The sequence below is a fragment of the Athene noctua genome, chromosome 2, assembly GCF_965140245.1.
Source record: "Athene noctua chromosome 2, bAthNoc1.hap1.1, whole genome shotgun sequence".
Lineage (NCBI taxonomy): Eukaryota > Metazoa > Chordata > Aves > Strigiformes > Strigidae > Athene > Athene noctua.
This window is the reverse complement of record NC_134038.1, coordinates 28,559,830-28,704,008: the sequence shown is the minus strand read 5'-3', so window position 1 is coordinate 28,704,008 and position 144,179 is coordinate 28,559,830. Positions and strand designations below refer to the sequence as shown.

General features: G+C 38.4%; 4 protein-coding genes across 5 annotated transcripts; 2 read left to right on the top strand and 2 right to left on the bottom strand.

Annotated features, from left to right (window-relative positions):
* Positions 1 to 34,646: 34,646 nt before the first annotated feature.
* Positions 34,647 to 55,758, top strand: OSGIN2 (oxidative stress induced growth inhibitor family member 2). The gene is made up of 6 exons (XM_074898754.1): positions 34,647 to 34,809; positions 37,767 to 37,921; positions 42,665 to 42,801; positions 44,817 to 45,008; positions 45,628 to 45,719; positions 47,753 to 55,758. Exons 1-6 carry the CDS (start codon positions 34,766 to 34,768, stop codon positions 48,798 to 48,800), a joined length of 1,668 nt encoding a protein of 555 aa, XP_074754855.1. The 5' UTR covers positions 34,647 to 34,765; the 3' UTR covers positions 48,801 to 55,758.
* An 885-nt stretch (positions 55,759 to 56,643) lies between these two features.
* Positions 56,644 to 84,564, bottom strand: NBN (nibrin). The gene is made up of 16 exons (XM_074898753.1): positions 84,086 to 84,564; positions 82,314 to 82,447; positions 81,049 to 81,194; positions 79,522 to 79,681; positions 78,998 to 79,101; positions 74,940 to 75,057; positions 74,459 to 74,649; positions 73,299 to 73,399; positions 70,969 to 71,110; positions 70,254 to 70,517; positions 69,498 to 69,969; positions 66,751 to 66,822; positions 65,156 to 65,311; positions 64,143 to 64,256; positions 63,060 to 63,109; positions 56,644 to 59,776 (listed from the first exon to the last, which is right to left on the bottom strand). The coding sequence occupies exons 1-16, from the start codon at positions 84,114 to 84,116 to the stop codon at positions 59,746 to 59,748; spliced, it is 2,286 nt and encodes a 761-aa protein (XP_074754854.1). The 5' UTR covers positions 84,117 to 84,564; the 3' UTR covers positions 56,644 to 59,745.
* A 3,862-nt stretch (positions 84,565 to 88,426) lies between these two features.
* On the top strand, positions 88,427 to 102,619 carry DECR1 (2,4-dienoyl-CoA reductase 1). The gene is made up of 10 exons (XM_074898752.1): positions 88,427 to 88,549; positions 91,409 to 91,611; positions 92,560 to 92,617; positions 92,762 to 92,848; positions 95,629 to 95,776; positions 97,994 to 98,093; positions 99,639 to 99,711; positions 101,820 to 101,966; positions 102,271 to 102,333; positions 102,427 to 102,619. The coding sequence occupies exons 1-10, from the start codon at positions 88,472 to 88,474 to the stop codon at positions 102,484 to 102,486; spliced, it is 1,017 nt and encodes a 338-aa protein (XP_074754853.1). The 5' UTR covers positions 88,427 to 88,471; the 3' UTR covers positions 102,487 to 102,619.
* Positions 102,620 to 109,735: 7,116 nt separating this feature from the next.
* CALB1 (calbindin 1) lies at positions 109,736 to 127,633 on the bottom strand. Of its 2 annotated transcripts, XM_074898750.1 has the most exons (11): positions 127,427 to 127,633; positions 127,101 to 127,177; positions 122,475 to 122,549; positions 117,401 to 117,484; positions 117,256 to 117,312; positions 114,247 to 114,324; positions 111,723 to 111,778; positions 111,588 to 111,627; positions 111,448 to 111,501; positions 111,243 to 111,314; positions 109,741 to 110,842 (listed from the first exon to the last, which is right to left on the bottom strand). In XM_074898750.1, exons 1-11 carry the CDS (start codon positions 127,506 to 127,508, stop codon positions 110,729 to 110,731), a joined length of 789 nt encoding a protein of 262 aa, XP_074754851.1. In that variant the 5' UTR covers positions 127,509 to 127,633; the 3' UTR covers positions 109,741 to 110,728. The 2 variants fall into 2 exon arrangements, with proteins under 2 accessions (XP_074754852.1, XP_074754851.1); XM_074898751.1 differs by lacking the exon at positions 122,475 to 122,549 and having other exon boundaries at positions 109,736 to 110,842.
* Between the last annotated feature and the right edge of the window lie 16,546 nt (positions 127,634 to 144,179).

Here is a 144,179-nt window from a genome sequence, read left to right as displayed (position 1 = left end):
ATACAGGAGCAGACATGTTATATTTCTATTTTTATGAATGGATTTCCACTTAGAAATGCTTATTTGATTTTACATATTGTCTAGATATGCCACTGAAAGCTATGTCATACTTAACAGAAAAAAGAAATAGAATAACTCTCTTTTCAGGGCAGAATGAGGCATGAAGTAGAAAGGGAAAAGAAACAACAGAGGGGATGCTGGGATTTGCTGAACAGTTTTATGACCCTTTGCTTGCAGACTTCTCAATGTGCCCAGTAAGTTAAGCTTTCTGATGAGGGTTTCTCAGAGATATAGTCCACTATAGAGAAACTGTTTTGGGATTTCAGTTATTTTCTTGTTTTCCCTTCTCCTCAAGCCCCGTCTCTTTATGTTGTATATATTATACTTCCATTGCAAACAACATGCAAAAAGGATGAGGGCACAGCCTCAGGTACTGGCTTCAATTTAATTTTCACCATGGGGTTCACCTTTCTCAAATGAGGAAGTATGAGTCATTCACAGAGCTTTAAACTAGACCTGAAGGGGGAGGAGGTAATTATCATGCTTGCCTGTGACAAGACAACATGCAAAGGTTAGAGGGTCAAGGATGCTAGTGAGGGCCCTCAGCCTGCTGCTCTGAGATGCTGGTACACTGGAGTGCACTTGAAGACTTACAGAGATGAGTCAGGGGCTCCTGAGGTAATAGGAGCCCACAGAGAAACACTGGTTAAATACCTCAAAGTAATTAAGGTGTGTTCCTCTAAGAAGGTAACATGGCCAACAGTACAGCTGAAATGCCTCTACACCAATTCACACAGCATGGGCAACAAACAGGAGGAACTGGAAGCCACCATGCTGCTAGAAAGCTACAACCTAGTTGCCATTACTGAAACTTGGTGGGATGAATCCCATGACTGGAGTGTGGCTATTGATGGCTACAGGCTGTTCAGATGCAACAGGCAATGAAGGAGGGGCAGAGGGGTTGTCCTGTACATCAAGAAATGGGTAGAGTGTGAAGAGCTGTCTCTGAAGAATAAACACGAGCAAGTTGAAAGCTTATGGGTAAGAATTAGAATGGAGGCAACAAAGGGAACCTTGTGGCTGGTGTCTACTAAGGCTACCGATCAAGAGCAGCCTATTGATTAAGACTTCTTACTCCAGCTACAGGACACATTGTGTTCACAGGCTCTTGTCCTGCTGGGGGACTTCAACCACCCCAACATCTGCTGGAACAGTAGCATGGTGAGCTGTAGGCAATCCAGAAGACTCCTGGAGTACATTGAGGATAGCTTCTTAAGCCAGGTAATAGCCCTACCAGAGGCGATGCAATACTGGACCTGATGGTTACCAGTGCAAGTGAAATCATTGGTGACATCAAGATTGGAGGCAGTCTGGGCTGCAGTGATCAAGCACTGGTGGGGTTTACAGTCCTGAGAGATATATGGGACAGGCGAAGAGGCAACTCAGGACCCTGGATTTTAGAAAAGCAAACTTCCAACTGTTTAAGGAGTAGTCAGTAGGACCCCATGGGAAACTGCCCTCAGGGACAAGGGAGCAGAACAGACCTGGCAGATCTTTAAGGACACTTTTCATAGAGCATAAGAACTCTTGATCCCTATGTATAAGAAATCAGGAAAGGAAGGCAAGAGACCAGCATGGAGTCAAGACCTGCTGGTCAAACTAAAGGGCGAGAAGGAAACAGGCAGTGGAAGCAGGGACAGATAGATATCCTGGGAAGAGTATAGGGATGGTCCCTGGTTGTGTAGGAAGGCCAAGGTGCAGCTGGAGCTGAACTTGGCAAGGGCTGCAAAGAATAATAAGGACTTCTACAGGTATGTCAGCCAGAAAAGAAAGGTCAGAGAAAGTGTAGCCTCCTCCCGCCACCTCAATGAACAAGACTGGCAAACTGGTAAGCATGGTCGAGGAGAATGCTGAGGTACTCAACTATTTTTTTGCCTCAGACTTCACTGGCAACCTCTCTTCACATACCTCTAAGTGGATGGACTGCAAGATGGGGACTGGGGGAGCAAAGTCCCTCCCACTGTAAGAGAAGATCAGATTAGTGACCACCTGAGGAACCTGATGAGATGCATCCCAGACTCCTGAGGGAATCGGCTAATGTAGTTGCCAAGCCACTCTCCATGATGTTTGAAAAGGCATGGCAGTCATATGAAGTCCCCAGTGACTGGAAAAGGGGAAATATTACACCCACTTATTAGAAGGGTAGAAAGGAGGGCCCTGGGAACTACCAACCTGTCAGCCCCACCTCTGTGCCTAGGAAGATCATGGAACAGATCCTCCTAGAAGCTATGTTAAGGCATGTGAAGGACAGGGAGTTGATTTTGTTACAGCCAGCATGGCTTCACCAAGGGCAAGTCCTGCCCAACCACCTAGTGGCCTTCTATGATGGAGTGGTTACATCAGTGAACAAGGGAAGAGCTATGGATGACGTCTATTTGGACTTCTGTAAGGCCTTTGACACGGTCCCCCACAACATCCTTCTCTATAAATTGAAGAAGTATGGGTTCGATGGGTGGACTGTTCAGTAGATGAGGAATTGTTTGGATGGTCACATCCAGAGGGTAGTGGCCAATGTCTTAATGTCTGGGTGGGGATCAGTAACAAGTGGTGTCCCTCAAGGGTCTGTACTGGGACCAGTACAGTTTAATACCTTCATTGATGACACAGATAGTGGGATTGAGTGCATCCTCAGCACATTTGCAGATGATGCCAAGCTGAGTGGTGCAGCTGACATGCCTGAGGGATGGGATGCCGCCCAGAGGGACCTGGACAAGCTTGAGAAGTGGGCCCATGTGAACCTCTTGAGGTTCATCAAGGCCAAGTACAAGGTCCTGCACATGGGTTGGGGGAACCCCCAGCATCAACACAGGCTGGGGGATGAAGGGATTGAGAGCAGTATTGAAGAGAAGAACTTGGGGGTACTGGTGGATGAAAAGCTGGACATGAGCTGACAATGTGCAATTGCAGTCCAGAAAGCCAACTGCAACAAAAGAAGGGTGGCCAGCAGGTCGAGGGAAGTGACCTCGACCCTCACCCTCTCTAATCCACTCTTGTTAGACCCCACCAGGAGTACTGTGTTCAGCTCTGGAGCCCTCAGCACAAGGAAGATATGGACCTGTCGGAGTGGGTCCAGAGGAGGGACACAAAAACAACTGGAGGGATGGAACATCTTTCCTATGAAGAAAGGCTGAGAGAGTTGGGGTTGTTCAGCCTGGAGAAGAGAAGACACCAGGGAGACCTTTTTGCAGCCTTTCAATACTGAAAGGAGGCTTATAAGAAAGAAGGGGACAGACTTTTTAATGGGGCCCATAGCAATATGATAAGGGGTACTGGTTTTAAACTAAAAGAGGGTAGATTTAGACTAGATATAAGGAAGACATTTTTTATGATGAAGGTGGTGAAACACTGGAACAGATTTCCCAGAGAGGTCGCAGGTGCCCCATCCCTGGACACATTCAAGGTCAGGTTGGACGAGGCTCAGAACAACTTGATCTTGTTGAAGATGTCCCTGCTCACTGCAGGGGGCTTGGACTAGATCACCTTTAAAGGTCCCTTCCAATCCAAACTGTTCTATGATTCTGACAAACATACATTGCCTTTCTAGCCTAAACTCTTTCATGGGCTTAGCCAGCTGTGCCTGTAAGACCTGTGTTTGAGTTAAGGCTGAGTTCTCGTACAGTTCAAGCACACTCAAGCCACTGTAGGTGGTTTTGATGTTTGGGGATCTGAGATGTAACCTGTGCAATGACAAGTAATTCATCTATCTCTTTCTAAGCCTCAGCTATTTAAAATGATGGTAACAGGGGTTCTTCACAGCATGATTGTTTAAGCACGTTCCTTAAAGATAGGATGATGCTTAGATGCTTCAATAAGACTTTAGTATGTACTTTTTTAGAGCTGCACAGTCTATAATACATCAGCCAGACTTTTCTAAACCTTCATGTAATATTTAGGCTACAGCTTTGCATTAATTTTTCTGGTTGCTGTCAGCTGAATTATGGAAAGGCTGTGAATTCTTCTTTATTTCAAAAGGTTTTAGAATAGTAGAGATCTTATTTCACACTTCTGAGTGTTTCTAGAAGGAAGATGAGGTTTGGGATACCTAGAAATTCACGCTTTCAGTCCCCACGCTGCCTCTTCTGTCACTATGGAGAAGGATGTGGAAAGATATTTCTCAATACAGAGACTCACACAGCACTTAAAAAAACTAGTCCCAGACCCAAAGCCTTTCCCCTTTTGAGGACATTCCAGCAGCAATCACCTGGGAAACGAGGGGTGAGATGCAGGGAAAAGGCTGTTCCCCTGCAGGACGATACTGTTCTGCTGTGGCAGGTCCAGGATTACAAAGGGGAGCCCAGGTTAGCTGCCTCCCCCTGCACTGCCATCCACAGCACTTGGGCACATCCCTCACCCTGATTTCACTAGACAGTAAAGTTTCCCTTACTACATACCTCGCACATTTCTCAGACAGGGAAACTGATGGGAGCGGGGGGGGTGGGGGGTGTAAACATCATCAGCTTACACGAACTGCAGTCATTACAGTCCTACAGTTTCTCAGAGCTCTGCAAAAACACCAGCATTGCCATATGGTATCTCCCACACCAGAGGTTTTACATCCTGTTGACATCCATGGCACGTCTAAACCAATACTACTGTATAACTTAAATTCCAGGTTAGAGAGAGAATGGGGATTGACAGCAGGTCAGCCTCTCATGAAATTGGGACAATGTATCAGCACAGGCTAAGGTGGGATAACACATCCTCCTGAATACAGCTCAGCCTATCCATTTCTGCTAAAGGTTCAGAACAGGGCGTTATTGCAAGATCAGGTCCTTAGGGCAAAAATCTGTGACTGAGTCACCTTTGTGCCTCCAACACCCTGGGCTCAAGCAGCACTGGTTGGTTTTCAGTTGCCCTGTGGCGCTATCACACTTAGCAGGATGAAAAAGGCTGTTAACACAGACATGGTCACTAGGAAAAGAACATCTGGGGATAATTTCTCTGTGTGAAGTAGGGCCAGGTTAGACATTTTTGACCCCTAAGTGCACTATAGGGAACTATCAGAGAAATGCTGTGCTCTGGTTGATCACATGCACCAGAGCAGTCCTGTGGTACCACAAGCATCTGAGGATAAATGACAGATCAGAGCTCAAGACGATAGCTGGGTAGACCAGGCAGCAGACACGCTGAGGTTATGAAGCTATGTAGGAACATGGAGCCTTCTGCACAAACGGGACAGACACTCAGCATCCTACAGCCAGAACAGGAATATCCACACTCTGACATCTACCGGGATATAAATAATCCTAATTAAGTAACTCCTGCATTGATAGGCTTGGGGCTGACAGTCCTTAAGTAGTGTGAGCTGTGCTTGTGCTGTTCAGCTTTGAGAGTCAGCAGGGCTGGGCAGTGCCTGTGGGAGACAAGGGAGGACAGCAATACTTTCCTGCTGGTATTGTCTTAACTTACTGTTCAAAAGTAAAAAATCAGGCTCTCAAATTAATAAACCTAAAAAAACCCCATGAGATCTAAACCAGCAGTGTTGAATTCTTTTCTGTCAGGCCTTTTAGCTTCTCTGTACTTAAGTCACATTTCAAACCTTCCTTTGCAATAATGAGGCACGGAAAGGCTGTTTGTTCAGATAGGTTTGTTCTTTTATTAGTTACTTTTTGGTTTTAAAAGGAGAGAGTACTACAGAATCGAAAGATTCAAGTTAGAGTTTAACCAAAACCACTGAACAGTTTAAAGTGAGGAATACAATGAATAGATTTTAACAACTACCCTCCTTGTGAAAGTCTGAAAGGAAGGCAATCAGAGGTGCAGCTGTGGTCACTCTGCAGTTTCCAGGTATGGCTGATGGGCCGCTTCTGGCCATACATTCTCAGCACTGCGCTTCACCTCTGCATTGAAGTCCTTCCAAACATTGTCACAGGAGCACAGAGAGAGCCAACAGTAAATGAGCTGATGTGGAACCACGGAATAAATCAGCAATGGGTGTGCAAGCACAACAGCAATCTTTCTGCAACAGCCACACTAGCAGAAAACACAGATTTAAGAAGGCCTTATACCTGTTTTTTTTCCTTTCTCCACACACCAGCACTTTACTTCTCCTTTTCAATTTCTTTCTCTTGCTTTTTTTTCCCCTACTCTTTCCTTTTTTACCATTTCACTGCCAAAATTAGATTTTCTTGAGAGTTATTTTACTATATACAACAGTAATAAGGACAGCAATTTCTTTTCATTGCCTCCTTTTTTCCCGTCCCCCCCCTCAAAATTTGTTTTAATGACTTGTCCTAATTAAGTTTGAACAAATTCTTTTTTATGATCCCAGATTTTCTATGGTGTGATCACTTAACCTGCAAATTATAATTGTTTAATTGTATAATGTAGACTGATCATTATAATTAGTACCTGTTACCCCCCTTTTAGTCTTCATTATAGCTTTACACTCAAGGAAGCTAAGACATTTCCATCCCTTCCATTTTAGGAATAAACAGGATACACTGTCCTAAAAGAACATGTTTGTCTTCCAAATGCATATCGCTTTCATATAATTTCTTTAACTTTTAAAAAGAGAATTTCATGAGTGATATCTGGCTAAGTGTGGTAAGAGTTAGACCACAGTTTGAAATAAAAACAATACTTCTGTGTTTATTAGAAACAGAAATCAAACCAATGTTTATTAGAAACAAAAATCAAACCAATGTTTTTGGGGTCAAAATGACATATTCTAGCTGAAAATTTGGCCAAAGATATTTTCAAGAGGCAGCTCTGTCTCACCATTGCATTAGTAAATCTAGTCCTCTTCACTGAAAAGATGAATAATGGATGGTACAGCTCCCCTTGCAGTAACTTACCTTCCTTGTAGCATTCCGTATAATGAAGAGAGCCATTTGGTACCCAAGCTAATGATTTCATAGGAATGCCCTGCAATGCAGATAAAATTCAAAACCGATTGATCTGAGTTTGCTCTAGAAAGGAAAGGATAAGCAGAAAAGTGAAAGGCTCTAGAACAGTCAAAATAAGCTCCGAAGTCCTGTGGGTTGTGTTTCAGAATATGCATAAATCCTGGATATGTAAAGCTTCTTGTCCCTGCAAGGCTGGTTGACAAACATCATTAAAAACTGCCACTTCTTTTTCAGAAAAGTCATGCTTCTGTAAAAAGTTTAAGATATGAAAAATAAATCTAGTAATCTTCACAGAACCTGGTTAAAGTTTTAATTGGTGAGCATTTAAGATTTTTTTTTCTTTCATTCACTCTGAACTCAGGTAAAACGGTAGAAGAAAAGTTACTGAATTACAAAATTATTTTAAGCTGTCATATTTTTTAATTACCAGCACATCACTGATGCTGAATAAAAACAGAAACACATTTTCATCTGCTATAAATGGCAGAAGTTAATACAAATTGACACTGCTCTGGTGACACTTAATAGTCTGTATAACCAAGACGTGAGGAAGTAATTTACAACATTTTTTATTTTTGTGTTAGATTACTTGGAGTATCTCTTATGCATTTGACATTTCATTCCCAATAGCACCTGGAAAACAGCTTAAAGGTTTTAAAAGGTTATTGACTTAGTGTCTGTACCTACAGTCCTTTATTGACCTAAGACAATAGCCAGTAGGCGTTTTGCTCTGATTTAGCTCCAAAATTTTTCTTTATCAGACCTAGCCTGACAATTTTGCTCTGCATTTTCATTCATGAGAGTATGCCTGTATTTGATATTCCTGTCTGTATTCACTCTTACGAAGTGCAGATTTGCCAGTGGAACAGAGAGTTGCAAAGGCCTTCTACAGCCCTCACCAACATGTTTCCAGCATCAGGAGTCTCTTAGTTCTACATAGGTTTGATTCATATGGGTGTTTACCTGCATACTGCTATTGAGAAAGGCAGTTAATCCTACTGGTGAAATAGTTCTTGGTACCAGCACTAGCTCTGCCCTATGGCCAGTTTCTGTAGTGTACTGCCAGACTAGTTTAGCTTTCACAGCGCAGTCGTAACAGGGACATTCTGCAACTCATCCAGTAGAGTCCAGCAAAGCAGTACTATTTTCTCCCTTCCACATTTTCTTTTCTCTCCAGCTGTTCTCCTCCCTTCCTAGGGAGCTTGCAAGGAAACTTCTTTATTTGTTCTTCCTTCTATTCCCTTCCTGGTTTGCTAATTCCTCCTTACTGCTGCCCTGGAGATTGCCAAGTATCACACCATTCTCTCTCCTGCTGTATTTCAGACTTCCTCCTCCCTTTCACCCAGTCTTGTTTATAAAATCTGTGAAATATGGAAGTCTTCTGTTCAGAGTTTGCACAGTGTATTGCACTTGTGTTTGCTGGTGATTGTGAAAGGCTATTGTTTATAATTAATGCAGTCATCCCAAGCTATTTGCAAGTTCAGAAGTTCCCTATTTTATCATATATTTACAGACTTCGAGCTAGAAAGCATCCCTGACCATTTTAACCGTGACTTCACACCACAGAAATAACAAATCACCTCAATGGAGCAAACTGTTTACCCTGGTGTTTATGCTATTTTAAAAGGATAGAGACCCTGTTGCATCACAGAATATGTCTAGAATGTCTAAATTAATTTAAAGCTGTAATAGTATAGCCACTGCAAAACCTTTCACAATGTGTAATGTGCTAAAATAATAAAAATGAGCGAGGCATGAGGCCTTCTGAAAAGTTTATTTTAGTTGTCACCTAGGGGGCAGCAGGGCCCCAAGAACAGAAAACCTTCAGCGATGCTGGGGAGGGCACTTCCCCACAACCACTGGCACAGAGTGGAAAGTTCCCTTTGTAACGCAGGGAGGGCCACTGCTGGGACCAGATGGAAGCAAGTGATGGCAGCCTGGAGAGGGCCGGGTGGTGAAAGCCTGGCTGCCAGGGGAGAAGGAGACACTGGGCTAGGAGGTCCCCCCCAAAAGTGAGCCACACGGTTGTACCAGCCCTTGTTGGAAACGGGTGCCCGCACCAGTCCAGATGGGAATGTTCAGAATGGATCTACACCCTAAGAAGAGCCATGTTATTTAAAATGAACTAAAATACAAATTAATTAAACCACACTTGTGCCAAGAAATTGCAAAAAAATGGCTGAGAGAGGCCTGATATCCACATGTCTACAGTACAGTTTCCTTCAGAAAGAAGTAGGCCGGTAGGTCATTGAGCTTGGTTTACTGATTATATTGACACTGGCTCACTCAACTAATTAAAATCCTCATTAGTGATCTTAACTGAATATCTGCAGTTTTCAGGTCAGGCTTCTGCCTACATTCATTTCTCTGATCCTGGAGTTAAAGTGCAGGGAGTCAGCAGCAGAAAATAGCTCTTCCCAGCTACCTCACCCTCTTCTTGTACGTCCTTGACAAGAGACTTGATCTGTTTGACTTTCTTTGCCAGGTTGTAAATTGAATGAAAGAACTTCTCACTTGTCAGACACACAGAAACTAATTTCCTAGTAATTGAAAAATAAGGTGTCAGAGAAAAACAGATTAATTTTATTTATTCAATCATGGACATTAGTCTGAGGTGTTTGTGAGCCATATACAGGGCGACTGGGTAAGTACCCAGAAGACTTTGTGTTGCAATAGATTTTAAGCTGTATACACACAAGTGATAAAAGCACTCTAAAAACTCGTGACTGAGGTACCTAGCAGTAATAGTGTTGTGTGCAGGCAGTACAGACTTGCTTGATTAAAAAAGGAGAGTGCAGGACTTGCATGTGGAGGTGTAGATAACTGTATATAAACACTGTTAGAGCCAAGTACTGCGTCACCAGCTTCCCCTAAAGCAGTGATCAAATAAGTTTTCCTTGGCTTACTATGTCTTTAAAGGCCTGAACACCCTTGTGTTCTTCAGGTAATAGGTTCACAATATTGTGTTTCCACAGTGCACTTCAGGGTTTCTGACTTTAAAGGAGACTCTTCTGAGCCACATACGCTAAATACAACTGTTAAGATTCATGCTGATTGAAACAGATGAATCTCCATTAAATAAGCTGAATGTACCTACTGAAAACAGAAATGGTACATTAGAGGTCAAGCCATCTACCTCCTTCTCATTCTTTTATGAACAAAGTTTAAACTGGGTCTGAGAATATTTGATAAATTTGTTTCTGTAGTAAAAACCGTCCCCTGTCATCTTGTCACTAAGGATGCTTTGCAGTTTGTTTGACCCATATTTGAATATGTCTACTCCACAGCTGCAAACACAAAAAACAAAATAGTGAAGAAATCTTCCTTTCTTTTTTAATATTATATGGCTATAGTGTTTGACACCTCTTTAAACACTGCTAATACTCCATTTTCTATTAAGAATTATTATCAATTTCCCCTTTTAATAAAGTGCTAGTATAAATAGCACTTTTATAGTAAATAGTTTTTTAGCTGTTGCTTTACTGGAGAAGCATTGGATAGTAGTCTCAGCTAATAACAAAACTACATGTTTTCTATTGTGTTCTAAACATAGGAAAAAAAAAACCTCTTTTCTAGATTATAAATCTAAATACTTTATAACCCTATAGGTCATCTGGAATTTAAACTTTTATTTTCATATCTCAGGTAGGATATAATCACCCAGACATATTCTGAATCATTATTTCAGAGCCCAAAGAGAAATATCAGTCAGGGAGGGGATGGAAAAAACCCTTAAGCGAATAGAATATGTACTTTGTCACTAAGATAAATGATGAATTAGAACAATTATTTGCAAAATGACAAGATGAAGTGTTTCTTCAGTTAAATATTTGTATTTCTTTATGTAATATTTCAACAGTCCTGACAACATTAAATTTTAAAAACTGTATGATTGCATTAAAAATGCCTATATTCTATTTTCCTTACTGAGTATTTTTTACCCATAAACCCCAGATAAAAAATATCAGTACAGCTGCATCAATCAATCCAGGGTGGGTCATCAAGGAAGCTGAGTGCCTGGCTAATGCAACTGTAGCGGCCATTTCATTGTATCAGTGTGAGATAAAGCCTCACCGGTGCAGCGGTGCTCTGGGGCCAGCAGCTGCAGCAGCTTGTGAGGGAAGCCATTTCTCCTCTCTCTGACAAACCCTCAGCAGAAACAGTCCCACACTGCCCTTGGAAGGGCCATGTCAAAGCTTTTGGTCATGAGGGCTGGTGCAATCTGAGACGGCCAAACTACACGAGGCAGCCTCATGTCCCACACAGTGAAATCGCTGTGCCCACATCCTTCTGAGTGTGCTGGGTGGGTGTGTTCAGGACTGTGTCCTGCACAGGATGAAACTACATAATATGGCAAATTCCACGTGATGTGGGACATCTGTTGAGGCTAGGAACTGGCCAACCTCTGAGCAATCCCCCACTGCTTGAGCCCAGGCCCAGAGCTCCGGGTACTGCCCAAGGATAAGGAGAGAACCTCAAGGGGGTCATCCTGTACAGCCTCTGCAGATATAAGATTGGGGACTGATTGTTTTCAAAGACTGTCTTCCAAAGAGCACTAAGAATTAATTTTATATTATTTGCTGTATTAAAGATACATCATTAGCTTTACGAATGACTTTCCACAACATAAGTCTCCACTTGGAAAGAATGGAAAGACTCTGGTAGAGCCAGATGGAAAATATAGAATATACTGTGATGAAAGAAGATATAATTTTAAAACAAAACATTTCTGCTAAGTAGTTTGAAATCAGACTCTAGAGTCATGTCACAAGAGCTTTTATTCTTAAACGAGTATGCCCTAAATGCTGAAAACACCAGCGCACTACAATACCATTATCAAATACCTCAGGCTTTTCCATGTTTCTCGTATGAAAAAAAGGAAAGACATTCTGGAAGCATATTCTCCCAGCTGGAGATAAAAAAGTTCCATAGTATGAATTGATTTGTATGTGCCTGACTCCTGGTGAGAAGTAGAGAGGTACACAACTTCAAGGTCAGGAAGCACTAGAGATTAAGAACTGCTGCAACTCACATGCTACATTTTTATTATTATTATTATTTTATTGTCGCATGGAGAAGTTATATATTTATCTTTCTAAAATCAATGGTCTGCCCAGACTTCATCCCTCCTTACCACTCTAGGTTTTTAATCAACCAACCCTCAGAAAAAGTGCTGCCCAAACTTAGCCCCAAACTGGAAGTTCCTGGGATCAGTGACCAGAGGCTGCCAGGATCCTTCTCTCAGATGTGACACAGTGAGACCAGTTTCAGTGCCATTTGCAAAATAACTACTAGCTCTTTTCTCTTGTGTTCCACTAAGGAATACAACAGCTGTATGATAGTTCTGCAACACACTGTCATTCCCAATCCCCAAACAATTAAAAGTGCTCACAGCACCACTTCAGTAAATCTTCCAAGGTTTAATACTAAATAATAGTGTTAATGTTAATCAGTTTAATACTAATGTTACAAGCATCACAAAGGCAAACTACCCACCTGTACTATGTACTCGATGAAACTCTAAAGCCTTCTCTCTTGTGGAGAACTTGGTCATGTAAGGGTAGAATATACAAGCGAAGATTCAGGGAATAAGGATTTGAGAAAAACTTCTAGCTGAAAGAGACATGGAACAGCTTTATGAGAAAGCAAAGAGAACTGGATTATAAATCATTACCCAAACAGAGGAAGCATTTCTCGGAAAAGGACAAAGTACTATATACAGTTGTCTGATTATTTAGACACAGATTGGATTCCCTACAGTAAACAGGACAGTGTGGGCTGTTCACTTGAACGGTATAGACATTGTATTTCAGCATTGGCACTAGTCACCAAGAATGACCATCACTAGCAGAAGTGAAAAAGGTCAAGATGTAGATGAGGTTAACAAATGTTAACAATGATCATACACTGATCATCATGTTGGGCTCCAAACTAAACAAAAAGATTTAGGGAGTAGGTTAAGTGCAACACTATTAGCAAATCCTCCCACACAGCGTGATTCAAACGGTTGCATAAATGTCATTTTAACTATAGTGAAATCAACACATGGTGACGCACACCATACAAAAGCTAATGTTAGAATCATTTATCCTCTTTTCTTGCCATTAGGACCTGTTTTTTAGAAGGCAAGGGCATATTCTATTTGTTTGTATGTATTAATAATACACTTTACCAGACTGACTGCCAGAAATAGAAAAGGAAGGCAAATTGTGGGATACGCACAACGTTGAAATAGTGTAGCGATAGCAGAATATCAAGCTCTTACACATCCTTCCCACTGGCAATTTCATGTACTGGAACCTACACACATGCAATCGTTGAGAGATTTATTAGAAGACAATCCTGTTTTGAACTAGGGATCTCCAGAACCACCCTTCTAATTACGCAGGCCCTAACCTCACTGAACCTGTTACGAGAAGCAAGCTGTCTGTAGCCAAAACAAACTAAATACATCTAGGCCCTTCCCAAGTATAAAATGTAACCAACATCTCTCCACTACCAGGCCCAATAAACACCCCTTAACACATAACAATCAACTCCTATGACTGTACTTCTGCGGACATAATACATTTCATCAAGTGCGTCAAGTGCTCTCAGGGTAACCATGCAGGTGAAACTAAGCAACTCCTGTGCACCAGAAAGAATGAACATATACAAGCTGTAAAGGACAAAAGCACCCATTTATCAGGGAGGGAACATTTCTTACAAAATAATCACTGTATTTGAATGTCTTAGGCCTGAGTCTCAGGGAATCCTACCACATTTCCCAAAGAAAAACTTGGGTGCTTTCACAAATCTGCTTGACACTAAAAACCATGAACGCACAGACAGCGCTTTTCTGAGATTCATATCTCCCACCACCACTCTAATGTCTCTCTTCCTCAGACTCCTTTCTCTGTTCCTTCCTTCAACATCTTCTTTCCTTCAAAAACATCAGCTACTTTCTCTTTGAGATGGTCTGAGACACAATTAATGTAATAACTATATACATTGCTCTCAACTTGCACTTAGCTTTAAAGTGTGCTGTTTCTATTTCAGACCTGAAGAAGGACTCACATGCCCAAAAACTCATCTCATTTTCCCAGTGATACAAGCTGGTCTAATAAAAGATACTGCTTCCACCAACAAAATCTGTCTTGATTATGTCTTTGGGCTGTCATAACAACAGCACCACCACCATTACTCTTCATGTGACACAGTCAATCAGTAGATATTTTTTGTCTTTCTGTGAGTGATGCATACAGCTAAAATAAACCAGGCACTGTTTGTTTTATTTAAACTGGTGGCTCAGAGAGAGGAAAGAGCACTACAAATAGTACTCCAACCAGCAGAGCTGTAATTCAGACAGAAAGTGTGTGTGGGCAGTGAAGGGGCAGGGGTGGGGGAACTTGTAATTTCAAAAGACATACAAATACCTGAGTTAAAAAATTGAATTCAGAATCAGAGTAAGGTGAGAACAGAGAGATATGTTCAACCAATGACATCTAATTAAATCAGTATTATTTGTGGGAAACGGTATAATGTTGAATTAAACTGAATACTATTCTTAATTGAACATAGAGGGTGTAAGGTTGAATACTTTTGCTTTCAGGCTTCTTTTTACTTCTTTTAAAGGATGACATCTGTCAGAAGTGTCTTTTTGATGAGAAACAAGAGAAAATTCAGCTGTAACAAGAGGAGGAGATCATTTGCCAAACAAACACAGGGGAGAATACAAGCACAGAGTGAAAAAGGACATAGGCAAAATAAGTCTGCCAAGAGAGGCAGCCTGTCAGGAGTGTTTGAATAAGTACACACTGGGGGAAGGGAAAAGGGAGGAAATAAAATACATGCAAATATTTGACTAGATGTCCATAAAGACAAAAAACTGGTGACTCTTAGAAACATGATGTAGATCAAAAGGACCTGGTGAAGGAGATGCAAGGGAATGACATATAGTTTGACCAGTGAGAAAGATGATTCCTATGGCACCATTGTAACCACCATCCAAGACCATACAGAAATAAATCCCAGAAATAATAGCTTTACTAATTATGCATCAGAAATGGAAATTTAAGAAAGGTGATTTTTACCCACTGTTTTCACATAATTTCTGTTATGAAATGTTAAAATTTAATCTCAAGCTTCAGCGGGTGTTATAAACCTCAGTTGCTTCTGGACCTGATAACTGTTTCACATATTCAGATTAGTTTATTAAACACCTGATCTGCTAAAGGTAAAGCAAACACTATCACATCAAACTTCTTTCATTGATTACTGTATTGCTTTTAATGAGTAACAGAGACCTGTTTCCCAAGGATCTTTTTCCTTGAATGACATGGCTATTTAAAGAGATGCGTGGGGCGATCTTCATACATATTTTCAGATATCCAGCTTGGATCCATCAGAGTTTTAGTCACACATTCATTCTTCAGTCTCCTTTAAACGACAGTCATAACAACCACACATCTGAATTCCAGCATAAGCATGTATCTGTACTGACCACTGTCTTCTACTCAGGTGCAGTTGTACTTGATAGAGAGAAGCAGTGTCACAGCATTGTCAGTGTTATAAAAAGAGAATCAGTTGAAAGGATCAGGAATGTCTGTTTCAGTGCTCCACTCCATAAAGACATGGAACTCAAAACAAAAGTCTTGAGATGTGCATTGCTTATTGTATTTGAAAGACTATTTTGCACTCTTCCTCAGGGTATTTGAGACATCAGTCCTGAGCTCCCCAGCACCATCTCAGGAGCAGGGAGAGGGCATGTCTTGAAAAAGGCATTGAAGTGATCAGTGAGAACACAGTACGATCACATGATTTTCTGTATTAGTTTTCCTCCACAAAATAATTCTCCTCAACTGCCCTGTAGGGGTTTCTTTGTTTCAGGTACAGTAACCCTGTCTTTGATCTTGTTCCTTCTCACATATTGCTTTGAACTGCTAGGAGCTCGTTTTCATTTCTCATTTATATTTCAAAGTGTTTATATGCTCTACCACACCCATGCTTGCTAACTCTCTAGCTTCCCATTAACTTTTTTAAATTTTACAGTTCTTCTGTAAAAAAAAGACATTAAAACCATACAGAATACTTCAGCCTTGATGTCATGATTCTAATTCCTTTTGTTTCACCTCTGCAATTTTCACACCATCTACAAGCAACTGCAGTGCCTACCTCACTCTAAAATCATATACTGAGAGTTCACCAAAACCAAAACTTTGTGGATTTGAAATTTTTAATGTATTGTTGTTAATATAAAACAGTGAACTTTAACCAGTCTCACTTTATGAAGCCTCAGCAGCCTCTCTGACTACCGAGCCTGAGTTTTATTCCCCCAGGGTATGGATAATCATCAAGAGAGGGCCTGCTGAAACCTAACTGCATGTACAGTCATTCTTTCTGTGCTTATGAGTAAGTCTTGCCCATCTCCACAGAATACTGAGCTAACTACACTAGCAGGTTAATATAAACTCCTCAGCTTTTCTTCAAAAGGCTTCAACAATTGCTAAAGATACTCAAATGTTACAGAAAAATGTCTAATTACCTAAAATAATGCTGCTATTTCTTGCTTTATGATCTATTTCTCTACTGATATATCTTACATGAATTTCAGATCTAGGTAACTTGAAAATTGCCTCAGTAAGACTGGTTTTGAGTGGTGTATTATGTAAATATACATATCCTTAGGTCATTTACACATCACTCTTAAAACAACACAATACCACAACAAAGCACATACAAAACCATAGTCTACATGCGGTGTTCTTAGACATGTCTAAGCAAATAAAAGGCTCAGAGCAAAACATAAACCCTTTAAGTGTCTCTCAAAACTCCATCCTAAATCTCTTACCTTTGTAATATTGGACAACTTTCATGCTGTACATCTCTGAAACTCAAGAAATCTCATCTCTTGGAACATCTTATGCTTCCCCAACCTCTATAAAGCTAAAACATGGGAAAAAAAAAATCTATATTAGCATGGACATGCATCAGAAAAAAGCTTTGCTAAAGGCAGACTCCTGCTTTAAATCTCTTGTTTTAAAACTTGGTTTCAGTTTAGGTGTTCTTAGTTAGCCCTTACTGATTGTCCCCAAGTAGCCTGTGCTGGACAAGACTATCACAGGCCTCAGAAGGACCTCTGCTGGTCTAAGGAACCCGTCAAATCAGACAGGTAAAAATCGTTATTTTATTTCACCACCTTTAAGAATGCAGAATGGCCACAGCCATTTTCTGGAGATTTGGAAAAAAAAAAAAAAAAAAAAAAAAAAACCAAAAAAAACAAAACAAAACAAAAAAAAACACAAAACAAAACAAAACAAAAAAAAAAAACCAAACAAACCAAAACCAAAACACTAAAAACAACATTTAGCCAATGTGTAGGGCAGTCTGTGGGGAGCAGATAAGGCCTCTGGAGAACTCAAAAGGGTTTTTTTCATAAGAATTCCTGTGGGATTTTCTGCTTATGTTTTTTCATTCTCTGTTAATAATCATATTAATGAATTACTCAGCAGCTCTTCTCAAGAATGGTCAACTGAGTTATTTGTAATCTGAAATATGTCCACTTAGCAACCAAGCTTAAGAAATATTGTATTAAAATTCCAAAATCTTGTCTTCAAAATGACTTCTGGAATTCAGGAATCGTATCAGCTTATTACAGTAATAGAAAGTGTGATTGAAAATGTGTGATGTCAATTTAAAACAAAACTATTTTAGTAAATTTTGTATTCAAATTCAGACAATTTTTAACAAAGATTTCATTATATGTGCTCTCAGAAAAGAAAAAGAAGCAAACAAAATATCAATATTTTTTCTCTTCAGTATTTCAAAGTTATGTTCTTAATGCTGAACATCCACAAGTTGAAGTCTTATAATTTAATATTTATAGAAATAAAATTAAAATCTTAATAGTTCTGCCAATATAATAAACGTTTTACTGTGCAACTTTTATTTATGATCATTTATATCTTTAAACTGTGACATGCAATCCAATTAGTTCACGTCAGGCAACATGACAAAATCTAGCTTTCTTTTATTACCTAAAATCTGTTTATGTGTGAGCTCTTTCTTGATTGATATGCATTAAAGCAATTAATGTACAAGGGAATTTCTCCTTGCTCATTGACTTCACATCTGTAATAAGACTACTGTGCTGCTCTCTCTTAGGTAACTGAGGCACGATAATTAATTCCTTCTATTTTTACAAAAAAAACTGATGAGGGTTCTTGCTTTTTTGCAAGTAGTGCCTATTCAAACAATCATGTCTTAATGTGGCACATTAAACCAATTCTGAGATTTGCAGTGGAAACCTCCTGCAAATACAACGAAAGAATGGCCTGCAGTGGAATATGGCCTCAACCTCAAAATTCATCATTTTCTGTCACTAATAAATGAATTATTAGTGGCAATTTCAGAAGAGACTTCTAAATTACACCTTTTTCTACCTTCATTTTAATGAATCTGTTGGTATGAACAGGAGTCTTACATAAATAAGAATTGCAGACTAAACTCTGAACACACTTGTACCAACAGCAGATTTAGGTATTGCCATTTGTGCAGCTGCCATCTCATTCCTGTTTCTGACCATGAGCAGACTGTGCAACGATGCACCCACTAATTACATTCTATTTCTTATTTAAAATATAACTTATGATTAAGCTCTGTTGATGGGTACAGACAGTTCATTGTTATCTTGTTCCTAGTTGGCTGTGTGTAACTTTTTCATTAAAGGAGTGTTGTGCTTCTGCTAATAATGTCTTCTGGAGAGCAGTGCATTTCATTTATACAGCTGTCCTGCTTTCATACCAAAACAGAATTAAAATCTGGCCACCATGGACTATGAGCAGAGCAAACACCAGTTTCCACTTTCCTATCTGAATATACCCTTTTATTTTTCTATAGTGACAGGAGATGCCTTATGCCACATGCATTCTTTTTTTTCCTCCAGGTATTTGGCAAAGCATTAAAACTGAGACTCAGTAAAGTAATATTGTAGTAACTTTAATAAGGACATCTTTTGCAGATGTAATAAAAAGCAAGACTCAGAGTCCAATAAGGCAGATAAGAGTGAGAATACTTACAAAACTGTAATTTTTTCGACCACCAAATCTGGTATGGGCAGAGTTTTTATAAAATCCCTCAGTTTTACACAAATAAATGAAGTTTTGGCAATATTGTTCACTTGATCTGTCTAGCCATGGTGACTTTTGTCACCTTAAGCACCTACTTTGTATCATAATATACACTTGTCATCTGATTGAATCAAACAAAGCTATATCCTAGTGGTAGTTAGTTTTGTTATGAAGCTATAATTTACCACTAAGCTGCACTTGCACGTCATATTTTTCCCACTGCCCTCTGCTCCAATTTCACAGCTCTTCTCAACAGATGGTGTTTCTAGAAAACAGCCAGATTTCAACTATTTCTACCAAAAGAAGATCTGGATTCAAATTAAAAAAGCATTTACTAAACAACAGTTACTACCAACTGCAGATTTGGTAATTTAAACTGAACTCAGCTGACTTGTATGAAATAACAAACTGATTTACAGGCAAGAAAGACTTCTCACAACACCCCACTCCCCAGCTGGCCAGTTAGCAACTGAAATAGGGTCAGTGGTTTGGTTTGTTTCTTCAGAGGGAAGGAGAAAGAGAAGGAATGATAGTAGATTTTATCATAAGCCTCCAAAAAGAAAACAGAGACTTAACATAGAGAGGACTAGTAATTGGAGCAAAGTTTGTAAATTACTACAGAGAATCCATAACATGAATCTAGGTTTAATTACAATGGCTACACACTGAAAACAAATGTATGCCAACACCAGGGAACTGAAGGATTTATAGAGTACACAAGACACAGATGAGGATGTTTGTTCTGTAGTAGGACCTCCACTGTAAGTAAGATGTTTCAGTATGTCCTGAAAAACTTGAAAATTAAAAAAGTATCTTCTGGTTAAAAAGTATCTATTAATTTTGCAATAAGTATAATTTTTTTTTGCTAAGGAAACTAATGGAGCCTTTAATCAGCAAGTGTGGGAAGAGTTAAAATCCAATTATTGTGAGCACTCCTTTTATTTTCAATTTGAACAGTATGTGTTATTTTACTTTTTTCTATCTGGGCTAAACATCTCCTAAAAGGTGAGTAAGTGGTACTTGTGGACCAGTCAGTTGAAAAGCCCTGTGATCATAAGACTGTGAGATTTTCTAGTTGTTTGAGTCACGTTAATAACAGCTCAGCTAATTAACAATTTTAAAAGGATCAACCCACTAACAAATTAAAAGAAGTATCTGTATACAAAGAGAGATTGTTCGGTTTGGCTCCAGTCTTGATAGTAATAAATAAAAGCATCTATTGTGTGAAAGCAGGGAAATGTCTCATCTGTAGTGATAGGGATTCATTTTGGAATGACACAGTCGCAGTTTCTATTTTCTCAGTGTTTTGTGGGGTATGTTTTGGTTTCTGCTTATTGAGAGTGAAATTTAAGGTCAGAGGCTAAATGATGTCAAAACGCCTTCCAATCATTTGATGTGACAAGGCAGCTGAGCTGTTCAGGATGTGTCCCAAACACTACGAATAGGTGGCATTTAAGGGAATATTGTTGGTAGACTTACTGTTTGTCTACAGCTCATTTTTCAAAAATAAAGTGAACATCAATGATATCTCTGAAAATATTGCCATATCCCTCTAAAAGTGGAAATGCTGTTATTCTAACACAGAGAGATTGCTGTAGAAAAAGTGAATCTAGAGGTATTGGCTGGATGCCACATTGCCCCAAGCACTGTGATGTCTTTCATGGGTGCTATGATACATTTCAGTTTGCCTTGGATTAGGACACTGGCAGTACAGAGCATGTGATCCCAGCCTCAGTAAAGCATTCTTTCTCTTTGGGATACAGCTTTGGAGTGATTTTTCCTAGGAGATTAGATGAATCTAGCCTGGGCATCTGCAATACTTTTTTCTCTCACATAATGGAAAGCTTTTAATCAGTAATGCAACACCAGCTAGGAACAGGAGCCTTCTTGGTTTTCTCAAAGCAAAAACAAAGAAATCAAACCAAATAAAAAACTCCAAAGATCCTAAACTAGTTCCCTAAATATGCAGCAGAGAATTCGTGTAACTGGGAGAAAAAAGAGCCACATGTTCAAAAAAGAGATTGTTACTACACATTCAACAATTATTCTACAGGCAGCCATGCAAGCTACTTGCTGACATAATATTATAGCTACTTTTATCACAACTAAAAGCTTGTTAAAATAACTTCAGAACTGCTAGTCTGAAAATATCAGGAGTACTATGAGCACAGTGTTCTACCTTCCAGGGGGCTGGTATCATGCACTGTGGAAATAACAGACAGCCAAAGCCACAGGGCCTTAGTCTGTAAGCAATGCCAAGAAATTATGAAGTCAGTAGATTTTAAGTGAATGCCAGAACAAGATACATAGACTATAGCTCAGCAATTTCCAAGAGGAAGATTATGGAAATACATTGCTTTTCCTGTATTAAAAGCTATGGTGATCTTTCATTCAAAAAGCTCTGTCATTATCTGCCAATGCCTATGATGAGACCTTTCAGTTGTTGTTTCACGCTGAGCGTGATAACCCATTGCTGCCATCAGTGATGCCACAGTAGAAAAGGCAAAATTTTGGCTCGTGGATCTCCAAGAACTGATTTTAAACTACAAAGGAAGAGTCTAATAGAGTCCTGCAGGTTTTGATTGAAGTTGAAATGACGTGCACAGTTATATTCTGCTAATATAAGGAGAATTTCCTAATGTGATGAAGTTTTGTTGTTCTCAGTTGAAGTATCTCTAAACTGTATGTTAGATAAATCATGATGAATAAAAGCAAATAAAGGAAAGGTATTAGCACAAACAAGAGGGAAGAAGTCCTCGTAGGAAAAGTAAGAGTTCAGTAGAAGTGACCTGAACACAGATGTTCATATGTTGGTGGTCTGAGGGAAGAAAGACTGGAGAAAGGGATTGGAGAAATAAAAAAAGTTTTAAAGCAGAGAAGAGGAGGAGGGTATATCTGACATATAAAATTAAAACTATCATAAGTATCTTCAAGTATTTATATCAAAGTCATAAACAGATGAGTGGAAACTATTTTCATTATAAAAAACATAGCTTAAGAGTGAAAATAAATTAGACCTGATAAAGCAACTTTTGAAAAATAAAAATGCAAGTACCGCATAATCATATAATAATCACACAATCAAGCAACTAAATGGAACAAAAAAATCTTCTCATACTAACAATTATCAGAATGAATAATTTTTAACTAGTGATTCAAACTTAGAAAAAAAATCAGAAAGATTAAATTCAAAACAGGTAAAGCATTGCTTTTCTCCTTCTCCTGTCTCTGATCTATTTTACACCAACTTTTAAATGTAGAATTTACAAACATAAGCAGGTCATGGACCCAAAATGATTACAAGTGCAAATAAACAGATTCTACACTATCAACATCGCAATTTGCTAAAAATCCTTTGCTCAAATGTCTTTGCTACTGAGAAGAGCTGCATAAGGCAACATATAATAGGAAAGATGATGCTTTTCATTAAACCAGCTGATACAGCAGTGGCAAGCAAACCTGACTGGCTCCAGCTCCATTGATGCAGGCTGCACCTAACTGGGCTCTGCAAGCAGCAGCTGGAAATCATTCCTGATTGCAGTCCCAGGTTTGTTTCACAAGCTGCAGAGTCTTGTACCTTCCTTACTCTGCCAGGTCAGTGCACAATGAGCAAGGCTAAATTCTGTCTAAGAGTCCCTGGAATTTCAGAATATATGAAACAATCTCTTCAGTTTCATCAGAATGTGTGAAAGCAAAATTGAAATGTATATAACATGTAGTTTTTCAAAGATGAGATTACCAATATTGATTACAATAATATGTATTTCTGCCATTCTGCAGTGTGGGTGCATCAGGGGTGTGTATTCAGATCCTGCATTCCCAAGGAGTTCTGTTTTATGTGTACTGAAATGCTAAATGCTTGCAATTGTTTGCTGTAATATGCAAAGGCCATTTGGCTGGCATGTAGAACAGTTAAGCCTTTATTGTTACTAGATTTAACATTTTCAGGAAGGTTGAATAAAGCTATTATCAGTGAGACTTTCATCTGTTGTTTCAGTCATATAGCATAGGGCTTTTTAAGCAAATGCAGAGACCTATGCGTATTACTGAGGCTGAGCCCAAAACAAAGTTGTACCAGAAACACTAAGCCACTTAAGAACATGCAAAATTAAGAGCCGTGTCTGTTTCTGTGCCAATTGTTTGCAGTAACTCGTCCCAACAGATTTTCATGCAATCCTACTGATTGACTAGATGACTTTATTTCCATCGTGCATTCATCCAAAAATATTCTTTGAAGATACAATCAGTACATCTGGTCACCAGCAAACTATATTTGGCTACTGAGACAAATACAGTCAGGGGATATAACAGCATCTGCTTTTATCTGGTACCGGATGATACTTATTCATTTAAAATGTAAATATGTCTTTGTATTGTAGTATTCCCCATGTTTACAATCCAGACTAAGATACAATAGTACCAGATGCTGTAGAAACAGAGAAGATGACATGACTTCTCCCTCAAGGTCTGTAGAAACCCAGTACACGAGTGACAAACGAAGGACAGAGTGGTGATGATAATCCTGTAAGCACTAGAAAAAATACATAACATGTCATAAGCATTTTTAAGGCATTATTATTAAATATTCATTAGATTGTATTTCCCTACTTTTTCCATCCAATTAATTGCTATTGTTTTCCTTCAGACATAGCTGCTAAGGTGAAGCAAGTCTTACTGTTGAGCACAGTTTCATGTTTCATTTTGATGACTTTGATTTTCTTATCTAATTTCACCATCACTGTGTTACTCGTGCAGATTTAATGGAAAAATCAGATAGCCCATTCAGGGTGGGCATTCTCATTTCTCTTCCACTTCTTCCAAAGTTGTTTGCACTTCCACAGCTGAAGGCTACCTAAAGCCATAGAAACTACACCATTGCAATGACAGCTTTCAGTCCCAAACCGTGAGCAGCAGGTGTCCAAATGTTGAACTTCTCTACAGCCTGATGAAAAAAAAAAAAGATTTTCAGTGGTGAAACTGCTAGTGCTGACAGACTGGAATGCTCTTCGAGGAATTAATGTCCATATATAATACTGACTTTAAAGTTTCTAATGAGCAGCTTTTTGCAGGCTTTCTTTTTGGAATTTATCATAGCTATTGTAGGCAGTCCTCTGTTTCAAAAACATGTGAACTTATAATAGCAAATAATTCCTACTATTCTATTTTTCTTTTGTCTTATGGATTCTTTAGTTCTGTTGCTCCTCACCTTTGATATTAAATACCCTTTGGTAAAAGAACATATAATAGCAATACTGGGTCAGGTAATTTGCTTGGTTTCAACAGGTTCTATAACGCTGCTTTGAAATATGACGGCTTTAAGTAAATTTTTTTTAAAAAATCTCTACCAAAACACATCAGATGTACTCATGACTTAAAATCTGTAGGACTCCTCTTTTAGAAATTGTGATGGAAAATTTTGCTATATAAATCTAATGAGAGAACCTGACAATATTTGGATCCAAATTTTGCTATAAATTATAGCTCCCAAGGAGCAAAACTACATGAAATAAATTGTAGCCCTTAGTTTTTCACACTGAGAGGTCTGTGTTTGCTGACAAAATATATCTCTGAAGTTGTAATACATTCTGCTTTTTCTCTGATGTGAGGTAAAGAGGAACTACTACACTGGAATCCACTAAATACAGCACATTTTATGCAAACTGCTGTTGTGTTTACAGAAATGAGAGAGAAATAATCACACATTCACACAAATAATCCTTTAGCCTATGCACAAGTAAATCAAACAGAGAGAGAGAGACTTAAAAAAAAAAAAAAAAAAAAAAAAAAAAAAAGATAAACTGTACCTCGGTGGATTGTGGAATAATCCATTTAGTCTCAGATAAGAAAACATATAGTCAGTGCTTATTTATGTGCCTTTAGCTACATGCTTCCTCAAATTGGTCCTTAAAAATGTCCATCTATTGCACAACATACTTTTTTTTAGAAAAACAAGCTACAAATAAAGCTATTACTGGCAAATGCTTCCAAAAATTTTGCCAGGTCAATACCCAAGTCAAATCCCATTCTATCCTCAAACACATGTAAAACCAAGTGCAAGCTTCAGACCATTCTTGTGATCTGAAAAAGACAGGACACAAAACAAAAGATGAGTTACAAAAGAGTGAGGAAAGTTATGATTAGGCAGGCTTATGAGAGGCTTAATAATTTATTTGGTATAGAACAGAAAATCCTGCTGTTTCTAAAGCTTTCTGCAATACTTGTTAATTGGCAGGTTTGCTTTTTGGACTGGTTTTTGTCATTTTTTTAGGACACCTATGTGTAGTTAAAGCACACACACATGCACATAGACAATTTGAACTCCCTTTTGGTTCCTTCTCCTGTAACCTGCAGTCTCTGCTTTCCATCCACTTATTGCATTATAGAGCGGTCACACCTCTTATTTCACTGTTTAAATTCCAAGATCCTTCCAGTCTTATGGCTTTTACAGACAGTAACAAGCAGTTAACAGATGTGACAATTAAAATAGCATGACTTAAAGTAATAAGGTATGTTAATATACAACTGCAAAGTGTGATCTAAGTGTTGTTGCTATGGAGGTGCAGCTATGACCAAACTGTCAGTGGGTACTGTGTTCTTAACATTTAGAAATTCAGCATTTAAAGGGATAAAACCTTTTGTATGCCTCTTTCAGTTTCCTTGGTTGCCTAATGGAAGGAAAGGCCGAGGGTTTTAAGTAAGTACATGGTGGGCATTGGGTACTGGAAAAGTGACTTCCCTTAATTTTCAGCAATTGCATCTCCCATTCTGTGACAAAGCTGCAAGTCACAGGCAATAGAGAAAAAAAAAAAAAACAACAACTAACTATATTTGTTGCTTTTATTTCTTATTGGTCAGCTTTAGGAAATGAGAGTGACAGAATAAAAACAGACTATCACTCTGATCATCTTTCAACTGAATCAGAAAAGCACTTACGGTCTTAACTACTGTAAAAGTGAGACTGATTGCTATGTAAGTGGTTACAAAGATTAGTGAAATGCCAAATCAGCAGTAACTGTATTTTCCACCAAAATATTTTGATCTTCTAGTCTTTTTTTTTTTTTTTTTTTTTTCACTCTCTCTTACTGAATTTGGTTTACAGCACAAGTTGAAAGGGCTAATCAGAAACAAGGCTCCAGGACAGCATTGCCCACCCAAACACACAAGCACGCATTGCTCTCCTAAGAATGTAATCAAAAATCAAATGCTACAAATAGCTGCGGCAAATAATAGAAAAAACAGAAATGAGAAACCAGCAGTGATTCTAAGAGCAATTACATTGCCCAGTTCAACGACTGAAACTTTTTATTTTCTTTTTTAATTAAATACCTTTAAGAGCTCTTCCCAAATGCTCCATCTTTCACTACCCTATACCCTTGTTTTGATGTTTCTCTCCCACTCTCTCCTTCACTTCCCACTTGGGCAACACAACAGAAGTGCTATTCAAAGAAATGTGTGAAACAGCAAAAGCAGTAGGATGCTTTTGACAGCTGGATTTTGAATAGATTAAAGGAGGGTGGAATGCAGAAGCCACAGGGGGGGGGAAAAAAAAAAAAAAAAAAAAAAAGTAGGTTTGAGTACAATACGCGGCAACCTATTGCAACTGGAGGATTTCGGCTATTTCACCCCTGGGGTTTTGTCCCTGTTTTGAAAACTATTGTTATTGTTCTTTATATTATTCTTCAAATCCCTTGTGCCTTCTTATATGCCAGACTTGATCAGTTTGCTTTGCACACAATCCTCCCTTCACCCTCTTCAAACACCCATGTGAGTACACAAATCTTCCCCGTGGATTTGTCACTATTCCTAAGAGATGCAACCTGACTTTCATAACAGGCAGGTTTGGGTGTGACTGGGGCTAATCTGTGTTTCATAACAGAAGAACTGAGAAACATGAAATTCATCATGAATTCAATTGCAATTTTGACATCTTTAGAATTATATTACTCTTTTTCCAACATGTCCTATGACAAGCCTCAGTCCTCTACACAGTGTGCACCTCCAACTCTGAGAAGGCAGCATGAAGCATGCACTGGATACTGTCAGAACCAAGCTGTATATTCTTACATTTATATAAAAATGCTGTTTCCATCACTGTGTTATATCTAAAACAAATTAAAGCAACGCAATAGAGCTAGCCTCAAGTATTTAAGAAATTATGAATCAGACCTACAAAATATATGGAGTTGAAATTAACTTCTATAAGGAGTTACTTTTGACAAAGTTTTTACACAATCAGAAGTATGATTGAGACACATTTTCCAGTGTTCTGGAAGACAGAGAATTAGATGCAGCCTATATAATAATTAATTTCCAGGAGCTGGCCTTTGGTAAAATAACGAGCACAGAGAAAGATCTGGCAGTACGAGGGAGGGGAAAGATCTACTCCTTTAAAAAGTACTTATTTATAAATAGAAACACATGGCCTAAAGTCTTTATATAGGAAAAAGTCTGAGTTAATAGGAAGCCTTTCCTAATTAGAAACTGCAGAATTGCTTCCCCCAAAATGAATGTGTATTTGGGTAGCTATATATGATATAAAGTAGCATTATTAGTTGTTAATGTTACTATTACCAGTAAGTTTAGATGGGATTACTTATAGAATAAGACAATTTAAATAAACAAGATAAGAAGTACTAGCTGTATGTGAAGGATACCTTTACAGGAATTTTATCACAGGCTCAAAGTATGCTTTCCTTTTGCTCAGGTTGGGTATTGAGCTCCATCCATCCCATTGCCTCCACAAATTGGCATAAAGACACTACCCCAGCATGGCACTTCGGTTGGTTCAGTGAGGACAGTTTACAATACTGAGGGTTAAGTCTACTAAATATTTTGGTTTTTCATGGACGATCTAGTTTTTACAGAACAGCCATGTTGCTCTTGGAACAAAGCAAACACACTGTGCAAAAATACAAAGATGAAGAGTTATCTATCAAATGAGGAGCAAATATATATTTCCTCTATAACACCTGTTTGAAGAACACTACTGCAAATTTATCAGTGGGGTGATATCGTAAGAGGCCCACTTCACCATGCTTCAGTAGTCTAGAAGCATGGTGGCATGGTTGGCATAGCTATAAACTTGTTGTAAAGATTGGTTGATAGCAAATGGATTAAAAACAAGCCCCGAGTCCAAGTTTCAAATAGCAGGAATCCACAACCACTTCCACTCTGCTCTGTTGTTTTTGAATCTGCTCCTGCACTGCAGCATTTTGTATTTCAGATCAGATACAGAATGTTTTTTAATAATTCATGTCTCTGTGCAGAATGTTTTGTCATTGTTATTTTTTTTAACATAATACAAAAAAAACTAGAATTGGAAGGGCAGATGTTCATCTCTGTATGTAAGTGCTGGCATGCCTCTGATTTTTTTCTTGCAAACAGTAAGTATCTTGTGCTTATTACCAAAGGCATCTAAATTACCAAAGGCTACATCTAGGAAAGGTTTAGAGCTGTCTTGACTGCCTACCAGAAACAGTGTGTTTGTATTAGTAGAATAATCCATATATTAAATAATTTCTATTAATTTTTTTTTTAGCCATCTAGGCCTAGTTTATGATAGAACTCTTAAAAACATAAAGGAAATATATTTAGGCAAAATAATTTGCATAAAAAACTGGAGAGGACAAAAAAGGTGATATTTATAAGAACAAAGGTAGATTAATGTGAACTAATTACTATTTTATATAAGTATTAATTATATTTTAGGTTTAGAACATACAGTCAGTCCTGGTCAAATAAAAAGAATAGAGATGCAACATTATGCAACAAACTGACAGTGTCTTTTCATAGAGCAATTTAAAATAATTTTCATATATTTTCCAAGTATATTTTCCATAAATGCTTGTTGTTTTTATATAGGCAGATAGTGCTAACAGCTCCTTCAAAGGTTACACTAGAGAAATGTAGAACTGCAAAAGGAGACAGAACTTCCAGATTAATTATATTTCCAAAAATACCATTTCCATATTTTATCTACAGTGTATTTATTATTATAATTAGAGAGAAATGAACAATTTTGCTCAGAAAGAGAAAATTCTCTAAATAAAACCTCGTATTCATCAAAGGCTGTAGCTAGTTAAATGTATGCACCATTAGAGATACAGCAGAACACAATCTTTACTTGCCTGGACACTTACTCTTACTTGTATTACTTTACCGTGGATAATTTTGTACACTAACACTAGAGCACTTCACAAAGCTAACGTTAACTACGAGCTGTACAAGAGACTCACATGTTCTACTGCAGAAACAGTTGCCTCAAGGATTAAATTAATTAAATTTACAGAACAGGTCAAGTATATGCCGTAGGATATGCCCTCACCTGAATCTTTCTATGATACACACTTATTCTTGCAAACAAATCTATGGCATTTTTGAATATATGCCTTTTGCCTTACTCGGGAATATGTTTGTTTCATGCCTTACAACATGACAACATCCACACATTTGTCAGAATCACCGAAGTCTCCAGTTCCCAGAGTCTGTACTTCTGCCCTACAACTTCTTACGCGTCTTTTAAGCACCGGAAGCTGCTTGCTCCTTCACATCCTCTTTTCTGGCACCTAGCCCCTTCCCAGTCCCACTTAACGGTAACGGGATCCTGGTTAACTATTCTCTCTCCCAGCAATGTCATCTTTCAAACACCCTTGAGGTGTACTTCCCATTGTGGCAAAATAACAAAAACCTCTGAATACTCGAAGATGATAAAGAATATCCCACTTTGTGTGATAATTAGTGCAGAGTCTGACCGGGTAATTTGACAGGCTGGAGTAGACCTGCTCCTCCCCACCCCAGTCAGCACAACTGCAGCCAGCTCCCCCCGTGCATTTCAGCCGTGGCCATGAGAAGGCAGAGGTAGTTAACATTCAGTTAAGTGCAAAAGGAGACTGGCAAAGTTGTACCATCTGTAACTGGAAAATCTGGAGTTGTCTTCATAATGAAGGCGCTCTCTGCATTTTTGTTCATCATTCTCTCTAGGTATTTGAAATCGAAATTTTTTTTATAATTTAACAGATTTATACATGTGTCTATACTAGCAGGGTTTCATGCCAGTAGTCATACCTTTTAAATGCTTCAGAAAACTCATGTCCTGACAATCCCTGACAGCCAAGCAACTCCGAGAAGGTTTGGCATCACTCCTTCAACTTCTTCCAAAGTCAGGCAGCACAAACCTCCAATTACCTTGCCACCACCTAATGCTTATTTAAAATTCTCTTCCTCTACCTTGCAAGAGACAGTCACGATTGACTTGTTTCCAGTAATACACAGTAATACACAGAACGCTGCTCCCATGGAGGGCTGGATTTATAAACTCTTATCCTAAATGTCTAGAAGACTGACACCATCAGCAGACTCCATGTGGTTAATCTCTTCCATGTGCACCATTTTCCAGAGATCATTTATGCTTCTACCCATCTGCCATGGCATGATCTTTAGGCTTTCTCCAATCTGATTTAACCATCTGTTGAAGCAGTCCAGTGTGGTGCTAAGAAATGCTGGTTCCTTCCACGTGCTAATGATGTTATCATAGCTATGCAGTTTACCACTGGCTGGGAGTTTTGACCTTGCATCAGCAGAGTTCTTCTCCTATCCTATCATCACAGAATACTACAAAGACCCCTCCTGAGCTATTCAGGCAAATTGCTCTCTGAAGTGCAAAAGCCTGTAAAGCCCCCCATGTCAATCCTTCTATACTGTTAAGATAATTCTTTGACACAGAAATTGCTGCGTCCTTAATCTCCGAGCAAGTATTTTCTTAGCACTTTGAAACATCTCAAGAGAGAATTTTATTCAACAGGTGATAAAAAGATCCCAGGAACCTGACAGACCTGCTTCTTTAAGCTTGTTGCATGAGTGTCTTTTCTTTGTCCCTCTTGGCAAGTACCTTGACTTTTTGGCAGGATCTGTTATATCTGCAACAGAACTTCTTGACTGAAATTCTCCCATCTTTATCATTCTTTTTCCTTGGCCAGGCAGAAAGTTGTTTTGCAGCTAGATTTCCAAGTTGCCGTCTTGCTTAACAGTATTGAGAGTAAATAACCTCAAGCCTTCCTAATCTCTCCTGGCCTTTCTTCAGCACCTCGTACTTCAGGTGCCACAGGCTTGTGGCAAACTTTCTGTTTGCTCATCTCAGAAAAAGTTTCGCTACTCTGTTGCTTGCTGGGCCTTATGGTTCATCCATCCTTCATGGTCATTTAATGTTACAGGGAAAAAGTTTGTTACTGATGAGACATCTGCCCTGGGTAAGCTTCACTACTGAGATACTGCATTACTTATCCAGACAGAGTGGATCATATGCCTGAAGCCTGGCAGGTTTATTTTCTACTTAGTTTATACTTTAATCTCATATTGCATGAGGGTGGAGATAATGGGAATCTTATCAAAATATTGCAGTCATCTTCATTGTTTCCCATGCTGTATTACAATGTGCAGGTTGTATTCTGCACACAGTCGTCGTTTTTCTTCAGTTACTCACTGACCATGCTGCTTCTGCTGAAGAGGATGAAGTCCTTTTATTCGATACTGTGTATCACAGCTTGAGACAACAGTCCCCTGCTCTGATGCTCCCATCTTCTGTGTGCACAGGATTTCCAGGAATTCTGCAGTGTCAAGCTGGTACTAAACTTACTTAGTTATCAGTCAGTTGATCAGGAGAGATATTATGCTGCAAACGTTGTTAAAATACCTCTGTGATTAACAAAAAAGCTGTTTAATACATTTTCCACATTATCAGCTGAGATAATGATTTGCTGAATATTTGGGGGAGATAATTTTTTTTAAAATTCAATTAATTTAAAAAAAAATATATATTTATTGAACAAACACACTATTACCTAGATCACTATAATGAGTGTTAGCAAAAGAGAGGAGATTTAAATTAGCTAATTGGCTAGCATGATTTAAAATGCAAATATTTGGAATATACCTAGCAGCCAATAACTGCCTGTTAACAGAACTGAACAGAACAGGAAACATAAATCCCTTTAAAATGTTATTAGTGTTTATATATGGGAGGAAATGTTTGCTATGGTTTGGTGTGTTTTATTCTCTTCTCATTTGTTGCTTCCTTAGTGTTAAATAACTAAGACAAAGGTAAATCTGAGGAAAATATATTTTATTGTGAGACATGAGTTTGAAATAAATCCCAACCAAAAAACTAAGACATTTGAAAAACCCAAGCTAACATGTAGAATTTCAAGGGAACATAAAATTTTGTTTTCAGAAGAAGCATATAATTAATTATAACTCGGGCCATCTACACAGAATACTATTTCCAGAGAAGCCCCATGAGTATTTGTTATGTTTATAAAATATCCTTTTTCCAACCTTCTTTGTATCACAAACTTAAGGTCCAGTATAACTTTTTTGATTTTAAATGTAAAAGCGGGCTGGGGGAAGACAAGTCCTGATCATACGTGTGGACACAAGTGTGGCTGTTTTTCTCTTGTACTCAAGGTTATGTCCACAAAGACAAGGGCATGAACTATTAATAGTACCAGTACAGCTGAGGTTCAGTGTTATACTTTTGATAACCAGATTCGCTGATGGAAGAAATACAGGTAGTACTTAAAGCCAAATATGTCTTTCATGTGTTGATTTTGAAGTCAATGTCATCTGACCCTGCCATCAAATAGCTAGTGAAACCTGGAAAAGTTTTGCTTGGCTATAGCTAGTTTCCCTGAAGCACGAAGTCCCGCAGACCTGGAGTTTTGCATCTATGAAGAGGCTAAGGCCTAACTATGACCAAAATATTATGTGAAAAAACTTAAGAATGTCTTTCAGTTTCTGTTCTATTTTTCTGTAACTCATAAAGGAGAACACAATTATAACAAAATAGCATGAATATTCAAGTAGCATGGGTTATCTGGTCAACATACAAATCATTCATGTGGTTTTCTGAACTGAAGGCAATACTTCTGTGGATAGAGCAAGTTAAACACAGCTTCAGGTTGTTAATTCTGGTCTAAAGTTATGTTACACCCAGTGCTGGGTATACTTGAAGAACAATGTGTTTAACTGGATGTGTTTCATGCTTTCTAAATAGAGATTTTGTATCAACATTCTGTCTTTCCTCAGCAGTACAACTCGCGGCTCCTCTGTTCTTTTGCCTTAAGTTTTTATAGAGCAGATATCTACTAAATATCAAGCCTTTCTAGGGTGAACCAGATTGATGCTATTAAACAGTAATTATTTGCTGACTACAGACATGACAGTCTGTTGAACAACCAACCTAGAGGTCTAGAGTCCTAGAGGACTGTCAGCTATCAACAGCCACTTCAGACACAGTAACTACAGCGTTCAAAGATCTTTGTATCGTGGATTTATGGAATAGACTCACACAGAATAAATAGATTTCAAATTGTCAAGTTTAACTCTGTGCAAAAGGCTGCAATTATTCGCTAGATAAACGGCCAAAGATGTTATTAGCATTCTCCATTATTTCATAGTAAGACTTTGAAAGAGAAAACCTGTGTATGGGTGTTTCAGGAGCAGGCTGACTACTACGAGTAGAGGCTGAGAAAGCTGGGACTGTTCAGACTCTGGAAAAGAAGGGTTGGAGGGATCTTATCCACATGCATAAATACCTGATGGGAGGGAAAGAAGAAGACAGAGCCAGGTTCTTTTCAGTGATTCCCTGGGACTGTATGAGAGGCAACGGGTACAAACTGAAATAGAGGGAATTCCACTTGAACATGAGGAAGCACATTTTCACTGTGAGGGTGGTGAAACACGTGAGCAGGCTGCCCAGGGTGGTCGCGAAGTGTCCATCCCCGGAGGTATTCAAACCCCAGCTGGCCATGTTGCTGGACCAGGTGATCCTTCCAGAGATCCTGCCAGCCTCAGCCGCTCCGTGACCAAGGAAAGACTGGGTAAGGCATGGTTTCTCTCAAACAAGCAAAATCTTTATGGTAAGACGCAATTTCAAGTAGCTAACAGAACATGTATGACGTATCGCTCCGAAATAGGTGCACCGTCAGTCAAACGGTGCCTCAAAACTTTCTGATCTCGTTTCGTTTCTGCTCATTTCCTCAGGCGCATTTCGCAGGCCCACCCTGGCAGGGCGCAGCAGAGCCCGGGCTGGGCGCGGGCCGCAGCCGGGGGGTGACCGCCATTGCCGCCGGCACCGCAGCCGGCGCAGCGCCCCTCGCTGAGCGGAGCCCCCGCGGCCCGCCGAGGCGAGGCCGCAGGTGCGCCCCAGCCGGCGGCGGGCAGGGGCGCGGCCTGTGCGGGGCGGCCACAGGGCCCGTGGCGGGGAGCGGCCCCCGCCTTCCTCGGGCGTGGTTGTGCGCGGGGGCCCGCGGCGGCCCCTCCCGCCGCCGCCCCCCGGCGGTGTCTCCCCGCCGCCGCGTCGCCTCCTCACTCCTCCTTCCCCCGCGCCGGTGCCAGGCCGGGGCTCCCCTGCCGCCTTCCCCGGCGGAGGCGGCACAGCCGCATCCTCCTGCGGGCAGCGGGCGCGGCGCTGCCCCCACCTCGGCGCAGGGGGACGCGGCCACTCCGGGAGGAGGGACCGGCGCCCTGCCCTCCTCTCCCCTCGTCCGTCCCTCCCGCCCGCCTGCCCGCCCGGTGCTGGCGGCGGCTCCTCCTCCCGCGTGTGACCCGCTGCCGCATGTGAGCGCGGAGTGGGGACGGCGCCGCGCGGGCCGCAGCGTGGCGGCGGCAGGAGGAGGAGCCGGAGCTGCGGCGCGGCGTCCCCCCGCAGCCTCATCGCTGGGCCCCGCCGGCGCCCCGGTCCCGCCGGCGCTCCCCATGCCCGTGTGGTGCTGCCGCTGCTCTCTGGCCGGTCACTTCAGGTGAGGCGGGCGGGGGTCTGGACGACTGCCGGCCGCCCCCTCCGCGGCCCGCCGGGGGAGCGGGCTGAGCGGGTCGCGGTGCCGGGGAGGACGGGGACACCGGCGGGCGGGGAGCGCGGCCGCCGCCCCGGCGCTGCGGCCTCCGCGGGGCTCCTGCGTGGCGGCCGCGGCGCTGCCCGGCCCCGCTGCGCCGGCGGGCGGCGAGGGGCCGGCGGGGCCGCCCCGGGAGGGCGCGCCGTGACCTTGGGCTGCGCCGAAGCGCAGCCTGGGCTGGGAGGACGCCGGCGCCCGCGGATGCTCGGTTTCGCTTCGGGGAGGGTAGCGCTGCACCGTCGGCGATCCCGGTCCCCACGGGCATCGCTCCGCTCGGTTGCTCGGAAAACCCCAGCAATCCGGCAGTCTTAAACCTGCTTCCCGAAGTGACAACTGGAGACCGAATTTAAATTCCTTTTATATAATGAGTTTTCTGTTAACCGCCCACTATAGTCAGTTTATGTATTATTTTTGCTAAAAGTATGCAAGGAATTCTAGCATCTTTCAAAACTGCTACCTGAAAAAGGCACCTCTTATTTTAATAACTTGCAGTAGATTAAGACAGTTATTATTAAAGAATTATTATTTTCTTTTTCAAAGGGAGAAAAACGTTTATGTATATGCTGGTTGGGTTTTTTTTTCTATTAATGGGTTTTTCACATCAGTTAAAAATAAAAGTAATTAACTGAAAAGCACTGAAAAGCAAAAAAGATGATGAACATGTTTAGAATCTGGGTGTTTGACAGAATGTAATTCTCCAGGTTATTTGGTATGACCAGCATAAGGTAAACTAAATGCTAGCTTTGGAACTGACTCATCTTTGTGCCTGCTTGCGTCTTTGCAGGACTAAAGCCATAGATATTTTTGCCAAATCCCCACCGCTGCAAAGCTGTCTACAGTGAGTTTTTACCAAGATGAAAACTTCTGATACTTTGTGGCTCTCGGTGTTGTTAGGAAGATGGTGACCCCTAACTTAAGATCTTATCACGTTCTGGTATGATGTTCCTGCAAAGAAAGAACATGGCCCTGACAACAGTCCTTCATCTGCTTCGTATCCACAATAGCTGAGAAACTGTGTGTTGTACGTGTATGCTTCTACGCAGAATTAGATTCTGCACTAAACCAGTCGGGTAGTTCGTGATACGCTGTGTGACCTGCACAGAAGCAACGTTTTTACTGTTAAAGATTCTTTTGTAGCCTACAGCACTGTGCATATATCCCCTAAAAAGAGGTTTTGAAATGTTCCTTTTGGTTTTTATCTTCCATCTAGCACAGTAAGTATATTCAAACCACGCTAAAACATGCATGCTCCCTTTAAGCCTGTCTTTGGCAGTGCGTAGGGCAGCATTGCCTTAGTTAACTTTGAGCAAAGGATGAAAGATGATGTAGTTGCCTGTGCCTATCTAAAAGCGGAGATGAAAAAAGCAGTATGATAATTAGATACCCTCTCTCTGCCTTCTATTCCTCCTCATCAAGCTCTTACTGCTTGTATGTTACGGGTTTTCAAGATCACTGAGAGCTAATGTACAGCTGTTACCAGTTAGCACCTAATTTGCAAACTTTGTTGTGATAGTGCAGGGAATACAGATATCAAATACTTCCTTTCTGAAATAAATACAACCTTAGAATAGCTCCCCATCCTTTTAAACAAGGAAATAACTATCAGAGAGATGTATTACAGTGTGTGCTAGTGTTGTTATTACTGTAGAGCTCTGTCTGTAGTTTACTTCAGACTTCCCCACTGGCTTTTGAAATATGTAGCAGAACATTTAGTGTTTTGGGAGTTGAGGCAGCGCGTGGCTTCTTGAAAGCCATGGGAACTGGATAGGTGTCTTACGCTTTTGGTCCTGGATAGAAAATAAGTCCTGAAATACTAGAATAGCTTTAGGATATGCAGATTCTTAGGAAATAAATAAGAGTACTTTTATTTATTACGATAATAATTAAAACTGTAAAGAGAAAAACGTTTAGATCAGTTGTCAAGATATTTTTAATTAAAAAGTTAAGTCTTTATTTTGAAGACTTAATAAAATAACTGCCAATAACAGACTTTCTAATTTGCACCTGCCTTTCTAGCTAAACTGATAGTGTGTGCCTCTTCAATGACCTGTAAAGGCTTCAGAAAGGGCTCCTAAATAATTAAACAGCAAACACTATAAAACAAGTCTAGAAGCACACTTAGACGGTGAAGAGTTATGAGAGGAACCTAAGTAGATGTTGCAGGGAGAGAACTGAGAAATCTAGGAAAATGACTACGGGTGAAAGCAGTCTGCTGCACAGTAGCTGACCTGACTGCATGGCAATTCCTTTTATAAAAAGTTTTCTTTAAACAGTGGTAAAATGGACTGTGTCTAGGGCTTACAGATATCACTCCTTTCTCCATCTTAACATCACTGCCAGCTTTAATCAGCCTTACTTCTACCGGAATAGAAATTTGTTGAGGCGAAGTCGTCTGTGCTGCTCTGCAGGTAGGAAGGGATGGAAGTGGCTGCTCTTGTACCTTAGCTGCTCCTCCAGCCTTTGGCTGGCCTTAATGTTGTTAATTGGCTAGGCAGTGCGTATCTCTCCTCTTTTGATAAGGATAATGAGGAATGAGTTCTGCTGCGTGGGGGATCAAAATAATGCTTGTTGGTTATACTTTGGCTTTGTATAAACTGAAATTAAAAATCTGCAGCTCTGGAGAGCCATCTGTGTCTTTTTGTTATCCTTCTGTAGACTGTCTGGGAGAGTGGACTTTTAAAAAATCTTCTGTAGAAAAGCTGTGCTCAAGAGTAATATTTTGTAGTTTGGATGAAGCGTATCTGTTTTGGGCTCCATAGCTCTTGAAGTGAAGCATCAAAACCAACTTTATTTTTGAAGAGACTTTTCTGACAACAGTTCAACTGTTTAATTTTTGTTTTCTCCCATCTGTCCTTCTTAATTAGAAGTTACAGTGGCCCTGAAACCGAAGGACAGCTTTTGAATTCATTTGTCCAGTATTTTGGTGACAGCCTTGGGAGGAAGATTAAAAGAATGCCTTTAATTGAAGAAACTGTTCTGCCTGGGGACTCCCTCCTTACTCTGCCTGTAGTAATAATAGGTGAGTGTTTTCACTGTTTTAAGATTCTCTGTTACTGCCATTGCCTTTGTAAACCTGCTGCATGAAGTCATTTATCATTAAGTAACTGATGCTTAGCATCCTGACGGTGAAGATGTTTATTAGAGTAATACGGTTCTTACGATTAACAACAGTACCGTAAAATTATGTTAAGGGACTTGCCATTGGAGTATATTTGAATTCAAATTGTGTTTTGACAAAATGAGCCACACTATTTGGCAGCAGATACATGAGTCTTAACAGAAGAACTGTTGTAATTCTAGTATTGAACACATAGGGTTCGATTAACATGATGTGTGTACTTCAGGCTGCATGGATGCCGTTGATGTAGGTAAAATACCAGTAGAAATTTGTGGAGTCACATGGGACAGTGAAAAGCATAACGTAAAATGTGTGCTGCATGTTGTTTAGATGCTAACCTCATTAATTGCATTTTTCTTTGTTGCATCCATCACTAACATCTGAATATTGTTCCATCTTTTCCAAAATGAATCCAAGTTAATTCAACCAGTTTAAAACAACAAATTTTAGTCAATTAATAGCTAAAGACTTGTACTTTAAAATCTTGCTGAAGACAAGATAGCAAAGGGAGCAGGCTCCTTAGGTACACAGCTTAATTGAGATTGCCAGGATGATTTGTACTGGGCCAAGGTTTTTCAGCAACAGCTGGTCACCAGCTCCTTACTGCCATGACTTGATGAGGGGATAAAGAAAAGATCTGGAGTAAAGGAGGTTTTCCATAATCTAGTCCAAAGCTGTTGGGACTACAGCAAACCAACAGCTTTAACTGCACCTGCAAACAAGAAGACATTCCGGAGAATGGTCTTTCAGCATAATGTGCTCTCTATAAATCTCCACAACTTTGAAAGTTTGGTGTTTGTACAGTGCCTATTCTTAAAGGTCTTTTCACGATAGCTTAAAATAGTGCTCATGTAATAGATCTACGAGGATGTGACAGACGTGAATCACTTGCTGAGTTCTGCATCATAGCTGAAGAGCAACAGTTTCCTGGTGTTTTGTCAGCCTTCGTATAAGATTTGCCATATGGTTAATGACTCAGTTTTCACTGTTTAGTTTTGCAGATATGCATTATGCAAATACCTGTGCTCAATACTTATTTCGTCTAGAGCACCTTTCTATGTGCTGACACCAAACACAGCTGCCTTGACTATTTCTCCTTGAAAACCAAAATATGTTGCCCAAGTGCTTTTTCACAGATATGTATGAGACGCTTCACAAGCTGATCTCCATTGGCAGTGTATTATCACTAACTCATTGGGTGTCTGAAGAGCCTTAAAAGGGATCTGAAATGATGTAGTAGAAGAATACAAAAATAGTTGCCATCCCCTCTGTACACTCACACATACACACACACAGAGTCTTGGTTTAATCTTCTCCATGAGATGCCTGTTAAACATACTTTTAGCTTCCTAGTGCCACCATCTTCTCATTGCACTATTTTAATAATCAGAAAGAAAAAAATGGCACATCTGTAAGCAGTTAATGATGTAGCAATAACTGATACTCCTCTTTCTTAAATTTCACCATCCCCTTTTTCCATGTATGATGCCCCATTTCAGATTTGATTCTAAACTTGTACTGCATACTGTACAGCAGTTCTGCAGAGTACTAAGCTGCTCTGGTAATATTAACTTTTGTGCTGTACCTGTTCTCAAGAAGTTCGGAAGAAATAGATACATTCCATTTGAATGAGTTGGGATAGAAGAATTTCATGTTGGAGCTCTTAAGTCTAGAGAATGTTCTGTGTTAAATGCTTTAATCTTCTGCACTAATTTTGATCATTATTGTGTAAAAACACTGTTTAAAATTTTCAACCAAATAACAAGGCTGTGATGTTTGAAGTTGATTATGTACTTTAAATTTAGACACATAATGTAGAGGTGATTGCACTGTAGTTTATTGAGATCAGGAGAAGCTTCTGCTGCTATTCAAACAAAATATTAACTGCTTCTTAAATGAACAGGGCCGTGGGGTTTTGGGTTATATTGATTGTATATCTAAAGTTTTTATAGTAGTAATATCTCTCAGTTTCAATCAGAGCTGTTATTGGAGGCATTGTATGTAAATAAAGAGCAAACTCACTCCTCAGGTAGAGATTTCTCATTTCAAAAAGTTGTTTTGGTTTGGTTCTTTTTCCCCCAGGGATTTTCTGAGAAAATCATCATGGCAAGTCTAATTGCAGACCTTGCAGCTGAACCTTCATGTTGTGTGTTCTTGAGAGCATATCCACAAGGGAATTTCTTTCCCTTGGAGTTAGTCTGCTGAAAGAATAGGAGCTGAGTTTGGACCCGCTTTCTGGATGGTCCCAAGGGAGTGGCTAGGGAGCTCAGTGTTAGTAATTCACCTTAACATAGTCACATGCTCAGTTATTTCCTTGGCCCTTGCCAGCCTTAGTTTTGGCAACTTTTGTTATCCCTTTGGTTCTTTTTAGTCACAACCAGTAGGAATAATCTTTACCATGGCATCCTTGGATATGGCACACATTTTTCTCTTTACATAGTGGACTAGCTTCCTTTACACCCCAGTAGGAAAAAAGACTTAGCTATGCACTTCTAAAAAGAAACAAAATTGTTTACTGTGCACAAGATAAATTCTTAACCATTTTTAGAATTCTACTTGGTCATGGGAATGATTGTGAACTATAGGAATGATTAGAGCCTTTTCACAACTTCCAATGATTTTGTTATGTATGATTTCAACGTATTGCTAAGGTCTCTCTCACATCTATCTCATGTCAAGTGGGTGACAGAGGGGCATGCTTCTGTTTTAAGCTTGAAGCTTCTGGACTGAAGCATACCCAGTTATCTCATGCTGCTCTGTTTGTGGGAAGGTAGAACAGTGTGAGAGCAAGGAAGAGCGACTCACTGTCTGAAAGATTTCTTATGGTCTTTTTTGTAAATGGCAAAACAGGAGTCAAAGTGGTTTGGGAAACAATATAGGCAGGATCACGAATATTTAAACTTTTTATGACAGACTTTCAATTTAGCTGTCTTGAAGGTGCTAATGGTGGAATCCACAGCTTTCCTAGACAGTCTTTTTCCAGTGCTTTATGGTCGTTGCAGTACACAGGCACTCTAATGCCTTTATTTTTGTCTCCATATTGGAGTGCAAAAATCTAGATTGTTAGCTAGGAGCCACTGTGCAGTCTCACATACTTTTTTGTATTCTAGGCCTTCAGAGAAAACATGCTTGTTGAAGATTTCTTATGACTTAGCAGTCTTGGCCTTTGAAGAACTCGCCTGTTGTGAGCCTACACGATTTTATTGTAGCTCATGGCTGTGATGGGTCCATGCACATTGCATTGTAATAAAGTATGGGATATACTGCCACTGGGGACCAGAGTGATGAGTGTAGCCTGGTGGGGGAGGAAAAGAGATCCTGTGTATGAAGAGACTGGGAATGAACAGGGTCTCAGCAAACTGATAGGGGATTCAGGGACTGGCAAATCAGAAAAGGGAGAAGAGACAGGCACTGGAGAGTGGGATTGTTAAAAGGTGATGGAAATATGTGCAAAGGTGATAGGAAACAGGAAACAATGGGTGAACTCTTGAGATTAAGAATTCAAACGGTAAAACCTAACATTGTAACAATGAGTGCTATATAAAAACATGAATAAATTAGTAACTTTGGGTTTAGCCCAGAATTTGAATAATGTGTGCTTATTCAGTGTGTGCCACTCTAGATGGAAAACAAAGACAAAATAAGAGTGCCTCATTAGGAGAACACTGTGCTTTTCATTCAGTTAATGAGGGAGAGGAGCTATAGAAGTAACAGTATATAGTCATATTTAAATTCTGTATCATAGCACATACTGACTGACATAGTGACATAGCACTGACTTTAGCTTTCCCTAGCTTTCATTATTTGACTTTGCAGCATGAACATTACTTCTGTATTTGCATGTTATAAATATGGTCCCCCACTTTAATACCAGTCAAATAAATAGAAATAATTACCTCACGTTTTGATCCCATCCGTTTCACATCTTTAGTAACATTTTGAAAATAAGTCTATTAAAATTGCAATGTTGGACATATTTGAATTATAGAATGCCACAAAAAGGATATTGAAAGATGTTTGAACTGATATTGTTGCTGAACAATGCATGTGGTCTCAGATGAGTTTCTTGTACTCTACCACATATCTACTGTGCCTGTCTTCACTCAGCTTTTATGTTACTCTTGTGCTGTGTCTCTAAATTCTCATCTGACTTGCAGTCTTCAGCTTTCTGCTTGTCTCTTTCTTCCTTTTATTTCATAAGCAGACCTGAAGAGCATGTGCTCTAGATTGTCTTTTCTATTCTGTGTTTTGCAGTACCCAGTGTAAATGGGAACACAAAGTTGTAAGATGGCAATAATATTCAGATACACTGTGATTGACAGGCAGACCAGATATTATCTATTGGACCATTTTCACACAAGAAGAATGAATTTGATGTACTAAATTATGAAACTCCTTTATATGCATTTTGTTTCATGATGCAAACAGTCATACGTACGTTTCTTGTTATCCGAAGAAGATTTTGCTCAGTTTGTTAGGAGGAAGTTCCTATGGTAGGCTTTATTTTACTGTGGAGTTTATATGCTGCTTTGAATCAGGAAAGTATTGCTTTATACTACTTATTATTTTGTTGTTGCTTATTTAGTGACTTACAAACTTTAGATTATTGACATTTTTACTAAAGCGGTAACTTTTCTTTAATAGGAAATGGACCTTCAGGAATTTGTCTTTCTTACCTGCTCTCTGGATACAGGCCATATTTATCTCCTGAAGCTATACACCCAAACCCCATTCTACATACGAAATTAGAAGAAGCTCGTCATCTTTCCATTGTTGATCAAGTAAGCTTTGGTTGCCATCTTGTCTAGCTCTTATACCTACTGCAAGCTGGCTTGTGAAACAGTAGGCTTTCTTTAATGATCCTGTTTAAAATGCTTTTGCAATTTACATAAGTAGTGCCATAGACAAGAAAAGGCTTAATTTTCCTCAACTGACAAAGAATTAGACCACAGTAAAGCTCAGTAACTGTGGCCTCAAAAACTAGCTTTATCTCTTGGCCTCTCTTTTTCCTACCTGTAAAATAAAGAGCAACATACACTTTCTTCAGTGGCCTGTAAGAGATTATATGTAGAGCACTTCAGATGAAAAGCAATGTATTTTAAGAACTGCCTATCCAAAAAAATCTGCAGATTGAATTGTGAAGAACCAGCCTACTTACTTAATTGTATTTCTAATCATTAATAAGTTATTTTGTTATTCTGTTAATTTAAATAGAATCAACTCATGACCATTAGATCCATCCTAGGGCATGTGGTTTCTGTGGTTCTTCAGGGCTCTTTGTTTGTGGGTTTTTTTGATTTTACAATCTGCCCTTTGTCATGTTCTTAGTACTTGCCAAAAGTGTCTAAAGCACCACTTGGGCAATGAGTAGTTGATGCAGGAATTCCAGCTTTCGTGTCCTAGGGTGTCTGGGCACTATTGTGAAAGAACACACGCTGCTAACATACTTCCAGTACACATACTTGAAGTTAAAATCTTCCTAAATAGTACAGTTCTCTTTAAGACTTCATTTTTAGTAACATTAGGGGCATATATCCTCTAAATACAACCCAATTTTATTTTCTGCACAGTATGAATCCTTCAGTGTTTGTGTTGCATTCAAAATTGCTGATGCTTTATTTGTTATCCTTGTATCCATTTTTTCTGTCTGATTTGATTAGTTAAATCTTCTCCGCTATTTTTTTTGCCACTTGTCCATTTTTTTGCCCTGTTATCATTGTTTTCTACTCACCTCACTATACTTCTGATGACTTACTCACAATGCTATCACTAACTGTGTTGCCTGTGTGACTGATTTATTTGAATTACAAACATGCATATGTGTTTGTAGTGGGAAAGTAGGGGTTCTTGAGCTTTGGGGTTTGGGTTTTTCTGTCTTTAAGTGCTGTGCTGTTTGCATGTAATGTTGACCTTAAGTCTCAAGGTTTATGTTTTTGGCAGGAGATTAAGTTGCCTAAGCTTTTGGCTACAGATGTTTCATGTACTTGGTCTTTCCCTGACCCCCTGATATTTTCCCAGTTTGGGAAGCTAAACTATCCTGTCTTTGTGAGCAAAAATTGTCTTTATGGCCAATTCTCTCTTCAAATTTCTATTCTCTCTTCAATTATTTGCTGTTGCATCATGAAATTTTTAGAACATGACTGGTTAATAGATGCTGAAATTTGAACATTCTAAAAATTTCTAGAAATTGTTCTCAACATTAACTGCTTTGTAAAATAAGCCTAGTTTTAATTAATTTTTCAAAATACTGGTTTTAATTTTTAAAAATAATACTTATACCTCCATTATTTCAAAATATAATAAAGTGAGTGTTGGAACTACCTAAGAGCTGTCAGATGAGCTTTTTCTACTTTATCTTTAAAGTTTAATGTTTTTAGATTCCAATTTTCCTTTCTCAAAATGGGGCTCCTAGAAATATTCGCAATTCTTTGTTAAAAGCAGTCTGCTATCTATAAATGTAGATGTTACTAACTTGCTCTGATTTCTGAGTATTTGTCCCTATATTACTTTTTCTACAATGAATTTCAAATACTGACCTTTCCCAATATAACTGTGTTCTTAACATGTCATTTAAATGAGTGAAACGTATTATTCAGAGTTACAGAACCGAATCGTGGCAGTTATTTCTGAAAAGTGTTTTGATCGAGTCTCTACATTAAATACTATCTCTACTTAAAATGCAACTTGAACTAATTGTATGTTCTGTTGAAATACAACTTTTATACATCAGGATAGCATGATGAACCGTAGAAGTAGCATGAGCAGATCCCTTTTTTTTTTTTTCTTCATACTTCAGGATCTAGAGTACCTGTCTGAAGGCCTCGAAGGACGCTCTTCAAACCCAGTTGCAGTGCTTTTTGATACGTTGCTTCATCCGGATGCTGACTTTGGGTATGACTACCCACCAGTTTTGCACTGGAAACTAGAACAACATAATTATATTCCCCATATAGTGCTTGGTAGAGGACCACCTGGTGGGGCTTGGCATGTGAGTAAAAATTTATCACTTCTAGGGTAAATTGATAATTCTGTGGTTTGGGGTTTTTCTTACTGTCTTAAGTTTGGTTTAGTTAGTAGTGGCAATTGCAGTTTCAGCTGTTCAATTACCAAAGCCCAGATATGTTGGGGAGATGAGAAAGGAAGGAAAAAGTTGTCCTTTATCTGGGGATTTGTGACCATGGCTGCTGTGTTATGTGTTTTTTTTCGTTAGTGCAAATTTAAGGAATTATAATGAAGAGCATTTTCTCTGACTTTTTTTCTCCTCTGAATTGTTTTCAGGTGCTTTTATACAAAATCTTAAACTTTAATGTGTTCATATGCTGTTGGTTTCACTTTTTTTTTCTTCTTGTTTTTTTAAAAAAATTGGGTTGAGTTCCCTTTCACTTGTTCTCTTTTCACCTTCTGCTTTTATTAGATCATGTAGTTGCTCATTAAAATAGTACCTAACTGTAAAAAGAAAATAGTTCATCAACACTTCATGTAATGTCCTGGTGATATGTTCTGGTACTTTATTGCTCTGAAGGAGTACACGAAGAACTTCACTGTGCTTTACATAAATCTATCTATTGAAATGTCTGGTCATGCATCTTGGTTTTTTTTCTCAACAGTCCATGGAAGGCTCTATGCTAACAATCAGTTTTGGAGACTGGATGGAATTGCCTGGCCTCACCTTTAAGGAGTGGGCAGCTAGCAAACGCAGGTAAAGATAAATATGTAATAAGATAATACTAATGGCTAAGGTATTTGGGAAACCCGATTGCTAAAAGAATCCAGGTAACATTATTTTAAGAACTGGAAAACATTCAAACTTCATTGTTCACAGAAGGACTTCTTGTTTTGTTTATTAAATTGTCTGATGGCACTGGAAATCATTCTGCTGTGTGTACTCTGATGAAAACAAATGGACAGTGGTCAGCCAGAGGAATTGCTTGGAGTGCATCGAAAGCACACATACTCGCAGTGGTGTGTGTTAGCTGCATTTCACAAAGAAGGACCATTACTGTAAGCAGTTTTGATTAGAGTTGAGGAAAGACTAAAGGAGGAATTTAAAATCTACAGAAGTATTGAAAGTTTCTCTTTCAAATGTATGCAACTTAAATTGCTGGTTGCTGTGCACACTAGCCCTCTTTTAATTCAGAAGTCGTATATTTCAGTATTTGCTTTTGCAGGCAAAGCTGCAGCATCTGAAATGTTGCTATGAATTTTAATTTTAAGAGGATTATTCAGTATTTCCCAATGTTATTTTCTAGTAGTAAGTTTCTTGGAAAAAATTTAGAGAAGAATTACTGTTTTGTACAAGCTCACAGTTTTTACTTCAGTTATACAGTTAGTTTATAAAGGTCTGTGTCAGCAGATGAACCTGGGAACACGCTACATAAGCTTTTTCTAAAATTTTAAGTCTCCTGACTTTCTTCTAGCAAAATTAAAGGAAGTTGTTCCTGTACCATGTGTGGCAAAAGAAGAAATAGAATTACTTGGGCATATGCATTCAAGGGCAGACCGTTACTCATTTCAGGACACTTATAGTGAAGAAACTGTACCTCTGTTCTTTAATCGCTTTCTTAGATAACCACAGTAATCTTGCCTCCTTATTAACTGAAATCCCATAAGCTGCTTATTATCTGAAGCTAATTTATTTATATTATAGTTTTCAACAGTACTAAAAACAGAAATGCTGACCTATTATACTACAATTAAACATGTTTAAAAGTATTGATGATAATGAAAACTTCTAATCTTGTAAAATAGTTTCCTAAACTTCAGTCTAACAGGTGTCACGCTGTTGCATTATCCTCTTCGATAAGTATCTCATCAGGATTTTCAGAGTAGTAACCTGAACATTTAAAAGTACATATGCTCTTATCTTGTTAATCTATGAGAATGAGTAGCCTGATTTCCTGTAAATATGCTTTTAAGTGTAATTCAGTGGCAATCCTGATGTTCGCTAGAGTTTCTTTTGCCGCCGCCTTAGAGCTTTCTTCTAAAGAAGGAGCAAAATTGATGCACTGATTCAAAATAATTACATTTTCAGCTTATTTTTTTGTAAATGGGAATGCAATAAACATGAGAAAAGCATAGATGTAATACTAGGATTGCAGTGCAAAAATGTTTTTTATTGGACGCTTGGACATCATAATCCTATTTCCATAGTTGCACTGAGGTTCTGTGTCATACTTGCTTTGTTCATTCCTTTGATATGGAACTACTTAACCTGATATTTACTGAACTTACCTGTACCCAAGGGAGAGGTCTTCTGCAGAGTATAATGAAGAATAATTGACTCAAGTAATATGTCAAATCTAGGGTTTCAAAATTAGCACTTAACAATTACTGTGATATTTAATTGCTTATATCCTATGTAAGTGTATTCTCACCAAGTACAAGTTTAGCCAGTATTGTATTGTTGGTGGTCGTGATGCTAAACTGGCTTTGTGAAACGCTTCCATACAGACCTACCATGATACTGCAGAGTTTTGTTACACTTATTTTGTTAATCACCATAGCACTTTACATTGTGAAGACTTACAACTATTAAAAAAAAGTTAGCTTGTCTTTCATATCAGGGATCAAGAGAACAAATAAATTGAATGCATTTAAAGATACTGAACTCAGTGTCAGTTACACTGAGCAGATTTAGTCCTCTTAAATTTGACTGTCATGTGATGTCACATATGGTAATCAAATTACCAGTAAGGTCTAAATATTAACTGGAACCATTTAATTTTGTTTCAGAAATATAAAGAGTGATCGAGTAATGCCAGAGGAAATAGCTTGTTATTATAAACACTATGTTAAAGTCATGGGCCTCCAAAAGAATTTCAGAGACAACGTTTACATCACCTCAGTATCCAGGCTTTACCGAGGAAAGGATGATGAAGATAGAAGTCAACTAAGTGAAAATATTTCAACACCTCATTTGGAAATGGAAGATGGACAGAAGTCACTGATTAAAAGAAACTGGGAAGTCAGAGGTTATCAGCGAGCAACAGATGGGTCTCATGTGCCCTTCTGCCTTTTTGCCGAGAACGTGGCTCTTGCCACAGGAACCTTTGATTCTCCTGGCAGACTACAGGTTGAAGGAGAAGACTTTCCTTTTGTGCTTCATTCCATGTCTGACTTCGGAGCTGCTATCAGCAAAGGAAAGTTACGTGGGAAGGCAGACCCTGTGTTAATTGTGGGTGCTGGACTTACAGCAGCCGATGCAGTACTGTGTGCTTACAACAACAACATCCCAGTAATCCATGTGTTTCGTAGAAGAGTTACTGATACAAGTCTGATTTTCAAACAGTTACCTAAAAAGCTTTACCCTGAATACCATAAGGTCTATCATATGATGTGTACTCAGTCCCATACTGTGGACTCTAATCTGCATTCTGCCTACACTAGTTTCCCTGAACACAACGTACTTTCCTTCAAGCCTGAAATGAAATGTGTTCTTCAGAGTGCCTCTGGACTGAAGAAAATTTTGAAGTTTTCTGTAGCCTTAGTTCTGATAGGTTCTCATCCAAACCTTTTCTTTCTAAAGGACCAAGGACATAGCATAGGTCATCACTCTAATCAGCCCATCACATGCAAGGGGAATCCTATAGAGATTGATCCATACACTTATGAATGCACTAAAGAAGCTAACCTCTTTGCTTTAGGCCCTCTGGTGGGAGACAACTTTGTACGGTTTTTAAAAGGAGGTGCATTGGGCATTGCACGATGCTTGGCAATAAGGCAGAAGAAGAAACATGAATTGATTGAAAGTGGGGATGGAGGAGGTGATGGGGTACCATAAGTAAGACATTAGAAACTTTCACATACAGAATTACAGACGTAGTCTAACAGAACACTCACTGACAGCGAAAGTTGGTAGCAGTCACATTTCTGTTGTATACAAGTAACCTGCGCTTGTATTGCTTGGTAAAGGATGCTGATACTACAAACCTTTTCAAAATACAAAAAATTGATCTGCTATTACAACTGATACTCAACTGGAATTACTTCCAGATAAACAGAATTTGAGACTAACTTACATTGACATGCCTGTCACCTGTTGCTCAGTTAAAAGAGCAGACTTACTCTGGAAAAAGCAATGCCTACCAGAGTGGCTTTACATTTTAGTGTCAAATGTGACAAAATAGTCTTACCATGAATTAAAATAACTTTTAAAAGCAGAAAGCTTGCTAAGTACCAACTGATTCTTGATCCTAAAGCAAATTTCGAGCCTTCTGCTTGAAACCAGGATTTTATTTATTTGCTGTAGTAACATTCCTCAACAGTTACAAATTATCCTATTTGATAATTGGAATAAAAGAAGAAACATTCCCATTTAATCTTTAAAACATGATTTGACACAGTCCATGAATGTTTTTTCACACTATGCCTCAAGTTGGGTGAGTGGAGAAAGACTTAACAGATGTTCCCCTTACAGTGATATGTACATTTCTGAGAATACTCAGTAACATAAACAATAAAGTACTGATGTAAGTGCTCTTATTACAGTGTCAATATAATGAATATCTAGGGTACTACTGAAAAATTAAGTATGTGAGGAAACTTGAGGTTTTTTTGCTTCCTAGCTTAGGAAGACAGACTGGGATCACTTGTCTCATGAAGGTGGGTGGTAGATACTCTTGTATCCCATTTGACCATGTATTGGTTATTTATCTTTTTTTTTTCTAGAGCAGCACATAATACTATTTTATCCTGTGTGTTTTTGAAACTTGAAAAAGGGTTATATCTCACAGCCAGCTGAAAAATAAACCAAACCCAAAACAAACATGCTGTAGTTCTTATAAATCTTAAAGGTTGTTATGAAAGACAAAGACTTAACTTGTACCTACCTCTGAATTGAAGTTTCACCTTTCTGCTCTACATAATGTAAGACCTAGGTTTCATTTACTGGGTTTTAGAGTAGCTAGTTTACCTAAACACTCATGGATTATTCACCGTAGTAAGGTAAGCAACAGCTCGTTAGAAAACTTAAGTTAACTTCCAGAACTCTCAATAGACAGGAGTGCTTGGTTTTAACTGATTTATTACCAAACTTTTTAATTCAGGTCCAATGTGATGGAATAGATGTTATTTAATTTTTTGTTATGGGCTTTTTTGTGTTGAAGAACATCATGTTAGTTTAAGATACTGTATTTGCATGAATAAAATCTCCATATTAGAACTTGAACAGATTTTAAAAAAGAAATTAGGTTTAGACTTTGTGAAATTGCTAGTGCTTGCTGGTTTCCCAGCTGTCTAACTTTCATAAGTTGTAGATACCTATATGCAATAAATGCGTGTTTTCTGTGCCTACTGAAAATTACGGGGTTCTGTGGCTACTGCAGGCCTTTATGCATCTGAGTAAATTACTCAGACTTTGGACACAGAAGTTGAAAAGGTAAAGTATGCAAGGATTAAAATGTCTATATTTTCAGTGGAAGTCCAAAGTAATTTATGAAATGATGCTACTACTAAGAATTTTTAGTTTAGAGCCAACAATAGCATAAAAATAAACACAAATGAAGCAGCATTGCCTACATGGTTGGGTTTTACCAGGCATTGTCAATACTAGTTAAGATAATTTTTTATACTGATATTTGTGCTGGTTTAAATTATGCTAAGTTCTAGGCTTATTTTCTTTGTAATTGAATTAAGATTTTATAATTTGCCACCTTTGGCGTAAACTGTGTATATATAAATCTATCCAAAACCTGTGATACCTGATACTTTTAACTGAGAATCAGTATTATAAGTGCTAAATACTTGATTATAGAACTTTATGGCAGTTAATATATTGGGAATACATCTGCGCTGTGATTAAATTCTTTTGGTTTCGTGTCAATATAAATGTACAAATACAGCATATCATGGCATGTTACTGCTTTTTCATTTGTTGTGTGAAACATTTAAAATGTCAGCAAAACAGAGGAAGCAATTTATTTAGATATTTTGCAAAAAGTGGGGAGGGGGGGAAGCTTCGGACAGCCAGTTCTCTAGCCTCAGCTGCTGCAGCTACTTACAAGCTCTGTGTATTGTAGTGTAAGTTTGTAGCAGAGATTTTTTGTCCTGTTACTACACAGGTATCTTTCACTGCAGTATTACAGCACCTTGAGGCTTAATAGGTTTTTTTTGGTCAAACTTGTTAGTATTTTTGAGACAAAAAAAAAAAATCTCATATGAGACCCCCCCTTAGTTGGGCAGTGAAGTTTTCTCTGGCCATGCTTATTAAGCCAGCGTAACAATATTTCTTTCAACCAAACCTTTACTAAAAAATAATCCATTTTTTTCTAGGAATTGCTAGGTTTAAAGTTATAGCTGGACTTTCACTTTGGGGGTTTTGATTTTGATAGAAATTTCTGTTTCTCCCCTCTTTGGTATTTTGAGAGTATAAGAGTTTTCAAGCTTTACCTAAAGCATTATATCATACTTACTGCATTTATTGTGGATTATATATTGTCACTGAATAGGTTTTTTTTTGTGGAAAAACTTTGTTTCTCAGATTAAAATAAAAAGAAAAATAATTACCTGTATAATAGTTCCCAGAAGGGCGACTGTTTACTTCTTTGAGCTCTTCTTTCAATGAGAAGAATAAGCTCTTAAACATCACGGATTTAAAAAGGATGTTTAGTACTTAAGCTTAATACAGACAGGAAGAATATAATTTTTAGCTAAAGGAATTTAATTTGGATTTACAGAATCTGTAAAGGAATGTTAACCCATACTGTGTGTTTTCTAATAGGCTAGTGGGAAAATGTCTTACATTTGGGTTTGGTTCTTAATGCTGAGTGTGTCTCCTAGCTAAATTATCACCAAGATTATTTTAAGTGGCATCCAACTGTTGAACTGGGACTAAGATTTGTCATAGTAGATTTCTGTGACAGTCTGCCTCATACGTGATTGTTTAACAATAGGTGCTTGTTAATGAAGACACCTGATGGGGCGGTAGGAGATGGCACAGACTTTCATTTGGTTTCCAGTAGATGATTGACTTCTGCTTAAAACATTTTCCACAAAAGAGTAAGGCTGTTTTACCCTGTTGTCAAAATGCAGAAATTCTGTCTGCAAGTAATCCAGAGAGTGGTGACGGTAACATCAGATTTTTTTTTTCTCAGGAAAATGGGCTAGCAGCCTGAGCTTGTTAGTGAATGCATGGGAAGAGTGTAGCTCCCAGAAATTGCCTATACATGGAGTAACGGACACCAAAGTGCATCTCACAGCTGTAGGGAACTTCAGGAATTGTTGAGCTATACTGTATTTTCCTTCTAGCCTAGTGAGTGTAGGCACCTTTTTTTTTAATCATTAATTTCACAGTGATGGTTGCATAATGTAAAATACTAATTTTATAGAAGGAGGTGGCTGTAGGTTCTTTCTCTCACAGCTCAAGAACTGAAAGAAGGCTGGAGCCAGAAATGCAGAGTACTTATTGAAAGCTGGAAGAAATTAAAAATTTAGACCCATACTTTGAGGCAGGCCTGAGTTGCACGTCCAGTTGAAAGGAAGAAAAGGCCGTTTTTAGGCCAACTGCTCTTGAGAGAGAAAGAAAAGGTGTAAAATTTGCAAACTTCTAGCGAGTCCTCACTGCTAACAATGCCTAGTGAGGAACAATGGGAGGAATGCAGCAAAGAATCTGAGCAGTATGAACTGCAGACCCATAGGTGCTGAAGTGAATCCATGCAGTATTGACAGGCTGGTGGTCTCCCATCCTCTTTTGTCAAGATCTGTGTACTGTAACTTTAGACCTCTGTGCTGGAGCTATTAGTCCAACATGTTGCCATATATTTTTAACTGGCTGTTAACTGAAGTTACACCGAAGTGCAACACACATGCATGAACTAGAAGCAACTGTATTTGCTCAGAAGCTGTAGGACTGGGTCAGTAAGGTGGTATGCCAAGACATGAGATTTGGTTGCTCTGCTATCATATTGTATTTTCATGTAATAGCAGAATCTGTGCTGTAACAGTGCTAGCTCCCAAACATTTCTAAACAGCAAGAAGTAGCACACATGCTTTGAAGGCAGCTGATTATTTGATTGTATTATTATCCATATAGTAATGGTTTCATTTTGAAAAAGTTATGGAAAAAAATGCTAAAAGCTTTATACTACTACATTTCAATTGACATATTTTATAACCTTACAGTATCAATGTTCTGTCATCATTTTGGATTATTTTTTGAGGTGACAACAAGATGGGAGCACGGTACCTCAGCTGATGTGAAAGCTTCTTGGAGCTTACTTCCCCCTTTTCCCCTTGCCCAACATGAAAAAAAAGTCATGCTTTGTTTGACATGACCATAATACCTAATTCTATTTAGCAGAAACAATAGAAACTGAAAAATGTTCTTCGACAGAGAAAGAAAGGCTTTGGTGACATTAGGGGTACAAATTTGTAGCAAGGATATTGAATTATAAACAGCTCATTTTCTGAAAAAGACCATATTTGAGAGAATATGGTACACTTTATGGTGTTTCAGTTTAGCTAATTTTTGAAGCTTGAATTATATAAGGAATTGTGAAGTCAATGATGATTTTGGTGTAAGGAACAAGGATTATGGGGGGGGGGGGGAAGCATTTATAGTATAAATATAGTGAAGCTAAGCACTGTTTTAAAGATAGTTTTGTCTTTGCAGACACTAGAATGTTTCAACTCAAGCAAACCCTGAACCTTAATTCAGATGACACCTGTCTGCATGCTAGCTGATTTTCTTCTAACAACGATCATTTTGTACTTACAGGGCATATTAAGCCAACTCTTAAAACCTAGTGGTCATCGGTAGTCGTTAAAACTAGGAAGAAAAATACACTTCATATTCTTAGTTCTCCTATCCTTTTGAAACTACTCATTCTGGAGACTGAGTTAATCTAATTTGCACTTTCCTCCTCCATCTCTTTATTCTGAGATCACTGGCAATATGTAAGTATCAGCCTACGCTGCCTACAGTGGATGCTCAAGAAACTAAAATTCAGCTGTGTGTTCCTGGACACCCTCTGTAGACTTACATGCCAGCATAAAGAAAATGAATGACTAGGTGTGTTATGTATTTACAAAATATTATGGAATTCTGGCATTTCTAGGTTCTTTTTTAACTAGGTGTATAAAGAAAAAATAGTTGTCCACAAATACAAAGCTAGAGACAAGGTGATCAGAGACTTGACACAGTTCCAGGGGATACTCTGAGGAGAGGGAAATGGTTCATTTTTCATCAGTTTGAATTCTAGGACCAGTGTCTATGTGAACACTGAGTTACTGCTGTTCCTGCAGTAGAACTGATCCTGCTACCTTACATCTACCTGGCACAATCTGGAAAGTCAATACTCTGATCTTGCCTGTTTCTTTATTAGGTCTAGTATGCTGGTTGTGGAATTGCAGTTCTAATTGAGATGAAGGCTTATATTCATCTACCTATATGTGTGTTCACACACGTGATATACCCACACTTGGAGATACTATGTAAATGTCATTTCCATGTGTCACACCTCAGTTTTCTGCTTTTGCTGGAGTATGCTCGGGTCATATCCTTTTTTTTTTTAAGATTGGCAATGTAAATGTGTACAGAATGTCTGCTGTCAGCTGGAATATATTCTCCTTCTGAGCTGCAACCAACTTGTGAGCAAAACCTGTTTTGATTAGATGATAAACCTACCTGAGGTGTGCATGCTAAGCTTGTTTTATCTTCATGTGTGAAAACTGATGATGGACTGAAAGCTAAATGGGTGGTACTATAACAGTTTCACCTAGAAGCCAGTTATTTTAGTTTTGAGAAGTGGTGAAATCTTAAAGGCAAAAAACGTGAGGAAGAGGCATTGAGAGAGCTGTAGTGTTCAGCAAGAGAAGGTTGGATGGATCTGATGCTGTAGCCAATGCTCTGAGATTCTGATAGTCAAAGTTGGTGCAGAGTGCTAAAGCAAGTGGCAGGGAAAGCTGCTAGTTAGGGAAATCTGTCTAACATTTCTGTATTTCACTGGAATGTGGTGATGGTGGTTCTCATAACATTGCAAGAGGAAGAGTGAGGAGTAAGACAGTTCAGGTTTTGCTGTGTTTGGCCTAAGTTGTAAGGAGATACCAGAGCACAATCAGAACTTGTGAATCAAACACGAGATGTGGTCAAATGTGACTCTAAAGAGAGATTCAGGAAAGGGAAACAGCAAGAGAAGAGCTAGTTTTATTGGGGAGGTGGGAAAGGGGGAAGACAGGGTAAGAGTAAGGACTGAGGAGTCACCTGTACAAAATGGACTGGTAATAGGAGAGCTGAGAGGGGTTTGGAATAGGTCTACAACAGAGACTTCAGCTACTGTCTCAGTTCTGAACTGATGTTTGATGGTAAACATGTGGAATGGAGGTAATGATGGGGGCTTAGCACTCTGGAGGGAGTCAGTGGGGCTGTCAGTGGATGGACGAAACTGAAGCTGACTATAAACACACTTTCAGCATATAGAACAGGTGCAGTGAAAGCCAGCACTGCTGCACTAGCCCCCTGTTCTCTGAGATGAGGAGTAAGGGTAGGAGAAAAAGGGGCAGACTCAGATGTGAATGGACAGAAGTAGAAAACAAGAGTATCTCAGTAGTCTTGCCAAAGGCAGCAGTGGCTTCCCTAACTGATGTAGGAAAGACAGGAAGTCAGCTGAAACTGGTGTGAGTTAAACTGAAAATTTTGTTTCTGCAGGGGTACAGCACCCATCTTCTATTTTAGTGGTGCATGGAGTAATTCAATCTGCTTTAAACTATGTTCAGCTAAGCTGCTGAATGCAAGACTGTATTTTAAAAGCCTTGCTAATAAAAAGTATATTTAGTTTATGTATTGTGTGCATCTCCTTCCTGTGAGCAGTGTGAACAAATATAATACATGCTATATAAAAAAGCAATCCCAACAAACCCTCAAACTGTGTTATACAGAAACATGCAAGAAACAAGATCTGAAGATAAGTTTCTGCTTAGATGTATTTTTAGGTGAAGAGCATCGTTTTGTCAAAAAGATTGTGGTTTGATGTAGATGAGAGAAGCCTTAGATGTCACGTCTGAGTTACTGAACTTGTTTCAACCTTCTGAAGAAAATCAACACCACACATGTTCTGTCAGAAAACCAGTGAACTGAATGTTGAAACCACAGGACATGAGCCCCACAGAATGAAAATGGAGCATGCAGTAGAAGTTCTGAACTGCAGATTGCAAAGTAAATTGCCCTTGTTTGTGCTCACAGCTTTTGCTTTACCTGTAAAACTGTCTTTATCTCAACCCAGGAGTTTTCTCACTTTTACCCTTTTGCTTCTTCTCCCCCACACTGCTGGGGCAGGAGGGGGGCAAGCGAGCAGCTGCATGGGGCTTAGCTGCCTACTGGGGTTAGCCCACAACAGTGTGTTTTATAAAATAAAGGAAACATCAGCTCAAGTTAATGTAATAGTTCCAGGGGTAAGGCAAACACTGATTTGATTTATTGCATGTTCAGGCTCCTAAGACTTGGATCATGTATCATGTCCTTTATCATCTACCTCAAACTTCTTTAACAGAAGGCCAACAAGCATATTTCTTCTAATGTCTGGAGCTGAAAATCATGACAAAATTATGCTAAAATGGAAAGAAGGCTTCAGTATTATGAACAGGATTTGTTACGTCAATTTGGAATCACAATTCAAGCCATAGCTAAGAGGTAGAGGTTTAGCTGTCTAAGCTTTTTTAATGCAAGCATAAATTCATGTTGAAATAACAAAAAGATTGGCTTCACAGTCTACAGGCTTCTCATCAATCAGACAGCAGATGCAACTGAATCAGAAGCCAAACTATTGCATATTACACCCTCAAGTTTGACCTGAAACGGGAACACACACTGGGTGTATCTTCAGCCAAGTGTTGATCCTTTTTTCCTTGGCACTACTGTGAAAATCCCCATAATGCCCTCCCCTCTTGAGGGCACACAGTTGCCTGTTGAAGAGTGCAGAGAAATCTGAAAATGATGTTGGAAACTGATACAGAGAAGACATCTTAAGATCTACAAGGAAAGCTCCAAGTGTTCTGGGGTGCTCCCCAGTCACATGGTGGGCAAGTCCATCAGTCCTAGGACACTAAATGACTAAAAATGTATCAAAGCTGCTAAATTCAAATGTCTGGGGAACCAGATTTGATGAGCCCTAAGTTAGAACATGAATAGAAGAGTAGTCTCAGCTGTGCCATCAAGGTTGCTTGAACCTATCAGATGAAGTTTGAGCAGCAAAGGACATAGCATTTACTTTCTCGCAGAAGTCCCCTGTACATTGTGTCTTGTTAGAACATCTAAGGGGAAAGGACAAGCTCTGTTTTTACAACCATAAACAATTTCTGAAGGACTTTCTCCATGGATATTCTGCTGTCTAAGCTATTTTCTTGACTTTAGTAACAAAAATCAAAAAGGTCATCAGCAGCAGTCTACAAGACCTGCCCCATTGGACCAGTCGGTCTTTTAACAGGAAAACTTGATTCTCATTGTGACAGTAGAAAAACTCACCTGAGGGTGCAATAAACAGCAGTCAGTACATCTCCTCCAGCAAGTATTTCAACTGCTTAAAAAGCATTTTTAAAGGTATTTGGTGGACAAGATTTGATGTGCCCTGATGCCAGTTACAATACCAAAACATTCACATCTATGCTGAACTCAGAGGTACTGGTTTTGCACTCTGTGCATCACTCTGGACAGCCCTGACCAAGTGACCAAGAAGATGTCAAGACAGACCTGAGGAAACACTGGTTTTTGAAGACTAAATATTTTGAGACTGTGCAACCACCTGGACTTCAGCATATCTGTTATCTTGATATATACAGATCTGACTATGCTGTTCTTCTAATCTGGTACATCACAGAGTGGCTTGAAACATGCTCAGCTCATCTTGCTTACACATTATGTAGTTTAAGTTAATGATTCTTAAGAGTCAGTTACATCAACCAGAATACTTCATGTGAGGAAGGAGATTCTACCATTCTGCCTCTTGAAACAGGATGCAGTGGAGCTACTGTCCATCTTCATCACGTCTTGGCTTCATACAGGTGAGCAGAAAGTCTGGAAGGCTTTTCTCATTAGACTTCCAGGGCAATCCCTCAAATTCCAAATTCTCAGATCATTAAGACGAGCTCTCGTGACAGAAGAACGGGTAACTGTTTCATAGCTTTCACTGCTGATATAGATGGAATTATTCTGAAGGGCAGATTTTTACACAGTGATTACAACAAGTAAAAACATGAGAGGAAGAACTGGGTCAAATTATCTAAAATCCCAAACTGGAGTGCAATAGTTCTTTTAAGATTTTCTCTGGCTTGGAAGTAGCTTTTAACAAATGGACATTCAAATTGAGTTAATGCTGCAAATGAAAATATGTTTAAGAGAGAAAAAAAGCTTTTTTTTTCAGCTCCAAGATATTCTGGAACAGTAGTATTTGTTCTACATAATGGACCAGAGATAAGACTATCATGATCAGGTATCAGCTGCATTTAAGTCCTCCTCAACAGATTCCCAATTCTTAAGACAATACCCACGAAATGTGCTGAAGCAGCTCCCTTAACAGAGAAGCTCATTGAATTCTCTTGGCCTGAATCTTCACAACTGGATAAAAGATGTTATTTCCAATAGCAAGGGGATTCATTTGGCTTCTTTGCCACTAGATCTAGAGATTTAAAGTTTTTACTTTTTCATTTTCCAGGGAAACTCCCTCCACCTCCCAACCAGTTTGTTTTGGCTGTAGGGTTTTATGATTTATTCTTATTTTGGGGATGGGGTTGACCCCTATTTGACTCCCAGAAATCATCAAATTCGGTCTTGTCCCCCTCTAACTTGAGTCTCATTACAAATAAAACCAATTACACGACATTGTTATATCAGAATTTACACTCTGAGGAATGTACAAGGTTATTTCTCACTACACGAAAGTACACAGACTCTCATAATCCGATGGTTCTCATATGCAGCTTTTGGGCTTTTCATATACATCTTTTGTTCTTAAACAGCCAAATGCAGCTCTCTCCTGTTTGCAAAGGAAAGGAAATATTCAGAGAAAGAAACTGCACTTGCCTCTTTCTCCCTTCCACAGAAACCAAAATTAAAATGCTTGTTGCTGCTGCAAAATTTTTTTGTTTGTAAGAGTGTTTCTAGTCTAACTGTAGGCTGTTCAAACAAAAATTGGAGATTTGAAGATATAATAGGGCAAAAATCACTGAATTTTAGAATTTAAACATTTGATTCAAATCTGCCATCACACAAAATTGGTGGCTGATTAATGTCACCAACTTCAAAAATAGGAAGGAACTTGACCTTATCAATATTAAATACTTCTTGTTTACTCAGATACAAATTTAAAGTTTGGTCTAACTTATTTATGAAGCCTTCAAAAACCTTCGCCTAGAGACAAAATTGTCCATATACAAAAATCTAATTAACAAAGCCTTTCTGAAAAGAAAAAAGCCTGATGCTAACTTCCTTTCCCAAAAATAATACTGATGAGCAAGTATTAGAAATAAACAGCCTAAAATGAAATCCTAAGTATCTACAGTATTTTACTGAGCATTAATCTGAAGCAAATAATGTTAAGGTCTTGAAAATGTGCAATCTGCAAGTATCAAGCAGTGACAGAAACTTTTTCTTTAATAAAGACAAGACTTAAAAACAAGTCTTACAATAATTGACAGCTCAAATGGTCATATGCAGATATATATTACACACTGTAACCAGGAATCCTAAGGAACAGAAAGCAGATTTTTGCTAGAGAATCACTGTAAATCCAGGTTACAATTTATCTTCTCCTTTTCACATTAGGATCATATCTGCAACAAAAAAGAAAATTTGTCACAAGTAAAACTTAATGATATTCAAAGTTAGCAATGTGATGTAAATATCTTTATTACATATTCATAACAAGGGACTGTTCAGTGTTCAGTCTTTTCCCTGACTGCACTTCTATAATTAACTACAGTTGCTACAATTTGACTGAAGGATGCATAAGCCCGAACCTGCTTATGAACTAGAGATCACCTCTACTAAAATTTTCACTGACCTCTCAGCTACTTAAAATCTTTGCATTTGATGCATGAACAAATTTCTCCAAGCCTTTAATGTCCCAACATTAAGTTCCTTACTAAAAATAAAAAACAAACAAAAACAAAAAAAGGGGAGGGAGGAGGAAGGGGTACTGTATATTCACAGCAATGTACGGATTCGGCCATGACTCATTCACACAAAACCCTCCTGCTGCTTTCTTCTCCCACATAAAGTAGTTCCTTGCCTTACCTTCCCTTTTACACAGCTTCTGATTGACTTTTAGTAATTTAAATCTACTTTTTGAATATACTAATTTACTATATACACTGATCAGGTACTAAATACCTCATTTACTGCAATGTGCTCTGCTTGACACTGTGATCCCTTGGCCTTCTCTTTCTCTCCATTTGTGCTTCATCTCCCAAAATCCTGTGTCACTTCTTTGAAATTCTGATGTGTTTTGTATTCATGCATGAATAACTTACGGAAACAACTGAATGATCAGGCAGTTTTACTTCCACTAATTCTGCTCTCATTCATCAGGACTTTTTTTGCTTAGACAGGAAAATGTGACAACTTGTGAGCCAAATTACATCACCACATAACTAGAAAGGTATTAGAAGTCACTGCTGCTGCTATACAACTCAGATTTCTGGCAAAAATGAAACGTGTACCCTTTGAAATGAATGCTCTACCATTAACTTAATTAACAGAGCAAGCTGTTAATGCAGCAAAATTTTCTGAATGGCTCCTACACACGTTCATATTGGTATGCGGTATCATGCTTCTTTGATAGTGATTTGGGCAAAAACATCCTCCTTCACCATACACATTTTTCTACCTAAATACAGAGTTTTTTAGTAAAATGCATGGCAGGTGAGAAGTCAAACTGTGGTTGCTTGTTTCTTCAAATAAAAACTAAGAAAATAATTAAATATTTGCTAAACAAAATGAGATCCTTGTATTAAATCTCAAAGCATTTCTTTTAATTTATTGCTATACTGTTGTAACACTTTAGTTCTGACTTTTAAGTATGTCCTGGACACCAAATGGCATTTTGGGGAGTGTGGGGAGGGTGTGTGGTATGATAAGATAAGCACATAGGAGAAGGGGATGATACATGATGGAAAACTGCTATCAGAACACCAACACCTTCAACCCTGTCTGTGGCTGTCTGTGGAGATGCTGACACTGACAGTCACGAACATCTTTTTCTGTAATGTCCTCCACCTCACCTCCAGCCATTTTCCATATTAAATGAAGCAGGAATGATGTTTTCCAGACAGAAGGAAATCAAACATTATCAGAGGAAGGAAATTGTACAGTGCTTGTGGCCTGAAATGGAAGGAGGACTGCAGAGATTCCACTAGTGTGAGTGAATGCACAAAGAAACAAAAGACCTTGCTGGGAACAAGGAGTGAAGGATACAAAGGGCTATTACTGAACAGAATCCATTTATCTGTAGTCTTAACAAACAGTATGATATGCCTTCCCTTCCTCCTCTATCTACCTCAGTATGTACTCAGCAGCAGTTGAGGGCACAGCTTTTCTTTCTAGCCCATCTTTACCTTGGAGTACTGCATGACTCTTTCTAATGGCATCTTCAAATGTAATTTTCATGGGAAATTGCAGCTGTTAACATTATGCCAAGTAGTTTTACTCAGGATTAAGGACAAAATTAGAAGTATGTTACAAACTGCTGAACACTAAATTGTGCGTGTTAGTATTTTTGGCTGTGGAAACTTCAAAGTACAACTATCCTAAGTAAATTGGAGTTGAGGTAAAAACTTTTCTAAGCACAAATGCATGCAAATTATCCAAGTTTCCACTGCTGTGTCTTGAAAGGCTAAAATTAATCAAAGATCTTTTGAACCAGTTAATATTCCAGCACAGCCATCAAGCTGCACCATGTTTTTCTAAATGTCTTTGTAACTGACATATTTAAAGGCTGTATTGCAGATATAAAAACTAGATGAAGTGGCAAACTTGGCTTAGAACTTTTTTTATTTAGAAAGTGGTTATAAATCATTAAATTAGGATCACAGATGAAAGTAACTGGACAGGAAATCAACTGAATAGGATGATTCTCTCTTTCAAAAGAGAGATTAGAGAAAGCAGGAGACAACTGAAGTGAGGGTTATTGAAAGAAAACTGCTGAAACATACCGTCTTAGAGGCAAATATAATGACTTATGGCAAAAAGACATGGTGAACCTGGACCTACCAAACAAATCTCTCAAACTCCTGTGACATAAGTTCTGATTAAGACAGTATTAATAACTCTACTACACTGTCAATAGTGTAGAATGATCGGTGTAGAAATGCCTCTTCTCCCCAGTCTGAAAACTGTAAAGATGGTAAGGCATTGAGGGAGTTTAACAAATGAAAAAAAGGTAGGGGCTATTCATTGTGAATGGGTTTGAAAGCTGTTTGAAGTCTCAAAGATAAGGGACACAGAGGGGCGATACTGAAGGATTTACTTACGAGGGTTTTTTAAAATTTTTGTTTTAAATTCTGAGAATCCTGACTTCAAAGATAAAAAAAAAAAAAAAAAAGAAAAAGAAAGCAGTCCTGCCAATTACTTTTTCACAGAAATACTATTCTGCTGCTTTAGCTCCCTCAAGTGAGTCAGCACAGGGACAGACAAGTGCCACGGCCAGAATGAAAAAGTGGCAGAGTCCATCACTTCTTTGCAGTTCAGATGACTTGATTATAAGATCAAAACACTTAATAGGCTCTAGCAAACACTAATAGTGGAAAGCCTGACCCCAGAATCTCTTTGAGCCTTTATGAACAAACAAGCTTGTGCATATGAGCAAGGAAATAGCAACTTTTTTTGTTTGAGCATGTTCCTATTAAAAAAATTTCAGCAAGACTGAATGAAATCGCAAGTTTAAGGCATAAAAAAATTGATAGAAGTTGTTGAGTCATTTTGGGTGTATTCTATACATAGGAATATATGGAATTTTGAAAATAGTAGTCAAAGTAGTCCTTTACAATCTGGAATTTGTCCACAAAAAGATATGATGGAGAAATACACATTTTCCAAGTTCAAATATAAAACTCTTACCTAAAGAGATCATCAGCAAGTGATTCCTCTCTTGCATATCGGTTCTGTTCCTGAGGAAATAAGTTTATTCAATATTTGATGTTAAGGATGAAGCTAATGAACAACACAGAAAAACAATATATTCCTGCACTAACACAGTTTTTCCTGAAGAAGTAAGTTTTCTCTAGTACACCATTCAGTGCATATTCACATTAGATAATATATTTCACTACTCAAGCTTGGCTACTGCTACCAACTAATGGAATGGAATAGTTTGTGCAAGATACAAATTTTGGTCAGAAATGTGTTTTTTGGTTTTTAAGCATCATTATAGAAATAGGAAAATTTTCATCTGATTATTGGTGCATAAAGGGAATTTTAATTGGTATTATCTATACCCAGGTATTAAAATAAAAGGAGATAATCAACAAGTGTTGATGTAACAGGATCTCGATCAGGCTGTGGAAACAGTATGACTCATCAGCAAGTATTTTTACAGAAACTTGGAGTATAAAAGTGCTAGAGAACTGCTATAATAAAATACTAACTTTTTTTAGAACTTTTACATACAAAGGTGAAGATTTTTACAATAGAAAAAATATTAAATTTATTCTTACTATATCTCTTCAATATACTCCAAGAGAATTTTACTCAGGTATTTTCTATTCTGTTTAAGAACAGAGTATCAATTGTATTGTATAACACATTGAACACAGCTAACCATACGGAAGGAAGTTCTTCCTAGGTCCCTATCACATTTTTAGAAGCTGCAAATTTCCATGATGTTTATTTTATTAAAAAAAAATTAAAAAAAAAATCACTCTCTTTTAGAATATTGATTTTGCTTTAAATCAGTATTTCTAATTATATGAAGGTTGCATGTAAAATGAATATAAGTAATCAGTAAAAACATAAGCCATAACACTGACCTCTGACTTCCATTAACTTTTCTAATGTGTATGTTCCTATAATCATGTGTGGACAGATAATTGGTTGAAGTTTTATTTCAAAAATAAAATTCTGAAGTATTTCAGCAATGACCGCAGGTTGCTATGAACACTTACGTAAGTTTTGTTTCATCATCTTTAAGAAATAATTCCTTACCTCCATTTCTTGCTTTAACCAGTCTTCTAGCTCTGAATTCTTTTTAGCATGGTGAGCAATCAAATCTGATCCTCCAATAATGTATGGAAGTTGTCCTGCCCCTGGATAAGCTACCTGTTGGACAATAAATTCTTACAATTACAATACAAGGCAAGCACACAAGTAAAAGGTCTGTTGCAACAAATTCAGAAAGCGTATTCAGGTAGCACAGGAGTCAGTTGGTCAGTCAGTCTTCCTTTGAATAACATTTATCAGAGACATTTAGAAGAGCATGAAGTGAAAAAAAGCATTTACAGAAATCTATTAACTCCCTCCTTTTACCAAAAGAAACAAAAAAATAGCTGACAAGTTACATGTTACATAAGTCTGATAGTACATTAAATGGAGTTTCAAAACATTATAAACTGATTTTTACTGACAGATTCTATTTAATTATCAGAATGCATAAGCATTCTGTAAAAGATTTACAAAATGGTGGAAAAGAAATTTAAAATATTATCTAGAAGTGAAAGCATAATCCCAGAAAGTTGGAAGTTGCATTATGTGACTCACACTCTCTACATAATATTTTATTTAAATGCATTTCTAGCAGTCTTATATTGTATATGATTTTTTTTTATTTTTAGTATGAGCTGAAGTGGTATTCTTACACTGAACACTAAGAATCTTCCTGAAATTATCTTCGGGACCCAAACAAGTCAAATTGTTCACTTTTGGAGGTACCAGAAGTTATGGTAGGCATCACTTAATGACTTATTCCAAGTAACAGCTTGGAATAGAGAGTACAAGTATCTAAATAATCAAGCATGAGGTAAGACTTTGTCAGCCTGGTACTTCTTCAGTCAATTAGCAAAAATATCTGTCAATAGTATAATATGGTATTTAAATAGTTTCCTTCTGTAGTTACTATCAATTAAAAAAATATTTCATAACATATTTCTACACTCTTAAGACAATACTTTCTAATATTTTTAAATAGTGCCATCTTGTGACCATTTCAACCACACACTAACCTTTTTGAACATTTTGAAGTTTTTCTTTCCCCCGTAGCTGGTATTTCCAGTAAGCTGACTGTTCTGCCTTGGATGGCTGACAACCAATGATCTAAACTCAGTCAATAGAAGTCTGCTAGGAAGATTGCTGGAGTCATCTTGCAGTTTGCTGTGGTTCTTATGTGGGAAGAAAAAGGAAGGAGCAGTTCAAGTGTATAAACAGACATACAGCATTATCAAAAAGTCTAAACTTTAGAGAAGCAAATTATCATGAGCACAGCTGAAGCAAAAGTTAGGATTACAAAGGGTGAGGGGAAGCAGCACCCGTGCTAGAAGCCAAGAAGATGGATATACTTCTCAGTGTCCTTATATACTACCTATAGAGCTGGGAGCTCAGTAAATTTTTTTGTCTTGTATTTGTATCTGTTGAAAAGACAGAATCATTAAAAACTGCAGTAATATTAATGAAGTCAGTGTACCTCATTTCACTAGGATATTACTTCAAGATAAAACTTCAAGTTAGATTTTTTTTATTTTTTATTTAGCTAATACTCAAGAATTACTTCTCTTCACCTCTCCACCTTGCCTCTTCACCTGGACTAATTTAATCAAGTATTCTTAGTCTACTAGAACTTCAGCTAATTCCATGGAATATAAAGTTGAACATCTTCAGCAAAATTCTAGCCTACAGATTTATCATTCAGGCCAACTTTAGGGCTGTAAGCTGGATGTGACCAATGAAGCAGCTTCTTGTACATGAGAATGCTCATGTGCCAGCAAGTTTGCATGTACACATTTCTGCCTGGGGCTAGATCTATGTGGATTAAAAAAGATGTCTGGGTGCAGGACAAATTCACAAGTAATGTTAAACTATCTTCATGGACAGCTCCAGCCCAGATGCAGTACAGTTATTTTATAGCAAAGTCTGCTAACCTGAGCTGATCCTGCACTTTGGTACACCTCCACAGCATTCCCTCTTCTTGGACTGTTTTCTATACATATGTGAAAAGGTTTTATTCTTGCCCCTTGTTAACTGGCTACTCGTATCTCTTCAGAATCATTCCACTTCTGTTTCATTTAGCCTAGTCTGCTTTTTCTCTGATCACTGCCATTCCCAGCAATTCTCCCCTCCTTCCATCACTCATCTCACTTATAACAAAGTTAGCATGCTGTTCACAATCAGTGTATGTTACATCTATTTTCTCAATAGTCCATCTCTTCTATCCTAGTTGTGATCTCCTTAGAGCAGACAAGGAGATTACATTCTTGTCTGTTCTTTAAGCAATAACCTAACAAAAACACCAGTACAAGCATTAAACACACCGAAGTGTTAATACAATCACATCAGGTTTCTGTAGTTTTGGTCATCTTCAGTATCCATCCAAATGCCACTACAGTAGCACGCAGATGAACTACAGTTTGCTCTGTCTTTTTGCAGTCAATAAGCTGGACTGTACTATTCAAACTTACACATGATTATTTTAAGGAGGACAATCTTCAGAACCTCCTTTACTCTGAATAGGATCCATAAATACCACCTTCTTAAAAGCAAAATTTTGATGCATTTTCCTAATGCTTCTCATGCTGTTCAAGCTTACAATTAACAGGTTACTTACAGAGACCGGCAACTCTTGCTTGATGTCACTTTTAATTTCTGAAGTTAGAACTGATCCAAGTTCCTTTTCTTTCTATTTGATTAAAAATTATTTAAATTTAAAATGTAACACTGAAATTAACTGCAAATTTCATTACATAAGGTTGCTTTTTGGTTTTGTTTTTTTTTTTTTTTTTTTTTTACAGTGCAATAAGCATTTTCAAATCAATATAAATAGATAGGAAAAGAAGCTGCACTGTACTTTCACATTTTTGTGATTTTTATGTACACTGTAATAAACATTGGGGTTTTTTCTATTAAAAAATCACTATTAGTTTCTCACTTTTTTTCTTATATCAGTAGCAAGTTTTGTCCATGTGTATAATCTTCAAAGTCCTGCCAGGCTCGGGAAAATACCATAAAACCTTTTGATATAAAAGGCAGCATTTTCAATTTCAATGTTAAGTGTACATGTGTGCAGAAAGGACATTTCATTACAAGGATTGGGAAGTATTCTGCAGGTTGCTTTCCTCTGATAGTTTAAAACCAGAGTTCATAGAATCATAGGATAGCAGGTTGGAAGGGACCTCAGGGATCATCCGGATGAACCTTCCTTGGCAAAAGCACGGTCTAGACAAGCTGGCCCAGCACCCTGTCCAGCTGAATCTTTAAAGTGTCCAGTGTTGGGGGACCCACCACTTCCCTGGGGAGATTATTCCAGTGGCTGATTGTTCTCATCGTGAAAAACTTCCCTTGTATCCAATCAGAATCTCCCCAGGAGAAACTCGTACCCATTACCCCTCTTCTTTTCCATGTGATTCCCTGTAAAAAGGGAGTCTCCATCTTCTTTGCAGACACTCTTTAAATACTGGAACATAGTGCTAAGGTCTCCCCTAAGCCTTCTTTTCTCAAGGCTGAACAAACCCAATTCTCACAGCCCTTCCCCATATGCCAGGCTTCCCAGTCCTTTGATTGTCTTTGTGGCCCTCCTCTGGACACTCTCTAGCCTGTCACATCTTTTTTGCACACTGGGGACCAAAACTGAACATAGTATTCCAGGTGTGGCCTGACATGTGCTGAGTAGAGTGGGGTAATGACTTCTTTGTCTCTGCTGGTGATGCCTTTGTTGATGCAAACCAGCACCCCATTGGCTTACTCTGTGCTGCTGCAGCACACTGCCTTTCATAAGTTATTTTCAGTGGTTGAAAAAAAAAAAAAAAAAAAAAATCAGATCAGCTTCATGCACCTTGTAGATTTTGAGTCTCACATTCTCTGTCTTGCCAGATACACAAGGTGAATCTATACTCGAAGAAAACAGGTAACAAATATGCCTGTGGAGCTTTATCATGAAATCTCTTTTCTATTCCACTAGAAATATAATTTAGATTAATAAAATAGGTCATTATTAATTATGCTCTTAGAAGACTTCTAGTCAGCAAAATCTTTAAGTGCACACCTGATAAAATAAGTCATACGTACAAATTTGTTTTCCTTCATGATCCTGACAATAAGTTAAACTAGAAAAATTTCTCAGGCCATAATAAAATTCAAAAGACTATTCCAAGCAGCCATTTTAGTCTCTCAGTACAGCCAGATCTGTCAGAAACTACCTCCTCTCTTTATACTATAAAGAAACTAAGATTCTGTACAAAATTTAACTGTCATACAATTTGCCTGTTAGTTACACCAAAAAACCAGCATTCTAATAAAGTTCAAAATTCACACTTTGCCAGAATCAAGCTCCAGTAAAGTATCAAGAAAAGAATGTTAAGCTGGTCTGAGCTAAGAATGCACAATTACTAATTATCAACTGACCCAAGCTATCTTGTAAATTCCAGTTACTCAGTCATACATTCAAACTTTACTATTATAGCATTTAAACACTACCTGCACTATATAAGGACTGAAGAGTAAGCTTTAATATATATATATTTTAATAAACAAAACTTAAACCCATTCTTTCTCTCTTATTCCCCTCTGCATTGTTGATAGTTGACTTTTCTAGAGCTCTCAACATTGTTTTCCTCTACAAACCTGCTTTTTTCCAATGAAGTGGCTACTGTTTAGTCACAATACATTCTTCTTTTCTCTTAGAAAACTGCCTTACTCTCTAAATCAAATACAGAGAAATAATCAAGAAAACTAATCACAAGCTGTGTTTTGGTTTTGTTTGTTTTGGTTGGGTTTTTGCTGTTTGTTTTTTTTTTTTCTTTTCTTGTTAAGAGGATGTTAGTGATTTGAATTGTGTCATACAGGAATTCCAATAATCTTTCACATGACATCTAGAGGTTCTGATTGAAAGATGTTGGGACACTACTGTGGTATTCAACGTAAGAGGGCAACTAAACGTTTCTTCAGAAAATTCATTATGCAAAAGTAATATAATTATTTAGTATAAATATCAACATTATAATTAACACAACAACATAACCCGTGAGTTTTTCTTGGACCAGGGATATATTCTGCTGTTCTACCTACAGTACTTCAAGCAAAAAGAGGGGAAAACTTTTAGAATACAAGCAGCTTTCAGTTCATAAAGAAACAATATCCTGAAAAATGAAAAAAACATTTAGATAGGTGTAACTGCAATGTTCACACGTAATAAATACATCATGTCAATTTTTAGATGAGACTGATTTGAGAGGTTTAAGCAAACAAATTTTACAAAGCCACCTGTGTATGCAGGTAGCCTCATCCTTAACGGAGCTACCTGCATCCTTCCAGCACAGTTGTAAATGTCGTTAGGCACATGAGAAGAATATAACTTACCAGTATTTTATTCTCCTCTCTCTGCTTTACGTTTACTTCTTGAATCCAGCATTTATTGGCTTCCAAACACCTTTTTTTTCGTGCATTTCCTTGAGCCTCCTGGTCATGATCTGCCATTTGATCTTCCCAGTCTAGGTCTCTGCTTCCAAACACAATTTCTAGTGCCTCTGTATCTTCAGATAAATCAGCTAACTCCTTTCTCTTCTTTGGTGCATGCTTTTCACTAGAAGTGTTTTTAGTGTCTGTTTTATCACTTGCTAATTTGCCAATTCCTCTCATAAGCTTTATACCTGTGTCTTCTAATGCAACATTTGGTTTTGAGTCCCGGATGTTATTTTCCCTTTGATGCTGTTCCACTTCACTGTTCCATACTGATGAAGCTGGGGGTTCAGTGAGCTTGGAAACAGGCGATGACCTTTTCTCCAGTTTTGATAGTTTGGGTACAGATGTTTCTTCTTCTTCAGTTCTTTCCCTTAGCCAGAAAGTAATTATGAAAGAAATCAATTACAAGAGCGTTTCTGAGTATGACTAGCTGCATTTGCAACATAACAGCTTCCTGGGGTTTAAGTGACTGCATTGTGAGATTTGAATGTAAGTAGCCTTGAGGAAAAGCCTGCCATTCTAGGAAGCTGATCTAAAAATCACCTTTTTAAGTATGTTTGAGTTAAATGTACATCCTTTGAGTTCAAATTATTTTCCAGAAACAGCACCCACATAACAATAAGGGAAGTAATGTCAAGAAAAATTTCAACATACCTTTTTCTAGCTACCTGGAAGTAATTTGTAATTGAGTTAGACTGGTAACGTGAAGCACACTCACTAGGTTTACCAGCTTCTGAAATTTTAGATGGTGAGACAGGATGACTTTTTTGACTAAATGAGGATGTTCTATTCACTCTAGGTATCGATGTTCCTGCATTTACAATGTCACTTGTGCTTGGGTTCTTCTTTATGGAGGTTGTATCCTGGAAAGCCATTTTCCCTTGTCTATCCATCTGGGGAGTATTCTCTATCTCCATACTACATTAAAGAGAAAAAATGTTAAGTAGTCACATAAGAAGTTATCACAGACATACACTGTAGGATACCATTTTTTTAAAAAGCTGTATCTGTACTTTGAAAATACTTATAGGTATTACACACTTGTAGGTGTGCTAAAAACAAACTGTAAAATCCACTATGATAAATCTATTTTTATAATGGTGAAATGGCTTGAAAATTTGTAACAGTTAAGGTGGTCAAATCAGATATGCAGTACCTATATTTGTATCTGAAAGAGTCATGTAAGTCCTATGGGATGTTTTCTGTTATCTACCACTCAAAAGCAGAAATTATCACTGCAGACAAGTGACAGCAATTTACTAAGTGCCATTTCTAACACAGTATATCTTTGTTCACAGCAATGATACAGTTCAAAAGATTGCTTTACTTGCAAGTATTATCTTAGAAACTATTTCCATGAATACTTTACCATGTCTGCTCTTCTATTTCTGTATCAGCTACATATACTGTGCTGTTGTCTGCAGCAGCTGGCATTATGGTTTCATCCACAGCCAAACTCTGAGAAATGGCTGGCCCTACAACAGCTGATGCAGGAGTACTTTTAGTTACAGCTGCAAGATCAACACAAGAGAAGAATTAAAAGGTTAATATCAAATCTGTCTTTCCTTGCATGTGTTATCACACATTGGTAGCTAATCAGATGAGATTTTTGTAAAAAGGTATTAAAACACTTTTAATCAAAAAATTAAGCAGATTTATAATTAAAAAAACCTGCAAGAAACCATTCTAAAGGACCATATTATGGGATTCAGTTTTTGTTAAATATTCCACTAAATTAAGTCGTGGAATTTTTCTCAAATAAAATGAAGCATAATGGGAAAACACATATTAATATCGACATGATATAATTAATAAATCATGCAATATATATTTTATGCAAAACTGTCGAGAGCACAAAATTCCTTACATTTACTGCTTTATGATGATCTCTAACATGTTTATTAAATTTGGAATTATTTCTACTAATACAGAACCAATATTTGCTCCCAAAAAAACTTAAAATAAATGTCTTCTACAGCAAATTTTTCATTAAGGATTGCCTTAAAACATCGTTTGCTGCTCTCTCATTGCTCACATTATTTCTCTGTAGGACAGAAAGAGGAGCATATACAACATCTTTTACACTGTCTGCCCTTTCAACTTGTCCTTGTCTTCATATACTTAAGTCTTCTCCAAGTCAAAGGATACTAACATTTACTATTTTAACATGTCTCATCATACTTCTAGATACATTTTTTTTTTAATTACTACTCATATCTCAGCCTTTTACATTCTGATGGAAACTGTAATGACAGTATCATCCTTTCACGTAACCTATTCTTTATACATTCGTTTTTTCCTACCACTGTAACCTACAGAGGAAAAACTTACAGACACACCTAGGTCTCCTCCTTGAGCAACTATATCTTATATATGTTTCTATTTGTTGTTCTGAGACAAGACCAGAGAAAGAAGTCTTGTTTACAATCCCTTTGATTTGCAACACATACATAGAAGTTTTCTTATAACTGCCAAACAGTAGTTTTTGTTCTCTCATAGCAAATAAACTGTTAGCATAGCTACCTTTAAAAGCCTGATATACAGTCCATTTACACAATTCAATCAGAAAATTTTTATCCATTTGAATCATTCAGACTGGAAACAAGGATCAGCAGTTCTGATTTATTCATATGTCTGCAGGGTCAGTACCTTTAAATTTAATCTGAGAATTTATTTTGTATTGTTTTCTAAACTGGATAGACAACAGATCATATACAAGTTATTTATACATGAATACCAGTCCATCAAAACATTTTTCAGACCTCTGCCAGTACTGCACATATATCCTTCTCTCTTCAAAATGCATTTTTGAGTAAGTAATGTTCCTATGTGTAAAGACAGATTTATGGGAGGTTGGTTTGATTTTTAAAAAATTGTAGGATTTGCTACCCAATACAACATTTTGTAGAACAGAATAGAACCTAAAATTTTACACGTAACTCTCACAATTTTACAGAAACAAAAATATGTACTAACAATTCTGGAAGAGGCATGAAAAAAGAAATAGACAAACAAAAACTCTTTCTGTCTCTCTAAGATTTTTATTACTACTTTTATTAGCAAATTCAAGTTAAGTTTCATGTTGAGACTTGAGGTGTTCATCCTCAAACTGTTACTTCAGGAAATGTAGCCATCATGTCTCATTATTTTTACTTCTTATATCAAGATTATATTTGGTTTTGAACTGGGTGGAGGGTGGTTGAATTTTCCTGAAGCAAATTCATTTTTGTGCAAAAAAAGAAAGCCTTTACAAATTAATTCCTTTCTTATTCTCTCAATAACTAATATTCGTCTTTTACCTCCTTTTTACTCCACCTTTTCATAAAAGATAGAATAGCATGGAATTCAAACTACCACATACATATTAATTCAGTGGCCACTAAAAATGTGAACTTCAGAAGACTGTTTTAAAATATATTTCCTCTAAAGATCAATGTACTATATGTCTGCTTTTTACACTAATTTTAGATTGGCTACTTCTTTATTTACATCTAAGAGTCTTATGATTTTCATTGCAGTTTATCATAAGACCATTAAAAAACCAATTACCTCTTCAGACTTGTATACATTTTTCATACAGCACCGTTCTATTTTAGTGATCTTGCAAAACAAAACAAGATTAGTAGTTGATGCCCCTCTACAAAACGAAATACTGACTCTTTAATGCTGTTAACTTACTACTACCCTTCTTCCAATTACCTTTGTTACCAAGCTGCTTTTGAGGGTTGCAGTATTTTTCCGTAGACATGAAGATAACTGCCAATCCAATTTCTGCCTCAGGAATAGCCCTAAGATCCTTGCTATTAATATACAAATAAAATAAAAACAAACAAAAAAAATCAATACAGATTAAAAGATGAATAGACAAATGGACACAGATACGACAAAGTACAAAACATTCCATTCCTTCCTTCAAAAAGTATCAGTCTACACTACAATTTTTCACAATACAGTAGATCAGCATAATTATCCATCATTATACCTATGTCCTACATGTACAAACCCACTTTTCCTGCTGCTGTAGCCACTGTCTAGTCCCAGTAATCTGGACAATGCATCTCTCCCTCTCTGATTTCTGGAAATTTAACCAACAGTGCTCTATCTCTGATTCAAAAATGTGTGTGAATGGAAAAGTGACTTGAAAGATTTAAGCACTTCTTGCAAGTCACTTAGGCACACAGACCCATCCCTCCCCCTTCTTCTGTACTACAGCCATGAGAAGATCTTGAGTACAGTTTTCTCTATTTAGCAGGAAAATTCAGGGAAACTAGAGTTATGTATTAGGTTAATGATTGGGATTTTGTTTTCTTTCATTGTTTTAATAAAATGGCATAATGAAAATCCTAACATCTATAAAACAAAACCTACCACCCAAACAAAAACTAATTTTCATTAAACAGAAGCTGCTCTTCAGAAATATTGTATGCAAATTAGACAGCAGTGAACCACATGACCTCAAGGAGCCATCTCATCTGTTTTTCATGAAATAAATAAGTATATTTATTGAAAAATCATAAATTATATTTTTTCCATTCTTAGAATATATTAAACAGCAGAGGAAAACACACTTCCTGTCTCTAACTTCAAAGCAGCTTCATTACAATGAATTTTTGTAGAATTGGATCCTCCAAAAAAGAAAACACAAACTAAAACCCCCCCATCAAATCGTCACAGAACTGCCAAGTCCTTTCTTTCCTGCTTCAAGAAATGTTAGTTACTATGCTAAATACTTAAAGCAATGAAGAAAATACCCTCTTTATAAGCATCCTACTGCTTAAATACATATGCAAACACCATGACTAAATCTCTGCAGAAATTGTGAAATTACCCTACCACTGTACAAGAGAACAGTGCTGCACCTTTGCAAGACAGTCAAAATGGAATCAGTCCAGTTTCTCATGGAGTCAGATCCTGGGATCTGAGAGTTTGTCAACCCCACATCAACAACACAAACTTCAGGAGAAACTAGTAAAGATGTTTCTTTGCTTCCTTCTGTCAGCAACTTTGCTTCCCCTCCTCCAAGAATAACTGCTGGACCCAGTTTCTTGTGCTAAAAAGAGAATGCAAGTTAAAAAAAAAAAAAATCTTAAAATACAGTCAGTTTAAAAGTATCAGCATAATGAACTATCAGCATAGTGCTTATGAGTGCTGCACTAATGCAGATGTGATGTGTTCTGTTTCTCACCCTATATTTCATCTTGCTTAGGCCGTTATATTGTAAGAAGATAAATACACAGAAATCCTTCTTTCCTGATGAACCCACAATGAGTGAGAATTCACAAGAATGGAATCCGCGCTTAGCTACCCCTGTAACATTTTTGCAATGTAAAGTATGATTACCTGCTTGGCAGTTAGAAATACAAAAGTTTTTCCACTGAATATTTTTTTCCTTTCATGATGCTCAGACAAATCCAGTTTTTCAGTGCCAATGGAAGGCTCATCAACTGGAGGATAAAAGCTGCAAGAACACAAAATTAAAGTTAGAAAATTTAGATTTCCCTATCAGCACCCACTCATAGTCCTTTCTGGTTTAGAGTAAAGCTTTGAAGCTAAAATACTGCATTTCTCTGTTAAAACTATTTATGTAAGTATTTTTTCAAGAGATTGTTAAGAAGAAACAGTCTCTAATTTCTCAACATTTAAGTCAAGACCAAGACTTTCTACTTCAGTAACTAAGAGGACAACACTTTTAGGAATGTATTCAATCTAATCACTTTAACCATCTGCTGTACACAAATCCATATTCTCCACTACTAGTTAAAAACAAGACTATTAGTAAAACTCCACACAAAATTAGTCATCTCGCTTCCTCTACCCCTCAGGTGGGGAGAGCCACCCCTCCTCTTCTATTTGATCAAGACATTGTGTATCATCACACTACATGACAGCCTACTAACATGACAGAAAATAAGTATACTTTTCTTGCTGGTGGGATAGAGAACTGATTAACCCTGCAGATTCTCAATTGTTTTGTCCAATACAAGAAGAGTGACCAGGAGTTCATCTGAGGAACATGGATATGCTTTCTTTTTTTTTTTTTTTCTAATTTATGCAAGGATTAGCAGATTCTAAGCAAGAAACATACTCTGTGAAATGCTGAAATTTAAGTTTCTGAAAAAAATGCACCATCTATAAAACATGAACATTCTTCAGACCCTGTGAACATTCACATACAGCAGAACACAAGAATAAGCACGTAAATTTTCTACTGCATCTAAATATGTAATTCAATTATGACAGGCTAAAATATACTACATAATTACAGTTAATTTTAAATCATCTTTCTTCTCTTGTGTTCTTCACTGTCAATTCCTAAAGCTTCATGTACACAGTCAAAATTAAGCAGCCTGAAACCATCAGGTTTTGAAAACTGAGTATTTGATGTTTCAGCAACCTTTTCAAGTCTGTTTGCAAAAATATTGTTGCATTGAAATAGATACAATAAAATCTACTATTTGTAAGGCATAGGGCAACTCAGATACTGAGTCCTGTAAAGACAGTTATTAACCTAAGATAAATACAGGGTACAAAGTCATCTTGAAAGACCAAAGGATAAGTAAAAAGGGAGAAACAGCAATTCCCATTACTTTGGAACTGGACTATAGTTTCTCTATAAAGACATTTCAAACCTCTGTTTTTTACTTTCAGCAGAGAACTCCAACTGATCATCTCCTCCTCAAAGAAACCTTTGATTTTCCTTTGAAACTCTTATCCAATGCTGATCTAAGCTCAAAAGGCAAATTATTTTTTTCCATCTTAGGATTCTGAAGTGCTCCTTGTACTCTCTCCCCATAAGCTTTGAACAGTAACACCATTATCCAGAAAAGACCCTCTACAGTCTTGAATCTTTCAATACATAGATTTTGATTCTTGATGAGTTTCTGTTGAAGACTCGGCTACTTTCCTACTTCTTCAAAGCCCTGCACTATTTACACTGGACTGCTGTAATAAAACATGTTAGTGAAATCTTCAGTTATTGTTCTTCCTTGAATAGTTTATCAGAGAGTACCAGAGGTGATATACTTCACCATAAAAAGTCTCAAGTAAGAAGCCCCACATTCATATGCAAACTGCAGGTTTGCAATTCTGTGAAATCTTGGGATAAACAAAAAGAAGTTTTAAATTTTTTTAACTTTAAGGCTGCATTTCCCTAAGACTATTTTGGGATCAGTTCTACAGTAGTAATCAAGATTTAATTAACAGCGTTGCCCTGTGTTACCACATCAATACACTTTTCTTATATCCAAACTAGTATTGCCTCAAGTTGTTTAGTGTCTTGCAGATGTACCAGCTCGGGTCAGCTCTAGCTACAATGCACAATGTAGAAATTCTCTGTGAAAATTAAAAGTATTTTTGGAAATTGAATGCAAACAGCTGCTAAGTAAATTTCCAAGATCTTCCCACAAGCTACATCTTAAAAAAATCACCTATTTAAAATACTGTGATTATTTTAAATATAGATCTGCATATTTCACTGGCTGTCTTATTTGGCTTGATACACAACTCTCTCTTTGAAAGCTACATAATGGATATACTGCTAGTGTCACTAACATTTAGTAAGCTCAATTCCTCTGAGGGTTTTAATAGTTAGCAAAAATATTTAAGAAAGGGAAGCATCCATCTGGTTCTATTTTATGGAGCACTTTACAACCAAATTATACTGTTACTCCTATATTAAAAGAAATGGACAATAAGCATCCTGTTTTCAAGAGCCCAAGCCACTGTTTGTTTGTTACTGTAAGAGACATTAACAGCAGTCTGACAGCTGGATAACATTAAATCGAGCAAATTTCAGATTGCACAACCAATTGCTAGCTTTTTATGGCTTGTGCTATCTGTACTAAAAAAAACCAAAACCCTTACATTCAATATTTCAGAGAGGACTCTAAATAGCTTGCTTACTCATGTCTTTCTAAAAGAACATAGAAGGAAAAGTTACAATTCATGACAATTCCCCCTTTCTTCTGAAAATGAAGACCAGATGAGCTTTAAACCACTCACAGATGACTGATTTGTCATGTTACATAAACCCATGTAAATGTAAAACAGCATGTAGAAACTAAAGAGTATTTACTACCAATTGCTCCAGATTGGCACTTGTATTGTTCTAGCAAGGTACTGTCACCTTCTGTGAAATACATATTACCACCTAGCAAGTGCAGCTTATTGTGAATCCTCTGCAGCTTTGCTTCCATCACCATGTGTACACCACTGAGGGTTGTTTAGTTGCCCTTTCCCCCCCACCATGGTCCTTCAAACTATTCTGTCAGTGACCCACTAAAGAAAATAAATTGCTACGTCCTAACACATATGTGTGTGTGTGTATATCCATACGTATGTAAAACCAACAGAGACTTCTATTCTTCTTCACCGCTTATCTCCCCCAACTCAAGTGTCTGGTGTCCAGCATCCACTTGGTTAAAATACATCCAGAAAAATCATAGTGTCTTGAATGCATTTAAAGTAATTTCACAAATTTTTCTCCCTGTTAACTAGCATTAAAAGTTCAACATGTTATTTTTCAAATGCCATGTACTCTTAGAATTTCTATTCATTGTGTATTACATTTCACAGTATCTTCCAAAGCATGCAAAGAATAGAAATGATTAAAAAAACCCCAGGTACACATGCAGTTTACCTTCTAAAAACACACATTTGACATTTCTCACCTGAATAAATCATGTGTTTGTACAAAAAAAACCCCAAACAAACCAAACAAAACACAACTGTTTCCCTTTTCAAGGTAAAAATAGGAGCAATACAGGTTCAGATGAAATTGTTGCATACAACAATGGGATTATTTTACACTTTTCTACACAGAGTAAATAACCGAATAGCCTATTGTGCAGTACATATTTATTACAAAGTAAGAATTCCCTTTTCAAGTTAATTTAACCATGAAAACAACAAGTATTTTGTTTTCATATAGTGAAGAACAATGCACATTATTTTCCCTGATACTTCAGGGAATTCAATAGTCAGGCTAACTCTGTTTTGACCAAAATTTACAGTAAACTCAGTAACTAGCTGCATACTGGGAAAATATGTCTACATAATGAATCAGCTTGATATAATCTATTTTATAAAAATATGATTTTAATGTATCAACACCCAGAAGAGTTTAAAAGTTCCTTCAAACATACCAACAAAAAAAGTTCCTATTTAGAGCTAGTAACATCACTAAGCATACAGTCAATTCCAAGAGCTTGTTTTATAATACTAGTGATGACAGGAAGAAAATTCCCTGAATATTAAGATGTGGGTCATATTAAGCATTCTTCCACAAATAAAGTTACTGTAAATCACATATTTTGTCAAACATGATCAGATAAATGTGTAGTTATTTGATAATCAAACTCCCATAACTTTAATTGTGACACTGAAAACACAATACTTGCCTTTCATGATTTGGCAACTGTTGCCTGGACTGAATAGCTTTGATTAATTCAACAAAAAACTCTGGTTTTATAATTGGTCGACCACAAATCAAAGCACATATAGTCTGAAAAGACAGAAAATATATATTTAATGTACAGAAAAAGTTCAGCTAGAATATGGTTCAATTGACATTAGCATTTTAAGATCTTAGATGTGGAAAATGTCACCAAAAAAAATAGAACAATACTCAACTTTGCTACCAAACACCAGGATAGTTTTGCTTCTAACAGCCTAACTTTTAATTGCTCTCTTTACCAAAGTTATGAAAATGTACAAGGCAACTGATGGAAATCAGTAACCGTCTTCAAAATTAACTTTTCTTTCCCACCAACCTCCCATCAACATACACTTCTTTCTCAACTTGGAAAAGGCAGAGTTGACTTCATAGCTTTGTAGAGGAAAATCTTGAGCAGGTCTAGAATTTAATTCATATTTGTGGGAAAACTGCAAAGCAATGCCATCAATGTGCAAAAGCTCAACATACCTTAACAGTAACTTTTACTGATACCATTACAAGGTGAGTACACTCTTTTGTCCATTCATTCACTACAAGGCCTCCAAGCTGCTGGATGGCTTGATTTAAAGCAGTTTTCTGAGCTACATCTAAACATGATGAGCAGACGACCAAAGGTTCATACTCTACTCTGCAAAGAATGAGTAAAATAGAATTGCTTTAGTTTTTTCAGTCAATCATTACAATGAACAGAGCTGACATTATGTTTGTGTCTCAGGGAAATCTGAACTGAACAAAAGAAAAAAACACCCATACTTTTACCTAGATCAAAGACTGTGCTTTAAAATTTCCCAAAGAAAGTAAATACCGATTTTTATTAAAAAAAAAAAAAAAAAACAAACAAAACACAACCAACCTTTTGACTTGATGTCTGAAATATTTCTAAGGACTTTTGGGTCTTTCACAGACATCACACAGAATTAGTGCTTTAAGAATACTGCACACTCAGGGAATATAAGAAGAAATTGAGTGTGTGCTTCCAAAGGCAAAAGTATGCTCAACAGAACTGTCCATGAACAGATTAGTATTTGAAAAATAAGTATCTAAAAAAGCAAGTTCAAGTAAATTTTTCCTAACACTAGCATTACCCTTGACCATAAGCCTATTTACATTTGTGGATCTTCCACATGGAATTACAGCATATCAAATTCTATGATTTGATTTTGTTTCATCTACAAAGCAGAAAGAAACTTAAATAAGCTTTCTGGTACAAGTCATGATGTATCTGGTATTACAGCAAGATTCCTGTACCATATTTTGGGTATGTTTATCTAAAATATCAAAAATCATTTATTGTAGTAAGTGAAGAAGAGTGCGCTTTTTTTCCTGTCAAATAATACCAGCAGCAGTAACAAAACCAAGTCAAATTTTAAGGAACAAAGCCATCTTCTCGCTGCTTTAATGCTGATTTTAATGGTCATTAGAATTTGTTCTATTTATCTGTCACTTCAAGGAGTGCTTCATATATTCAAACAGATGGCACTGGCTACAATGTTAAATCTGAAAAATCAGCAAGTTGGGTTCACTAAAGAGAATGCAGTCATCCATCACAGCAACAAGCATTCAGTGGCTAGTGTTGGACAAAGTATCCTCCAGCTATGACAATTCTTATCTCATTACATTATCAACAGCTAACAAGAGCTCAGACGAGCTCTCTCCTACCCTAAACTCTTCCTTCTTTAGAACATGTACGTTTTACAATTTCGTTCATTGCCTAAGATAGCCTGAAAACAGTCGCCATATGTGATACATCTTCTAAAATGCCAACACTTCACTATGAACAATTTTAATCTCTTAGTGTCAAAATAAATTATATAATAAAAACATGTAATGGAAGACTATGGCAGAAGCAGGTATGGAACACAGGCAAAATACTACTCATCTCCTTTGCTTTCTAAAAATTCATCATTGATGTATCGCTGAGTTTTATGATGTGCTAAAATACTCTTTCCAAAAATTGCAATGTTCTACTTGGTATTTTATAATTAAAGCACTTACCTAAACTTGCTCTCAAAGACTCCGAAGTTGATTCTGTCGCCAGACTGCAAAGACACTGAAGTGCCATTGAGTTTTGATCCATTAACAAAGGTACCATACTTAGATGTATCTGTTACTGTTAATATAGGGATGGAGAGAGACTGGCTCTGAAAATAAACATAAATAAGCCATTATAATTTATCTGAATGAAACAGCTTTATCAGAAACAGGTTACTATCATTATGGATCAAAGCAGTAGATAAATAAGAAAAAGGCCACAAAATACCATACTAAAGAAAGACTTTGGCCAATGAGGCTGGCTATGTGCAATTATTCATCTTCTGGTTTTCACTGTGAAGGAATGAGAGAAAACATACATACTTGTAGCATCAGAACTTTTGTCTTTCTTCTACTCAGTCTTTTGGAAGCTGTGCAAGGCAATCACTCACTGTCCCAAAGCCTCTGCTAGTGCAGTTCAGCAAGGCTCTGAGAGTTATTATTGATGCTTTTACCTACCACTGAGCTCTGGCATAGGTGCCCAAGCCACTTTCCCTCACTTCCTTCCACAAGCTGCAGGGCATGGTGACACCAGAATGTCTTGAGAAGAGGTCAGACACTGTCATATTTCCCAAATGGTTCACAAGCCGACGAGAACAGTCAGCCTGTTTTTATGAAATTTTGCTACATAGTTACACACTATTTGCAGACTTAAAAGGACAAAAAAATCCCTATTTAATTTCAAATTCTATATACATTATTACATATTTAATTTCAAATTCTATATACAGTTACATAAATGAAATTGCCACTGACTGGCTTCAAAATGTAAACATTGAAACACATAAGCGACAGTAAATTGCCGCTTACTAATTCTCCTTGGGACATTTTTAGCTTCATTCCCCTAGGCAAACACAGAATTAATGACGTGGAATGAAACACCAAGCCTGCAGTGAGACCACTTTCCAGAACCAAGACTTAAAACTTGCCTATGTAATGAAATTTAATTGCATAATTTTGTTATGGTTAGTTTAATAAAAATTCCTAGTGAATCTTCACTCTGGGATAAACGGGAGCTTGGATCATTAGAATTACACCACTAAATTTCTCAACACATGAAAACAACCCTGAATTTAAAAAAAAGTCAAGATTAAGACAAGACAGGTGATCAATGGTTCTACTCCAAGCATAAAACACCAGTGAGAGTTAAACAAGATTATGTTATGGTAATGGCAGAGCGAATTATCCACACAGTGTACTGATAATGTGGTAAAATGCTGGCTACTTACAGGGGTTGTTTCAGGACGACTTACTGTCAGAACTGCATGACTTCGACTGATGGACTGATCATCCTGAATTAAAATTGTACAGTTTTTGCGTCCAACAACATATTCTGTACCACTTAAAAGCCGATATGTCTCTCCTGAAAAACAAAACAAAACAAACAACAAAAAAACAAGTACAGGAAAATACCAATTTACAAAAAACTGCCAAATACCCAAAGCACTTAGGAAACATTCAGAAGTTTGTAGTATATCTGAAACTCAACTTTGTCATGCATCATTTATTAGGCTGACTAGAATTATGTATTTAGTTTATAGACAAATCCTCTTTCTTCCCCTCCCTCGCCTTGTCTACTATAAAAGGATACACTTTATGATAAAGCAGTTACAAAAGTGGCAGCACACTTTTTCCAAGAACAGTATATTTTTACTAAATCTTTGTTTCTCAACTTATCTCTTGTATTATTTCTTGAAGATTGTGTCATGTATAGAAGAAAAAATGAAGATTAAGATATAAGATAGCTTCTTCAAAACTCAAGTTTTAAGGGTAATTTTTTGAGAATACATAATTTATTTACATAACTTAAGAGGTTTAGAGAAATGTCATCTAAATGAAGGTAAGATCATCTGCAATGTGAATTAAACATGCTTAATGAGTTCAGTCTCTGACCTATGCTTTAGTTCATTCTTGGTATCAGTCATCTACACCACATGGTGCTTTTCAGTGAATGGCTTGACTACATCCAAAAGATGTGTGCTACACACTGGTCAACAGAACCAGAAATGTTTCTTGACAAAAACGAATAACTATAGATTAAATTCTACTTATCAACCGTGGACAAACAACCTTTCAAATATGAACTGTGCAAAAATTAACATCCCGAATACAACGGTGATACCAGAGTTTTGGGTCTTGCTCAAGAGTTTTCCAGGCAGTAGAGATAACTCTGCTAATTTCAAAAGGCTTGCGTACTGTTACCACTCGGAGATAAACATCCAAAACTCAATCAATCAGGAAATAAAGAGCTGATACACTTGTGATAGGACTGCTCATTATACAGAGAAAAAACACTTCAGTCAAGAAGAAATTTGTGTACGATACCGATTATCAATGTATCAAAGCTCCTATGGATAAGGAAACTGATGAATAAAGGTACAGTGGCAATTCAGTTTCAAAACTCTGCATCCAAGAAACAACGTGATGTCTTAAGTTCAACACTTGGTCATCGAAACATCAACATAATATTTTCTGAAAGGAGAAACTCCCAAGATTGTCTTCTGCCTCAGAGCTCAACTCCTCAGGTATTCTGAAGCAGCACTCTGATACCTGCTTCACTGGCTGCAGCAGCACCTGCAGACACCCCACATGCGTTCGCAAAGCGAAAAGCTTTATTAAATTTAACAGGAGCTGTGGCCTGCAGTGCTCAACGGGAAAACGAAGGCTCAGCCGTGGACGAGCGCCCAGATGACAGGGACTTCAGCCAGCACTGGTCCACACCGGACCACCGCGGCTCCGCCCGAGGCGCACGGACAAGACCGCCCGACTGGAGACCCCCGTGGAAGCCGAAACGCCGGCTCCCGGCGCGGTACCGCTCGGCACACGAAGGGGACGGCCGGGGCGGCAGGCTCCGGCCTCCCCCGCCCTGCAGGAGCTCACGGGCTGCGAGCCCGAGGCCGGGCGCCGGCCCCCGCCCCGGGGCTCCGCGCAGGCGCAGGCTGGGAAGGGCCGGCGGCCCGCGGGGCCCGAGCCCAGCCCGCCGGGTCTGGCGCTCCCTCACCTTTTCCGGCGGCGGGCACCAGCCTCCACATCCCGGCGGCCGCCCGGGGCGCCTCAGGGCGGGCGGGGCGGCGGCTCGGCCCAGCACCCCGCACGAGCCGGGGCAGGGCCGGGAAGGGAAGAGAAAACCCCTCGCTCGCTGCTGCCGGAACCGCCGCGTCCCAGCGGGAGCCGGGCCGCGCAGCGGGAGGGGAAGGGGATGGGACGGGAAGGGAAAGGTGACCGACGGGTACGGCGGGCGGGCAGCCGCGGCCCAGCACGCATGCGCGGCGCGGAGGGGCAGGCTCAGCGCCTGCCGCCCTCGGGCAGGACCCGGGCCCTCCAGCCCCCGCCGGCAACTGCTGGTGTCCCCGTTCGCGGCGCGGAACCCCGCTTCAGCCCCCGGGAGCCGCCGGCCCCTCCCGCCCCGTGACAGCCCCGGCCGGGACTGTGAGGCCCAGGCTGAACTGAGGCGGGGCTCCTGGGCCCAGGGGCAGGGTGTAGGTGGGGGCCCAGGGGAGGCTGGGCAGGGCTGGCGAGGCCCGAGGACACCCCCCCCCCCCGCCACGACTCTTGTGTCCCTCTGTCCTGCCCTTCACAGTGCCCGAGTATCTCCTACAAAATACGCTGCATGCGGAACAGGAAATACTACAGAGCTTCATCTCTTAACTGAAAAAACCTGTTGGATAAAAAGAAGAAATAGAATTTAAAGTAAAAGATACCTGGGAGTTTGAAGGTCTTTTGGCAGGTTACCAAAGACTTGCTACACTGTTACACTGAATTTTCTGGAAAGAAACAGCAGAGAACTGGTATGGAGAAGCCTAACTCCAGTCACACACATCTGAGGTGTGGCTCAAAATACCGATTTCTCCTCGTGCTACACAGCTCACAAGGAACAAATTCCTGATGTCCATATCGGCCCGCAGTTGGAGAGCAAATTTATTCCTGCTGGGCAATGAGCTTGCTCCCCGGGTACTGAATATTGGTATTTGTCCTTTATCTCTGCAAAACAGCAAAAGCTTTTGGAGGTATGTCCACAGTTAGTTAACATCAGAAAATTTGTGGACTTGAAATGGAGTGGGGGAACTCAGGATAACATTTTCTGAATACAAAAAGATTAATTTAAAACATACAGAAATGTAAATACAAGCTGTCAGCCAGAAATGTAGTTTCTGCAGAATCACAATCTGTTTAATGTCCATGTGTTATGACTTTAAGTATCTTTTATCCTTAAATGTTCACTTTGATACCTTTTTATATTTTCCCTCCTACGCTTCTCCTAAAATAAATGATCCCAGTCTCCTTAATCTCTTTCCTTGCAAGTTTTTTTAATCTTCTTTGTATGTTTTTTTAGTCCCTCATAATTTTGCAATTTCAGTCAGTTTTGAGCTAGGGTGACCAGAAATACAGAGCATATCCTAAATGAGACTATTTCTCAGCTTTATATAACTGTACTTAAATGTCCGCTGTATTGTTGTCATTATTCTGTCTTATTTACCCTATTGGCTTGACTTCATATGACAAGTTATTGTCATGAGAAACTGTGTGAATCCTGTAAACCCCATTATAATGTTTATTCTTTCAATTTCCCTGCATTTATCCAATTTCATTTTATTTTCTGGTACCGTTTTTTCCCATTCGTTTACCTTCTAGACTTCCTGAGTTCTTGCTGTCTCTCTGATCCTGACTGACCTAACGGTGTCATCTAATATTTGTTGGTTTTTTGCTTGTTCCTTTTTTCAGTTCATAAATAAATGATTCAGCAGAGTCCAAAACTCAGAGACGATCAGAGCAGAAAGAGGCATTTCAAATATTCATGTGGACTGCAAGCTTAACTTACATATAACTGGTGAAATAGTACTACATGGCAATGTAGTCTTAATTCATGGCAATGAAACAGTATTAAACAGAATATTGAGGCAATCTATCATTCAACTTTTGCCCTTAACAGAAATGTATGTCTGCGTTATGTCCATGTTGATATTTTATCCCTGACCTAGGATTTTTTTTCTTCTTAGTAGCCTTTTGTGTCAAAAGTCTCTTGGAGTATTTTTAAACTATCGTCAGGTGCAATGCAGTCCTTTCGACTTGGTAGTTTGAGTGGCAGGAAAAGCACTGGCATACAAGTTTACAGTGAGAACTCGGGTTTCTGCTGAGCTCTATGTTATGCCACTAGGCCAAACCCTTGAAAGTCTATATTATGCCTGCCAGTTCTTATATATTCATTACCTCTTTGGCATTTCTGTAAGACATTATTGAGACATAATTATCTTTGCAGAAGACTGGTGCTAGTTAGACACTTTGAGATCATGCTTTTCTAGGTGTTATGTTTTTTAATTATTTTCCCCCTACAGAGGTTAGTTTTATAGTTTCTCATGTTACCCTAGAAGATTTTTTAAAAACAGGTATTTTCTGCACTTTAAACCTCCTGACATATTTTAAACCATAGATTCGGTGCTTTAGTATTTCAGGTAAGCTATTCTTAAACTCTTCCTAAACTTGTAAATAAGCATCACCCAAACCAAAGTAGGACTTTATAAAGTGCAGTAATAGCCTATTAAGACAATTTATTTTCCTTGTAAAACACAGGTAGTCTGCCTCCAATTATATTTTTAGATCATGAAACATGAAAGTGTTATTGCAAATTTTTAAATTTGTCTTCTTCCTAGTCATAGAGACCACCTTCTTCTTATTACCAAAAAATAACAGGTCTGGTATAGAAATTGCACCTCACCAATCAAAGTTGCTGAAAAACATTTTCTAACATTTAGTTTGGTCATATCTCCTTGTTCACTTTTACCATGACAATACAACGATTCTTTCAGAGGTAGCTGGTTGGCAATTTTATATCTTCCAATGTGTAAAAGGTTTGCTTTTGTAGCTTGTTTCCTTTTACTTGTTCACTTCATTCCAGTTAGGCTTGTTAAATTCTGTAGTATCTGTTAATTTTAAAACATCTCTTGAAGTAGATTCACTCCCTTTCTCCAACTTTCATTTGTTTGTTCAGTGATTACATATCTCTTGAGGCTCAGTGTGTTTTGAATTAACTGACTTCAATGAAATGTTGCTATCTAAACCTTACAGTGACAAACACCTTACCAGATAGTTGACATACAGCTTTAATGACACTGTAGCAACCATTGCTTAGTGGTGTGGCACTGTTACTTCAGTGGCTGCCAGACAGTATACCTATTCTGGAACTTAATGTACCAACAGAGCATCAACAATTTTTTTTTCTCTAAATCTTGACATTGAGCTGTTTGACCATTTTTATACAGGCCACTGGTGACTAAGCATAGGATTTTAATTCTGATGCCTCTGAACTTCCATAGCAGTGTGTATTCAGTTTGCCCTGAATTCTTAATTCAAAAGTTGATAGCATAGACCCACTTATAGGTTTACCATCTTTCATGCTGAATTTTATAACTGCATAGATTCATCAGTGTGGTCTCTTCTCAAAACCTGCAGCTTTATCAAATCTGTAGGTTCTTACAGCTACCATGCTACTCCCCCACCCCCTTTACCCTACCATGCCTTATGGCCAGATATGACTCTGCAGACTTCTCTGCATTATTACCCAGGCTGTGCAAAAGGGTGGGTATCAGTCAGTCTTACCTTTCTGATCCACCAGTATATGAGCCCAACATAGATAAATCCAATGTCTTGTTATCTCAATGTAAATCCCTGTAGATTAACACGGTTTAATGTTCACAGACTGCTCAGGCCTTTTCTGAACTCCACTGAGTGCTGAATTTCAAATGAGGAATCTTGGTCTTTCTGGAAAACCTTATTTGGCAGCAGGTAACAAGGTGAAGGGTGGTGGTGTGTGTGGTGGTGGAGCTGATGCGGAGCCTCAGTGCTGCAGCTGTCAGGGAGTGATCTGTGAACACGCTCAGCACAATCTCAACCCACATCAGGCTGAGTGCTATCCACCCCATTTGAAATCACAGTTAGCAGCCTGCTGTGCCACTTCTGTTCTATTTCTTAAATAACCCCTCTCCCCCAAAAACACATGCCAAGAACTTGGCAAAGACCACTTGAGAGGACCCGTGCTAAAGGTACAGAGGGCACATCAATTCCTTGTTTTAGAATCCACAGGGGGGTAAAAAAAAGTTACTTACTGTCCTTCAAATAGCATCAGGTAAATAATTTGCAATTAAAACCCCCAACCCAGCGAAGCATAGAAACTGAACGGAGCACCGCCTGGTCCTCGCAGCTGGAACTTGAGGTCCCGGGCAATGGCCGGGCGGGGCGCCCCTGGGGCAGGGAGGGCCGGCGGGCCCGGCGCACCCCTGCCTGCCCGCCCGGCGGCCGGGCCGCCTCCCGCCGCGGGGCGGGCGCTGGCCGCGGGACAGGGAGCAGGCGCACAGCCCGGCACCCGCCATTCTCGGCCCCACGGCGGTGAGAGATGGCGGCGGCGGTGGTGCGGCTGGGCCGGCGCGGCGTCCGTGGCGGTGCCGCGCCCTGCTTCTCTGGCACCGGGCGGGTAAGGCGCTCCCTGCGCTGGTGAGGCCGAGGGCAGTCGGCCGGCGCCGCGGGGAAGAGGGCGGGGCGGGGTCCGAGACCCAGCTCCCCCGCGGCCGCCCGGGCGCCCTCGTCCCGTCAGGGCCGGGGCGGGCGGGTCTCTGCGGACGGGGCTGCCTGCCGCGCCCCCGGCCGCCTCATGGGCTCCCCCCGCAGCCGCCGCCGCGGCCGCCTCGCCGAAGCGGTGTCGAGGGGCGGCCGAGGCCGGAGTGGGGCTCCGGCTGCTGCGGTTCGGGGAAGCAGCAGAGACATTTCCCCAGGGTGGGGACACCCCCCGGTTCCTCCCGGCTGCTGGCGCAACCCGCGCCGGCCCTGCCCGTCCCAGAGCTCTCGCAGAGGTGCGGCCTGTGCTCCCCGGGACGTGGGCCCTGCCCCACCGCAGGGCGGGTCCCGTTTCTCTCCCGTTTCAGAACGGGGTGTGGAGGTGTGGGTATGGCCCTTTCATCCCGGTAGCAAAGTTGTGCGGCGCGATTTAGGGGAAGTGGTTTGAATGTTGCCGCCCAGGCAGTGTCAGGGCTGGTTTGTGTGGGTGTTGGTGGAGGCCATCCAGCCCGGGCAGTGCTGCTCGCCAGGGACTGCTTGTGTGCGTCCGGGAGGGCCTTCTGCAGTAATTTCATAATTCATTTCCACCCCCTGGGTGAGGGTTGGTGTTTGGTTTGTTCACGTTTTGGGCTTTTTTTTTTTTTTTTTTTTTTTTTTTAAGCTGTTTCCTCTCTTCTTTATATCTCTGTTCACACCAGAAGTTTAAATTAAAATTTTGACTTTAAGAAGTGGAATGATTAAATTGTGTGGATCCTGTCACAGAAGCCCCTTGTGCAAACTACTGATGAGACAATAGTAGTCTCATGAAACAACTGCAGAATTATACCAACTTTACTGGCTGCTTGGTACCGTGACAGTACTTTTGTTAGTCTTGGTGCAGTGTTCCTGCCTGCCTCTGCTGTGGCCTGCTCCCTCATCTTCCTCCCCCAAGCAGGAGGAAAGCTGCTTGCACAGATTCTGTAGTGGTGAGCAAGGAGTGGTCTGTGTCCATCACTAACAGCACCTGATTAAGGAGATGCAGTACTATGTAGGGATTATGTCTGGTTATCTCCTTATACCGAAGGAAAAGGGAGTCCAAATGCTGTCTTGATTTGCAGTCTCTGCCATGAAATGAAGTTCTCCAGAGGGATCCCTTCTTTCCCTGCATACCTAATGAGAGATGAGTAGGGAATACTAAGAAAGACCCAAAAGAGAATCTTCACACTCCCCTTTCCTGGAGGCTTAATAGTATTCTGGTACTCTGTGAAAATATGCAGACTTTATTTTCATTGGAAGAATTAAAAAAAAAATGAAATCCGTATTTTACAGGCATTTGGTGGCAGATCTGATCTGTCGAATTTTGTTATTTCAGAAAAATGTTGTGACGTTCTTTAGGTATTCCATTTGGTCTGCTTGTGTTCCTTAGAACTGCCTGTAGTTTGTTTTTTCCTTGTGAGAAGCTATTGTGCATAACCAAAGAGTCCAAGTTCGAGAAAGAGTCCCCAAAGTACACATTTAATATAAATGCAGTAGGACTTGCTGCACTGCTTTACTGTTGTGATAGTTCTAGTTTTAGTTGGAGCTTTACTTTCTTAATTTTGCTCTACACGGTGCCCACAACTCTACTTCACTCTTAGTTTTTGTTTCATCATTTCTTTGGAGCAGATGTTGTAGTAGGAGTCTACTATAGGCCACCCACCCAGGACAGAGAGGTGGGTGAAATATTCTACAGGTGTTTAAGAGAAATCTCACAATTGCTTGCCCTTGTTCTTGAAGTGGGAGACTTTAACTTCCCAGACATCTGCTGGAAATAGAACGCAGCAGAGCGGACGCAGTTCTGGAGATTCCTGGAATGTGTGGCAGATAACTGCCTGACACAGCTGATGAGTGAACCGACCAGACAAGGTGCCCTGCTTGGACCTCTTCTTTGTGAACAGAGAAGGACTGGTGGGTGGGTGATGTAGCAGTTGGAGGCTGACTAGGGCACAGTGATCTCTATTCTTAGAGAGGCCGGGAGAGGGCTAAGCAGAACTGACATCCTGGACTTCCAAAGGACTGACTTTGTCTTGTTTGGGCACTGGCTTGAGAGGATTTCTTAGGAGATGGTCCTGAAGGGTATAGGGGTCCAGGTGTAAATGGTATTTCTGCTGAGACAGAGTGTAATGCTGGTAACCAAACCAAACCTTGTGCAATTTTGTGTGGGAGGTGGCATTGTTTTGCTTAGCAGCTCCAATAATGATTGGGACAGGTCTCATGGAGTTTGATTCTACTCCATTCTGTGGTAAAGAAGAATGTTGACTATGGTACTAAAGGATCAAAGCCTTGAACCTACTACTGAAGCTTTTGAATTTGTAAATATATACACATATAATCTAAAAATTACATGGACTTGCGAGGGCTAAACTTACGCATGAAGTACAGTATATGTATGAATCTGAAACCACAATCCTGCTGGGAGTCTGTAATTAGTTGGTAATGGTGTTCCACACACTTTAGTAAAAGTGACTGACATAAGGATAACTAACTTGCAAAATAACAAAATCATTATTAAAATATTTTTTCAATAATTCTGTAGTTGCAACGGAACATCTAAAACTAGCTCCAGGGCTTTTCTAGTCTCATTAGCATTTATGTGAAGGTCCGTGTGTTTTAGTATAATACAATCAAGTAATTCTTACATTCAGTTTATAATGAAGCCGTTAGGATTGTTACCTCCACTGTCACAAGAAAATCTAATTGTTAATAACAATCCCTTATACAGAAATGTGAAAAAACCTTAACTTTCCTCTTTTTCTTTCAGTTGTTCCACTGTGGGCCAGATGTACTTCATCAAAATAGCAATTTACCGCGAGCTGCATTTTTTTCACCTCTTCAAAAAGTGATGTTGCCACCAAATACCTTTCAAGGGAAAGTGGCCTTTATAACTGGTGGAGGTACTGGGATTGGCAAGGGGATGACAACAACTTTGTCCAGTTTGGGTGCCAAGTGTGTTATAGCAAGCCGGTAAATACTAATGAAGACGTTTTAGAGCTTTCATTTAGAACTGAATGCTGAATAGATCTGTTTTCTGCTTCATCATGGATCTTGTTTTCTTCCTCACAAAATGGATAAATTTATTCTATTTACTATATTTCAGTACGCTTTTAACGTCATATTGTAAGTACCAGAAACTTGCAGATCCGCCTACAAGTGTCTAATGGTGTAACCAGCAGTAGGAAGAAATAAACTAAACACATTTCCATGGAAAAGTAAACCCAGTGTATTAGACATAAATTCAAATAAAGCCTGAAAGAGAACACAGAATTGAAATAGCCATTGTTGAACATTTTGAATGTGTTATTGCAGATGTTCTTGATACATGTTTGAAATGCAGTAAAGAATTAAAGCCATTCCTCTCAATTCTTACGACTTTAAAAGCAGCCCCGATTTTTTCTTTAACAAAGGTGATCTTTATATAGTTCTCTTAAGTAGCACTACAATAAAGAACAGAAAAACAATCTAATTTTTAATCAAAATAAACAAGTGTTGTGACATTTGTCCGTATAGGGGTTTAGATAGTTCGTTTTAAATCTGAATATGCATGTCTCTTCTAAAATCCTAGTAGACTAGTAGCTAAAACTAAGTCTGTTATGATTATATATTTGGAATTATACTATTTTTTTCTAGCTTACCATGTTTGATGAGTAGAAAGTTGTGTGTTGCTTTGAAGGAGCAGCAACCAGAAATTACTTAGATTTAAATAGGTTTTGTTCAGCAAGTTGTGACTAAATATAGTTTTTATCTTAAAGCTCAGTTTTCACAAAAGTCAGCAATACACGTGCATGCATACACATATTAAATGATATTTTAAGGTTTACCTCATAATTTGCTCAGAAAAATCACCAGATTTTATTAATCTGAATTGTAATTGCATTTAATTGAAATTTAGTGACTTTCTATACTTATTTCTAGGAAGCTCGATGTTTTGAAAGGCACAGCAGAAGAAATTTCTTCTAAAACAGGGAATAAGGTAAAATTTTACAGAATTGTGAATATGTTTTTATACTTCACATGGTTACAGGATTTTTAGGCATTTGTGTGTTTCTCTGGGCTTGTTTAATTTATGAGTGATATGGATTTGAAGTCTTATATCTGCCTTTCCATTATTACATAGGTTTGTGCCATCCAGTGTGATGTGAGAGATCCGGTTTCAGTTAAGAATGCTGTTGCTGAAATGATCCAAGTGGTGGGACATCCTGATGTAAGTGTTCTAGTGAAAGTGTTTCAGTCTTCATTACTTAAAATATTCTGATTAGTAGGTATGAAGAAAATTACTATGATAGAAAGTTGATGGAATCTAAAGAGACACTGGACAAAAGGGGGCTATACATCAAGATAAAGCTAACATTCACAGTTAGACTGGTTACTCTATTCTTGTGGTTCTTAAGATACTTAGTGGCCAAATAGATGAAATGGTGGTGTCCTTACTCTAAGGACTAACAGTTTCTTTGTAAACAGTGAGACAGTTATGATGGGATTCTTTGAGTTAAGTCAACAGAATATTGCCCTTAAATCCTCCTGAAAAGGTGTCTTACCTGTGTTGGTACTGTATTGTCCTGTTGCTTATTAACAGAATGTTTCACAAATTAGAAACGGAAGTAATCATGAATGTCTTCTTTGGCCCTTGCTCAGCTTATTAAAATACACAAGGAAGGTTCCAATGAAGTTCTCATAAAAATCAAGAGAAAAATCTTCAGTTAAGCTAAGCATGTAGTTTTTAACCATTTGTCACAAAATACAGAGCTCTTAACATCAGACTGTTGCTTTGAGAAGGGTGGTCTGGTGGAGTCTGAACAGTGATAGGCACTAAACTCTGATTTGATCACGAGAGAAACAACTCAGATTCTGCTGGCTGATAGAAAGTGTGATGAGGGTGTTAACATCGATGTAAAGGATAGTCAGATTTAAACTGTTTACTGTAGATTTAAAACTCTGATCAGTTAATTGTAGACACTTTGCATTCACCAATAGCTTCGTATAGACATGGAAGAGACTGGTAAGAAGTGGAGAAACTATTTCTCACAGCTGTATGCTGTAACAGATCACTGTCCTGATTTGTAGACAAGATATTCTGGATATTGACTACTGCAGTTTTTGGCCAAAGCACATTACAGTCTCCAGGTTTTAAGTGTGTGCAGAGAGGGAGGAGCCTTCTTTCTATATATTACATTTTAAGTACACCTATAATTTTCTGAATAAATACTTCCCATGACTTGTTCTTTACAAGCATTTCCTTTCTCTTTAGTTTCACTTATTCTCTGTGTGTAAGAGAGACTGCAAAGTAAGTTGAATATTCAGTTCCTTTTGGACAATTTTTTTCTTAGTGACAGACATAAGTTTATCAACACTGCAAGCCTGAGTATCGGTGCCACTGTGTGTGAGGTAGTGTCCTGGTTCAGCTAGGATAGGGTTAAGTTTCCCCAGAAAGGGGAAGGGATCTCCAGCCAGGTTATTCATACCATGCTGATGTCAGGTCTGGCATGGCAGCACGGGAAGCTTTTTTGGTGGCTTTGGTTGCGGGAAGCACGCACGGTGGGCTGGCTGTGTTCACTGCAGTATTTCTCTGTATATCTTTTGTTTTGTTTACTGTTATTACTGTTTATTGTTGTTATTATTGCTATTGTTGTTGTTCAGATTGTTTATTACACTGTTGTATTAAATTTCTCCTTATTTTAACCCGGGGTTTGTGCCCTACTTGTGTCCGAGGGTGGGGGAGGGACAATGGCAACGTGGTCTCCGGTCCCAGCAGGGCCTAAACCAGCACAGGTGGGATCTCAAAGATAGAAGTTAATGGCAGTATCATATTCTTTCTAGCTTTGTTTCTTCATTCTGTCCCCAAGACTGTTTCTCCCAGTTAGAAAGCAATCATTCTTTTGTCATATGGATTGTTTTGAAAGTCATACCTATCTGCATACCTCAAAGACAGTATCATGCAGTCCTTGAATCACTAGTTTTATTATTGTGTTTTTGCTATATTTATTCAGTGATGCAAATAACCTCAGTATCGAGGTATTTGGATTTTTTTTTTACTTTAAACTGTAGGGAGGCCTTTAAATTCTATTTGCTATCTATATGTATAATTTATGGCTGTTGTATTTTGGTTTTGTTATATTCATGCAATATGTGCTGTGTTATATTTTGTTACTGAAAATTCTAATGTCTTTAGCCCGGAAGTTCTTCAGGACAAAGACTTTGTTTTATGTGCAAACCTATGTGAGTCTAGGTGCAATTTCATAAGTAATACACCATTTTATTGCTTCAGCACATTGTATTATTAAATACACAAGAAGTGGCCATGTAAGTTTTGGGTTAAAAATTGCTTATGTGATGCTTAGTGCCCTTAAAAAAGGTATCTTAACTTGCTAGCTTGAGGGGCTAAGCAGATGATATGTTGAAAGTATCCTCTGCCTAATTATTTGGAGAAAGGCAACAAGTGACAGATACACATCCATTTGAAAAAACTTTTGTATTAGTTACTTGCAGTTCACTAAATCATAATCTTCTCTTTGTCACAACTGCTTAGACTTCTTGTTATGCAACAGTGAGCTACTCCAGACTTTAGTCATCTGGTTACATCTTTTGCTTTAATTCCCATGCGTCTCTTACTTTAAATATGATACGTGACCTTGGAGCTTTGTGGGGACCAACTTTTCTGTTAGGATGCACTTGAGACATTACGGAGAATAGCAACTTAAGTCACCCTCTACATGTGCAGTTCCTCAGTACTAGACTGAGCAGTTTAGAAATACAGCTCATTTTCTGCTAGTGATACATATCTATGCTGCAAATGTTAAAATTTCTGATGGATTATTTTCTCTCTCTCTCTCTTTCACCACCTCCCTGCCCTGTGCCTCATTTGACTTTTCTATTTTTCACTTTTTCTATTTTTATTTGGAAACACTGAGAAGTTCCTTGTTAAATCTTTTCTCTTAAGAACAGTTATTTTTAATGAACTCTTAAGTTTTCCTTCCTGTGTTTCAGATTGTGATAAACAATGCAGCTGGAAACTTTATTTCCCCTTCTGAACGCCTTTCTGCTAATGCATGGAAAACAATAACTGATATTGTGCTTAATGGTACTGCTTTTGTAACTCTGGAAATCGGAAAGGAGCTCATCAAAGTACGAAAAGGTATCTTAAGATAAATGGTAATTTCTTCAAAACTCCTCTCTAAAAAGTCCTCAGTGTGTTCATACTATTTAATGATAGAAATACCAAATTAGTATTTTAGTAAGTCTGTAACAATTTTGGTCAGTTGACAAGGTATTTCCTACATATATTTTTAGTAGCACATGAAAAAATAATTTCTACTCTTCTAGTGCTAATACTACCACATGAAAAATCCATCCCCAACTCTGACTTACTATGTCATTAGAGCAAACCATTGTAATAGTTTGCTTTATGGCCTTCCAGGATGCATGCAGTGTCTCCCTATAGTAATGTGAATTATGGCTTTAAAAATGCCTTTGTCTCTGCAGTTGTTGAATGAGAAACTACTTTCTTTGCTTCCACCCTCAAATTCAGCAAAATCTGGAAGTCATTTACCTTCATGTTGTCTGTCTTCCTCTCACACCTAAGCTTCCAAAACACATGAATTTCTTTTGCTGTTATTTGCATACCTTCTTTCTAGGGGATTCCATCTGTAAGACGTTTTACTTAAGGCTTTCTTTAAGATATGTTTTTGCATGTAAATGAAGTGTACATGTTTGTCCTCTCATTCTTCACCTCATTTTCTTTTTACTTGCTTGTTTTTTTTAAGTTAGAGCAGAGGCTTTAGTTTCTGAAGTGATGGAGATGCTACCCAATGCAGATATTGTAGAACAGCCAGTGAGGATGCTATACATCTGACAGTTAAGAGAACACTGGCACATTTTAGGTCCGCAGCATGACCTACATTAAACCTAATTTAGTAAATAATAAAAGTGCTCTGGTTTTAGACTCTTAAGTTTTTACTAATATTTAAAAGGTATTTCTAATCTAATGCATTATTAATTTATCCACTAAAAATTTTACAAAACGAGGAGTTAATTGGTTAGATATTGTTCATTTTATGAATATAAGCTTTAGAAATAAAAATGGTGTATGAACTGAAGTGTACTTTAAACTTCAGAGCTGTAAATGTTATCATTCTTGCTTCTGTGTTAGGTTCACTCAACTCTACTTAACCTGTATTTTAAAAATTCTGTTGTTTAATTCTGCAAAATGTGTAATTAACCATCAACTGGAGATAACTTCAAAGTTGTTCTGTGTTTTTTGCCTGTGTTGATTTTTCTTTTCAAAGTCTCTCACTGTAAATTACTTTTTTGTAAATAGGGTCCATAGTTTCTGGATATCTGCTGACACTTCTGTCAGTGCTTGTTTATGATTCTCTTTAGTTTCTCTTGTGTAACATTACTGTAATTTTTTAACTGAGTCTCTACTTTGTCACATACATTCTATCAGTAATGTATATTGTTTTAGAAATATCCCTTGGGTAGCTATTCTCATTAAATTATTTTAAAAATACAGTAAGTAGAACAGTTATTTTCGTTAGTGTGGCGTAAGTAGTGAACTGTTGTCCCTTGTCCTCCATTTCCCAGTTACAGTAAGTTTACACTAGTCATTGATCAGACAATGAGAATATGCATGCTTCTATAAAAGACAGATTAAATAAACAGTTGCAGTTTTCATTGTTTTCCATAATGTTTTTGCTAAATCGTTCTAAAATATAGAAGAAAGCAGTCTTTTATAATATAGTTTGTTGTGACAATAATGGGGAAAAGTTATGCAGGTTAACTTTGTCATAAGCTCTACTGTAGAAAAAACTTCTGAAAACTTCTTAAGAAAACTTTTTTTTTTCTGTATGAACTTCAACTCAAGCCCTAAACTAATGTCATTTTAAGATTATGTCAAACCTAATTGTTAATGCTGATTTTTTTTTTTTTCCTTTTTTTGAGCCAGAAATTGATTAAATCAGGGCAGATTACTTGGTTAGTGACTACTAGGCTAAAAAGGCACTGTAAGATCTTAGGCCTTCAGTTAGATTGATTTGCACATATAAATTCATTATCAGTCAAAGTCTGAGGGTTTAGCCTTTGGTGCCTAATCAATAGCTATTTATACTTACATGGAACAACTCAACATTCATGGAAGAGAGGGAACTGAAATAAAAAGTCTTGAAAGCAAACCTTCCAAGACTGGATCTTCAAAGTATCTTTCTACAACCCAGAGTGAAAAAACATCCCTGACACTTGAGCTGCAAACTTCTATACCCCTGAGGTTGCTTTTACCTTAAGTTTGGAGTTTGATCTTCATGCATTTTTTGTTTGTTTGGTGTAGGGGTTTTTTTAATGTTTTTGCAACTTTCAGGAGCGGCATTCCTGGCTATTACAACAGTTTATGCAGAGACTGGTTCAGGATTTGTGTTGCCAAGTGCCTCTGCCAAAGCTGGTGTAGAAGCGATGAGCAAGTGAGTAATATAGTAGAATGTGTGTTTTGCTTTTCCTGTCCTTGAGATAGGGTAATTGGTCCATAAAAATGGAGCTAGCTGGTATAGTCCTCCTATTCTACTGTATTATAGGAGAACCTTCCAGCCTCCGGTATCCTGAGAATAAAATTGTATGCTGACAGCTTCTTGTAGAAAGAAATACTAATTGCTATTGTTGCAATGATTTACAATGTACCTTTATTTAAAGGGTGGCTACAAGGAATATGGAGACTCCCTTTTTACAAGGAGTAACATGGAAAAGACAAGGGGTAATGGGTACAAGTTACTTCTGGGAAGATCCAGTTGGGCACAAGAGGAAAATTTTTCAGTGAGAACAATCAGCCACAGGAATAATCTCCCCAGAGAAGTGGTGGGTTCCCCAGCATTGGACATTTAAGGTTCAGCTGGACAGGGTGCTGGGCCAGCTTGTCTAGACCATGCTTTTTTCAAGAAAGGTTGGACCAGATGATCCTTGAGGTCCCTTCCAACCTGGTATTCTATATTTCTGTGATTCTATACTTCTTTTGCCAATGTCAAGTTCTAAAGTTTCAGTTACAGAGTTTCAATAATGAAATTCTCTTTCATTCTCATGGGCAAACCAGCACTCAAAGACAGTTATTAGGGGAACTGTTCAAGCTCTATAGTGCCTTTCACTTTCTTTTGTCTCAGGAAAAGATGTGCTTGTTTTTGGGTGGATTATGCTGTTCCTTCATCTGTCTAGTTTAATAAAGAAATGTGTTTCCTGTTACTACTTTAAATTAAGGTCTGCAGTTATACTTATTTCAGAACAGTATCGTGACATATCCATGTTATTCGATAAACAAAAGGATTTCTATCATTAACTATAGGACAGTTCTTCATGGCAAATAGATCCTCCTCTGCACTTCGACAGAAGGAATTTAATGGTTTCACAGCCTTTTAGTAACCAGAATTCTTTATCCAGAAAAAAAAGAGGGAATGAATGATAATCTTGATTTCTGTTCTGTAGAGCTGTAGCTCAAGTGTGTACTTTTCAGAGACTGTCTCAGCTAATTCATTCACTGTAGTAGGTCATCGTACTGCTTATGCAAAGAAAATGTTGCCACAAAGCAAAATTATTCCACTGCTCCCCTTTTTGAATGTAACCTCTATTTTGTGTTATTTCAAAACATCTAATGTGAGAGCTAAGTCACGTTAGAAATGTATACTTGTGGGATAATCTAAATTACTGGAGGTGGTGGCCTAGCAGTTGTTTGTCAAGGGGTTCAGGTGCCAAAATCATCTCTGTGATTTGTGAGGGAGAAAGAATTGCTCCTTAATATTGCTTTATCTGTGATGCATCTATTAAGTCAGTATTCCTTTGTGAACATTTTTTTTTTCTTCTCTGAAATGCTTTTGTTAAGAACAAAAAAAACCCTTAAGTAGAAATGCCTGTTTCAGGAAAATTCTAGTACATACATATTTGATTCAGTTTTAAATAATTTGCTGAACAGCATTATTAAAATACTATGTTTAAAATATTGATGCATTCTGTTAATGAATTTTTAGGTCTCTTGCGGCTGAATGGGGTAAATATGGCATGAGATTCAATGTGATTCAACCAGGTCCAATAAAAACAAAGGTACATAACATGAAAGTACAGACTTAATCTTAAGATAGTCTTTTTCTATAACTGTTAAATTTGAGTATGATTCCCTTGGTAGTCAAGACTGTGCTGAAATATTGAACACACTACCTGTCAGTTCTTTTGTAAAATAGAACTTGAACTTGTGAAACCTGTCACTGCTGCTTTTACTACACTAATATAAATGAAACCTTTTTTAAAGTGTTTCAAAGCAATGATACATCAAAATATTTAATGTTGATTCTTATCAACTGTATGTACCTAGTTTGTCAAGTGAAGTGAATCCTTGCACTTGGTAGAGTAAAAGTGCCTATTTCTGCCTGAGCTCTAATTTCTAAACAAAACATCTCATCCGTTCCAAAATTTCAGAATCTTTTTTAGGTATATGAGAACAGAATCTCAGTAGTTTTGTTGAAAATCACAAAACTAGAAAGAGAAAAACAAGCAAGAAAATGTGAAGCTTTGATATGAGTGAAAAGGAGAACTGGAGGATTTGAAGGAAGTAATCCAGACCAGCTGGAACAGGAAGAAAAAAGAAAATAGTCCTGCAAGAAGAGAGAGGAGGATACGTTTCACATTGAATCAAAATATTACAATTATGAGCAGTAACAGCTAATAATGGTATCACTACTACCTATAAAATGTTTCACAGTTGGTTTTGCTGCTGTTTTGGGGGTAGGGGTGCAGGGTTGGGTTTTTTTTGCTCGGTGCTATTAGATGCTACACTTGACAACTCAGTTTTACCTTTTTTTGACTGTCAAGAAAGATAAGTGACAGTATCAGTAGGGTTATAAGAATGTTGAAACAACATACAGTATCAGACCAGAAGTCGTCCAGTCCTTGTATCTGGTGGATTTTTAGGCAGGAGTAGAAGAAAAATATTTAATGACCTTTCTTCTTCGTGTCTCCAGCCTCTGGCAGTCTATGGCTTGGAGTTTGATACAGTTGGTATCTTTTCATATTCTAATCATCTTGATGGATTTTTTTCTTTTCTTTCATTAGTTTGTCCTGTTCCTTTTGAATCCATATAAACTTTTGGCATCCATTGTATCATGTGGCAAGATCCCTTTGATTTATAGATTGTCCTAATTTTTGGCAAGCTAAGAGCTTTCCAAGTCAATATTACTACCTCCCATTAATGTTTCTGTTTTAAACTAATAGTGTATATCCCACTTGAGATACTGTGTGTTCTTAATAAAGTACTACATTTGTTGTACTGGTTCCAAGATAAAATTTCCCTGAAAGCATGAAAAGGCAGACTGTTTACTTAAAACAGCATATTGCAAAATCAAGGCTTTCTGCCTTAGGGGCTGCATCCATGTCTTTAAAAAACACTATTGTAAGTCATGATAGGAAAAGGAAAAAAAGCGTACAAGCACAATACTATTAAGCTTATAAACTGGCATTTAAAAACATGGCAATGGAAGACTTAAATGGTGTGAGTACAGCCATGTTTACATAAACTACAGTGTGCTCTAACTTTCATAACTTCTGTAAATACATGTTACAAATACATTTCTGATTTTGCCTGAGGAGGTTGTTTCCTTGTGGAGGAGCAGGAGGAACAAAAAACCCTCTTCAATTTCCCATGCCATTTTAAGCTATTCAAATACTAAAACTTCCAGTGACTTAGTTTAGTTCAAGCCATTGCTGCAGTTTAACTGAACTTGATTTTTTTTTTTTCTTTTCAGTTTTACTTACTCTGTCATGTATAATTTATTTCTGTCACTTCCAGCTCCTCTCTCCCCTTCTTCCCTGTCTGTGCAGCAATTTCAAGTCTTGCTTATTTCCTCAAATGTTTATCAAGGCTGTTTGTGAAACAACAGATTATTAACCCCTTTTGTTTTTCATAGATAGATGGTGGGTGACTATTCCAAATGTCTTAAATTCCAGCTTATCCTCAGTAGATGCGTATCGGTGCAACAGGGATAAATTGTTTTCTGTTACCTACTTTCTTCTTTTTCATCCTACTGACAGAGAGGAAGTGGACAGTTTACTCACAAATGTTAACTCCATACTGTTTATGCAGAGTCAGATCTCTCTTGGATTTTAATTTCTGATGTAGTTATAACTTCTGCTTTTTAAAAATGTTTCTTAATTCTCAGGGTGCTTTTAGCCGCCTTGACCCAACAGGGTCATTTGAGGAGAAAATGATTGAGAGGATTCCCTGCGGTCGTCTGGGAACTGTAGAAGAAATTGCAAATCTTGCTGCCTATTTCTGCAGTGACTATGCAAGCTGGGTTAATGGAGCAGTAAGTTTTAATTGATCTTGTTTATGCAATTAACCTGATAGTGGTCTGAGTTTTGCTGGTATTTTTTAAAGCCCTGGTTTCAGAAGTGAAACAAGCCTTTTGGAAATTTACAAGCATTACTAACCTTTTGATTGCAATACATAGTAGTTACTACCTTTAAGAAGAACTAAAAGTGATTGAATTGCATTCTTTTGGATATGGGTTTTTCTGATCCAAACCAATAAAAACTACTTTCACAGTTCATAACAAGGGAATGCTACAGAAACCCCACTGTTATTAAATGCACTGCTTATGCTTTTTCTAGGTTATTAGAATGGATGGTGGAGAATATGTTTCTATGGCAGGAGAATTCAACAATTTGAAAACGGTATTAAGTTTCTTGCTTGCTGTTTTACATTCAAATACTTCGATGTGTAATTATTATATGGAATTCCAACAAAATGCTCTTTTCTCTTGTTAGGTTACCGAAGAGCAGTGGGATGTGATAGAAGCAATGATTAGAAAAACAAAAGGCTCCTAAAGTATGCAACTGTATGGTGGGGATTTTTGGAAATGAACCACTACTTTTCATGAATACTTTGAAATAACCACTTGGGAACTAGACTTCAAAATCTTTTGTGTGCTAATTTCAATAAAGTATTTTGAAATTATCATATTCTGAATATAGCATGTATATTTTTCCTATTTACAGTCTAATCTGTTGCTAATAGTGAACAACAGTTCTCTGAAATTTTATTGTTCTTTAGGTTATGTCTTACATAGCTATGCTGTGGTCTACAGTTAGGTTTTTTTAATAATATTTCAGAGGATTTTTTTTTGTTTCTCAGATATGTGCAAGTGTCTCTTAAGGCTATAATTCCAGTAGCATTTCAGGACTATCATAACTGAATGTTCATTTGAGGAAAAACTAAGAAATTAAGTCCTAATCTTCACACTACAGTAGAAAGTCCTAAACTTGCAGTAAACTTGGTCTCATCTTTTGCTGACATTTTCTGTCTGTTAATTAACTTTTGCTGAACTTTAAAAATGGCATTTAAGGACTAGAAGTGCCTTTCTAAGGGGCTCACTCTTTGTCATGATTAAGTTAATGGTCTCAAAAATGAGAAAGTAAAAATCGTTTACTATTAACGCATGTGACTAGTAGAGTCAATAAAAAATGTCTTTTACTAATCTTAAGAAAAGCATCAGTAAATGTTGACGGAAAGCGATTGCAACCTTGTTGGTTGAGATTTACAGAAGTCTGTAGGTTTAATTTGCTTTAAGACTGGTACTAAAGCTTTAAGATGGCATTACCTCTAAATCTAGTCAGTTTATCCATCCCAAATAAGCAGGTGATTTAAAAAGAAAACCAAAAAATGTTTTTTGCTGTTCCTCTTTTAGTATTACTATGTTTTCCAGGTTAGGGAGTTGCCAGTTGTTTGTCCCTCTTACTTTAAACAATGGATGGAATTCTTACAGGCTCTGGCCTTTACAACCTGAAATCCATGCCTTTTTTTTTAAATTGTTTAACCCAAGCTCCAGACAGTCCACACATGCAAGCATGGAGATAGCTGTATGTGCTTTAAAATTGACACATTGATTTAAGGGTCAGGAATATGGAGGCAATTCAGGCATGCTTTCAGGTGCTGGCAGTGGTCTTGTCCCTTTACCCACACTTCAGACCATACTTACATATGCTAGCATCTGACTTTGAAATCATTTGATTGCCTTGATACAAAGCTGAAGCAACCTAATACATGTTCTGCTGAAAGGGAGGGCTATATTAGTGCAGGCTTCCATGTGCTAGCTCTCTCCTGAGAGTGATGGCCCTATGGGGGATTGAATAGTATCTGTGCCACTGATAATAAAACAAAGCAAATGTGTTTATCATAGCAGCCTTCAAGGTGTCTCTTGAACATAATGTAAAGCTTTTTTATAGCACCTTGGGTTTTAGTAGGTCTGTTGTCACGATCAAATTCTGACATGATACCCATGTCTTTTCCCCAAAAAGTTATTTGGTTTAGGCTCATATATATTGTTCTTTGCTTGTCGTCTTTTGCATATACTTACATTTTCTCTTTGTATGGGATACATTGGCATATAAGGCTTTGACACTTGGAAAAAAAAAAGTTTCTGAAAAAAATTCAAAGGTATGTTTGTGAGCTGAACTGTGGTACAATCAAGTATTTCTCAGTGGTATTTAGTATGGTATCCTCTGGAGGTCAGCGATCAATAAAAAGAAGTTCCCACTGGTCTCTTGCATCCATGGGTGTATGAGACTTTTACTTTAGGAAAGTTTGTCATGTGGTTGAATTACTGGACTGAGATTGAAGATAACCATGTTCTGTCTCCAACATTGTCACAGACTTTCTGTGACCTCAAGTTATTTCTGTTGCATCTGAACAGCGGAGCAGATACCCTCTCCAACATTCCTTCAGGAGCAGGTCATGTGAAGCTGGGAGACTGGCACATTCCTTTTAGCTCACAAAACGTAGGTCTTGGTTGGGGCACAGGTGGAAAAGATCAAGAAAAGAGGCGCATTTCCAGTCTCAACATTAAGTTCGGATCAAGTCTGTAGTTGGATTTGGGGGCTAGGAAGCACTGCTGGCTGTCACATAGTCCATATCTCTTCCCTGCCTATAAAATAATAGTAGCAATATCTGGGTTTTTTTAATCTTACCTACTTTAAAAAATAGTACTATGTACTATTTCATGTATTTTTTTAGATATTGAATGCAGAAGCTTTTTTTTTTTTTTTGTGGGGGTAGAGTGAGATGGAAAAGAAAGAGGAGAAAAGGGGGATAAGCCTAGCCCAGTTACAATTATCTTCTTCCAGATATTTCAGCAATAGTTACCACAATGCTAGATGTAATGCCTATGGACACAGTAAATGCCAGAAACCCATTATGTGGTTTTAAACACACAGACCCACTATTTGTCTCAACCACCACTATAATGTTTTGCCTTTGTTTATAAAGTAAACTTTTAAGAGTTCAGTTCAGAAATGTTTTCCACAGCAAAAGGCAGTGGGTTCCTATGCAAAAGTACTTTCAAGAATTTCAGGTGCTTTTGCAGTTTAAAGTAAATAATGCTTCTTGACCTAAAATTTTAAAAATTAAAAGATCTTTGTCTTTCCTTCACTGCTTTACTCGCAGAGAAATTCAGGCCAACTTTACATCTAGGAGAAACTCATTTTCATTCATAGTGAACCTTACAGAGACTGAAGCTCTTCTGAACCATTAGAGTTACTAGAACATGAGATTTTTTTGTTTTATTTGATAAGGTCAAAGTACTGAAAGTTAATTCACTATAGCTGTTTTATAGCCTGTCTTGTAAATAGATACTGGGTATTTATTCAATAACAGAACATCATCACTTGCAGAAACAGGTATTGCTTCCAAAGTATCTTCTACCTGTTTACTCTCCATAGCTAAATGAGTTATTAATTGTAAAGTGACAATAAAACATTTTTAAAGCATTTGTTATTCAGTGATAGAACCCAGAAAGCACATTTTAAATTTTAATGAGCATCTATAATAAGAGTAGTCTTATTTTCTTACCTATATCAATGGCATCCATTTCAAACTGTGCAGATTAGTTGCTTTTAGATTCTGAACATTCTGTCTTGACAAGATGTATTCAGTGTGTTGATGCAGGTTTTAGAAATTGCATGTTTTAAAGAGCTATATGTTACTGGATAGTTTATAAAGCATTTCCCAATATATAGACTTAGTTTAAGTGAAAAAACTGATCTAGCCATCTACTGCAGAAGAATGGAATAGTCTGGCTTGATTAATTTCCTGCATTAAGAGTTTTTAGACTTGTTAGAGACAGGAGAGGAACATTACCATGAAGAGATGAATCTTGAACATCTCAAGTTTATGTCTTACCTAAAACCAATTTAATTATTTGTTACTAAAGTGGCAACACATAACATCTGAACTCAGGAAAATTACAAGAGAAAGTGGCTTTACAGGGGCTACCTAACCCAGGCATGTCTGGCTTGGCAAATCTAAAAGAAGGTGTTCCTAAATACTCATGAGGATGAGACTGTCCTGAAAGAGGCATAAAATATCCCTAAATCCCAGGAGGTGCCCAATCCATAAGCATGTTCTGCAGCTGTGTGTTGCACACAGTTATCACAGACTGACATGAAGTGTAGTCATCACAGCTACTTTCTCCTACCATTTTTGCTGTTTATTTGGAATAAAGTATCCATGTTAATCACACTGTCTTAGTATTGCTTTGTGGCATAATAATTTTATGGAGATGAAGTTGGAGGGACATGAAAGTGGAGGAATTAGAAAAGGTGATGGTGTACACCAGAGATGGCAAAGGGAGTCAGTAGGGTTGCAGAGGCAGTTTAATTTTCATGGATCACAAGGAAAACTTGCCTGGGATCCAAATACCTTTTTTAAAATTACTTCTGCATGACCCATCAGTCAAAGGTGTTATCGCTTCCATTAATTCAGCTTAGAGATACTCACAATGGAGGATTTATTGTCTTTTCAACTGAAAAGTACCTGCTTGATTCAATCTTTAAATTACCATTTTTCAGTTGATGGTTTACTCTTTTTGAACCTGTTACGATTTCTTAGATTAATTCTGTGCTGTAAAAGTGGTATTGTATTATAGTAGAGGCTTATAAACAAGTTATGAAAATAGTTTGAGGTTGCAAATGAAAGAGATGAGTTGTATTACCTCTTGGTTATGATAACAGAACTCCAGTCAGTCTTGGTTCTGTTTCTGGGAATTCCCTCCTCTTGAATATTTCAACTAATGTTGAGAATATTGCTATTATTTACCAATTTGAGAATCCGCTTTACAAGGAGAAGATGATGCTATTTCAGGGAACTGTGGGTTCCTAGCTGTTCATACTGGCTTCCAAGTTCATTGGCACGTGAACTGCTCATTTATCTTTCTTTTTTTTTCACATGCTGATAACACATTAAGTAAAAACACTGAATTGCAAAGAAATTTGTACCTTTATCTGACTTCATGGAGCATCTTGTGTTGTAGCTGATAAACATATAACCCCACTTTAACCAAGGTAAACCCCCCAATCTTTTGTAGGATAATTTAATATTCAGTAAAATAAAATGATCAGAGGGATTTCAGTGCATTGGCCTGCTTTTAATGGGTGAAGAAGAACTTCAGTTTGTTTCAGAGGGATTTGGAGGTGCTCAGCACTTCAGAAAACCACAGGCCACTGTGGGTGCCTAAATATGAATTCCGAGCCTCCTTATGCACACAGCAAGTAGGTGTGGATTTTGGTATGCCTCCACAACTGGTGATGATAAGATTACAATGAGGGCTTAGTATAAATGCCCAAAATGCCCAATGGAAATCAATTGGAAAAAGCTAATGTTGTCTAGTGAAACAAAGACTTAATCCTAGTTTAAGTGGAGTTTAACAGCAGCATATGAGTATTTTGTGAGACAAGGTTCATTTTATGTAAAAGCACTGCTGGCTATCAGCATCCTGATCTGTATTTGACATTTGCACATGCAATATGCTGTTCAGAAATTTCGTAAGCTTGTGTGGGCAATCTTTGCAAAGATACATAACTAAGTTGTAAATGGGGGATTAGGCAGGTGCTATGATACCACACATGAACTGTTCAGGATAGAACAGTGCAGCAGTGAACGAAAGCCAGATCCCTTGCTTCAAGGCCTGTCTTCAATTCTGATTAAATCATGGTGAAATTTAGCATGATATTCTCCATAATGGGCAGTGGTTTGTATCACAGCTTCCAGTTGGGCAGTGTTAGTGACTTGGGATCAGGTGAGGACCCTGAGGTGCACTGTTGTGGGCACAGCTAGAAGCAGGTGCTCACTCTGCCTGACTTGGTACTGTTAACATTTGTGTCTGTTAGCAAACACTGCATTTATAATCCCAAAGGTTTTCGAAGGGTCTAATAGTTACTATTCTTTTTTTTTTTTCTTTCAGTATTAGTAAAAGTTTGCTGGTTTGTGCTTTCAAATTAACAGAAAGTCACTTTCTTTGATTTGAATACTAAGCGCTTGTGTTAAATTTTAATCTGTACACATTTAAACTAGAACGTGCTAAAACTTTTTACAGAATACTTGTTTATAATTTATAGGACAGAGGTTTTGAGTATTTGTTAGCCTGAATGCTTATTTGAATGTTTATTTTAATGAAATACTTATTTTAGACATTACAGTGGTTAATAGCTTCAGTAGTAGCTTCAGATCCCAGGTAGCTACGTATCAGTCAGGTTCCGTGTTTAGCAGGTATATGGCATACCTGCACGACCTCTTGTAATTAATTTTTGTGCGTGCTGAGATTTTACTTTCAATCTTGGTTTTGGTCGCCAAATGTCTATCACAGAAAGAAGCTTGCAGTCTTCCCTATCATCTTGTGTCATTATTCCAAGCCTCGTTCTGCCCCAACCCTGCTGTTTTTAAGAGCTCTGCCCAGGAGTGTTTTAGAGATTTTAAAACCTGCCATATTTACAGCACTTTTGACTTACCCATATTTGCTACACTTTGCTTTGCACTGACATAGTAGACACCTTTGCTAGAACCGTGTTTTTAAATTGCTGTCTTTTAATCCAAGTTATTTATGAGAAGTAACTGCAGGAAGCATTCTGCCTGTGGATGACTGAGACCTGCTTTCTGTGTTGTGCTCCGCAGCAGAGCCAGCGGGTGGGCAGCCGCAGTAGTAGAAGGGTGGCTTCACAACAGATCTGTGACAGGTAATTTTACTCGTGTTCAGGAAGACAGATTGCAGTTTCTGTGGTGACTTTTTGTCAAAACATTTTAAACTCTTTATCTTCCACTGTAATGATTTTAGCAAGCAGTCACACCATATTTTTACGTACAGGTTTTTGTTTTTTTTCTTTACCTTTACACTTGTTAAGGCAAAATCCAGGGTTTCAAGTGCACAGTACGAACAATATCAATCATTTATTGTACTGATAGGCAGATTCGCTGTTCCTTCACTTAATGTACACAATTGTATTTCACATAGCATAGAGAAAAAAGGAGAGCAAGCAGGTGAGAAGCTAAATCACTGTGCATGGAGTGGGAGTAAAGCGGTGAGAATGAGCTAGCTTAATTTTACTTTTTTGTGTGTGTTTTTTTCAGCAAGATCCCATCTGGCACCACCTACTCCTTAACTATCCAAGGCTCAGACCGGAGAGAGCCCAAGGTCATTAGGCCATTCCTGAAATGGTATTTAGTTGCCTGAGTTTACCTGAGAAATTCAAGGATTCATTTCAGTGGAAATTCAGTGACTGTAATCTTGAAGGATCTGAGCCTCATTGAGACACATTTCAAATAAAATGCATTTGCTTCTGCTTGTTAAATAAGACACAGAGACATATCTGACAACTTGTATATAGCTCATCTGCTAACGTGGAATTGTGTCTGAAACAGTTGTATGTGGAGGCAATATAGGCTTTCTGGCTTTAAGACACAGCAGAGTTTCCTTCCTACACCAGTACATACTGGGAGCAATGCCTAGACATTCATGGAGTTGTTTGGCATAAAGCGAGTGTAAAGTAAGAAGGAAGCCAGGCCAAAAAAAAAAAAAAGATGCGAGAAGATAGGGCTGTTTCCATAGTATAGTTCCCATTTAAACAATACCTCTCTAGCATAATAAAAAGCAGAGCCCACCATGTAAACAAAATTACTAAAGTGGTATAAAATCTATACTAGATCTTTTGCTTCATTTAGTGTTAAATTTTAATACTGTTATTATAGATTAGCAATTCACTGTAAGATCCAAGGAGGCACATTTTCTTTTAAATAGTTTTGTCTTTTAAATGGTACAGAAAAAAGAATCCAGGAGATAGACAAACTAGACACCAACAATCTTAGGATATTAAATTTAATTATAGATTACACAGAATATGATGTAAAAACAGCAATTTACTAGAATAATTATAACCTGCAAAATGTGAAAATAGTTTAGAAAATGGATTGTCATATTCTCTGACACAGCAATAGTCATGAAAGGTACACTTATAATATCATATGTTAATCTGTGTATTAACTATACTACCTGTCATTTAGCCAGGATTCCAAGACAGATTAAAGGCATTTATTTCTGAAGTGCCTATGTTTAAATTCAGTAAAGTTAAACAGCTAGATTGAAAACACTATTTTGTCAACTACTGCATGGAGATCTATCCCAGATAAATGCTTTGTCTATATACTATGAGTTCGTAATGAGAAGAGTAATTGAAAAACTGCAGAGAGCACAGACCTGTAAGTGGGTGGTTTGACAACTGAAAATATTTCTTAATGCCTTGGTGAATTTTGGAAATCAGATATGCCAGCATCCCCTTCCTATTTCAGACCTAGATTGTACTTAATCTGAATTCATCTTTTGCATTTAAAAAATACCATTTAGTTGTTACGGGGAAAGGTATCTGTAGACCTTTTTGTTATGTAGTTCAGCAAGAAATGTTGTAAGTGTCAAAGGATATGATGACCACAACGATGTCAGCAGGTTTCATTTTTTTCAGCTGTGTTTATGAAAGCAAAAAAACCCAAACAAAACCAAAACCAACCCCAACATATTTTAGTTTCTTTTTGAATATACAGACTGGCCCAAACATAGACATTCTCTTTATCAATCTTATTGTTACAAAAACTGTACATTACAAACAGTATAGAAACATACTGAAAGGAATGTGCCACACATCCTGGCTAATTTTCTATATGCAGTTTAAAAATACAGCCTACTCCCTTATAGTGCACAGTTATTGTGTAGATAGAGTACATCACTAGTTAAGTGGACATGATAGAAGAGTTCTAGTTTTCCTCAGCACAGAGAATAAGAGCCAGTTCTGCTCGGTAAAGCTTTCCTCCATCAGACAAGGCCATGATGCTTTTCTTGTATGTTGCAAGGTTGTTAATGTCTAATTCCTATTTAGAGAACAGATAATGCTTTATAATCCTGTTAAGTTACCATCATGAACAAGTTTTTGCATCCAATGGCAAAAAATGGGGAAAAAAAAAAAAAGTATTCTCAGCCTGTCCAACAGTAATACATTGCAGATGTTAAATGTTGTTCATGTATGTTATCCATATTACAGCATATGTTAGATTGCTGATAGCTGATGTCTCAGAAGCAATCTTGTGACAATCTTGCTGTGTAACCACAACTCCCCTAGTTAAGGATTTACAATGCTATGACTTCTGCCAAGATTTTTGACTTTACAAGTTATGAGTTAGGTCTATATTTATCTCAATAGGGTGGTTTAAAGTATCCTTAAAATCCAAATTAAATCTAATCTCTGAGGCGAAAAAAACCCTCTAGGATTACCTTTTTGTTCTTTTCACAGAGGTCCTTCAGTAGTGCATCAAGTTCATGTTCATCTATATAGCCATTGCCATCCTGAAAAATAACATTAAAGATAATTTTAAACATTTATTTTTCATTTCAGAGGTTATGGCTAGTTTTCCACAGATTCAGAAAATAAGTGCCATCAAACTATGCAATTAATAAAAAAGGTTTTTTGAAGACTTACTTGATCATACATCTCAAAGGCTTTATTGAATTCTTTTGCACACATTTTGACACCCTAAATGCCAGAAGGAAAGAAAATCCATTAATGACGGCAGTTATGTATGGTGGTAACAGGTTACCTAAGAATGTGAATATTCATACCTGAAATTTAATAAGAAAATTTTCCTGGACAGGGAGTAATCTTTGGAGAGAAAAAACAAAGGTCAGAATAATTAACTGTTTCCATAACAGTGATTGCTACATGATGTTTGTTGTGAAAAGAGACAGAAGACATACCTGGCCAATTCAGTAAGCTCCAACTTTCCATCATTGTTTGCATCAAACATCCTGAGCTGAAAGAATATATAATTTTACATTACTAATCAAAATCAACATAATGAAGAAAACACTTTGGGAAACTTAAATTCAATGAAATTTAGCCTTTAATTCATGCTGAAATGATGGCCCCAGGTTTAAATCTGTCACATTTGCTGTGTAATACATTTATTTAAAGTACTGAAGAAGTAATTTATAGTAATTAATTCGACTGCAAAATCCTGATGAGAAACCGATGAACAATTATGATGAACCTGCTGTAAGGCAGGTCTTAATCTGCCTACATTGATGAATGTCCTATATGAGAAACATGCATGTATTTATAAATGAGAGGAGAGTTGACATGATAACATTTTACTTTTGACTTCATGTCATGATCTGATAATAGCATCATCATTCTCTGTTCATAAAGGGGAAACAACAGTCGGGTAAAGTTCAGCATAATCCAAGGCATTCAGTTCCTTAGACAGAAAATAATAGACATTTCATTCATTTGGCTGCTAGGTATAAATATTTAAGTAAAGATCACATTCTGTTTCTGTGATACATATGTCAAGAAAAGAGTGAACAGATGCTGTAGATGATTGCATTTTGTTGATGGTATGAAAATGGAAAATGAAATCTCTCCAAATAAGATTATAGGAATAAATACATTAATATAATTTGACAAAATGAGTATTATTTCTAATAATTTATAATCACACTATTGTATTAAAGTGTTTTCCTTTGAAGCCTTGAAAGCATGAGTTTATGCTGTTTGAGAGATGCAAACAGCTTATATTTGTTAATAGAGGTAGACAGAGCTATTGCACCTGCATGGAACTTCCTCTCCCAGTTTTTAGGTATGTATAGTTCCATTTCTCCACTTTCAAGTATTATTTTGCCTTTGCTGTATAAGAGTCACAAAAGCAGCAAACTGTATGAAACATTGTTAGACATCATACTGAAGCACCACCACCCACACACCATCCCATCACTTTCAATCACAGTAATTTTATATGTAGTTTTTCAATAAGAGGAAAAGTGGCATCCTGTACTGAGGTAAGTGTATACCCTTTTAAAGATAGAATTAATGCCATGACAAAAGACCTAATTTCACTTGGTTAATACACAATAAATGGTAAAGGAGACCAGAAAAAGAGACCAATTCTATAAACATTTATTTCTACATAATACTCTGGTTCCTTTTAACACTTCCTTTCCTTATATGAAAGCATCTGCCTTGCATGCATTTCCCATGAAAGGATATTTGCATTTGGGGGAGGTAAGCAGTGGCAGCTGTGAAGTCAACATATTTTGTATTTTAATAGGTGGTTAGTGGCTGGCTGTGGCTGCCTGCAGCTGCTCAGGACTGTAAGTTTTCTATTAGTCTTTTCTAGTTTCTGAGGAGATTATGGGAGAGCTAGACATATTTTTTTCTTACTGCTGTTAATTTTTTGTCACTGTGTCTCTCTGCAGAGGCCAGAATTTAGAGCACACTTTAAGATGAAAGTCAAAAAGCTTCCTGTGTGAAAAGATACATGTTATCTTCACCAGTGAAAAAACAATTACAATTCTATGTAAATGGTTTATACTGGTACAATAAACCAGCAGACTTTTTCCATGAGAAACACAAGTTTTGGTCAGCCATTCTCAGGTCAGTTGAAGGCTAATGTGTTTACCTAGCATACTTTTGATCGCTGAAAATATTTTAGGATTAAACCAAGCTGGTAAAAGAAACAATGTAGTTTTACACATTTCCTGAAGGTAAGAATTCTGAGTCTTTTTTTTTTTTTTTTTTTTTTTCTTGAAATGTCCATTCAGAAGCCAGTGCTGGTCCTTACCTTGTAGCACCATAGTGGTGGGATGGAAGGAGTGCCCCCAAGAACAGGCTGATTTAAGGCCAGGGAAGTGACAGTTTTGTTCTAGAGTTTATCTAAAACATCTATTTCTCTTTCTTGAAGCAGGGGAGAAGGAAAGGGTGAGATATTTGTAAATATGGTAAGAAGCCACCATGCAGTGATGGCTTTTAAGACAAAAGATAGACACTGCAGCACTGTAAGAAGGCAAAACCTATCAAGTAACCCCAAAGTAATTTGATCTAAACATAATAATATAATTACGCTAGGTGCAATTTTTTTCCTGTGAACTGTGAAGACTTCAGTTTTACAATTAATGGCACAGGGAAGCAGAACAGGTGAAAATATTATGGTATGGTCTAATATTATATAATATATATAATGCCAAGAAAATTCAAAATTCCTCAGCTTTTTTTTTTTTTTTTTTTTTTTTTTTTTGAGCAGCACTGTAAACTGCCCATGAAAGCTCTGTAGCTGCAGAAGTACTTGCAGTGCTAGATGCCACGGTTGTATCTCTGTTGCAGTGACATAGTTAGCCTGATTAGGACCTGGTGGGGCTCCAAGTCATTTGGAGCCTTCCAGTGCCTAAAGATAAACAGAGTCTGATTAATCCAGTCTTGATGAAATATGCCTGTAAATAATCTTACCATTATTTCTGTGTATTCTGTTAGCTTTGAATCTTCAATCTGCTTATTTGCTTTCTGTAATAAATCTTTCAAGAAGCTCTGTTAAAATAATAGAAGAGTAACAGGTGAATCTGCAGTATAAAATGCTTGACTTGCTAACTTCAGATTAAAGAATGGGAAATACTATTTTACTCCCACTTTAGTATTTACTGCTGAAGTTCCAAATAAGTATGAAAAGAAGCACTAATTAACATCTAAGAATATAACAGTTTCTTTTGATCAATTCAAGTATATTGCACGGTTTTATTTGGAAAAAGTGACTCATAAAACTTTCTGCATTGTATGTCATTTGTTGTATTGTGAATTTGGAAAAAATAATTTGGCTTTCAAGTATACTGATTCCTAATCAGCTCTATCAGTAAACTAAACTAATTAACCTTGAGTGTCCTTGAAAACTTGGATGCCTAGTTACTTCTTGCAACATAGGAACAATTTTACAGAAAAGTTCAATGATTAATCAAGTTTTCTCCTTGCCTATGGCAGTACCCAGTGCTAGAAGTGAACATTAACCTACATGACTCCTTCTTACCTTGTATTTTAAATGTTTGCAGCCAGTTTAATTCTTTTTTTTTGAATGAGAATTTGATATAGTGTCATATGACTTGAAACACCATTCAAAAATAAGATTGTTTCTACCCATTCAGTGGCTTAAATTTCTGCATTAGATCTGCGACATTAAAAAAGAAAGATATCAATTTATTGACGTAGGGTATTACGATACCTGAGATGTCTGTATGCCTGTCAATGCTCAATTAAGTACCTAATCACTGTTATTATCTTTGTGAAAATTGGGGCCACATTTCAAGATAGAAGATGGTGTGGCTCATCAGAAAATCTATTTGTACATAGATGACATTCTTGAATTTGAATGCAACCATGTCAATAGCCATGTGACTAATACCCACTACAGTTCTTCTACTGTATCCCCCTCCAAGCTGGAGAGCCTTCCTGGTAGCTTGTAGACAAAGAACATGACTGACCTGTTGTAAATGGATGTTACAGAGACATGTTTAATCTTCTGTGCTTTGATGGAAAGTAGAACTGGAAAGGACATTGAAAGGCTATCCAGTCTGTCTCCATGTCTCAAGAAAGGATCAGCTATGTCTAAACTTCCTGAGTTACTGCCTGATCTGAGCTATTGCCAAACCTTTCCTAAATACAGGCAGCGATGGAGAGTCTGCCTCCCCCTTAGACAACACTGCTGTTACTATTGTTAGAAAGTTTTCCTGATTTCCAGCTTAAATTTCTCTTATAAAGTTGTAAGTGGGTGTACTCCTCACATAGCAAATACTTCAAATGTTTGGGCTTGTCAAGAAATACTGCTCTAAAAATGAAACGGGACATTTATGTTTTATTTTCAATATGTTAAAATGGCCTGTTTCTCTGAGGTGGACAAAATCTTGCAGCACAGGAGAGATGGGACCGTTAGGGATCCAGTTAAAATGTCTTCATTCTTCAACTGGTTCTCAATCAGCCCTGCTGTTTTAAGTCTATTTTAAATTATAGCAGCTGGCAACAGTCGTCCTTAAGGCATCGTTTAACAGCTGGATAGTTCTCAAGTGCTACGTGTGTGGCCTCCTCCTGTCTGTTTGAGGGTTACCTTGAGGTAAGATCCTTGGCAAACGTCACACAGACACCAAACTCAAAGAGAAAGGTGAAGGGAAAAGGAAAAAAAATGTGAATTGTCTGATGTGGATTACTCTTCTGAATAGAAGAGCTGTAAGGATTTGAGACAGTTTGATGTCCCGGTGGTTTAGTTAATAAAGCTTATGTAGTTTTTCTTTAGAATACCACATACAGGCAAAATACTCCAAATTAAATGGATGCTAGATCTTTCTCTTGCTATGAATTGTTTTGATTCCTCTGAATTTAAAGCTGCCGTAATGTCTCAAGTGCAACTGAATTGTGGAAGATGACACCTTTCTACTCAGAGGCTGTTGTATTTGAGCATCTCTCCTTTGAGGAAAGGCTGAGAGAGCTGAGACTGTTCAGCCTGGAGAAGACTCAGGGGGATTTCATCAAATATATAAATACTTCTAGGAATGGCTCAAAGAGGATAGAGCCGGGCTGGTGCCCAGTGAAAGGACCAGAGGCAATGGGCACAAGCTGAAACACAGAAGGTTCCCTCTGAACATCAGGAAACACATTTTCACTGTGTGAGGGTGACCAAGCACTGGCAGAGGTTGCCCAGAAAAGTTTGTGGAGTCTTTCATTCTTGGAGATACTCAAAAGCCATCTGGACACGGTCCTGAGCATAGGTGGCCCTGCTTGAGCAGAGGGCTTGGACCTCCAGAGGTCCCTTCCAACTACTCTCTGATTCTGTGTCTCTACAGCATCTACAAATTGCTGTTAGTTTTGTGACTAGGGAGGTAAATCACTCTAGTTTTAAGGTGTGTTAACACTGCAGGGCTGAGACAGCTAATGGAATCATCTCATTTCTGCTCTTATTTGTGCATGTTAAAGCTGATACCAAAATCCCACCAAGTTAACCAAGCAGGGGCAGCACAATTCCATTTGTGTTAACCTAACAGTATTACAGTGGAAACTGTAGGATTACATGATACTTAAGTGTACATAATCTGTCCAGCAGCATAGTGATAAATAGTAGTGATGCCCTTAGAAGAAAAAACAACAAAACAGCCCTCCTCCATAATATACCAGAAAAAGAACATAGCTTTCAGAGGCATATCTTACTTTAACCTTTGTTACCTCTAAGTTAAGTACCTGCTACCCTGAGTCACTTGATACAAACATTGATCTGAATTAAAACATGTTTTAAAAAACATTGATCAGATTAGAGTTTCACTTTAAATAATTTACTGGTGATAAAAACATCAGCTAATCGTATTGCTTTTTGGTCATGTTTGAAATGCAAAAACATGCACAGGTGGGTATCTGAAGAAACAGATAGCAGCACAGGCTGTAATCCAATGCCTGTTCTCATGTGTATACTCATAGATACCGGTTTACCTTAAGTTCCTCAGAATCAATGAAGCCACTGTGGTCACTGTCATATTTTCTCCATGTCTGCAATAAGAACGTGAATGCTTTAATGATATATTTATGGCAAGCAGGTCTTGGATGATTTTACAAAAGGCAACTTTTCATACTGTACCTGCATGAAGTCTTCACTTGACTTCAGCTGCTGGCATCTGAAGAACAACAGGAAATTCTCTTCCGTTGGTAATATCTGAGCAAGCTGTTACAGAATTTAAGAAAGATTAAATTTTGATTCTTCATTAGGCCAGCTAAGCCTGTAAAAGAGCACGAAACTTTTTAAAAGAGTATGAAATTCTTTGCGCTCATACTGCCCTATTGTGGCCCCATAGGAAGAAAGCTTCATCCTGTTAGCTGGAAGGTTTGGAAAATGCCTCTGAAAGGCTTCTGGCTTGCAGCTTTGCCATATTTATCAAGGTCAAACAGAGCTGAAGTGTGAGAGAAGGAAGTGAGACAATATTTTACCGAAGGGGTAGCTGGGGAAAGAGGGGAAAAAATTCACCCATAAAGAGTTAGAATCTATGGTGAAAACCTTGGAATTGACACCAAGGCAACGCATAATGCAAGGATGTTTAGAGGATGTGTGAAGGACCATGAATGAAGAAAGTGAGGAAAATAGACTACTCACAGATACTGAGGAAGAGGAAGAAGAGAGAGGAACACTGACATGAAGAACCCGTGTAAGGTAAACAGAAAAATACATGGAAAATTGGGGAAAGAAGAGAAAGTGGGGAGGGAAAGGGGATGGCAACCGGTGTTCATTTGTCACTCACAGAGATGTGTTCATGAAGAGCTATAAATATCAGAAATCAAAAGGGCTTTTAGCCCTGCAAAATTAGGGGTGGTTCTTCCAATGCCTCTGCTCTACAAAAGGCTTTTTTAAAATCAGACATTATTGTACTGATTATTGAAAATGTTCATTTACTATAACTCAATTTTGGCAAGTGACAAATCTAGAAGATGGACAGTATGCTGTATAATTTAATGCAAAATCATGATTTGTTTTTAACAAAAGCCCAATATTTTTTTCTGTCCTCAAAATGTATGAAATGTGTTTTGATTAAAGAAAACTTTACTTGAAGAATAGACCAGCTGTGCTTACTAGGAAGAGAAAATGGAGAAAGACAGATTTCTTAGCTGCATTCTTTTATGAAAAATGACATCTGCAGACTTCCTGGGGAACCATCTTAAAAATTTGATTCAAATTTTTGTTTTTCTGCATTCATTTCACACCCTCAGGTCCTCATTCTGTCTATTTCATTGCTATTGCCTAACTGTTCTGGCTTTTTTATTGGGTTCCATCAGTGCTGTAGGTGAGTTCAGCTCTCCCTCTCACCCTATGGGCACAACAAGGGTGTGGAGACAGATCTCTCATTTATCTAAAATCAACTGTGCAGGGTATCAGTTCTATAATTGTTGACCAAAAAGACACATCACAGCACTCTCTTTACAGTAATGGCACAGCTGATGACAGGCTGTCAGGCCCATCAGAGCATTCTGAGTGCTTTTGCTAAATGGCTGAACACCCAACCCAATCAACTTAAACAATGTGTTTTTGTCAGCAGCTTTCAAAACCTACTCCATTATAAATAGCATATACACATGTGGGTAAGTACATGTTCATATATACACAATAGATAAATGTGTGTAACTTAGCACTGATTTATGGAAAAAATTCTTTATATCTCCTATGACAGGGGAGCTTTGATTTTTAGAATAAATCAACATTCCTACTCCACAACAAACGTTGAATGGAAGAACTGATTATGGCAGAGTTTGGGGGAAGGGATTGATTATGACAGTGGAAAAGAGTTTACATGTATGGAAATGATAAATAAAATTTCTTTTGAGGGATCTCTATAGCTAACTGGTGAGATGAAGGGCACTGTAAAATAGTACAAAGTGCAAGGGTAAATGTAAAATAGTAACTTTCCAAAGAATCACCAACAACTTACTAGCAGCACCAAACTGCATTTGAGGTACAGAATATACTACCTCTGGAAGAAAATTACCTTATTTTAAGCTATCCCTCTCACCCTTTGTAAGTGTCAGAGGAAAGAACAGGTTTTTACATTACAAGGATGTAGTAGCTCAATATCCAATATTAACTCAGGTTTCTGCCAAAATGTCTTTCATGTTCTCTTTCTTTTGCACCCTGTAGTAATATATAATAGAAACTATATAGCTAAAGAGAATTCCAGTTCTCCAAGCTCAGGCATCAAATAGCATTAAACTGCTTTCTGTGGAAAACTGCGTTATTAAGGGATACAGAGATTGTGTGGAAACTGGCTCAACTTGCCAGTTCCCGCTTATACCACTAGAGAGAGGAAAGATGGAAACCTGGTGCTATTTCTAAGGACAACTTCTCTGTGAGGTTAAGCATAGGGGGACTCCATGAGCGTGTTTAAATAAGAGTGCAGACTACTAAAAATTTGTGTATGGCAGCAACAGCAGTTGCTGTGAGTGGTGAGCTCTGCTGCTTTTATGGAGAATGTCAGCTATTTCTGCATCATGAGTAATAGAGGACAACCACAAAGCCTGAGTCTGGCTTGACTCCTCTGTGCTTAGTTGTAGGCTGAGCTATACATCTTTATAGGTTATCTAGTAGAAAAAATACTCTCAATACTTAACACAATATCAGAACTATTTTCTATAAATCATTCTCTACGTAAATTCTGTTGATATTTAATGCTATTTAAAATTTGTTTCACCTAATACAGTGAATTTGCTTTTTAAAATCCTATAATAGAGAATGGGAGTACAAAAAATATTTTAGTCTCGTAAGTAGTTGTATTTACGGCAGCAGTAAACTTCAAGTAATTTGAATGTGGAATTACCACAGTCCTGAGTTTTGAAACCTTGAGTTTCACAGCCACATTTTAGTGAAAGTGTTGGTGTGAATGAGTACAAAAGGTGAATTAAAAGTCCCTTACACAATGACAAGCAAGTGGACAGGTCAGACTCTGCCTTTAGCTGGAGGGCACTGGATAAGCTAGTGAACTAACTGCAGTGTGCTTGCAAAGACAGAATCGACACTTAATCTGAGCTGAAAATCCACTCCTTTGTCTGTGAAGCCACCCAGACCTTGTCTTTATCTCAATCAACAGACCTTTTCTGAAAACTCATTATTCACTAGGACATTTACCGTCAGATGCTAGGGTATTCATTATGATGGCTGAGACTCTGAATGGCTTTAAATAATTTATTTTTAAACAACATTCATACACTTTTTCAGAAAAAAAAAACATTTGATGTACTATGTAAATGCAGCAATCTGGAGTTACTGGAAATTTTTATTTATAAGGAAGGAGAATCAAGTCCAGATGCCCACTTTAATATCACACTGCTCTGCATGTACAACACATTTTGTCTGAGTCCCATCAGCACTTTCCAAATCAAGCTTCATGCTGATATAAGTGAAATAAAATATAGCTATTGGGTTAGGAAACTGCTATATTAAGGGAGAAAGTCCCTTCGGTCACTGAACTGAGTACTGCCACTATTCAATGGCCTCCATGGATGCTGAACATTCTTGGCACTTCACCAGGGGTGGCGAGCACTGCACCATAACAGGCCCTATTGGATTTGTTCACCTCTCACAGAATCATCTAGGTTGGAAAAGACCTTGAAGATCATCCATTCCAACCATTTACCTAACATTGACAGTTCCCAACTACACCATATCTCTTTATCCAGAAAGTCAGTAGCAGAATCAGAAACAGGATTTGAAAGGTAAAAACTTTCAGTTATCATTCCTAAGTGAAGAAACACAGTCTTTTCAGGCATTGTCTACACATTTTTCTTTCGTCCAATGCTTACTATTACATATATTCAGAAATACTAAATTAAATAGGATTCTTCAATACCAAATGACTAAGTATGTGTTAGTCCAAAATCAAACAAATGTCCAAATAACAATGGTTCTTTTTAGATGCAGAACTATTTGATCAATGCTAAGTATTGTCAAAAGATGCATTTTTAAAAATAAATTATAGCTGCAAGTGAAGCAAACTGTTCAGATTTCCATGGTAGTTTAGTTGTAATTACATGTGCATTTAAACAAGTATATGAATTCGTACATATGACAGAGGAGAAAAGATACCTTGAAATTATCTATTATATCAGCAGTGATACTTCCTATTAACTTTTACAGATTCTATTCAGTCCTCTAATTTAAAATTAACTACTGACCCAAGTTGGTCACTATAAATTTTTGCAGACCTGGCTTGTTTCCAGCTGTTTCTCAATTAGTGCTCTAGGTCAGATTTCCTATTATCAAAAAAATAAAAAAATAAAAAATAAAAAATAAAAAAAACCAACAACACAAAAACCAAACCAAACAAAACAAAATAGCATTTAATAATAAAACCACAGTCTCACTGCACTCAGAGTGACATAAATGAGTTGTAGATTTAGGCCTGAAAAAGTGAATTCTCAAGCTGTGACCCAGCAAACTCTCCTTTTTGACTTGCAGCACAGAAGAGTGAAAGTGAGAGAAAACACATTAGTTCGACCTTCCTAGCAAGCTGTCTAAATTACACAACTGTTGAGCAGCTGTATGTATAGAAGGGGTTGGTTATCTTTGTCCTCTTTAGAAAGTAGGAGTAAGGAATAGGGGAATTTTCTTCCTGCAGTTCTGTTAAAGTTCAGAAAAGAAATACATAAGAAATCCTGATCTTTCACAAGCTGGATCATAACTACTGTTAAAATTTTGTTTAAATTTAACATGATTAACCTGCTTTCTTACCATATATGTATTTTTTTAGAAGAGACTACATACAGTGATTACCCAGTTGTGTTCGCTTGTGTGTTATCCTCACTATAGGAGTGGTGATAGAGCATTAGTTCAAAATCATAGGTAGAAATAAATTCCATTACCTTTCACAGTTTCTAAAACAGAACTCTCACCTGCTTTTCAGGAAAACTAAATTGCTATTGACGCTTATTTGTACTGAATAAAGCATGCAAAGTTAAATGAAATATAGTGAAATGTCCAGAGAGGCCTGAGGAATACCTTACTTTTTGTTAATGAAAAAATTCCATTAGTGAAAAAAATACTAAAGATCTTAAGACAGAGGAAGAAATTTTCTGTGTAATAAAAACATTTACATAATATGCTCATATTGTTCTGTGCTAAATGTATTTTCTACAAGTAAACATGTCAGTCTTTTTTTATAAAGTAATCATCTTACCTCAACTATTCCTATTTTTCCATCAGTAGTCTTCCCATATTGGTCCACAAAAGCTTTCATTTCAGGTGTTAAATCCTACAAATCATTAAGATACAGAGAATCATATATAAACTTCTATTTGAATATTCTACTATTTGCCAAATAATATGCTACATTTAATGAAGTACTCATACTTACTGCAGCTAGATTCCTCAAAATTAAATTAAATTGAGGATTTTTTTAATCATGATTTATGTCATTGTGATAAATTTTACTTCCTAAGGAATTGTAGTCAGTGTGAATGATTGACATCTAAATACTTAGAACTCCTATGTTAGTTTACAGAATGAAAAAATTATAAAGACAGGTGTGTTGGAAGACATGTATAATAGCCCCTTTTTTTAAGAGAATGACAATGGAGTTTATAGGCAATTATTAGTCAATTTTCTCAGTTTTCATTTTTAAATTTGTAACCTGAAGGCAGTGCAAAATCTTTCAAAATAAGGAACATTTCAGTATAATACATCTGAACACCGAAATAGCCTTTCCACATCTTTGGGTAGATTTTTCCTGAACAATGGATGCTATTTTAGCCCTAAAAGAACTCATCACGATATTTTTCACTGTTTAGTATTTGGTTATCGTAGAAACAGAGTCAAAATGTCACTGCTGAAATGTAGAGAGGCAGATTTAGGAGGAAGAAAACTTTGAGCAGTACCTTAAATCTGGCAGAGTAAAGCCAGCATAATTGTTCTTCATTACCCTAAATTAGGGTCCCTGCTATACATCTGTTCTCTAAAGGCTATCCTTGCTGTAGGCTACGGCAAAGGTACCAGCCTTGGGGTGAATATTTAAATACTTGATTTCACACTTCAACTTGACTTGCCTTGCTTTCATATGAGCTGCCATCAACCTTCAGTACTGATTAAACTTTTAACTTTCTTTGTATTTCTTATAGGTGTGAGCTAGTAAAACCATGCAGCAAGAATCAGGACTACAGTTCTATTAAAACAATGGACAATTCTATGGCTATAGATGAAGATACAGCAGTCTTTGGAAATTAAAGGTTTAGTTGCTATAATAGATCTGATTATATAGGACCTAAGTGATTCTCTCACTGGAGACACAGGGAATCTCAGCTGTACAAAGTCCGTTGTAGTTTGTCCCAAATTTCAACTACCAAAGCTAACTAAAATGTCAGTTCCTTGTAGCTGATACAATCATGGCCTAGTATCCTATTTCTGTCAAAGTCATCCATGGCGGGTTAGTAATTTGCCATGGCTTTAATTAGAGATGTGATTATTAATACAATGCACTTCAATGTCACCTTTCATCTAATGATCCCAAAGTGGAGACAAGTTTGCTTAGCAGATAAAATGGAGAATTTAGACACTTGGATTTTAATTAGTCTTGGTTAAATATTTTACTAATCTTTCTAATAGAAGCTCCGCAGTGCCAGACAGTGTCCAGCCGTTGAAGGAGACACAGCTGATTACAGGCTAAACAAAACAGGATGTTTGTATTCTAGGACGTTATTTAGAAATGGGAATTTTTTTTTTGGTGTTTGTTTCACCTGCTCTTGAGCTGCTTGATGAGTTATTTAAGTTGCTATTCAAATAAATGTTTTCAATCAAAAAACCTTGCCTAAATTTAGCCAAGTCTGTTTCCAAACTTGATAGAGATGTAGTGCTCAAAGTTTGGAATTAAGAAACTAGCCCTTCACAGTGTTCAGTGTTTGAAATTAAGAAGCTAGACCTTCACACCTCAGTGTCCCCTTTTAAAACCTAAGAGACACTTATCCAACCAAGTGGAGTTACAGAAAAAATAGCTTTTTTCAATATGATTTGAAAATGTAAGAATATATGGCACTACAGAAACACTTGCATGACTGTATTGATAAACATTTATTAAATCATATTTCTGTGGAGAAATATTGTCATCATCTATATATGCAGAGAAAGTGAGAAACAGATGTTGAATAGCTCATCTAAGATCCACCTATTGGCCCTTTATCAACCTCTGTGTTAGTCACTTATACCCCACAGTTTCTTCTGGAAATTGGCATACCTAAATAGAGAACGTTTTGATGAATGTGGGTCACAATAAATGGAAGCTATGCTTCTATACTTATACAGTGTTTGCCTTTAAAAAAGAGGCAGATCTTTCAATAGGTCTAAAAGTTCAGACATGTTGAAAGATCAGATCAATTCACTATCTAACATAATGCATGAAGCAAAAAGATAGCGTTACCAAAGAAAAGCCCAAGTTCTAAAACCTCCAAGTAAACATCCACCCTTTGGGGCTAGCATGAATCAGGCTGCATGCTATTGCTCTATCTGAGAAAAACTAGCTGTGAAAGTACGGGCTTACTGAGTGGATTCATAAAAGGAAGAGAATTAGAACATAATTAGAACAGTTCTGTAGTTGAGAAGAATATTGGGAAATGTTAAACCATCCTATTCGATGACAGAATCAATGTGATTCTTTAATGCATATGGCATGACTGATGTAAAATCCAGCAATGAAGAATGCATAATTGAATATTTCAAAAATAGTGAGCAGGAGAGTGACCTGAAATGCAGAAGTTAATGATGACAAAGAAGCTTTGGGGTGTTAAAAGAAGGACAGCTGAGGAAATGACATATAACCTACACTAGATTCTCAATGTGTCCCTTCTGGCAAAAGAATAGAAATTCAAAGCTACTGAATTAGTATCCCGTGAGACAAGACACGAACTAATGAGATGCTTGTTTGGCAAATGAGCCTTCAAATCCAAGAATCAGCTTAGATATGGAACCTAAGATGACATATATCCATACTCCAGAGCCAGTAGATCAAGTACTGGATTTGATGTTGCTACTGTAAATTGCTCTTTTCAGCAGAACACTCCAAAGATAGGTTTGAATCAGAGAAACGGGAAAGGAAAACTTAATTAAACACCTGAGTATTTTTAAAGTACAGTGTGAAATACAGGCAGAGGTTATTAAAAAAGCATAAATTGTGAAAATTGTAGCAGACATGAATAATTCTGCAAGGCTTTTCTGTTTCACTTTGAGCAGGCTTTGTTTTTAAGAAGACAGGTACGCCTGTGTTGAGAGAGAAAAGAATCTGATCTTAAAATGATAAATATTTTTTCCTTGAGCTTTGTATTCATTTGTTAACTGCTGAATAATATATCAGCATTTCTACTAAGAGTGCCATTCATACTAGATATACACAGACTTTAATATCTTCTTTCTAATGGACATACTTAAGTTTCCTGCATTTCATTATAGAAGAGAGATTTGTTCTGTTGTGTTTAATCTTTCCGGGGGGGGGGGAAGACAACTTCTCTCTAAAAAACACAAGATCAGATTTCTGTGGTTTTTTTAGTTGTTGTTGTTTTTTTTCTAAACTTTAGTTTAAATTTACTTGCACTCATGAAAATGAGTGCCTATACCAACAGCTCTAAGAAGAATTAACTGGTACCTAGACTGCAGTAACATTACAGGCATTGCTGGGAGACAGATTTTCAGGTGTGTGAAGTTTACACTCATACAATTAATAAGAAAATACATTTTTCCACCAAATAAATTAAGATTAATATTAATATTTTTTCCAGTTACTTCTAAAATATCCAGCAACTTTTAAAGCAAAGTTAGTTACTGAAAAGCTTTTGTTCACTTTGGAGGTATTCCTATATGAATTATTAATCTATTTCCCCCATACACACATGCCATCCAGTTAAACTATAATTATTTATTTCTGTTACTTCAGAAGCCTTTTAGCTTAGACTCATTTAAATTGATCCCATCAGGTTATATGTTGGAGTTTCATGTTAAGTAGTCTCTTTTAGAAGCAGTATTTTAAAGGCAATTTGTTTGTTAAAAAGGTTCATTTCTATTTTAATTCAAATCTTTAGATGGAATCTTTAATTTCTTTCTTTTTTCCTTTCTTCCTTTCTTTCTCTGTTTTTTCTCCCCATAGACACAGTTTAGAGGAAAATAATAAATAGTGCTTTAGCAGTTCACACACAGAACTGTTTTGACATCGTTGTCAAAAATTTGCCATCTCTCTGAACAATTGAAGCTACCAGGATTTTGTACTCATACTCCTGCTGTATAACACCGATGAAGGGCAAAAAGTGGTTAGCAGTCATCTGCAGATCTATTTAGTGACCACCAAGGGGCAGAAATGCATTTCAGCCCATACTGCCCATTAGGCACGAAATTAAAACAGAGTCCAACTAACTTGAAGTGTTGTTTTCTCTGTTGCTTTCTTTTCTTTTTAGTATCAGTACGTATCTGGATCAGTAAGATTAATTGCAATGGGATAAGGTCCCATCCAAGACAAAAAGATAAACGTCCATGCATTTCTTGGCTTTTCTTTTTAAGCACTGTCAGAAGTATCAGCCCGTAGCCTGGCGAGATGTGAGCGGGACCTGCTGTCCAGGGAGGTGGACCCTGGCCTCACCTTTCCAAAGCAGACGATTTATTTCGTTTGAAACTTGCTGATTTATAACTGAGCTACTTCCCTTTGCCTAGTGAGGCAGCTGCCTGAACCATGTGATGGCAACGGAGAACAGAAGGAACTGGGGCACCGGAGTTTGCTCAGGAAAACTCTTTTTTGCCGGAGAAGACGGAAAAGTGGGGTGAAACGTTAACTTACCAAGCCTGCCTTCTTCCGCGCCTGCTGCAGCTCCTGGATGAAGTTTTGTAGCTCCTTCCCGTCCATGTACCCATTGCCTACAACAGAAAGAGTTACGGTTGCAGTCACGGCTCCCTCCAAACTCTCTCCTCTCTCCAGCGCTGGCAGGGACATCTCCGACCCTTCTACTCCCGCCCGGCACCGACCCCAGCCCCCGACGGCGCCCCGAGGCTGCGGGCCAGCGGGCGCGGAGCGGGCGGGGAACGGCGGGGTCCCCCCCAGCCTCCCGTGGGCCTTGTCCCCCTCCGCCCCCCGCGCCCCCGCCGCCCCGGGGGAAAAGGAGTCACCGTCGGAGTCGTAGTGGTGCCAGATCTCGAAGAACTGGGCGGCCGAGATCTCCACGCCCTGCAGGTGGGTCTCTGCCGTCATGGTGGGGGTGCGGGGCGGCGCGGCGGGGCGCGGAGGGGCGCGGCGGGGCGCGGAGGGGCGCTGTCCGCGGTGCTGACTGTGCCCGCGGCCGGCGCGGCGACGGCGGCGGCGGCGACTGCGGCGACGGCTCCTCCCGCCGCCGCCCCGCCGAGGGCTATTTATGGGTCCGTCCCGGCCGGGCCACTCCCCCCGGCGCTGCCCTCCCTCTCCGCGGGCCCTGGCGCGGCCTCCCCGTCCTGCGCGGGGGGGCACCGTGGTCTCCCGCAGGTGGTACCAAGGCTGGGGCCAGCCCGGAGGCACCCCCCCGGGCCCCGCCGCTGAGCCCTCCGGGGACGGTCACCCCTAAACGCGGGTCAGGGCGAGGGGGGTGCTGGTGCCGAGCGGAGGCCCCCGGGCAGAGGGAGCAGCGCTGGGACTGCACAACCCTCCATGTGGGAGAGGGTGCCCGTGAGACGTGAGGGACAGAAGGTGAGAACAGTCTCCCAGCTGAACCATCGTGCTTCCGTCTGGGAAAGGGTCTTGGACATCAGAGCACGGCTAAGAGCTCTGCAGGATGTCCGGTACAAAAAAGCCATATGGGACACCATGGGGGGGTGCAAGGAATCAGCTTCGGTGACACCATTTTTCACTGCTCTATCCCCAAACCAGACCTGCAGTTAGCTCCACACAGACTTAAACTTTGAAGCACTGCAACCCTCTAAAAGATATTCCTACTGAGATATCACGGGATAATGAGATATCTGTATTGAGATAGCATGGGAACAGGCATTGTAAATTTAAATATACTGCCCTAGCAGGTAATATCCAACAGGTAAGTGTGGAAGACTTCATTAGTAAACTCTTTCTTTCCCAGTGCAGAGTGTGAGGGATACTACCACAGTCACTTTTGACTGGGCAAGAGTGGTTTTTTGTAGACCAGCTTTGGAGACTTGCCCTCCTATAGCAGTGGGTTGGTGGGAGGGGACAGAGCAGCTTACTGAAGATCTTTCATTTGTCACAGAGTAACATGGGATTGTACTAGTAATAACGATTAAGTCCCTTTTGGGATGACTCATTTTAGTCATTAGGGTTACCTAGGTACTCTGAAGCACTGAAACTGCCTTCCTGCTTCCAGCAATATCGCTCAGACACTACACTGAGTTAGCATGGTTTGATGGCCAAGATGATAATCTGACAGGACATTGCCAAACACAGCAGGTAGTATAGTAAGGATGGCAGATGAGAACAGCTGGGAAAGCCGGGAATCTCCATGTGTTAAGTGATTGACACGAGCAACGGTAAGACAATAGTGTATCGAGACTGACATATAGTGCAAGTATATAAAAAAGATGAAATAATGCAAAACAGAAAACCGCAAAATGCCAAGGGAGATGGATAACCCAGCGGGATGAGAGGTGTATGCCTAGTTAAAGGCTGACATGTCCTGAGAGGGATTTCAGTAGATTGGGTGGCTGAAATCTTGTATGCATTATGGAACAAGATGTGGGCATAGCGATTAAGTAATCATGAGACCTTATACTTGATTCTCTCCATCTTTCCATTCTCCTGTTTCTCCACCTGTTATGTGCAGCTTTCTTTCATTCTGTTGCTGCTGTTTGGCTGTGAGTTCTTCAAGAGATCCATCATGTTTGTCTGTGTTTTGTGAGCTACAGAACAAAGCAGCTAACATGAAAGACACAAGAATCTGATCATTATCCCCTTCAGTTCAAAATATTTGCAAGTATTGCCGAAAAATGTTCAGAATAGTTTTACAGTCACAAATACCATTATACACTTACAAAAGGACTGAAGAAATTTTAAATATTTCCTTAGAGTCAGGCTTTCTGTTTTGCCATGCAAAAAAAAGAAAACAAAAAATCATGGCTAGGTCATTTTCCCATCTACGAACTGTGTTTTGGGCATGGCTTTCTCAGAGTAATAGACTTCAGTGGCAGCCAGATCCTGAAACTTCTGTAATCTGTCTACATCTTGTCTTGAATATAAAAATGTGAAACTAATGCATTTCCATCAACTAGCTATGATGACAAGAAAAGAGAGGATTTATGAGGGTTTTTTTTTTACCAGGAGCAAGGATGTAGCAGAGCTCTGGCCTTGATAAGTGGAAGCACAATGACACAAGCCTGGAGTCATCCTTTGTACTTGGAAAAGACAACAGGGTGCCAGTGACGCAAGGGCACTGGAAGGACACAAAGGTGGAACTGGCATTTCCATCATTTTTAGATAGAAGAGGTCTGTCCCAGTGAGGCAACTTGTTATATTTGCCAAGCGTATTGAATTACTCCATTCAGTGCAGAATTTCAGCTTCCAGCAAGCCTGCACGAATGGAAACTGAGCACTGAACCTGTTTCAACAGCCCTCTGACTTACATCTTATGTTGATTTGCTCCTTGCTGCGTACCATTTTCCAATGGCACATCAAATCTTCTGCTTGTTATTTTTCCCTGACCCAGAAGTCTGTAGCTGAATGGGAGAGAAGAATTCAGCATTGTTTGGGGCCAGCCCTACCTTGCTCATCTGGCTGCTCAGACTTTTAAGTGAACAGGAGTTGTAATGTTAACATTTTCAAAAGTTCTCAGAAAAAATATTTTACATAAATCATATGTGGCCAGGAGGGTTTCAAGAAAGTCTTACAGAAACTTTCTAAATCTGCCGCTTCTCCCCGCCAGGAATGTGTATAATTGTCTGCAGGTAGGGTACTTGGACACACTCTCTCATTATGCTAACATCTACAAAATCAGTATTGTCTACACAGCATTTATGTATCTTTATGCATTCTTTGTAAAACAGTGTATCAAGGTGAATGGGTTTGTATGTTCTCACTGCTGCACTTGAAGTGATCCTGCAGACATTTCCATGCAAAAAAAATCACATAACTTACTGCACACCATATTTTCATGATTAATGAATTACCAAGCCACCATTCATATTTAATCCCACTGGACTCTGCTTCTTATGCAAAACTAAATCGGAAACTGGTCATTTCAATTCCAAGAAGCTATTAATTTCCATTGAAAGAGAAAGCACTGGAAAAGATTTAAAAATGCAGATATATACAGGATGTGATCCATAACCGAATGGAGTCCATGCAAATTTTTCCAGTGATTCTAGAGGGCTTTATACAAGGACAAAGTTCTTCATATTTTCAGAAATTATATGTATGGTGATATGCATATATACACATTCATTAATGAATTACTTCAATGAGAAGCCTAAGCCTTGTCATTCATTTTAGCTAGAGCTACTTGAAGTTCTCCTTACAAAAAATGAGCCAGATCCATATCTGGCAGAAGTCAGAAATGCTACACTGAAGCCAGCTGGGAACTTGACCCAGAATCTAAGTGACTATGATTTTCTTTGAAAGCATTTGTTGTTCATAGCTGTTCTTCAAACTTTTCATTAATAATTTTTTGTAGATGGGTTTTCTGAGACTTCTTAGTTCTGACTACCAGACTTCTGTCTTCACTGGCTGAAGAGCGTCTAGCTGTAATATCCCAAGGATTTCTCAAGATGTGTGGAAATCAAATATGCCAGTTATAATAGCAATCCAACCTAAAATGTCTCCCAAATAAAAGCAAGAAATAACAAGATAAAGATTTCTCATCCAGAAAGCACTAACATTTCAGCATTATGTGAAGCATCACAAACTTTGATTTTGATGACACCAACAGAGACCAAAATGTAAGAACTCTCTAACGAGAAACATGAACAACACAGATGGTTTGCAGGGACAACAGAAGTTATTTACTTGGTTATTCTCAGTCCACCATCAGAGGGTATGTCAAAGGCAGGGATCATGGTGTGATGGGCTGAGGCCAACTGGAGGAGTTTCAATAAGGCCAAATGCCGGGGGCTGCCCTTGGGCCACAACAACCCCCAGCAGCGCTACAGGCTTGGGGAGGAGTGGCTGGAGAGCTGCCAGTCAGAGAGGGACCTGGGGTGTTGATTGACAGCCGGCTGAACAGGAGCCAGCAGTGTGCCCAGGGGGCCAAGAAGGCCAATGGCATCCTGGCTTGTGTCAGCAATAGCGTGGCCAGCAGGGACAGGGAAGGGATCTGACCCCTGTACTCGGCACTGGTGAGGCCGCCCCTCGATTCCTGTGTTCAGTTTTGGGCCCCTCACTACAAAAAGGACATTGAATGACTCGAGCGTGTCCAGAGAAGGGCAACGAAGCTGGTGCAGGGTCTGGAGCACAGGTCGTATGGGGAGCGGCTGAGGGAACTGGGGGTGTTTATCTGGAGAAGAGGAGGCTGAGGGGAGACCTCATCGCCCTCTACAGCTCCCTGAAAGGAGGCTGCAGAGAGCTGGGGATGAGTCTCTCTAACCAAGTAACAAGCGATAGGACAAGAGGTAATGGCCTCAAGTTTTTCCAGGGAAGATTTAGACTAGATATTAGAAAACATTTCTTTCCAGAACGTGTTGTTAGGGCTTGTAATGGGCTGCCCAGGGCGGTGGTGGAGTCCCCATCCCTGGAGGTGTTTAAGAGTTGGGTCAACATAGCGCTGAGGGATATGGTGCAGTTGGGAACTGTCAATGTTAATTGTTGGACTGGATGATCTTCAAGGTCTTTTCCAACCTAGATGATTCTGTGATTCTATGGTGTCACGTCTCTTTTGAAAGGAAGTATTCATGTGTGATATTGAGATGTGGCTGGATTTCCCTTATCAACTTCTATCCCATTTGATGCTTAGTGATGATTAGCAGCACAGTCAGTCTTGAAAGATGTAGACGGAAATTGTGATCCTTGGCTGTTATTCCTCACTACAGTCCTGCCTTCCTTTAGAGAACCATCACAGTAAGAAACATTTTGGAATAAGTTATTCCCTAGATTTTAATTATAACAATTTCACAATTGTATGATATGGAAAAAGTCTCTCTTACATTTTCATACATTCCCACATTAAAACATGTATCTGAGAAACATCATAACTGGAAGGGGGATAAGGTTTTAAAAACTGGAACAGCATTGGTACTTGGTTTTGGCTGTGGCAGAATTTGCAGAGATAGCACTGGGATCTAGAAGGCAACTCCAAGTATTGTGGAACTGCAAGCTAGAATGGCTGGCTGTGGTGGAGGAAGGCATCTTTTCAAAATACTTGAATAATACCACAGAATAGTTTATTGCTTTTTTTTTCCTTGTCTAAATTTCATTCAGTATTTGTATTTTTAAAAAATAAAAAAGAAAATTCAGCATTGAAGCGTGCACTTCATCTTAAGCTGTCCTAGGTTTATAAAATCATTATGGTAAACCACTAGTTGCATAGGAAATGTATTATGTAAATAGTGATTTACTTGAGCCTTCACTGTTTTTCAAAATCAGCATTATAGAGAAATATACTTTTCATGCACCAGACTTGTCAAAAATAATTTTAGGGGCATGAAATGTATTTTAATATAAACTGCAAATTGGTGAGACAGTTGTAAATTCAGATTACAGCACATCCCAAGCCTTAATCTTCTGACAGATAAAGCTAGGGTCTAATTTATCCCCTTTTTACCTATTTTATAGCCTTACAGTCTCATCCATAGCTTTACAAGGAACAGTGCAAAGCAGTGCTCAACAACAGATTCCTCAGTATTAGAAAGCCCAAAGATCATGCAATCATGCTTTGCCATGTCTTCCTATCTGTAAGGTCCTTGGAGCCATCAGAACATTTCATTCTGGACATTGCAAGTCCCTCCCTTCAGGGACCACATGGATGCCCTGCAAGGGTCTCGTGGACAGTGCTGGCCTTGTATGTCCCTCCAGCCCAGCAATTCCCAAGGGCAGGGAGTGTGAGACCCTGTGGCTCAGGGCATGGGGTAACAGCTCCTTTGTTTGAAGGAATCCAACATGTTAGTGCTACAGATGCATGAAAGGCTGTGCTGGGGTGTGAGTGTATCAGTGCCACCAGGAAAAGTGCCCGAGGTTGAAGGGATCTGTTTGATGCTCTACAGTACTATAGACCAACTAGGAAAGCAAGAAGAAAGAAAGTGGAATCATGCAGCGTTCTTGTATTTAGCTCCATGTTTTCCAAGATAATGCTTAACAGTATTTTTTCTTGTATTTTGCAGGCAAATACCTGCCTAACTACAAGATTTAAAAGAGCCTCACAGACAGCCTAATTCATACCAGGAGAAAGCAGCTTGGTGATAACCTAACTCATGCCAGGAGAAAGCATCTCCTCTCACCCACTGCCATGATCCCTAATACCTTCATATTGGTGGGGTATGAGGCACTGTGAAATTACTGTTACCACCAAAGCTACCCCTGGCACGAAGAAATCTTCAGCTGCTGCCTTGAGCTATCTGCATGGCATGGACTGAGTGGTGATGGGCTGCAGCTGGCTAGATCCAGTGTTTTCTCTGGGGGTCTGATCCAATGCTTATCAAAATCAGTGTTTGATCAGTGTTTGTCCTTTTCTTGATTTCCAGTGAATTTCAGTGGTATTTTTAGTGGTTTATGTTGCTATATGCTAGACCATGTTTTTATTATCTTTTTACTATTTGGATAATGTGTATTTATGCATAATTCCAAGCAAATTCAGAACAGTTTAATAGTCTAGCAAGTAATTAATTGGAATGTTGATACTAGTGGTGGCTCTTGGTTGTTGGTTACTGAAGCTTTCAGAGAACCATCTTGTGAGACATCTTACTGGGAGTCTGCTGGAAACAGGATCCTGATTTAGAAGGGTTGTCTGTCTCTTTGGAGGATTTTAGAGCTTCTTTTGTGTATTTAGGACGCTTTTGCTTTACCTTAGCTACTCAGACTGTGTCTAGCTGACAGGGCAGTATGCATGCTTTGGCTGAGCATGAGCTCCACAGCAGGAGGAGAGCTGGGTGTATGTCAGTGGTCCCTCTTCCAAAAGTCCTCACTTCCTGAGCACTGACTTTTTTTGGAAAGAAACTTGAGCTGACAGCTGAAAGGAAACTCCAGAGTACACCCACAGGTACTGCAGTCTGTGTGAGTGTAGGACCAGGGCTGTGGGGTGTACCTTGTGGCATGCCTGCTCTGCAGCGCAGGAGCATCCATGTGGCACTATTCTACTTGGAGAAAAAGCTGACTATGTGTCTGAAACTTAGTGGTGTAGTTCAGGGATATGTTAGATGTGATGGCATCCAAGCATAATAGTGTTACAGGTCAATCCCCTGTGAACAGAATGTAAGCAAATGCTCCCCTCTCTTCTCCATAATTCCCCTTAACTGAAGCTAATGCTCTTTAAGAAGAACATGAATCATGAGAAACACAAACTGTGTCCTAGAGGAGTTACACAGGATGAAAACGTACTGTTAATTTGTAACTAGAAAATGCAGTGTTCTTCAGAAAGGTTAAATTAAAAATTTAAACTGAAGGGTTTTCTTGTTTGAGCTCACAGCACAGCCTTATCCTGCCTAATCTGTGTGCTGTGAGGGTCTACCACAACAGGAAACAGCTGCCTGAAAAAGTATTCATTTTAGCAAAGTTATGGAATATGATGGTGTTTAATAAGTAGCCTCAACCTTTTGTAAATAATGGAAAAACTTATGTTATCTCATTCCAAATTCTTTTATTACAGTTATAGGTCAACTCATACAACTTCAAAGCCATAAAATTACTTGGTGAGAGTCTCAAAGTGTAGTATGGAAAAAACAATAAATAAAGCAAACAATATTGTAAGGTGAACAGGTTCATCTTTCAACTCTGCTGAACTCAAAACTAGCTCAGCAAAAATGATGTAAGTGTTGTTGCAATAAAGATCTCAGTCACTGCATGCTGCTCCACTGCAGTGTAAGGTCTTGGTATGAACAGAAATCTGTGTGATCAATGATCACTGCAACTGGAAGTCTACAGAAGCAGGTGTGTAACTCTATTTACCTTTTTCCATGCCAAATACCACCAACTGTAGTCTAACTGTTAGGTCCCTTCTTATGTACAGCTCTCACTGGAGATCAATGTCTCGTGATCTTGCATACCAAAGGGAGAATAATTCTTCCATACACTATTTATCTCCCAAATCGTATGAGCTATTTTTACATAGTCTGCTGCATTCTTCCATTTATTTTTTTTACTTTTCATATTTCCATCAGTTTGTCTCCTTTCTTATCCACAGATTAAAAAATATGTGTAGTTTTATCAAGAAAACAGAACATTACATTGGGAAGGCAGACTTGCTAATGGTATTTTTCATACCTCTGAGTTATTAAAAAAAATTAAAACGTAATGTTCTTAAAAATTTGTATAATTTACTTTGTAGATGAGTTCAAGATCAGAAAAGAGAAATATAGTAAGGAATCCCTTTATTAATTCTCCAAGGCACATCATTTATGAAGAGAATTGACAGCTACTTCTAAGTGGCTCCTGGAAATTATTTCAGCATCTGATAAGCACAGTGGCTTCTTGGAAGGTTGTAAATGATACATTAAAAAGCATTTATTTTGTTTTATTTCAAAATTCAATCCATTCTACTTGCCTGCACTAGTGTTCAAGAATAGAAACTTTCCTTCCAACAATTCGTAATATAGCCACTTCACAAAATTGCCCAAAGTTTCTAGTAAAATTATGATGAGCAGGTTTGACAGAAGAGCTGGACCCTTTTCTGAGCAAAGATCAGGGCCCAGCCTCGTGATTGTGGAAAGAAGTGACATTTACAACAGCCAGAGAATGGAAAATGTTAGCAAGTTAAAGCAAACAGAAGCTAAACATTAGGCTTTCAGAACACAACAGTGCAGTGTGTCCAACCTGTTATCAGTTTACAACTTTAGCCTCGCAGCCCTCTTTCCGAACTCACAGAGTTCTTTGTTACTTCCTGATCAAGATCGACCTGGATTGCAAGGCTATTCCCACCGTGCTTCGTGCGATATCGCTGGTGTGGGAGTGAGCAGAAACTCAAGGGCTGTGCAGTCCAACCTGCTGCATTATATCCCATGGGTAAGTGAGTGTATTTAGTACCTGCCATGAAAAGATTTTGGGGAGCTTGCGTTCTCTCCTCATCTAAGGACTAGAAGTGGCAACCAGTGGGGCTACCAGTCTGACCAGATGGAAGCAATGTAAATCAGGAAAAAATCATCCTGTATTTAAAGAGCTATGAACTAAGCAAAACAGTGACATTGAAAAAGTACATGTTGCAGACATACCGACTGCTCAGGTTTTGCACTCAACCATACAGGAAAAATGTGTCATGAATACTTCAAATGACTTCTGTCCTGCCAGGGCACAAACATACTTGCCCAAGTGTTTTTCTCTCAGTCTCACCTAATTGCAACGGAAGACTGACCTCAGCTCCAGGTTTCTAGTCCCGCGTCTGTGAAAGAAGCATAGGGACAGTCCCAGAGAGCATCTTTGTCTTCTGCAGTCCCACCAGCAGGATTTTTGCACAGGTTTTTTCTTTTGATCCACCATTAGCTGCAGTAGGCTCTTCACCTGGTGCAGGGAAATCCCACATATTCAGGTGCCTGGGCTGGCTCCTGGGTGCCAGTTTGTCTGCCAGTGAACCTATCCCAGATTTGTGGGAATGAGAGGTTTCACACAACTTTTCAGCAACACCTTGCTGGCTGTATTCAGCCGCCCAGTTTCAGAATGACTATTTTGAAATATCTGTCCCTCTGCTTTTCATCATGTCCCTACTCTTCCCACAACCTGGAGGAGGGTAAGAAAGAACTTGGCTCTGTGCCATGGAAAAGCATAGAAAGCAAAAGTGGCAGATAAAAGCTGTCCCCTCAGAATGAGATCCTCTGCATCCTGAAACAATATGTGAATTTGTGGCCAGAACGTGTGGAGAAAAATCTCCCAGAAATCCACAAAGAACTGAATAAACCAACTGAGAAATAGTAAAACACCGGTAACACTGCAGTCTGATAGAGCCTGTGTTAGACCTGAAGGAGGCCACGGGAAGAGATTAACCTCTCCCTCCACCTCTATGGAGGTGGCTTTTTCCAGGCATATATACAAAGACAAACTACTTCTATTTTGGTGCAGACAGAGCTCCAGTAACTGCTTTTGAAGTAATTTTGTAGACTGAAGGACAGGTGCACCAGAAAGTAAATATCTGTGCTGGCACTGAGCTCTGTTTAAGTCCTGCATTTGCCCTATGGAGCTTATGTTTGGCTAATCAAAAAATTGCTCTGTGGGTACCCCACATACTTTAGAGCAGTTTCATTCTGGTTTTCCACTCAGAATTGCACTGAGCTCTTTATTTCAGGAATATCCTACGTGTCTGTTGGAATGACTCTGAGACTCTGTGATATTATCTAGGGTACAGATAAGCAGAGGAGTTAGGAGTGTTTTGCATGGCTGCTCTTAAGATTTTGAAACACTTAGAGCCTTTACCTTTGAAAAAAGTTTGCTAACTTCAGCAAGCCTTTCCAGCATTTTTCTAGAGACTTACAACAATCTTTTTCACCATGTATTTTCCATTGGCAAGCCAAGTTGATAGAGCAAGATTAATCTTTAATCTTTATAATTAATGTTTCAAGTAACTTGAAGATGTATTATTAACTATTGCAAGCCACATTTCTTCCCTGAATGCCAGGGCATGGCTTCTTTTAACTCAGAGCGACAATGAACATGTGTGTGTCTGGCCTGTTGATGCTTTGCATGTTGGTATAAAAACCATAGCACAAAGGAGTTCTCTAGTTTCTTACACAGGACTCATATTCTTCTCTTTTGTTACCCATAAGTCTTCAAGGTCATCTGTCCCTGAAACTAATGTACAAAGCAGATACAATTCATGAAAGTGGGAGGAGGCTTTGATTTCACAGGATGGCGTAGTGGGCAGGCTGGATTCTTTAGGTGACAAAGTCATCGGAAGCTTTCTTAATGGTGACTTCATCAAGGGGAGATTACCGGTAATGACGACTCATGATCTGCTCTCTCCACATATTTAAAAGACAGTAAGGCACAAGTAAACAGCAACAGCATGCTCCTAAGATGTTGGAAACCAGAAAGTACCTGGGACTTACGTGTGGAAGACATGGCCTGAGCAATCTCACCAGAGGTGATCCCTGTCACGTAGCCTAAATTCAAGCTGGATTTTTGCACTTATCCTTAGTGCAGACCATAGGAAAGAGCTGCTTCAATCTGGGAGCGGTCTGCAGACAGTCTTGGCTGTTGTATGTCTTTAAACTTCGAGAAAATGTCTTTTTCATTAACTAATATGGTTGTAATGTAGCCAGACCCATAGCTCCTCGGGTCTTATTAATCCTTCCCCTATCACAATGATCACTAAAAATGTACATGAAAAAGGAAAAATATGGGTTTGGGATGCAGAATGATGGATTCATTTAATCAAACTAGTCTGTTTTCTGGTTTTACACACAGGCAGCCCATACTACTGCTGAGTGCAACAACCTATATGCATGGCCATTTATGTCCTGTGCCGGGGAGGAGCTGGGTGGGCCACTGGTGGCAGGAGCTGAAAGGAGCAAGCAATGTTCATTTTCTCCCATCCCAGCAAGGAGGGTTTCTGCTGAGAGTGTGTCTTATATAATGAGAAAAAACAGAGTGTGAAACTTAATTTTAAATATTTATTTAAAGAAGAAAGTGGCAAAGACTTGTTTATATAATAAAGAAATATCTTAAGACTGCTTCTGGATGAGCTACATTTGCTACCTGAATTCTAGCAAATAAAAACCCTCATATCTTCAGTGTTTGAATCTTCTTATAGAGGAAAAGTTTTGGGCTTCTGAGTCCTGATGTCATGATCCAGAAATCTTTGAAGGTCTCTAGGTTGAGTAAGTTTATTTGTAATGTAAGCTAAAGAAATACCCAATACAATTTTCTGTGCTTTGAACCAAAGTTGTTAACAAATGCTAGAAAACAAGTAAAAATGTAACACTCTGCAGTTCATTTTTTCAAATGGGTCTTTATTTCACCCGAGAGTAGGAAAGTCTGGCAAAAGAATAATATGTATTGTTTTGCCAGATTGTCTGATACAGTCCAATTTAGAGATTTATATCATGCTCTGAAGTCTATATCTAGGCACCTATGAAGACATTGTATGACTTTTTGAAATTCAAGTTCACACAAATCGTATTAAAGCAATGGAAGCTGCAGATATTCACTATAACTTCTTGAAGGCTTTTTCCTGCAGGCAGAAAAGATTATCATCATCATCATCAGTTTTAGGACCTTTTATGATGTGTACCATGGCTCAAGCTGAAAGAAGATGAACTTCTTCCTAAACCTCCTAATTGGAATAGAACTATTTTTTGATCAGGACCATAGCTAATTTATGATTTCAACTGCAAGGGCCACCAAAACATGCGCATAACTGGGCCTGAATGGTCCACAGATTTAGGTGTTTGATGCTTCATTTAATTCCACTGAGCTCAAGCTATTAGTTTATAAAGTTACAAATTCCGTCTCTCTATAATTCAATGCAGAGTACATAATAATAAAGACATCATACCAAATTAGGGACAAATCTCCCCAGCACCAAAAGAGAGGAGATGAAATGAAATGAATAGTCTAAGATAAAACTAACTGGATCAGACATAGTTAACTTGAATTACTGGTGAAGATCTATTTTAAACTTAAGATTAACAAGTTCATATTGCTGCGGGCATCACACTATCAGACTGGTTAACACCAGTTGCTCTCCCGGACATGCTCTCCAGATTAACCAGGCATGAAGTAACAGAACCTAAATATAGGTTTCTATTTTTGTTAGCAGGTGTTATCCTTACCAGGTAAAATTTCTCATTCCTTCTCTTGGTAGCATACAAGGTTTTTATACAGTCAATTGCTTTGTAGCAGAGACAAAGCAGTTAGAGAGTGGTCACTTGTAAGTATTTTACATTGGCAAATAAAAGGATATGGAACCATCAAAAGAAATTTGGTGCAATTGTTTTAGTAGCTCTCCTTGACAGTGCTGAAGTCTTTCTAATGCTTTTAAGTACATGGTGTTTATAAAAATGTGAGTTAAATCATTGCTCATGCAATGCTCTTAGCTGTTGGGAAGATGTACCTCTGCTCTAATCTCCATTATCAACATTTCTGGTTTTTTTTTTGTTGTTGTTTTTGGTTTTTTTATCATGTGCTTTTGGACCCAGGTTCTTTTCTAAGCAAACATTTGTGTATAATTCAGAATATTCTGGGTTTGGAAGGAAATGCCCTTCTCTTTTTTTTTTTTTTTTTTTTTTAATTTATGGAAAAAGAAACCCCCACAACTAGAACCGTAAAATGTGTCCATTTCTGTGGTTGTTAGAAAAGAAGAAAATTATTTAGTCCCTGGGGGTTTTTTTGCTCAGTATTTGAATTAGGAGGAGAGTAAGGAGAGAGGCTCTTTAAGCTTTTAGCAGGAAATACCCTTTTATCAGCTCCTGCACCCTTACCTCAATAAGGCACCTTGTTGTCAGTACCAGGTCGCCATGCCCAAGAAACCTCACACCACTGGAAGGAGTCCCAAATACTATTGCCCTAACACTCCCCCAGCTTGGCTCTGTATCATACATACAAAGCGGCTTAACTGGCCACCAGATGATCCCCAGCTCAGGGAGGTCCACAGGCTGAGCAAAATCAGTTTGTCAAATGCCATGGTACCTCTGTGGATCAAGGTGGCTGGGTTAGGTGAACAAATGACTCTCAGTAATTAGAGAAATCCTTCAGCAGCTCTAATGACTGTTAGGACAAGTAAGAGAGGCTAGGAAAATAGTGAACCCTCAGGTCAGAGGGGCACAAGAGCCACCTAAATTCCCCCTCATTAAAGTGATGAGCAGTGCCAGGAGGTCTCTGACTTAAAGCTATATATTTGTGTTAATGGCTTGAAACCTAAATTTGTTTATTGCATTGTAGTTCGCATTTGTTGTCAGGTTAGTGACTTAACCTGCTTGTACATGGGTTGGCCAGTTCTTTGTTCCCACTTGTGCTTTAAAAGTGTGGAATCTGGTAGGGAAGAATTGCTCCTGCAGAGCAAAGATAATAATCTAGTAAAGGAAGGAAATTCAGAAATGGAGATAAGTGGGAATCACTTCTATGTTAGTTGCTATTATTTGTAATTTCCTGGCATTTCCAGGCTCAAGACCCGTAGGTTCAATATTCAAGATTTTGGTACCTGTGGTAAATATGCATTCAGAAATGGTGTATGTACCCCATTACCCACAAACCCCATGTTTCCTCATTTGTATGCAGACAAAAATAAGACTTTGTTTTAAAGGTGTCAATACAGATGTTGCCCACAGACCAAGAGTCTGACCTGGAAGGAAAGAATCTTGTTTTCTCCAGAGGCTTTTGAGTAAAGCCTGAAACTCATTTGTATGGAGGATGGTGGTGTGCAGATTTGCCTCAGTGCAAAGTTTCCAAAGGTATCTCTTAAAACCATCTAAGACAGTACTTCATAATTAGTACACTTGGATAATATGAAGTGCAAGAAAGGATTAATAAGTCTTCTATGATATGTGACATAAAGTTCGTTATATATAGTAGATAGAAATAGTTCTGGTATATTTGCTTAATAGTGGGTTGAATTAAATTGTTATTTTAGAAGCGAGATTCTTGCTGGTGATTTGCATCTGATGACAGATATTAGAGCTCTTGCATTGCTGGTTCTGTCTCGCATAACCCTGTTACCAGGGCTTGTGGGGTGACAATCAGGTATGCCATAGATGTGACAAATTCTCATTATCCACAGGAATCTCTTGTCTTTCATTTCTTCTTAATAACCAAGGAATCTTAAAGCCACTTGTGTCTATGACTCACATTTGAAAATAAGATTCTAAAGAGCACAGGTAAATTTTTCAAGGAATATTTTCTCATTATCATGGGTGATTCAGAGCTAAATAACCCAGGAAGAAAAGCTATGTTTTTCTTGATGTCTAGAGTGGACTATAAGGCAACTATCAAACTGGGTCATCTGCCCCAAGCCCCTTCTCCAGAGGCTGTCAGATCTCCTGCTGTATGCCAGATCTCAGAACCTCATGCTGCTTGTTCCAGGCTCAGGAATCCTGCTAGTGCTGCCCTAGATGCCACTGTTTCTTATTTCTGTCTCCCTCAAATCCTTCTTTCTTTACTGAGGTGTACATTGAGTTAGGGAGAGGAGACCGATTCCCAGAAGAACTCCAGTTGCTCTGATCTATCTTACTTCAGGACTTGTACCTCTTCCTGCACCTCCAAAAGTGGAAAGAGCAGGTTCACCCTCTCCTTTCTGCTCATGTACTCAGTTGCAGGGGTGAGTGCTCTAGCAGCAGACAGTGGGCTACTGCAGACTGAGACTCTCCTCCACCCTCTCATTACAGCTGTTTGACACTGCGCTGTAGTTGCATGTTCCTTCAGCTGAAGAGAAGGAGCATCGTCCCAGCAGCTGGGCACTCAGCTGAGTGAAAGGAAAGAGCGGGGAGGGAGACCTGCTTTCCTGTCCCTGTTCCACCGCTGTTCAGGTAGTAACAGGAGGCAGGACCAAAACATAGTTGTCTCCTTGCCCAAAGGAGAATCTAGAGACTAATTCTTATCTTCTGGCCAATTAATATTCAATCATCCTATATAAAATGAGCATATCCACCAGGAAAAATTGCAGGTGGGCTTTCTTCCTCCACCCACCTCCAAAAATATGTGACAAACTGAAAATGAGATTTTTCCTTCCCTGAAAAGTATGAAGCACCATGGATTCAAATACTTGTGGGCGGAGCAGAAGGGTGTAATCCCAGACTCCCCACCTCAGTCAATACTTCACAGAAACTGATGGGTAAAAAGACCATGGTGTGGAAGCTTCCCTTTTTCTGGAATCAGGTGGCTGGCTCACTTTGTGTTACAACAATCCTTGAAAAATTTTGCAGGCTTATTTGAAAAACTCAATTCTGTGGCTGCCCCATTCTGACATCCTTATATTATAAAAGGATGCATACATATTCAAAGGGGAAATGCTTTGAAGTCACCCATCATTGTACCTTTAGGGGCTGTGTTGTAAAGCCCTTGGAACTGAGGTGGTCCCCATCAGATCAAGCACTTTGAAAATTTCCACATGGGCTGTAAGAACTTTGTGTCCCTGCCTTTTGGCCAGCTCCCAATTCTGGAAGCAAAGGTCAGAATACATGGTCAGAGTATTTACTGATGCATTGCCTTGGTTTTACAAGGCCTGTGCTGAGGACTGTAAGGTACTAGTCCATTAAAAATTGTATACTTATAAACTGAAAATCTTAAGAAATTTACCATCTCAAAGTATTTGGCTGTCTAAAAAGTAGAATGATAAGACACATTGTTTACTTTTATGGTCAATAAAGTAAAGCCTGTTCTCAGGTGCAGTGCTCTTAAGTGGCTGCCAATCGCTAACATGAGACTTTAGACTGATTTTATCCTTCTGACGTTCAATGGAACAAATATCCCGTAGTTTGCAGATAAGGATCACTCCAGGATCAGTTTCAGTTTGACACAGTTGTTTCAAAATTCACCTTGGGTATATTTTTTCCCTTCGACTTTATCTAAAAAACTAATCTGCTTGGCTAATGAATTAAAAGGGTCAAAGGAATCAATGGTCCTTATTTGCATTCATTCAAATGAATGTATACCTGTATTATTGAATAAGGAATTACAGGTATTCATAAATACCTGATACAGAATGAACATAATTCAAAAATATTCAGGTTTTCTTGTTATAAACTAATATACACTGAATTTATAAGTATTTTTACAACTAAAAATATTTATCATGTGAAAGTGATCTCTGGACAGGTAAAATGGTGCTATTGAAAGGAAGGATGATAGAATAGCTGAGGTCCTGCTGTTAAA

Excerpts from the sequence above, each read along its gene's own strand:
- OSGIN2 (XM_074898754.1), top strand. The coding sequence starts at position 34,766 with ATGCCCGTGTGGTGCTGCCGCTGCTCTCTGGCCGGTCACTTCAG. Across the intron at positions 34,810-37,766 it reads TCTCTGGCCGGTCACTTCAG|AAGTTACAGTGGCCCTGAAA; the intron begins GTGAGGCGGGCG and ends CTTCTTAATTAG. Across the intron at positions 45,009-45,627 it reads CACCTGGTGGGGCTTGGCAT|TCCATGGAAGGCTCTATGCT; the intron begins GTGAGTAAAAAT and ends TTTTCTCAACAG.
- CALB1 (XM_074898750.1), bottom strand. The coding sequence starts at position 127,508 with ATGACGGCAGAGACCCACCTGCAGGGCGTGGAGATCTCGGCCGCCCAG. Across the intron at positions 111,628-111,722 it reads GAGCTTACTGAATTGGCCAG|ATTACTCCCTGTCCAGGAAA; the intron begins GTATGTCTTCTG and ends TTCTCTCCAAAG. Across the intron at positions 111,502-111,587 it reads ATTTTCTTATTAAATTTCAG|GGTGTCAAAATGTGTGCAAA; the intron begins GTATGAATATTC and ends TCTGGCATTTAG.
- NBN (XM_074898753.1), bottom strand. The coding sequence starts at position 84,116 with ATGTGGAGGCTGGTGCCCGCCGCCGGAAAAG. Across the intron at positions 73,400-74,458 it reads ATTTTGACTGTCTTGCAAAG|CAAGGATCTTAGGGCTATTC; the intron begins GTGCAGCACTGT and ends GTATATTAATAG. Across the intron at positions 64,257-65,155 it reads ACTTCAAAATGTTCAAAAAG|GTAGCTTATCCAGGGGCAGG; the intron begins GTTAGTGTGTGG and ends ATTGTCCAACAG.
- DECR1 (XM_074898752.1), top strand. The coding sequence starts at position 88,472 with ATGGCGGCGGCGGTGGTGCGGCTGGGCCGGCGCGGCGTCCGTGGCGGT. Across the intron at positions 95,777-97,993 it reads GCTCATCAAAGTACGAAAAG|GAGCGGCATTCCTGGCTATT; the intron begins GTATCTTAAGAT and ends TGCAACTTTCAG. Across the intron at positions 102,334-102,426 it reads AATTCAACAATTTGAAAACG|GTTACCGAAGAGCAGTGGGA; the intron begins GTATTAAGTTTC and ends TTCTCTTGTTAG.